Source organism: Tetrao urogallus, assembly GCF_951394365.1.
Source record: "Tetrao urogallus genome assembly, chromosome: 8".
NCBI classification, from domain to species: Eukaryota; Metazoa; Chordata; class Aves; order Galliformes; family Phasianidae; genus Tetrao; species Tetrao urogallus.
In genome coordinates this window covers 30,138,420-30,282,598 of record NC_136821.1, presented here as the reverse complement: position 1 = coordinate 30,282,598, position 144,179 = coordinate 30,138,420, and the positions used below count along the sequence as shown (strand labels likewise).

The 144,179-nt window shown below is 37.5% G+C and overlaps 1 protein-coding gene across 1 annotated transcript; it reads left to right on the top strand.

The window, feature by feature from the left end:
• Positions 1 to 59,037: 59,037 nt before the first annotated feature.
• Positions 59,038 to 141,277, top strand: GULP1 (GULP PTB domain containing engulfment adaptor 1; the record flags this gene model as incomplete). The annotated part of the gene is made up of 12 exons (XM_079538892.1): positions 59,038 to 59,257; positions 62,287 to 62,364; positions 79,951 to 80,012; positions 105,369 to 105,440; positions 112,234 to 112,332; positions 114,634 to 114,771; positions 116,328 to 116,444; positions 116,814 to 116,906; positions 124,250 to 124,477; positions 127,249 to 127,387; positions 133,786 to 133,880; positions 141,206 to 141,277. 12 exons carry the CDS (start codon positions 59,038 to 59,040, stop codon positions 141,275 to 141,277), a joined length of 1,413 nt encoding a protein of 470 aa, XP_079395018.1.
• Between the last annotated feature and the right edge of the window lie 2,902 nt (positions 141,278 to 144,179).

Below are 144,179 nucleotides of genomic sequence, written 5' to 3'. Positions count from 1 at the left end.
AGTACTGTTAGATGCTAAAATTGTAGCAGTGAATGCAAAATCCAGAGCAAAATGTTTCCCCTGCGATGTAAAGCGGCTGCTGCGTTGGGTGGGTGCAGCACTGCCTCTTCTGCCCTTCTTCCAGCAAAGCCTGGGGGAGCTGGCAGACCCCAGCCTGGGCTGGGTGCTGCCTCATGGCTTCCAGCACCTTCTGTGATCAATTCGTTTGCTGTTGCTGGCAATTTGTGATCTGCTGCCCTGTTGAACCAGGCCTTTTCCTATGCGTCACAATATTAGTGATCAGTTTTTTCTTATGTTTTAATGAGATTTTGAGTAGTTTTTTTCTGTGATTGTTTTGAAGGGGATGGTGTGAACTGACATTGTTTTCTTCATCTGTTGTGAAATCTTCTGGAAAGCAGAACAGAAGTGAGGTAATGAGCCTAGATAAGGAACTGCACTCCCTACTAAAAATCATTTTTCCTGTGATCGCATCTCAAAAGGCCCTTTAAACAGCAGTCATTCTTGCATGCCAATTATACTAAGGGTTATTTGAAAAAGTTTAGTGTGTCCTCAAACCATTTTCCTAATGTTTGTCCAGAGCATCTTTCCGAAGCCTCGCTGTGCAGATATGTGCTGTCTCTAATGCTTTCTTCCTACATGCTGTGTTGGCAGCTGTGTGCATTCAAAGATCATGAGTCAGGTCCCATAACAAAAATTCAAAAAACAGTCTTGAAAACATTACAGGCCCTTGTTTTGGCTTTTTTGAATGTTTGCTGTTTATTTTTTACTTTCTTTCAAGTTTTTTAGTTTCCTTTTGGAAACTGATTTTAAATTAAAGCAGGTTGTGTTTGTTTTTTAGAAGTTATTTTTATTTTTGTTTCTAATGCAAACTTGATTTCAAGCAAAGTCTTCAAGAAAAACATGCCTTGCAAGGCTTACACAAAAATCATGAATGATAGCATTGCTGCATCTGAGCTCTGTTGATATGATCTCCAGCATTAAACAAGGAAAGCACGTCAAAATATTTTATTGTCATTGCTGTTTATATTCAGGCGTAGCACAGTTCACTGCTGATGGTTTTATCTGCTTGTACACATGAGAAATAAAACAGTTTCAATGCTAGGGATGAAAATCCCAGCTGATAGTGTATAATTTTCTTCTGCTTGCCACCTTGTAAGGTGGCAGTGTCTACGCAGTCTTCATTTCCAAAGCAGTGGGAAATTAAGGTTACAACTAAATGATTGTTTATGTTGTGGGGTATGATATGGTACACACAAGTGTATGTATGATGTGATGACACAAGTCATTCCTATTTTAGAGTAGCTGTGTTTAAACTGCAGAATAAGGAAACATCAAATCAATAAGGAACAGTTAGAAGTGAAGTATGTATGATGCTGAATATGGTCAGAAAATAGTAGCAATGGACAGTGTAGGCAGCAGAAAGTATTTTGAGAGTCTAACCCCCACCTCTGTGCCCCTTAATCTGTTTCACATGTGTAAGCTTTCAAGTAGTGTGTACTGCAGATTTGTAAACACAAAGGTCTTTAACATCTGAGTTTAGGATGATCTGGTTTGTGATTCCGAAAGCCTAAAAATTGCAGTACTAATTTTGTAAGCTGTGTGTTGAATTAATGTTCCGTTTATCCTGTTGCACAAATAGGCTTAAGATCGAAGAAATACTTTTCCAGCACATTTTCTAGCTGGAGCTGATACTAATTCTCTTATCTTTCTGTACCATGCAGTAATTGTACTTAATTGTTTGCTTTTGCTCTGTTTTCAATGGTGGGAAATGCAATGTGTCAACACAGCTAAACTGCAACATTATAGTATGTGTGGTGCTGATGTTATTGAAAGAAAGAATTCACAGATCTCTCACCTAGTTGGGTGAAATAGCTCATATGCAGCTGCCAATGCAATGCCTTAAATGTCATCTTAAAATAAAAATTTCTATCTGTTTTTCCTTTATATAACATGGTTGTATCAAGTCTTCACACATATCTTTTGTGTATTCTGTTGTGCTGCTAAGATAAAAGGCAACAGGTGAGCTGGACATTTTCACAGCTGAGAAAGGAAAACAAAAAAAAAGTAATACTTTCTTACAAACGAAAATGTTGGAATTCTCATTATATTTACTTGATAGTCATATAATGCAGCGCAGCTCTCCTAAATTCAGTCTATCCCAGCTTTTCCAAGGCATTTTGGTGCTTTTGGAGTCAAGGAGAACTCACCTAAATTCCAGCTTACAAAACGGATTCTGCAGCCTCTGTTTGGCATGAAGTGATGGGAGCTCTATTTCTGGCGTGGTCCCCGCAGGTACAGCAGTACACTTGTGCAGAAAACAGCTAGGCTGAAGGGCTCTGGGGAACTTTGCTTTCCTAACTCTAATTCTGTCCAACTCTGTCACTTTCTATGCTGAAAGATAGCAGAAATTCCATTAAGATCAGAGGACTAAGGCAACTTGTTTTCTGTAAGCTACTTATGTTGTTCGAGAAGTGGGAGGAAAATAACCTGTTGGAAGACTGGAAATCGTGAGGGAAGATAGATGGTGTGCTTTTGAATTCAGGTTGAAAATGCACTTTGCCCATTGTTAGGTTGGTGCTGTAGGATGTGGTCAAAGGAGTATAAAAGGAGGCAGACCAGAGGAAAGACAGAAGAAAGCCAATGCAACTTGAACATTTGAAAAAGTCTGCTTATTTTACCTCTGCAAAAAGTGGGTCTTCGGGGGGGAGCAGATTCCCTTAAGTTTTACTTGTGTACACAAGGCTTCTGGAAACTCATGCAATGCTGGGCTTCCTGTGGAAAGTGCAGCTATATTCTCCAAACCACGCTTTGTTTTGTTTCAGTGGGACTCTGTGTACTTGCGTGTTAGTTTTGACCAGGGTGGCCTGAGGTGGTTCATGGCTACAGATGTGGCAGATTTGCAGGCATGGAAAATTCAGTTCTGACACAGTGTTTGTCAGTCAAGAGATTTGAGCACAGTTGACAGCTGTGTTTATAGTATCTCCTCAGAAAGTTCTAGCGCTTTCTTTGTTTTTGCACTGAGTGGCAACACAAAGTTGATGTGGCTGCACAGAGGATGTGGATGCCACGAGGAAGCGGGATATCTGTCTCAGAGCTGGCAAGGTAGTGTGCTGTAGTTCAGTAATGACCTTCATGCATTGTCTTTGAGTTCTGCATGCTTGCTTTGTGGTCCTGTCCAAATGCAGCAGGGAGTGTCAGCTCGTTACCTGCAGAAGGTGATGTGAAACTGCTGTGTCAGTGGGGTTTTCCATTCTGTTCTTCAGTCATCTGGGGGGGCAAAAAGAAAGAAGTGTGAGTGCTTATCATGTGAATCAGTGCTTTTAAAATAGACAATATACCCAACCTTGTTCTCTTAATTATTTAGACTTATTTTACATGAATGTTTTGTATTTGATGCCTTTCTCCCATATTACTGCTGTCCTTCGCTCTCTTCCTTCTTGAAAATATAAAATAATTATTGCCATAAATTGTAAAAATGCCCTAAGATTCCAAACATATTGTCGTGCTGGAGTGAACAACTTGCACAGACTTACTTTAAAGCCTTTTTCTTGTGTGTGTTATTCCCAAGCTGGAACTTAATTGATTAAAGGATGTCTTAAAAGTAAATGTTCTTCTGTTGAACAACAAGAATACACTTGCAAAGTATCTTCCTTTACACGATTTTTGCTCCTGTGTTATTCTGTTTGTGTTCCAATTCCCCAATTTCATAAATAAAGATGCAATGTGGTGTTAACTTACAGATCTCTAAGTAAAGAAATGTAGCTGCTGAGAACTGATGGAAATAGATGCAGCATCATCTGTTTACGTATTTTATTCGAAGCCAGATGAAAAAACTGACAGAGTGCTGACAGAGATGAGAGATGGTATTGTTCAGAGAAAGAAGTAATTTTGAAGTGCTAATAGACAAGACCTGATGAAATAGAAAATATGTAAATCCTTACAGTAGCTAAGGGCATCAGCGAACATGGATTGGAAATCATCTTCCTATGGAGGCATTCTGTCAACAGAAGTTTTTTTTGGAAGCTTTCAGTGGTTTGTGCACTCTGTGTGTCCAGATCTCTGTGCTGGTGAGTGATTCTTCAAGACATTCTTCAAAATCATTGATCTTGCATGAATATTCTTCACATGAACCTTAACCTCTTCCAGGAGCTTGCTCACGTTGAAGGAAACTGACGTGCCTCAGACAGAACTGTTGTCATCAGCAGGATGGTTGGCATCTGATCTCTGAGCATCCAGTGCGCTGAGGCGATGAGCCAGAGTATCAATCCTTTATAATAGATGTGGCATATATATATATGTGTGTGTGTGTGTGTGTGTGTGTATATATATATATATATAAGTGTATAACTTAATTATTTTGGTAATTCCCACATACCCAGAAAAACGTCTTAAGTACTGCAGAAGCTAACTCTCTCAACATCACACCAACTTGTATTATGGGAATGAGTCTATCCAGCTCTTTTTCTAAGCTCATGGAAATATGAGCTGGAAGAGGAAGGGCAGCTTTCATGGTGGAAGTCTGGGGTTTGAATGAGATATGCTTAAGTCCGTTTCTTTTTGCTGACTTAACTATGGATGTAGGAAAACAATTTGCTTTACCTGTATATTCGCTGCTAGTGCCTTTTCTGCTGCACTGTCACAGAGCTGTTGCAACAATGTATTACAAAATTGCTACTATTTTACTTAATGACTTTATTTGTTTTGTTTATTGAGGTGTCTGGAGAGTTTTCCTGCTTGTCTTGCTGGAATGTTTCAGTGTGGAAGTAGTAAGCCTAATCTTAACTTCTTTGCTGTGCTTTCTAACTCAAGTCTTATTGCCCAGATGAACACCAAATTCTTTTCCTCAAGCTTCACTCTTTCATCCACCGTCCTGTGCAGACATCCAGGAGAAGGGTGCTTTCATCCATTGCTGAGGCTGTTGGCCCTGCTCTGCTTATCAGAACTGAATTCTGCATGTTAGTGGTAGTTCTTCCTTTTGCTTTCAGTGCAGACTGGCAGACTGGCAAGAAGATCATTTGCTACTGGAAGATAATTTGCTATCTGCATCTTTCCAGGTTTGAAGAAAATGTGGAATCTGCTCACATTCTAATGATTTAAGGATATTGCCCTCTAGCATTTTGGAAGGTGTCCTGAGTATTTAAAATCTTGTGGCTTCTGAATATGCCTCCTTGAGATTTTTCTTCTCCTTCCCAGTGTGGAGTTGTTTCCTCTGTAGCATTGTTAGGATTGATTGTAATCTAGGAACTTTCTGAGCAGTGAGTCAGAATGAAAATAAACAAGAGCTGAGTGAGCAAAAGGAAAGGAATTGGAGAGATTTTAGTATTGCTTAAAAACTTTCTGCTCTGAAGTACAGGTATAATTTCCCTCCTTTCCATGTACACCTTCTGCTTCTTTTTCATTTGTTCCTTTGCTTATCTTACCTTGGCACTCGCCAAAAGCTGCTAGGGATGCTGCCATTGTGCCTTCCTCAGACAAATGTGTGGAAGTACCTAGATATGCTTTTCAAAAAAGCCTGAAGGAAGAGCTTTTAACCTTAATGAATTTGTTTTGTAAAATATTCAAAGCATTAAATATGCATATAATTGTAATCCTTAACGTTTCTACATTAGTCCCCTAAATACTTCCCAGTCAGTTACCTATATTGTGACTGTATCTGCTTTGCAGTTTGGGACTGTACTTTTTTTTTTTTTTTTTTTTTTAACAAGGTAACTAAGCAGTGGTTTAAAACAAATGAAGAAATGCACAATTAAATATTTAGCCAAAGATAAAGGAAGACTTTCTTAAGATTAGTGGAATAAGAGTGAGATGTACTGTGTTATGGTATCTTATGGTGTGCTCGTGTCTTCTCAAACCATGAAATAATCTCTTGCTGTTTACTCCAAATCCATTCCTTTTGGTGGCCATCTGGAAGTTTCTTCTGCTGAATGAAGTTCTTATATTGCTTAGCCAGTCAGCAGGGGAAAAAATGTCTAAGTACTGAAGAATATGCCTGTATATTAAAGAACATAATGGAATGCTCAAGGCAGTACTAGGGAAGGAAAAAACGGTGATTTGCTAGAGATGCTTTGTGTATTTTAAATTTATGGTGAATTTTGATAGATGTTCTTAAAAAACAATGTGTATGTTGTAGTTCTTGTGGTGTTTCTTGTGTTTCCTGGGAGGCATGTGTATTTCTGGGTCATTTGAATCTATTTATTTTATTTTTTTTACCTGAACAGCAGCATTTGATTGTATACTACATTCAGCCATTTTTTGGAAAATGTGCCACAAATATAAGTCCTACCCAGTGCTTGTGTAAGGTGGAATGAAGTGTATTTCTCTTCTGTTGACAAATTCCTTTTGAATCTTGCCGTGCCTTGCTTGATATGTAAAATTCACCTTTTGCTATCTATCTAGGGACACTTCACAGGGTCAGATCTTTATGGAGATGTTCAATCCCAAACGCATCTTTATAGCACATCTGGATAAGGCAGCTTATTTTAGCTTTTCTCTCAGCCTCATACAGCGTGGAAGGATGAGTGACAGAAGGAGAGATCTGTGCCAGATATCTTGTCACTCATCTGGAAATGTGTCAGTCCTTCCTTTTCTGTAGGAGGAAATATATTAGGAAATCCAGTATTTTATATGGCAAAGTATTAGTGTGGAAAAACTGTGTTGTGAGTGATGGTGATTATATTGTTAGTTTTGTTATAGATGTGTGAATTCTGTTTGTATCTGAGCTTAAATTTTTTTTTCAGACCATGTAATTCTGTAAGCAGATTGAGACAACAGCGATGCTGCTGATTTGGTAGTTGAAGACTTTCCCTATTTGTTTGCCAGCTTTTCTTGTCCTGGTGCCTTTCTTTGGGCTCTGGCTCTGCTGCGTATAACTTTGCATTGGGAACTGGGCCAAGCAGAACCAAGCACTTGGAAGAGCAGGGCAATTTGCATGCCTTCAATTGGGCTGTGATGTACTAAAATGCAACTAAGTTGCTTTTTATTTTCCAACCTGCGTAATGTGCTAAGCTGCATGCTCTCCTCTACTGCCTGTGGGATCTGTTCACTGCTTCTGTGGAGTTTAGCAGTGATCTCCAGTGTGATCAGAGCAGACTGAGGCAAGTTAACAGTCTGCCTGTTCCTCCCTGGCATGGTGTTTTATATTCCTCAAGGCGTGTCCACCTTAACAAGTGAGGATAAGGAGTGCTGTACTGTGGAAAACACAGCTGCTTCTTACTGCACCCAGTTTATTAAGCTTTGTCATCAATTCGAGTTACCAGGCGTTTGTATTAGGGAAGTCGTTTCCCTGCAGAACTCCATCAGAAAAGCATTTTCTTCTTGGCTCCTACTTTTTCAAAATGAGACTGCATGTTTTCTGAATACAACTTTATGCTGTAAAGAACAATAGAAAAGAAACAAAAATTGAGCATTCTTTGCAACTTGTATTCTTGGGACGTGATTTCTTGTTTTGTTTTTTTTTTTTTTAATGTAAAAGTTGATGGTTTTCTTTGCTTTATTTTACTATTTAAAAATTCATTGACATAACATATATAACTTATAGTGAGTAAGCATTGTAGATCCCCTCGTCTCCTCATGGTAAATAACCATGAATGTCTTGGTGTAATCTTTTGGGTTGCATCATGTCAGCCATCAAGCTGTTTGTGGTGTAAGTTGACTTTCATGGCAAAGAAATGTGCATTTCCCCAACACTTCAAGTCCATCAGTAGTCTTCAGTTCATGATCTGTGTGCTTATATGCCTGTGCTGCTTCATCAGAACTACTCACGAGTGCCTCAGGTTCATTTGGAAAATGTTGGTCCCAGATTTCATGTGTATATAAAAGATTACTAAAAACCTATATTTAAGATAGCTGTTTCTCACTGTGAAATTAGAATTAGTTGAATACTGATCTCCGTTGAGAACGGAAGCTAATCCTTTTCTTACTGCTGTTTCATAGATCATTCAAGACTGAATAGCATACTGTAGACTATGATCTCCTTGAAGAGATTCATGGGCTGATAGCTTTTCAGGCCAGAGCAAATGCTGGTATGGTTCTGGGTTGCAGAGGGATTTGTGTCTGTGCTGGCTTCCTCACTCAATAAAAAATGCTGTAGCTCAAGATTTGATTTTGCCTTTGAAGCTCCACTGTTCTAAGTTCTATTCTGATGTAGAACAGAGCATGCTAGTGCTTACCTGCTTCTCAGGGGACCTCTTACGCTGGGTGCTGTTGCTGATGCTTGGATAGAGAGGGACTCTGATGCTTAAGGATTTGATTACTCTTAAAAACAAAGGCAGGCCATTTAGGTTCAGTATTTTCAAACTGATTTCTAATGGAACCAGACTCCATCAGAGTAATCACTTTTTTCCTCTTTTGCCTCCCTCCCTGACAATAGTTTTGGGACTGTTAGTCTGTTCCAGTCAGTCTTTAATATGTTTTACATGGATCTGAGTGGGTAGAAGAGAGGCCGTCTGATTTTTAGTGACAGAGGTACCTGTAATAGAATTTCTGCTGAAAATACTGTTCCCTTGCTCTTAAAAAAATCATCCATTCAGCCCTGTCGTCACACTTAGCAGGTACTTCATTTTGGAGAGTTTTTACTGATTGACGACTTTGCAGAATTCCTTATTGTCCTTTATCTTGCTCATGCAGTTCCCTCAGTCTTTTCTATTATTCATTTTCTATTTGTACCACACTTCATCACATTCTCTTGTATTGGAATTTTACATTTTAGCCCTTTTCAGGCTGTTTCTTCACTAGATGGAATCCTTCACTTATAGTTCATTGTGCTTCAGCAGAATTGGCATCACACATCCAGTATATATAAAGGATATATAAGTCTCCTTTTTTAAAAACAACAACAACAACAACAAAATATGTTAAGTGTTCCAGATTTGAGATGTCTACATCTAAATCAAATCATTTGTCCACTGTTTCCTTTGGGAATTTTCTATATATTCCTTTGGCTTAAAGAAATTTTACTAACTTCACGTGCTCCTAGAATTTACAGTTAATTTTTTCATGCAGTTTCCTTCAGAAACCTGTATGGCTTTAAAACCATCAGCTATGTTTGGTTTTGTTCTGCTTTTGTTATCAAGGAAAAGCTTATGGTGTCATTGGAGCTTTTTCAGTTATCGCTTGTGTATGCTGCTTTGTTCAGCAGTCTCCTAATGACCCTTTTCTCAATGCGCCCAAGATCCAAACTCGTCAGATTTTCTTCTTTTTTAATTAGTTGTGTTTTGATAGCTTGCTTCCTAACAATTCAAAAAAAAAAACTAATGGAGTTGGAAATCTTTTGAGTTGTCCTGGCTGCCTGCCTTCCCCTCGAGAGCAGCTGCATAGCAGCACCTACCAGGAGACTTGGAAGGTTATTATTACATGAAAGAATTTTAGGATCTTTCTGTATCATCAGATGTTTTGTTGTTTTTTGTTGGGTAGCTCTTCTATATATTTCTTCTCTTTCTTCTTGTTCACTGCTTGTGGTTTTTATTATCTGTGCTTGGAAGGATTTTTTTTCTTTATTGTCATCCTTTTTAATCAGATGGCTCGTTAAATTTTAGTGTCAGGTGTTTTAGTGGTTTGTTTCATTCCTTTTATTCCTCTGTCCGCTGCATTCTTGTAAACCTTGGAAATGCAGGACTTGGTCACCGATTCTTACAATTACTTCTGCTAATTGCTGCAGCTCTGTATCACTTCAGTATTCTTTTTTCCTTGCATTGAAGCAATATGCTTATGTCTCTCTTTATCTCTCTATTCATTTACTGAATTTAGGGGTATTTAATTGGTGCAAAAAAGAATTCAGAATGTGGAAGAATATCAGCCACATTGTATTCTGATATCTAGCTAAGATACCTCAAGAGTAAATAAGGAAAGTGTGGCTCAAACACCACATCATATTCATGTCTGGCTTTTCTTTAGCTTTCCTTAATAGAAATGCTGCTATATTGCCACTGCAGGTCAGACTCTGCAATTTTAACCGGGAATACAGTTCTGACCTCTACAATCTTGCATAAATACTCTTTTCCCATCACCGCTCTGTTGCACTCTGCGTCCTTTAATTTCTAAGCTGGTTTTTAAGGTCTGATGCAGTTACAGATGTTGAAATAAAACGTACTAGAGCCTCTTGGGTTAAATATGTTCTAGTGCTATCATCTGGATCAAAAGAAAAGGCCAGTCTGTTCGAAATTGTTTTCCCATCATCTACCGCATTGAAATGATGTCATGTAACAGGACATTTTTAACCTCCTGTGGTTTTTAATACTTAACTTGTTTTACAAAGGAGGCCTTTCCTATTATTGTTCCTTCGTCCTCTATAATGAGAAATGCAAATGTCCTGCAAAAAATACCTTGTGTAATTTTTGCTGGAACGCGTTGCTTATTCTAGTAAATGAGTAGGGCTGTAAAGATACACGTGTGATAATATCAGAAATTGCGGCAAGATATTCTGGAGATATAAGGTAAGTATTAGGTAAAATATATTTCAAGTATGGAAATAAAATCACTTTTTAAGCTAAAAGAAGAAACAACTTCTGAAGTAAAAATAAATCTGGGTTATAAAATTCAGTATTGTAATAATTTTAGATTATTTTTTTTCTCATAGAGTGGATGCAAAGCAGTAATCGTTAACCAGCTGTACTTTAAAATACTAGTATCAAACAATGAGTGAGACAACTGGCAGTTCAGTATCTTGCAGCTTTTCCAATCCAAAAATACACATTCAGTGAGGTGATAGCTGTGAAAGGAGACTATGTATAATTGTACAGAGCTGTGGTCTGCACGTTTAAAGAGTATGATGAAAGACCTCCTTGTGATCTAAGAAGGATTTTCAAAGCATCCCTTGCCTAAGTGGCACTAATGAGCAGATTAGATGTTTAGATGTGGCAGACTCAGAAATTGGTGGCAGAAAAAACAATATTTTAAGTTTAATCTGCTTCCATTTGATTCATAGCTATTGATAAAACATGAGTTTGTACTTATTATTTGGAAATCGAAATTATTTTAAGTCTATCTGCTGACTACATAATTTAGATGCGGGCAGATGACACAATTTACTGATTTCTGTGGATGTATCCCCGAGGGTTTTTGCTTGTTTTCTTTTTTCCCCTGTTATGGGGTTGCTTTTGTTTTCAGAAGACATGCTTGCTCCTTTGCATGGGATCCAAGCCTATGTGGCTGTTCGTAAACACTTTCCACGAACAGTGTTTTACTGCATCTAGTGCAACATGGCAGGTCTCTGCCCCAGTATTTGTTGCTTTCTGTGTGCTTTGAGCCCAAGGAGACTAGCTCTTGAACTAGCTTAATGAAGAGCTGTATGTACCTGGTATGACTGTGGCTGAATTGCTGTCAAAAACATTTCAAATAAAATCTTGTTATTTTAGAGCTTATTCAGTGTCTATTCTTAATACGTTTCAATATTTCAACTTGATATTGACTTGACAATTGATCACCTTGATCCTGGCTACTTTTTAGAAATACTTGTTCTCTGTGACAAATCGTCTGTTTCAGTCACATCGCTTGGCTGATCTCAAAGGAGCAGAGAGCACTGAAAACCTTTTTGTGAACAGTCTACGTGCTACTTCTGGCGCTGACACAAAGTGGCTTGTCCTATTTGAAAGCCTCAATCGCCCAAAAGGAAAAGAGTTGTTTTTGTAAATTCAGAATTTACGGTTCTATTCTACGTCATCCAGAAATAAGTGTATTTTCAAGTAAACTAGCAAATACGTTATCTTCTATAGTCCGCGATAACAAACAGGCTAACAGAATTCTTAGGTGATTGTGCTTTGTTGAAGGAGCTGCTTTTCCTAAGATGAACTGAAGTAGTTAGCAGTTTCACAAAGGTAGGTAGCTGTACATGGTGTGCACCTTCTGAAGACTGTGATTTCCAAAGTAACAAAGCCAGCATCGTTTTGTCATCGTCTTTTTTTAATTCTTGTGTTCTTTTTTCATAGGCATAGACCTAAGACTTGAGCTGAAATCAATAGTTGTGAGTCTGTGCCAAAGTTTTTAATAGTTTATATGGTACTTTGTCTCGTGTCTATTTTTAGTAGTATTTGCTGAACCCTGATGCTCAGTGAGTGGTATAACATTGACAGCTCTGGCTTGCTAAGTTACCTTTCTTAGAGAGGAAGGAAAAAATAAAAAACACATATAATGGCAATTTCTGCAGTTCTGTTAAGAGTCTTATAAATTAAGACAAAGTATGCAAACCTGTGTTTGAGGATGTGAATGTACTTGTTGATCAAACATCTGCAAGAGTGCAGACAAATCTGAGCATGTCAGCTTCTGATTTGAGTGAACCATATGGCACACAGGTCAATGCCAGAAATAGGGGGTTTGTATTTTCAGAGTTATCTTACTGTGCTTTAGTTCACTCAGAAGAGAATTCAGGAGAGGCTAAGTTCTTGACATCAGTGTGAAGTTCCAGAGGTTGCGCAGGTCAGCAGGGTTTCGGTTTTGATATCCATCACAAGTGGGATGCTGGAAGGGAACTTGTGGAAATCTCTCTCATGTCAGTACTGCACCTGTTTATTACTGCTGCTCTGCTGCTGCTTTGTAATTTTCTTACTGTAATGTCTGGCTGTCTCTGCACCTCATTGTTAGCTCAAGAGAGTACTCAGAATCTCTCTGTAGAATCCTGACAGGTACATCTGTTAGATCGTTGTGTTAGATTTTCTAGCACGTGTGCCATAAGTTGTTTGGAGTAAAACATGTTGTGAAAGGGCCACTAGGTTCATTTTCTTATTTGCCAGGAGGTTGTAATTTTAACAAGGGAAGATTTTGTATGTTCGGCTAAGGAGAGCTGTGTCTTCATGAAGGAACTTCTCTCTGCTATACAGATGCTTGCTTTTGACTCCTGCATAAGCAGTACGTGCATAATGTGGAAATTTGATGTGGCTTCTCTATGGGGTATTATTCTTACTGGTTGATTAAGATGTACAGTCTGCATGCATATGGAAGTAAACATACTCCAAACTGCTGAAATCATTTAGTTAAAGTGAAGAGATGGAATTAGTTGTGTGTGTTCCAGATGGACAGGAACTGTTGGCAGTCATAGGAATTTTGGGGGGACAGGAGACCAGAGGTGTGAGGGTGCTTTAGAGTGAATATGGGCACATCTCAAATGGCTGGGTTGTGATTTGCAGGCCCACAGCAATACTATTTTTAAGATCAGGTCATGAGTTTAACAACTCATACAAAACACAGGCATATCCTTAATATACGTGCAAATGCTCAAGAGAAAGTATTTTCTTTTCTTATTGCTTAGTTTTTGTTATAAATGTGAATAATTGAGGAAAAATTAATTGGTACTAAAAATATGGGAAGTTGCGATGAAATATTGGAGAGCAGCACCTATCATTTCTTACCAACCTTTCATAAGGGATTCATTTTCTGCTACTTAGGAGTTGAGGGAATTTGCAGAGTTCATTTGTATAAGCTAAGATTTCCTTCAGCTTTGTATATGGAATTATTGAAGAATAATTTGGAAAGGACTGCTGGGGTTACTTGTTTGCTGCTCTCTTACGTACTGAAGTGAAGAAGGTGGGCTTGTGGTCAGAAAAGGGATAGAAGGTAACTTGGACGAAGATTTTAAGGCAGGGGACTGGAGGTGGATAGAAAGGAGAGCTTGGACTAGAAACCACTGGATCATACAGCAAATTTGAGAGGAACAGAACAGCAAGTTCTGTAGGAGAGGTGTAATATCTGATCAGAGGAGGTAGATGACACGTGAGGGGCTGGTATACAGGGTAACATTTTGACTTACTGCAGAAAAAGATAGAGACTGTGAGTGGAGATGACTTTGAAAAGAATCAATGAGCCATTTGATTTTATAAGGGAGGAGCAACTGGGAATCAGGATTATTGTGGGACAGGAGGAGGAAGAAATTTGTGCAAAAAGCCTGGAGAGCAAGCAGAAATTACTTTGGAAGGAATTTGGGCAGAAAGCATTGGTCTTGCATGTGATAGGAAGACAGAACTGTTGTCCTTGCCCTTGTTACCCTCTCAAGAGACTGAGGTGGAACTTCATCCATCAAATGCTCTGGAGAGTGATTTTTCTCCCTTTTTCAGCCGCTTGATACTGGTCAAGATACTGTAGTAAGCTCTTTGCTAATGTTAGGAATACTTGAGCTCTTTGCTCTGATTTGCAGAAGTGCTGGCACTCGTACCTGAAATCAAAGGCAGCTTCCTTTGAACATGAAGTACCTCACAATTTATAGCTCCTTCGTGAATAACGCCTTGGGGCTCAGACACACGTTTCCTTGGCAGAGAGTTTCACTATTTCCTGCCAGTTTACTGCACCTGCAGCAGCGTTCCAGTGTTCTCTGTGGGTACAGCACCAGTCAGGCAGTCCACTTTAATTCACTTCTCAATGGAGCAGGCAGCTCAAACTTGGGTAACAAGTGTCTTAATTTGGGACCTCCAACTCTTCCATCTGTTAAATGCTGAATTGCTGCAGTGTCTAAATGCAAAATGAAGATAACACTTCTTGGCGAAGCTGAGATTTGAAATACATTGCAGTTTGTGGAACACTGGAGTGTTTTAGTGAGGGATGCCCCAGAGCTTTCTTGTGGGAGCATTGTCTGTGTATCATTATCAAAAACGCTTCAATCCCTGTGTAGTTATCTGGTGTTTGCTTAACGTCATTGCTTCTCCCAGAATAGATATTGGGAAATACTGCGAGTGTGAGAACGGTGCAGAAGTACTTCTTGAAGAAATGCTGCATATAGTCTCATTTATTAGCTACTGCTGTTAATAGACCTGATGGATTTGATGATCATAGTATTCCTATTGTAATTCTAGGACTGTTTCCCTTTTTTATTTATTTGTTTATTTAAAGTAGCTTATGGAGATTTTAACTGTGGATGGGATTTGACAAAATATTTCTGTAGAATGATGGTTTCTGGATCATCTGTTTCTTGTCCAATTTTCATGGCAAAATAGCTTATTTAAAAAAAATTGAACTCATATCCTACAGGGAAACTTCTGAGGTTACAGTTGATCTTCTAATTGCTCTTATTATTTGCATTCACTAGAGCTCTTCTATTCACAAGTCAGGGCAATAGGGCTCTTATGTTTCATTTAAAATGGTGGGGAGAAGGGGGAAAGAAAAAGAAAAAAGATTGGCAGCTGATTCAAGTTTTCTGTCCAGTAAGCAGTTTTGCAAGACTGTGTGCTATGCTAGTATCTGATTGTCTAGGCTGTTAAAATGAAATATGGGGGGAGATGAGATTTCAGCATGTGGCTCAGTATTAGCAGCTCCATGGGTTAGTGGTTAAGCTGGCATATGGTATGTGCTTTGCAAATGTTTGCATTGATGACAACGCGTGTTAGAAAGAAATGAAGTGCAGTGTTTAGCAGCAATATTTAATTGTGGCCCTATAAATAAAATATATGTAGCTGGTTCTGACCCATACCAATATTAACATTTCTTTCAAAGAAAAAGGAAGTGACTGAATTGATTGGTACTCAATATTTTAACCCCTCTGTCTGTTGAAAATAACTTGCAGTGCTTACGTGCTACCTTGCTGGTAGAATATAGGTCTTGTAAGACGCTGCTTCTGATGGTCCGTGATTCTGGTAAATATCAAAAGCTGAGTAGTTGTAAACAAGTGACTGCTTCACTGTCATCTCTTTTTGGTGCTTTGAATAATGGAAGCTTCAAAACACAGATCAGCTGTTCTTTTTTCTCTTCACAATTTACATTCCAGCTGGCAACGATCTCATGTTAATTTTTTTACTTTCTGCATTCACTGTGTTCATGTTTTAGAATACTTTAAGCTTAAGCAAGCCTGGAAATAAAATGATACTGATGCTTAAGTAGTAGCTGCTTTTTTTGATTTTGAAATGTTTTGGCATGTGTTTTCGTTGACTGAATACATGACTAAAATGAAATGTACAGTCCCTTTGTCTGTTGTGAAAACACAGGCAGCTCTGTGCTGGACGGCAGCTTGAAACGTCACGCTGTTGTCCTGAAAATTCATTCCCTGATCTGTGCCCATAATAAGCATTGAAGAAATTCTACAATTATGTGTGATCTATGGATCTAACTTATCTGAACGTGTTAAGTTTAAATTAAGCTGTGATTAAACACCAAAATGTTTAACTTTTACCATGCGCTTTGCCTAAAGGCAGAACTAACCTGATTTGCAGGTCACCTCTGAACAGCATGGTAATTGCAGATTGATCTGTTTAAGCAACGGATACAAAATGGAGCTTGTTTTCAAGCCTCTACAAATTAGAGACAGTTTTCAGAAACTGTCTGCATTCACTTTTGGAAATTGTAACAATGCGTGCTTACTGTGAATGAAGACAAAAGAATTAATCAAGTATTTCTGGTTGTATTTATTCTGAAGCTGAGACATGATTAGCAAATAATTAGTTGCCTTTGTATGATTTATGATGGCTGGATCCCAGGAATTTTTTTTCTTTTTCCCAGTGTTGAAAAGGTGAAGCATTTCTCATTGATGTTCTGTTCAAGTGGCAGAGTGTACAAGCTCCTGTGACAAGCCTGACTTCAGGGTGTAAACCCATGGGGCAGGAAATGCTGAGCTCATGTGCATGAAGTTCGCAATGAAATACAGTACTATCTGAATTCCTAAGCTAAAAGGAGTAGTTAGCATGATTTTTCTTGCGTGTACTTTATTTCAGTTACGTGTGATCTTTATATTTTCTGCTGCTTTACTTTTTTTCTTCATTACCCAAAGATGACATTTCAGTGATTTGTAATCACAACTCATAAGAGCCTGTTAAATTCTTTGGAGAGCTGCAGTGGGCTGTGTCTCAGAGAGTGCATACCTCTAGTATTTTTACATGCATTCCGCCCTAGGAAATTAATTGGCTCTTGGCACCACTGCACTTTTCATTTGCAGGTTTAAGTGGAAGGATCAACTGTACTACAAATCACTTCTTTGTTGGTTTGGCCAAATATTAGGCAAGATAAATCTGCTATTCAAGCATTAGTAATATGATGAGATGAAGATTTTGAGGCCATTTCCTTGAGTCAAACTCTTCATGGTTCTGATTTCTAGATTTTTCTGACAGATACTTTTAGGTGAGATGGGAGACAAGTGGAAAGAGATGAAATTCAGTATAAACTCTTTCCTTGTCTAATATAGAGTTTACAGAATATCTACACCCAATGATATCAGTGTGCTTGTTAACTCTGAGAGGTAATCAGTTACATTGTTTACTATGCTTTGAGAGAGCGAATTTGTGTTACATCTCTGCTTTTCTGTTCCTGGGACAGAAATGAGGCCCAAGATTTTGTTGTTTGAGCTCAGAAGGAATTTTGCAAACACTCAGAAGTGCTTCCAGTTTTTTTTGTCCAGATTCTCCATTTCCTGTCCAGTGTACCTGTTGAGTTTGGGATGGTGGAAGCTGTTATTACACTGAAGTAGGAAAAATGCATATATTTAAGTTTTAATACTCAATAATAAAGTGTTTTCAGCCATCCTTGAAGTGTGTATGTTCATCTACAGAAATTTCTCTTGGATCATGTAGAGGCAAAAGAAGTTCTGTGTTGAACTGTGTGCTGTGCCCAAGAAGCATGATACAATAGGAGAATGCTGGTAAGTGGGAAAGTATTAATTTTTCTGAATCAGTTGTCTGCTCAGAGTCAGGTGTGTATGGCTGACTTGTTTGTAATCACTAGAGTGCGTATGGAGTTCATAGCATGTTGATTGCTTTGGTACCACTTGTAGCCTTTGAGTAGAAATGTGATTCCTTTTATATCACAATGTGATTGACAAGAGTAGCGACACTGCAGTGAAGACTGTTGTGATCTGTGATGCTTGTCTTTTGCCATCTGAGTGCTTTCCTTTGTCACTTTGGGACTGAAATGGCAATTATGGAATTAAAAAAGCTGATCCTTGTCCTAGGCCATTGTGTGTAAGATCTTAGGCTTGTGTCAACTGTTGTTACTCATTTGTAATTTTCTCTGTGTTTTCTTTTCTTCTTGGATTTTCTTTCTTTCTTTCACATACAGCATATTTTATCTGTTGCTTTACTTTTATTTCACTGGTTCTCCTTACCAGGTTAGATCACAGAATGTACAGATATAGTTGTCAGGATATTAGATGATGTTAAATCTATTTATTCAGAATGACATTGTCATTACTGCGTGGAGAGAACCGAAATCTGGCTGGTTTGTTATGACAGTTTCCTATGAAGGTGTAGTGCTTAAATGGAAAACTACACCTCTGCATTTCTGTTGTTTGTTCAGCTCGTGTCATTTCCATTGTGGTTTGCACACTTGCTAGAGGTGCCAGTATAGTGACCTAGTCAGATAGGTTTTGAAATTGCGAGGAGTCTGTTTGTGAGATATGCTTTAGGAGTTGTATTGCTAATTTAGATTTCAGGCTGTGATACGGGAGTGGATGGGGGAATCCCTTTAAGAGCTTGAGAAACACTTCACGTGCTAAAGATGTATAACCGGTAAGTGTGGACTTGTTCTTGGTGAGCCTGCAACAAGAGTTAACCATAACAAGAGTTAACCAAACAGCAAGATATACTTGTTTGATCATCTGACTTGCTCACAAACATGACTTGATCGTTCAAGACAAAATGAATTTTGATCTGTATATTTTATTTCATAAGAGTATGGCTGCATTTCAGATATGAAGCCTGTGATGAAGTCAAGAAGGTGTGGGGTGGGAGGACGTGTTCCTGCTCTATATGGTGACCAGAGTTACAGCGTAGGGAACAGGATGGGCTAGGTTGCCTTTGTTCAGCTAAAAAATGATGCCTCTGACTTGCATCAAGTATATGATGTTGATGTTTCTAGATTGAAGTATTTCAGAGAAAGAAAGCAAAATCATCAGCTCTGGCCTTTAAGCTTAGGGGGAATCTTATATAAACTTAAGTGGAGTTGCTGGGATTGTGCAAATTCTTGTTTGATATTTCATTTCATATATTTACTTGAAAGACATCTGAAACCACCAGAGGTGGTGTTTCAAGGCCGCATTCAGTGCATCTCCAGCCTGCAGTCTGGATTCGCGAGCATCAGACTTACTTGATCAGTAGCACAAACTTGAACAACACAAGCAAAGAAGTACCCAGAAATCTGAGCTCTGAAGAATGAGCAGTGTATTGAATGTCTTCTGGATGTCAGATCAGGCTCCTAAAGATACATTTCAGCTGTAATTGTTAGTGACAGAGAAATATAAATGGGCCTTTTTCTGCTTGCTCTTCTCTCATGAGACAGTCAGTCAGCCTGTGTATAAAAGAATCTGTATGAACTTCACTTATCTGCCAGTTTTTTTTTTTTTCTGCCCAAGAATAAACCCCTAAATTTCAGTACTGGCATTGTGGAAATTTTTGGGTTCATTCAGTTTCACTTTTCCAGTGACTATTTATTGGGAAAGAAGTGTGGGAATGAATAGAAAACCTGTGTTTATATCCATATTCCTTGATTATCACTCACTGGCTTGCCAAACATGTAATGAAAAACTGCCTTGTCACTTATTTATTGAATGAAACTTACTCGTGTCAGTGTGATTTTTATGGTTCCATGTAATAGAATACAAACAGCATTTGTTTGAAGCTTTCTCTTGGCCATTGTGAGCTCCACCTGTATGTTTAGTTCAAGAATTTATTTGCTTCCCTTCCTTCCTTTTGCCTTTAGTATTTATTTACACAGGGGTACTGGAGGCTCCCTGTGTTCAAATCAGACAGGTTGTTGTTTAAGAGTATAACAAACCTTGTTTTTACATGCATGTATATGTACATGTATTCTTAGAAATTGATAGTAGCAGCGATCCAGGTGAAAAGTAAAAACAGAGGAGTGTGTATGGAAAGGAAAAGGAAATAAAGCTCCTGACCTTGCTGCAGAGGCAGATGCTTGTAGCACAAGAGAAGTATTCACCACATCAGATGCAGTTTTACCTATATTACATTCATCCTTTGGGATTCCTTAGCTCATTGCAGCATGCTTATGGGCCAGGTGATAACTATCTGACCAACTTAACAGATCTGATCACCTGTTGGTTTCCTGTTATACAAAACTCTCAAGCAGGGAATATTCTTTGCTACAATGAAAGCATGAATGTTAGTACACCTGTGCTTGGACCTTAAATATTCCTTCACGTACTTGCTCTGTATGATGCCTGTAGAATTAGAAAATAGTTTAGTGCCTGCAAAGGAAAAACACAAGTATCTTTATTATCTGCTGTACTGAAGTCATTATCAAATTAACATGATTAGCATAATAACATCTTAGATAAAAGCAGAGAAAGCCAGGCTGGCTAAGCCGTGAATTTGCTGCTGCTATATTGCTGTGGTGGAGGGATTCGATCAGTAGATGTTAGACAACTGAGGCTCAAATGGTTAAATGATAAGTTCTCAGTTGTGGTATTTTTCAGTGGGGTGGGCGAAGAACCTTTGCAACCGACGTAGTCATTAGTTTGAAATGGCCCAGATTAGCTCTTCTTACAATGAAATTTAATTATTTGGGAGCAATTAAGTTAGCAGAGTCTGCTGAGTTTGTGGGAAGAAGGGTTGAGAATACAGTTTTGTGCCAAAATCCTGTAGTTAATACTCTCTCAGCTTTTGGATTTGAGTGAAAGAAGCGTATAGCTTTCATCTTGTCATTTGTCATCCATGCAAAGACAGCAAGCTCTCTGGCTGTCACTGCCACTGCTTGGCTGTGAGGTTGGTGTGGGGTGGGTATTCCCTGCCTGGGGAGCTGGGAAGTGGAATGCCTGTGGGCTGATGGGGCGAGTGCCAGCTGAGGGCTGGTTCTCTGCCTGGCTGCCCTATTAAAAATAAAATGCTTCACAAGACTTTGTCTTGAGGTTATAGAGGATTTGAAGGTAGTCATTCTGCCCTTCCTCCCCATAAAATCCTGGCCCGCGCCCCATAAAAACCAATCTTGCTGTTATTGCTTCGCATTTTGGCACGTGACGTGTACTGCATCAGATCTTTAGGGAGTGTGTTAGGTTTTAAACAATGTTGTTGCTATGTTGAGCTCCAAAGAATCCCTTGGATGTATAGGATTTAACTGTTTTCAGTTAGGACAATAGGTTTGCATTCGGCAGTTTTAGTTAAAACCAATAAAAAATTCAGTTATTCAAATATGTCTGTGAAATGATGTTTGCTTGTATGCTTTAAAAGGAGGAATACAAGTTCAGATTTTTGTGTTTCCAGTGTTAGGCCATTTTAGAAAATCCTTCATGTTACTGATAGTCTCTTCAAATTTCTCTTGCCATATTTCTAAGCAGATTACCGGTGTGTGTCAGTGAGCCAGCCAGATTGTGGCATACCAGTCAGCAAATGGCACCAAAGAGATGTAGTCATCCGTAACTTATTATGAAACCCTCTGCATTCTGGTGGCCACAAGAATGAAGCTGGAATGTAAAATGAATGTGAAAGAGCTGAGCCCAGCTGGCCCTGCTCCTCCTCACAAACTTACTGTGCTGTTTTCTACACAGAACGCAAGCACACAAGGCAGTGCTGTAAGTCATCTTTCTCCTTAGCCTCTTTCACGCCTGGCTGGAAAAGGGGAAAGAAAAAAAAAAAAAAAAAAAAAGGCTCTTCCATCTGCATTTCTTTTATCTTCTGGGCTGGATTTGAACGAGGAATTGATAAACCTGCAACCTCTCTATGTTATTCTCTTTTCCCTGGAGGGCAAGGGACTGAGATCCTTGGGATGCACCTAGTTTTTAATGCCTGTTGATTGTGTTGCAGAATCTGGCTGTGATGCTGCTTTATTTCATAGCACCTTTCACATAGCAGCATGTGCACTGCTTTTCCAGTACCATCCAGGGAAGATGTGACCGGACAGATTCACTTCTCATTGCAGCTGTGGGTAGGCAGCAGTCACATTTGTAGGTTTTTCTTTTCTGGCTGCAAATAAATCCACTATGCAATTGGTTCAGTTCACTGTGAATGAAAGAGCAGATGTTTTGCTTTGAAAAGGGAATCTTATTTACAAGCTTGTAGCACAAACATTCTGTGGGAGGGATGCCTTTTTGGGAAGCAGGGCAGCCCCCTGGCCTGCCGGGTAGGAGGCAGCTCTGGGGCAGCAAGGACCAGAGACAAGTGTGTGGGTATTTTTAGAAGTGCTTCCAAAGGGCAGCCTGCTGTGTGTCAGTTTGTTTATGGTCCCGTTATGCAGAACACAGTGTATTTCCAGCTGGCTTCGTGGTTTAAGTTCCCAGTCTGCCATTTTCTGCTCCTTCTGAGCCACTGACTGGTACAGCAAGAGGGAGGCTGGGAGATGATGGAGCTGTTTTTCCACTTCGGTTTCCTTTTGAATGGCATCAAATGGTGATTGTTTTCCATTCTGCACAACAGAAAGAGCAAGATACAGTTAGGGTTTGCTTTTCCCTGGGGTGGTGTGGGTGGGACTGCTGGAACAGAGCCAGAAGAACTTGGCATTGTAGCAGACTGTAAAGGGAATAATCTGTCTTTCCTGATGATGGATGGCACTTAGAAGGCAGCTGAGCCTGAAAGCCATTTTTCATGCTAAGACACTGAGATGTGTGGGTCAGCCATTGAGCCAATGCAAACCTTTAAGTGCAAGCTAATAACTTGACAGGTTGAGCCTGACAAGCAGCAAGAAATTCAAGTGTAGTTCCTGGGCATGTGTAAGTAGTATTTTTTTTTTTTTTTTTCCTTGGTGGATTGTAACTAATAGAAATGTAATTTTAATATTGTTCTAATTGCATGATGATTTGTTTCTAAGTTTAGAAGCACCTTAAAGAAGTCTCAGCTAGTAAGGAAATCTCTTTTTTGCTCCCAAATATAATAAACTGATGTAATGCAAAGAGGATAATTTTTTAAAAGCTTTTAAAAATATAGGATTAAAAAAAAATACATGTTAATGCAGCTGAGCAGCAGTTTTAAAATATTGACCCCCTTTTTTCTAGGGACAACTCCAACAAATTTGTCAGCTAGCTGCAACACAGGATCTTTCAGTTGCTTTTAAAGAGCTGGTCATGAAATACTGACAGTGAGATTTGGAAAGCCTGTAATGGTGGAAAGCTACATCCTACAGGGTAACAGCAGCTGTAGGAGATGCCTCCAGACTAATTGGACAGACACCACTGTTAGCTCCTGGAGAGGAGGTTTATAAGTTTACATTCTTTAACTAACAACAGCTTCACAATAAATATGTTTAGTATCTCTAAAACTCACTGTTATCCACTTACCATCTTTATTTATCTGCTATATTTTTACTTATTCATCACAAAGCTGGAGTTCGGCTTTGCGAAAAAGAACTGACACAGTAATTATGATGGCAAGTTGTTCTTTATTGATGTAGAAGTTTTAATAGCCAATATATAAAATCTCTAGAAATAGACGAACGTTCACATCCTGATGAAAGTGCACTGTATGGAGTTTTCATAAGGATGTTTCAGATTATCATTTGGCCTTAATAAAGCACTTAAGGGAAGTAGGGACATAAATTTTGATTTCCTTACCAGCTATGAAGATCATTGTATTATTGTAGAATGAATTTGTATTACAGCTTTAATTGAATAAAACAACAGCATATGGTAGCTACTGGTTAGCACATTAGTTGAGTACAGGCTAAGCGTCTGTTTCAAACTGATCAGTCTGTTTTTTGATATGAGATTGGGCAATTCTCAAAGTTCCAGTAGTAATTATGTATTTTGGTGATCCTGAGAAGCGTTTTTTTTTTCCTGGGTCTTAATTCTGAACTCACAAAATTTGTTCCAGTGTCTCTGTTTATTATTAACTGGATGTTATGAGGACAGCCAAGTAAATCTTGCAAAGCATTTGTATCCTGCTGTATCTGCGATGCTATGAAATTGTGTGCTAAGAACAGGATGCTTGCAGGCTGAAGCAGTTGTTTTTATCCTCAAATATTTGTTCAGCAGAAGTTGGAAAACACTTAGCCTGAAAGAGCCAGTTAAGATTAAATGCAGTGTAAGATGTGGACTGCACAGTCAGTAATTGAATATGCCGATGTCATTTAAATAAAGACTGTAAAAATAAGTTCCCCAAATCAGGGGGGCGTTCATGTGATTAGAAACCTATTGATGAGGTGGGCATGTTAGACTTCTAGAAATACCTCAGTAACTGATCCCTGTAAGAGGTATCAGGGGAAAAATGCCTATGTGAATATAGTTTATGTAGATCTAGTATACCTGTCAACTTTGTCAAAGCTATCAACTTTGGAAATTCTTTGCTGATTTATGGGAAAATAAGTGATGACTAATGTTTGATGGACAGACAGTATGTTAATTAGTGTGGATGTCAGCTTCTCCAGAATGTAGAAATAATGATTATATTCCTGTTTTATTCACAAAATTGCCTTACAGAAAAATACTTAAAAGAAACCACCACCACCGACAACAAAAGGATATTAGACTGTATGCACCAAGTTCAGGATGACTTGTGGCAAAATCATTCTTTTTCAACTGCACATGAAAAACATAGTGATACTACCAAGTTTTAACCAAGGGAGAAACAGATGGATGAGCCTGCATATAATCTCAATTTGGTTCAAGTTCACAGTAATCATTACAGTTTCCTCCTGATTTTGAGGGAGAACAAATGTGATGCAAGGAGTGGGGAGTATGACAAGTCTGTGTCTTGTTTCCATAATTGTTTTTCATGATTATACTTCTTGTTAAATTAATTCTCCAGACCTTGACTGACTTTTTGCTATTATTGTGATGTTTTTTCTTATCAGGCACTTATGCACAGCTTTATTATCCGATTAAGCAATCAAGTGGCATAAAGCATGTGGTTTCCTACCACAAGTGTACTTGGCATGGTTGTACCATTACTTAGTGTAATTGGGTTTACCATGCTGCTTTGATTTTATAAATGAAAAAGATGTTGGCTGCCAACTTCTGCCAAGTCCTAACCTAGCCAAATGTTAGCTGCAGATTATGAAAACTGCTCATTTGGAATTTGCATCTAATGCTTTCTGCAATGTTTAATGTTATTTCAGATGGTAGATGTGGCTCAGGTAAGAAGCTGTGTGAATGTCACTGTTATTTTGGAATGATCCCCATTTCTCTTCTGAGTGTCTCAGTATGGCTGGCAGCTTTCCTGGCTACAGCTATGTGTACTGGGATGTGGCTGTGTGTACCCACACTCAGAGCTGGATGGACCCAAGTTATTTTTCCTGTTAGTTCTTCAAGTTGTTTCATGCTAAAGCCTCAATTTTTCACCTGCCTTCATTGTGAATCTTCCTGGAAGGTTATAAGGAAGAAATAAAATAGCTCTTGAAAAGTTTGTCTTCTGAGACTTTCAAAAGTTGTCCCACTTACAGGCAGTGGCGCAGGCATTGGTCATCCTTTGTTTCTTGTGGAAGTGGGACACTCGTCCTCCTGCTGTGCAGTAACACATACTAGAAAAAACACGCAGACTAGTTGTGGGAGAGAGAACTGTTGTATATTTACTTGACAAGGAATGCCCATTTCTACATACTAGACGGGGGGAAAAAAAGACTCAACCCTAACAAAATTAGAGCAGCACAAAGCTGTGTGTCAGTGTAGTTATCAGAATTTACTTTGAGACTTAGGGAGGGACAAAAAAAAAAGCTAACCTAGGCTGTCACTATTACTTTGTGTTACACCACTGTAATCTGATAGCTGGCTTGGGTAGAGGAAAAAGAAAGTTTTCACTGAGCACAGTACTTTATGTCTAAGTAATAAAAAGACTGCATTTCTTTATAATAGTTGGCACTAGTACAAGTATTTTGTAGCACAAAAGCTTCCAGAAGAGTAAGAGATTTTGATTTCAAGGAAGTCTGTCTTACCCCCTACATTCAGATACTTTCTAGCAGCAAAACTCTGTGATCAGTCGACAGCATCTTCATGAGTATTTCTGGTTGTGCTGACAAAGTAACTTGCTATTCTTTAATTCTGGAAAAACTGTTGTTGAGTTCGTTTTAACGTGTTGAATGCTGAGAACGCGGTGCTTGTTAGCTTAAGTTTTTAAAAAAACGTTGTCAACTGCCCTACAGTGTCTACACTTACCTGATTATTTCGTAGTTTAGATATGTATAAAGCCACAAATGACTTCATCTGTTAGACTGCCTGCTAATTTTTTTTTTTTTTTTTGGATTTGCTGATATAGCAAAGTGCTCTGCAGTGGTTACTGTAGCTAAAATCTGTTAGATGGCTGAGGAGATGGTGTGGCTTTGTCAGAAGAACCTTTGGCAGAAGAAGCCACTGAGTATCTGACTAAGCTGCTAAGTGTGGCAAGATTTCATTTTTTCTGATGTCTTCAGCCATCTTGACTAGGAGATGCCATTTGTAGGTTGACTGGACTCCTTACCATGAGGATTGCATGCAGAGTTCAGCCTGGTGGAGAGCTCTGCAAGGAAGGTCGTGGTCAAGTCCAAGTCGGGGACTTGTCAGACAGACAAAGATATGGCTATATCATATGGCCAGCCCACAGCAGAGGAGTGGTGGATGGCTTTAGAATATTGCATGTAACAAATGTATCCCAAGAGGCAAAGGTACAGCTTTTTGCAAGACAAGATTATGGGAGATGACTGCTGTATTATGTAGGCAGTGCTCACCAGATCAAGATGATGGATGAAACCATTCTGGTAAAAGAGTAGAAGAAAAACAGGAAAACCTCTTTTTCTTTGTATATAAAGAGGATTGAGAAAAGGCTGCGAAATGATATCCATCTTCCAAATAACTATGTTAAGTTTTCATCTACGTTATTCTTTTATATGTACTGATATGTTGCCTGGTTTCTGGCAACAACTACAACAGACACCGTTTAGTACTGTATTTATCCTCTTGTAGTAGCAGGAGTATTAGCAAGAAAAATAATCTGCTCTCTTATCAGACTAATTACTGTTACCCTAACCTCATTAGATAACATGGCTTAAATTTAGCACTTTACTCTCAGATTTAATTTCTTACCTGTCAGAGCAAAATTGCTCTGTTTCAGTGCTAAAGGTTCTCTATCCTTCGTGAAGTAAAGGGTGGGATTGGCTTTTTATTTTTGTAAAGAGAAGATTAGGAATTGTAATTTCAAAAGTATGTGAACACGTGAGTTTTATAGCCATAAATTTTTCATGAGCTCAAGTGTCCTGAGGAACTCAAGGACTTGGTTAGAAAGTCTGTACTGCTATATCAGGAAATCCAGTTATTACATGCATTTAACAGGATGCACATAACATATTCCCTATCCACTTACCCCCACTTACCCCCAAAGAATTCTATGCACTATAAAACACGAAATCTCAGGCTTAGTAATGATGACAACAAAGTAATAGTCCACTATTCCAGTTTAACATCTCTTTTAGAATTTCTTTAAAGGTTTAGGTCATAAAGTATCTAAATATTTGTATCTAAAATTGCCTGGGGCTAAACTGAAAGTGAAAATGTAATCAAGTGTTAATTCAAAGTGTAATACCTCTATATATGCAAAGTTATTTGGATCAGCAGTTGCTTTGGTCCGTCAGTTATACTTCCCCTTGCTATGCACTAAGGCTTTAGTAACAACTATGGAACAACTCCATTGTCATTTTCACAGTTGAAGGAGGAAAGTGTCTTGTACCAATTTTCTCTCTTAAAAGCCTCTTCTGAAAATGATCAGGGAATAGAGGGAGAGATGATGAAGCAATGGAGCACTGCTATAGCTATGAAGGCTTCACAAACCCTTATCCTGCTCTACCATTAGCAATATCCTTCTGTTCTTATAAGTAAGAAGCAGCCTGAAATTTGCAGTTACAATATGTTTGTTTCCATTTATGTAAAAGGTGCATGCGTCTTCTGTGAATTGCTTGGAAGGGCTACATTAGAGTTTAGTATCATTGGGATGAAATTAATCTTGGCAGCTGCATCTGGGCAGGAAGCCTTATTTGAAGTCTCCTTGGTGATATGCTTCATGCTATTTAGTTGCAAGATCCATGTGTTCTGCCAACAAATGTAGAGTTCATATTCCAATGTCTTTGTCTTGATTTTTTTAGCAGAGATGTGGTAGTGATTGTATGTTATAATGGTAGATTTTAATGATGGTAAATTTTTGTATGCAGATGCTGTGGCCACTTTATTTCTGATGGGTATGTTATGGTATATTTGCTAATGCTGGAAACTAGTGAATTAGAAATAAGCTTAAAGTGCTGTTCTTTTTTTCTCTCAAGATCCAGTTTCAGTCTCTGTCAACTTTATAGAAGAGGCGCTAACTGAAACTGGTGAGCTACAGTAGATGGTACTGCTGACTGTGCTGACATTCAGAAGGTATATGCTCGTGTTTGAGAAGTCTCAGCTGGGCCAGCAGTTCCTTAAACTATGTTCACTTGAGTGCTTTTTCTTTCTTTAGTGTCTTCCAGAAGCTAACAGTAGCTTTTTCAGGCAACTGAGCTGTTCCTATGCTTCTGACTGTGTTAGAATTTATATGCACCAGTACAGGTTTGAGACCTTAAAAGTCACCTGCATCTGAAGTCTTTGCTATCCAAGGAGCTGCAACATCAGTGAGTCAGAATTTCATGTGCCTCGTCAGTCTTGTCTGCTTGCAAGAAGTGAGGAATGATGTAGCATTGATAGGAAGAGAAGAAACATAAGCATGGAGTATGTGATCCTCACTTTGTCTGTATCTTTATACAAAGTAATTCTAATGTACAACTTCAACCATGATGTCTGCATGCAGACGAAGCTTTTGGGAAACTGTGGGGCTGTGGAAGAGGCATGAAAATGAGGGAAAGATTGACCTAGTGCTTATCAGAAACAGAATTGGGTAATGCCTTTTCTGTACTGGAAATATTGGGTAGTAATGCATGCACTCATTTGCAGGAGGGCAGGTTCAGCAATCTACCACCAGCTGCAGTGTAAATCACTTCAAAGGCCCTGTGCATGTTTTCAGCTCTGAGGATGAGTAATCTGTTGAACAAAATACTATTTGGGAATATCCCTGTAGCGCTCTTTTGAAATATTGAAACTGAAACTAGAAGTTCTTGCTTTAGCTTTTAAGAGGTGGAAATTTTCACTTGGTGAAAGGTAGTGGTCTGTGATATGTACAACAGGCAATTTGGGTCCTTGAGTCTAGGGATGCTCTCACCTTCTGTCTTTGTTTTCTGGTATATTACTGACAGCTGCATGTGGAACAGTCTCCCAAAGCCACTTAAGCTGCTCACTTTTTGGCCGTTGAAGCTGCCATCTTAGTGAACACCTTTAATAGGTAACTTCTCTTCAACTTGTGCTTTTTGCTTTTGTCATTGTTCAAAATAAAATCTCCGGTGTTAGTATTTGAGAAAAGAGACACCTTTTAGGATCATGATATGTAGAGATTCTTTTTTCTTTCTCCTATCCTGATAAGCCACATTAGAAGGAAAGCTAGACCTTTAACTTACTGATGTAGCTTTTTATTATTTACGGATTCAGGCTTCACCCAGAAACATATTGGTGTCTTCAACAGTGCATTGGGATAAACTTCTGATAGGGAGCTCTCTTGTTCTTAGTACTGTGTGTACTTCTCACACTTGTGGAGTTGAAAACACACATATATTCTTTTGTACAGGACTTGGGAAATCCAGGAGATGGGATACCTTACATTTTGTTTCTTAGTAAGTCTCTTTGTCTGTTTTGTTCCCCACTGTATATTATAGTAAAAAGTTGATCTAAAAAGGTCAAGAGTGCTGTTGCTGGAGTATGGTTTGGCTTAAATGAGCAAGTTGTTTAATTTTTCTTTACATTTTATTTTGCTGTATGTTTGTGCACTGTATTTTTTTTTTTTGTTTTTTTTTGTTTGTTTGTTTTTTAAAGAGCTTGAAGCTCAGGGGCACCAAGTGACAGAAGGAGAGGCACCTTCCTTCACTGGGGCAAAATAATCTGCTGGTGGGAGAGGCATTTGCAGATTCACCTCAAAACCTGACTGGTGCTGCACAAAGTCAGCTTGCATGAAGCGTTGCAAAGAGCTGCAAGGAGCAAAGATAGCTAGCAAGGCCCCACAGGGAAGCTAGAAGAGATGGGAAGCACTCCATGTAGTTTATAGCTTCACAGACCTACTGCCTGAACTCTGCTAGCAGACGTCTTAGGAACAGTACTGTCTTTGTGCTGTCCTGTTCACATAGTGATTTCCTTCCTTGTTGGGGAAGAGCACGAGAATCAAGTAACACTCAGTACGCCTCTTACTGCTCTGCAATTCAAGGTCTTATTGGACCAAAGATGATTTCTTAGGATAAGTCAGTGGTTATTTTATGTCTGTAGGTTTGTCCAAACACTTTTTAAGTACTTGAAAGTTTTGAGCATGCAGAAGGCATAAGTTTTTATCAGTGTCCAAGTTAGAAACTTTGTATATGTACATATTGTATGCACAAGGGAAATTTTTATTAGAAGGCTATAGTTGCCTAACAGCTGTGCTGAGCTGTTTCTTTCAGCGTGTGGATTTAAATTGATTACTTAAATGTTTTTGGGGATATTTTGCATATTTCTCAGGAGTCAGCTACCTGATTAGTGGACATCTGTTCAATATTTTAGCATGGCAGTTAAAATAATTAGTTGTTATATGATGCTAAAATATGTTTCTATTAGAAATCACTGATGGAGGGGAGAGAAGAGGTACTGCGATTCCAGTAGTCATGTGCACTGTGTTAAGTGCTTTGTTGCCTCCAGAGCTATCACAGCTTTCTGCAGGATTACTTCTGAAAGCACTTCTCAAAAGGAAATTAGGCACAACAGTGTGAAATAATTGTAATTCCACTGAATATGAAATATAGAGAATAACTGAATCTTGAGAGCATGGAGGTATTGTAGGAATCATTCCATTTCATTAAAAATCAGAGCAGTGGTACATTCCCATTCTGTGCACTTTAAAATATGAACAGCTGTATTATTTTATAAAAGATGCACAATCTGTCTCTAATAGAATGCTGTGATAGGCATGTAATGTTATAGAATTGGCTCATTAACTTTGTTTTTTTTTAATTATTTTTTTTAAATAAAAAGTTGCAATAATCAATGTTTGTGTCTGTCAGTCTTACGTAAACATGAGTCTTAACTGGACCTCCCTGTCTTCAGAGGATTTGCTAGTATCTATTTGGGAATGTCATACCTCAGTTGGCTTTTGGAAGATTATGGCTCCGTGAAAGATTTACTATTTCATTTGCTCTTTGGATAAAATTCAGTTATCCCTCCAAAATGATAGCATTGTAAGAAGGTGTGGAGTGGTGGTGCTATAGGTAGTATTTCTCATTTGTACAGGGAGATATTTTGCAAGAAAGATGGAGGAATGAAATAAGTTTGTGATATTTATATATGAGCAAAGAAATACTAGAACTTTAGTTAGGAAATGGGTTACAAAAAACCCAACCAGTTGTAGCAAATGCCAAGATTAAACACCATGTTACTCTTCTTGATTCATCTTTCACAGCTGATGTACACATTAGTAGCAGCTGTGGAGAAGGGGGGACTGCATAGCTCAGGCAGTATGCAAAAGGAGCTAGCTAGAATCCTTTGTCTTATAGATTTTACTCAGAGAGGTTGTATTGAATGAGACAACTTGATCTATAACGCAGTCAGAATGTCTCAAAAGCTTACTTTTATACCCTGTTTTCTATACTCTTCCTTTCCCAGTTCAATTCAGTACATTGTCTGCTTGTTTGAGCTATTACCACTAGAGTTGAATTTTCACAGTAGCACTTCTGACGTGGCTGTCTTTTGTGTGATCACAAACTTGCTGTTTCATGCAATAAATCTCTCGTTCAGATATCCTCACAGTTTAGTTTATAGTTTCCACAAAGAATATCCTGCTTCAGTATGATGATTTATGATAACAGTATAAATCTGATACCAAGGGTGTCCTTGTGATTCTGGTTTGTTTGCAGATTTGCCTTCAGCAAACCCATTTTGACACATACTTGGTGATGTCTTTAAGCTGTGGTAAGTTCTTTCTTATACAGATATAGCAAATGAGAATTACTTTTCAAATGAAGATATAACTAGTAACATGCTTGTGTTAATCAACCGAAGTTTTGTTAATAATCATATGGTAATAATAATGACTGTTTGACTTAGGAGTTAGATTCAAATTATACTTTCTAGAGAAAGAGGCTCTCATTAGCTTTTCTCCAAGCCCTAGCTACCTGTCAGGGAAGTTTAGCTTTTAACCGGGTGCTTTAATAACTTCAGTTGATGTCCAAGACACTTCCTGCTCAAGGAAATTGCTAATCTGAGGAGCTTTTGAGTGCTCATTTCACCTTGCTGAGATAAATCCAAGTGTCTTTTTGTTCTCCCAGCAGTCATGCTCAGGGTGGATGCTCCACTTGGAGTACTGTAGAATGTGCAGAAATAGCTTTGCTGTTGCTCTGGTAATAAGAGATTGGGTATGAGCGCGTGTGGGAGTTTTAAGAGCGAAGGAAGTGTTTTATTGCACAATAGAAAATAAGCTGATGAAGTGAGGGTAGGCTATCCTACCTTCATTTTTGATTCCTTTATTGTTATCTTTTATGTCTTTTTATCAACTCTTGAGGAGTTTGCAATTAATTTCCTGCTGTGTTACCTTGTAATGAACTGGGGGATGTTTGACTTGGCTCAGAAGCCAATAACATGAGTAAAATAAGTGATAATTCTGCAGTGAGGCTTTGAAGTTAATTTGGCTGGAGACTTTGATATTGTAAAATACAGATTACGTGGTTTTGTAGAGAACTGAACACAGCCATGGAGAACAGAGCTTAGACAAATTCCTATAGAGTTGTTAGAAGGAGCTTGATCTATGTCAGGAGAAATTCATCTCCTTTGAGTTGGCTCCCCTGTTTTCTTCTTACAGCTAGGCTTGGATGGATGGCGCTTTGCTGTGTCCATGTCTAACAGCGAAGTTACGGTCTCATCTTCAGCCATCCCACCCTGTTCTGTGGAAACTCTCAGCAGAGATTTTTTACTTGAGATGGCTAGAGGAGCTGGATTTGAGGGATTAAAATTAGTGTCTGAACAGAGGAGCTCTGTCTACCTATTGCTTTGAAGTATTTTACTGTGTGTTTTATGTTTTGTTTCTACCAAAAAGAAAGCTTATTTCTCACTCAGAAATTGTGCTTAAGGTCATTACACATGTACATAAACATCATTCAGACATAAGTCACTATAATGGAACATAAGTTGCAGTGAAAGTGAATGCCATATTGCCTTAATAAAATTCACAAGTCAGTAGCAAGATTGTGTTCTGTAGTACAACCTGAATTTTACTGGCAAGAAGGTACCAATAGACTGAAGTTACATTATTATCAAAATTATTGTTTCAAACACCATGGAGAAGCAGTGTGTGTTTTGAAAATAAAAAGGCTATTTGTTCATTTGGCCAAGAGTAGATATGGACAGAGTTGTTCCAACAGAATTATGTTGCAAGATCGTCTAGAAGCGATATCTTCCCTTATTCAGTCAAGTGCTTGCCAAGCATGACATCACCAATGCTCCATCATGCGATATAATATGATAATGAACCTGTGTTTAACCGGAATAGATAGCTATTGCTGTCCAACTCTAACAAAAGCAGTTTGTGGCAGAGCACAAATTGCAACATATTTGTAGCTGTCATATTCAGAAACTGTAGATAACTGCAGGAATCAATGGCTTGTTGTCAGACTATGCAAGTTCTGGTTTGTGGCATCTCAACAGAGAGAGGTTTTAATCAAGAAAGCAATGGAGGCAATAATTCAGTATGCATAGGAGCTTTGCAGAACTGTATTTTAATCTTTGTTTCTCTGAATGTTGGTACACATTTGCCACAGAATATATAGAATATTAAAAGTTTGTTATAATGAGTGTTGTGCTTCATATATATGTGTGTATACATGTGTATATATATTTAAATTAAAAAACCATATGTCCACACCTTAATACCCTTTCCTGATGAGAAATACTCTTAATTCATTGAGAAATCCATCTTAAATACTTTAAAAAGATTGTTTTACTTGCTTCTGGCTAAAGGAGTTTTTCCATTGTGAACATACCTATGCAGTAGCTTTATTCTAGATTAGAGCATGCCAACAAATCACCGATTGTCTCAATATGCAGTCTAGTTTAGAAACTGAGAATTAAACGTACTGTTGTAGTTTGGCAATTTGATTTTTTTTTTATTATTACTGTCTGGATAAAGTATACTTAATTAGATTTAAAATACGTCTGAAGATTGAGATTTCATTTTCTATCAGGTAGGTAACCTGCTGCTTAAGAACATTTATCTAAATGTTTTATCATGCCAACTGGTTGTCAACACCCGTGTCAAAAAATAGTGGTATTTTATCTTAAAGGAAGGGGAATATCTGTGGCCAAGGCAATCTGGAATAATGCCAAGGAAGTTGTCAGGGATGCAAAAAAAAAAACCAGTTTCATTTGTAGTGCTTCCAGCACTGTGCTCTACACCTTCTTGCTTTCCCTTTTGTTGTTTTGCTGTGTTTGTTTTTCTTTTCTGGATCATTTTTGAGGTGGATAATGAAACATCCAGCATCAGGCTTGCTGGTGATTCTGACATGTTACCATGTCTTGCATCAACCAAACCAATTTTCTTTAACGTGGGGGCAGTCTTCTGTACGACGTGGTGCTGCAGTGTTTGTATAATCATAGCAGTTGCAGCAAATCTCGTGGTGTTTGTAGCTTGTATTGTTTCTGTTCACAAATACAGTCACAGCTCATGTCATGCCAGTAGATGGATGCTCCAAGCCTAGATTTAAGGATAAAATAGATTCAGTCAACAGCAGATTAATATTGTTTCCAACTTAAGTACTGTAGTCAAGGAGGATCTTTGAAAGGTGTCATCGTAGTAGAGAAGTACAACCCAGAAGAGACTTAAAATCATTGGAATCTAATTTGCAGGACAATCTGAAATTTTGACTTTGACAAATTATCACTATTTGTTTACACCTTGCTTACAAGTAATATGCTGCACAACATCTGGAGGGCTACATATGTTTTAAAGGTGTCATTGTAACTGCAAGATGTAATCATTTTTTTTTTTTTCTTTGAACAGGGCTATATGTATTTTAGTAGCTGTGACTCTAACTTCCATATTTACTTCTTGAGTAAACAACTGACAGGTATTTGTGTGCAGATGTCAGAGACTCATCTCTGAACCCTGCCAGTCCTTAGCAGTTGGCTGTCACCGTATGAAATCCTCCAGCTTCAACACTGAAGGCATTTTTCATAAACAGCCCAGAATGACATTGAATCAATAGATGTTGACATGACTTTTATTCATAGAAGCATCAATTAAAGTAACACTATCTGATGTAAGGTCAAATAGGAATTTTATCTTTTTGATTATTTTATCATGCGACGTTTTCTGTTATGGAAGCGATGTCAGTGTCAGCTGCTCCAGATTTGTTTGTGTATCACTATGTGGCCATTCTATACATGATATTGAAAGAGAGCAATGAATTGCTTGGGATCGTGTGTTGTGTGATTTGCAGCTCCTAACTTGATTTTGTTTCTTGTTTGAAAACACGCAGATCGTTTCTCTTTTCCTAAACCTAGAAGTGAAGTATTAAACTAACTTACGTTATGATGTTCAGTGCATCTATTTACTACATTTCTGTCTGGATACAGAGAAAATATATTTTATTATTGGAAAGTAACGTGGCTATTTGGAAAATCACTCGGGCTACAGTGCTCGTGTTGGCAGTTTTATTTTCCAACCGTAACACTTCTGTTTCCTTTTTATACCCGTTTGTGCAGAGATTAAATTATCACAAATCATGTTTTTTAGGGGCTGTGTTGCTCAAGTAATTTAGTTTTATGTACCCTTGGGCAGTGTGGATTTAGGCAAGCTCTCTTCTGTAACATAGCTTTATTTCAATAGTTTACCATAAGTCACAAATCTAATCAAACTCTATCACTGGGTAAAACAATTCTTCTTTTTTCTTTGAAACTGGCTCCAAATGAGTAACTTGGCTGAGTTTAAATCACAATTGATATCCAAACAGGAATGTAAAGCAATACCAAAAAAATAAAACCAAACAGAGAAGTACTTGCTTCCTTCCTTAAATCACTTTAAGGTGAGCAGATGACAGATTTTAAGAGAAGACTTAGAATGCTTAGTTTGCTTTTATGCTTAAGGGACTGATGAGTGGATGCAAAGAACTTGCAGTGAGGAGTCACTGCATTCACCCTGGCTCTGCGGGTGTCACAGCTTGAAGCGGTGATTGAGTACCTGGTGGGTAGGCAGGGCCAACCCAGGGGAGCTCAAGTGCATGCGGTCCATCTGAGTGATCAGAAGGGGTGGAGCCAGGATGCACCTCTTACCAGATGTCATTTAAGGGTTGGCAGTGGAAGCAAGCACACATCTGTGGATATCCCTGTGTACCTGAGGCTTTCCAAAGATAAGTGCATTCTTTCCTTTGTTTCTGCACCTATTGCTGTTGCATTTGAGCAAGTCCTTACTTGCTGCAGCCTAGGACCTTGCTACTTTGCTATCATTGTGTTACAGGGGATGAGACATACATCCCCACCTCCAGTTTCTTGGCTGCTTTGCATTTTCCCAGTTTAAATGATAAAGCTCTTACAATTCTGAGAGCAAAGTTTAATGCATCCTGAAAAGTATGGACTGAATCTGTGTGGTTTAGCTCTCAGCCTCAAACTTGAAAAAAATCAACAAAACAACCCTTGACAGCATACACTTCTGTCTAAGAAGAACTGTGGTGGTGAATATAGGGCTGCCTCTGGTGTGCAGATGTTCTGATAACATGCAAGTCTCATGTAAAAGTGAAGATAGGATAGGATGAAACTTTTGTGGTTATTTAATTTTTGTATTCTGATTTGGACTTCAGTCAAGCCTAAAACCCACAGCCTTTCCAGGAGCAAATAATTGGTGTGATTCACTGATAAGTGTGATTATCTGCTCCTGAATCTTATTCCAGCCTTATTTTTTTTGGTTTGTGTGTCAGCTTAGCAAATTGGGAAAGTCTTTTCTGATGTTCCTCACTCCGCTTTCAGCTTTGCTTACTTCACATACTAATCTTAAAATGGTCCTCTTCCAAAGATCAAGGATGTAATTCCCAAAGCAAATGGGGGTGGGGAAACCAACTTAGTACAGGTAGCTGCAATAGGACACTTGCCCTCGCTTTTTTGCAGTACGATTTAGCTTTGCATGTTCTCCATCTTCTCCATCTCTAGCTCTGGTCCCAGTAGTGTATCTATCTTTGGACTATACTTATTACTATAGTCTCTTATCCAGAGTACACTCTGAACTCTAGCATTGTACAACTAAGGTGTTTTCTTCTGTTTTGTTTTGGTTTTTTGTTTTTTTTTTTTGGATCTCTTTGTGTTAGTGAAGATGGTGAGGTTTCAGAGATACTTGGAAGCTGCCAGACCTGTAGCAGGCCTATGAGAGAGCCAGCAATAACAATGAGTAAATTCTTCACTACTCAGGGTTACTGTGTAAACCTTTCTTAAATGAAGGAATACAGCACAATACAGAACAGCTCCAGTGAGCAAAGCTGCTTTTGAATGCAGTGGGACTTCTGCTGTCTAGGAATGAACTTTGAATTGGAATCTTCACCCACATGAGCCCGCAGAAAACCTTATACAATGATCTTATGGTTTTTATGTTGTTTACAGCGATTTAGTGATTTGTTGCAGTGATACAGTGATTTAGTATGCTGGCTTAAGAGTTTTATTTACACATATTTTATATGTGATCTGATTAAAACTATTTAATCTCATAGGTGTTTTGGAGCTAACGTGGGTACAGATCAGAAAAGTCTTTGTACAGTATTCGTGTTAACTGAAATATTCTGGCAGCTGAGTGTTTTGATTTGGATTTTTTCATTGATGCATTAAATAACAAAGGATTTCTTCTTTTTTTTTTTTTTTTTTTTGTTTTGCATTTTCTGGCAGAATTTAAATATTAGCTGGTCAGTGAGGTTTTTCTTTTATTCCAGGGCACGTCTCAAGATTTAATGCATTTTTTAAGTGCACCATGACAGGCTTTTTCTACTTGTTTGTAGACTATGTTATATCTCAAAGTTTATGTGAGAATAAGGATTTTGTACATGTATGAAGACTGGCAGGGGGGTGAAGCTTGTGTGAACTCTTATGTAATATGCTCTGGGTTGGCATTTATAAGGCAAGGGGCTGGGTATTATTTTTCACAGTAGAACTGTCTGAAGTTCTTACCTGACTGCTCTGATGCAGTTTTTTATAACTGTTTTGAACATTAAAATTAATAGATGAGATGTAGCCATTAAAGATTTGCATTTACACATGGTTCTTTCCATTCACATAGCAAAACAAATGTTAATTTCTGCCAGCTTCCCATCCTTAACTTGTTCTCCCAAACAATTTTTGCTTACCAATACTTCCAAGCTTCTGCTCATCTTTAAGTTTTTTCCACCAATCTTCTTACTCATTTAGCTGTGTGCTCATGCTGTTTCCGTGCCACAGGTCAGCAGCTGGGGCTCAGTTAGGTGACATTTAATGGTCTGATAAGAAATGAGCACAGGACTGCATCTAAACTCTTGATTCACCGACCTGTCAGATGTTCACAATTCTGTTCTTTCATGGCAATGTGGAAGTTGCTGCATTTTCTACTTTTTTTTTTTTTTGTAAGGATGGTAACAACAATTTAAAAATAAAATTAAAAAAAAAAAGGATAAAAACAGTATTATAAAACAAAACATGTCATGTATTGTCTAAAAGTAAAATGGGTTCATGGACTGCTGCCATTGTGGCAGGTAGATTGCCCCAAGTCACAGCAGTGAAGGCTGCAGTGTGAGTGCCACCTGGCTTGTCTGTACTAAGCCCTGTAACTCTGGGTTACCAGATGGCTCATTTTAAATATTCTCACATTAATGTGTTGAAACAATTCATGCCTGCCCTTACCTGGACCTGCTGTCCATCAGGAAGCCATAGCATCACTAGGATTTCAGACACACAGCATTTCTTCAAATTCAAGCTTTTGGGAATTCTCTGCAGCCCTAAGGAGATTTTTCCTTGTCAGGTTCTAACTATTATTTGGGCATAAATTAAACAATAGGAATAAAATAGTTGTGATAGGGCTGTATATATTCCTCATTTCTCTAATCTTAGAGATCTTCAAAATATCCCTGCAATAAATTTCTCTCCTACAGAGGATTTAAGCTGTATTCTACTTTGATGTTTCTCTCTTGCCTTAGAAGGCCCGCATCTTCAGTTTCATCCTTGCAAATACATTCTTATTATATCTACATTGCCTAATTTAAAGTGTAGGACGTGAATAAGTATTATCGAGGAATTTACTTAATCCCTTATGATGGCTTTTTTCCTTATCTTTTCCTTATGTGATGTTTGGGCTGTGAGAAGTCTGAACTTCCCTTCAGAGAAGTATCCTAATGTTCTGCTCCCTGAATTAACCTTAAAAGAAGAATTTCTCTTAATGAAAATATATATATATATATTTACTAATTGGTTTGCTCATTTTTACTTTTGAGAACTCTAATCACCACATCAAAGTTATAAATGCTTCCTACTCCTCTTCCTGTGACTACATAGGTTGTTTAGACAGCCATCAGACTTGTGAAGATGTTTTTTATCTATTTGAAAGTGGTTGTTGTTATCACATGTGTTCTAGATGGTGCCTCCTGATCTAGTATGCTGTATGTCACTATTGGGTGGCACTGCTGTAACACTTGAACCACATGGTTGCTTCACTCTTTCCAGTACTTGAGCTTTGCTTTCTTTATGTTCTATGACAAACTGTAGACTTGATTTCGGGCCTTTGTGCCCACAGATAAAATGGGATTTTTTCCTTCAGTTTCTGAAGAATGAAGTTGAAATAACGGAACCCTTTATTCTGAGATGATATCAAGCATAATGTGTCTTGCACAGATTTGACCTTGACTAAAATGCTGCCTTGAAGAATTGATTTTGCTTCCATCAGGCTTTAATTACAAAGATCTTCTCTCATTGGGAAGTAGAGTTGAAAATGGAATACCCAAGAACAGCTTATACCATGTAGTGGGACTTGTATAATTTGGACTGTATTCTAGCAGTGGAGTTTGTGTGCTTCCTTTCAGTGCATTATATGACTGTGTGTGACTGTTGAGTTTTTTGACATATGCAAGTGAAAATCTTCCTTACCACTTCTGTATTTAGTGCGTGTGAAAATATATTTAATGATATCAAGATGGGGCGGGGTATTGCTGCTCAAGGTCACAGATGCTATTTGCCCAACTGTATCAAGCTGGAGAACTGCTGCCACGCTCCACAACTGATTTCTGGCCTCTATACAAGAACACAGTACAACAAAAAGCCTTCCTCTGATTATTCCAGTACATGAACTCCTCTGCATGATTTCTGTGTGATTAGTAGAACTTGTGCTGCTTCTCACAACCAAGTCCTTAAATTAAGAGGTGCCCTGTAAGCCTAATTCGTGCAATGTTGTTACCCTAACTGTGAATGGTGCAACAGGAATGAGTTGTCCTGAATAACAACTTTCTGGAATGTGGCTATGTGAGTGGCTTCAGGCATGGCAGGGTTCTGTAATTAAATACAAAACAAAAAAACCATTTCTACTGGTTCCTTCTCATCCAGTCTTGAGTGCTGCACAAGTGAGATTTGTTTTCCGGAGTCCCCCAGCCTTTTCTCTTGTCCTGCTTTTACTGCAGAAAGTCAAGTTTAAGCAGCGTTGCTGTTTAGTTACCCTCCTATTCCTATTTTCTTCTGTGTTTAAAGTGATTTTTTTTTTTAATAAGTAGGCTTTGACTCCTTAGAGTGAAATGTCAAAGTAAGTATGAATGACAAATATCTGTTTCAGACTCTGCTAGATGGGTTTATGAGACAGTAGAAGGAAAAACGTTAGAGTGGATGCTGTCTTTAAAACCTGATTTTGCAGATGGGAGCAGAGTGCTAAGATCTTCTCTTGTCTCCAAGGATATAGGAAGTGCTCAGCTGTAGGGGCTCATAGCCAACCAAGACATCATTTGTGGCGTGGATTAATGATTTTTCCCCTGTCTCAAATCTCAAACCCTCAAGTAGTTCATATTTGGAATAGAAACCAGATATGTTGGTGCAAAAGATGGGAATAGTAATTTCCTTGTTTAAATTCAAGAAATAGAGTATCAGTGTGAGGGGGTTAGCATTTGCTTACAGAGTTTGGTACTGTCATGACAATCAAACGGCACTAGGACTCAGTTTACATGAAGCCAAGGGAAAAGTCTTTGTGTGTTGAACCTCTATGACATACTCTGACACAAATAACCTTCAGTATTTATTTCTTTAGTTTTCCTACAAAGGCATTGTAGAAGCAAATAGGTGAGCATGATGTGTTGTGTAATTAACAATACTGACACGTATTTTGTTTGGCAAAATAACAAGGTAGTGAAATTGCAATGCTGTGGTGCAGTATACATTCTGTTAGAAAGTGTTTCTGATATGTTGACACTCAACTTTTGTTCTATTACTAGACTATATCATTAGTCTGTCACATTTGGGGTATGTTTTGGACTTAGCAGGTTACAGGAAAATCTGGAAAGACAGAATGCATTCTTGTTAATTATAGAAAGAAAAATAGCCTGTAGCAAATAAGAATCATTTTCAGACAGTTCATTTGAGTTTTTTTGCAAGCGTTACTTTTTAGTTGTTTTTTCAATAGAGGTTTATAGAGAAAAAAATGAGGAGATAAACTGATGTTTTTTAATTTTCTGCTGGGTTGGTGATTAAAAAACAGTAATGAATGTGTGTTATACTCAGTACAAATCAGCAGGTCTGAAGGACTTGCTGGAGTGTTTGAGGATGTGGTCAAGAACTTGCTGAACCATTTGTAATTATTTTAAAGTAGATAGGAAACTGAGGATACCAGCAACTTGTGAAAATAAATTACTTGGAATATTAATATGCAAAGATAATGTTTTGTCCAGTAGGTATGGCTTTTGTACCTACCAACACAAGTAGAATATGTTCTTTGTACAGGTCCGGAAGCCTTTTTGCCTATGTTGCTGTTCCTCTGCTTGACTGGGAATGTGAAATGAACAAAAAGAAGTCCTTAATTTAAAGTTGAGGTAAGATCTGGACTTGAACTATCGCCTGCCTTGCTTTCAGGAGGAACACTCTGGGGTTCAAGTGAAATACAAGATTAACTTTCTCACAGTAAACATTTCAAAATCTCAGTTTCATAAACATGAAGTGCATATCTGTTGGTACAAGCTTGTAGCCATAAATATATAGGTATTATTCAGACAGTCGTTCAGAATGAATGAAAGTATGAGGGGGAGAAGTAGGAAGAAAGCCATGTCACCCTTGTAACAGTGGAGTTACTGAACCTGAATAGGTCTTAAGACTCTTGGGTAGAGATAAGTTTATCATCGTCATCAAGTAGCTGAAATGCTGAGAAGACTGAAAATGTAGAAGTGAAAATTATTTAAGAACACTATTTACTATTTGCACAAATTATTTACTGTATGTTTTCCTTTCATCCAAAGACACTTCTGAGATGTCATCTGAGGTAATGGTGCTGAACATGAGGCATGGTGCTCCCTTGGGAAGCAGAGGATATGGCCTAGAACAGTTATCTGGTTTCACACTATATTTTTGTGTCTCTTGAGATTTGTTATCTCCAAAGTATGAGAAGTGGTAGTGGGATACTAAGCATTGTAAACTGACATAAATTGCTGTAGCTGATGGTACCAAGTGACAAAACACAGTAAGGTCTTTTCTGCCTTAGCAGTTGCTGACACTGCCCTTGAAGAAAGTGTTAGCTGAGAAAAAGTCATGAGTGAAAATGGATAATGCTATACTCTCATGTCATACTCTGAGAGACAATTTTATTGTTAATTTTAATTGCATTATTTATTCATTATTGCAGAGTATTGATCATGTGTAATATTTTGATTTGGCTTTGTGCCAGAGATGGAAGGCCTTGTTTTCTACAATGTGAGAGCTCTGTTCTTGAGAACAATGAAATGAAACACAATGATGGATCTCATCAGAGGATATTGTCAAATAGGAGGCATTGGCACCTGGTCTGGTTTTACTTGACATCTTTGCCTTAAGAAAAAGACAAAGGAGTTGATTGGATTGATTTCGTTGAAAAAGAGTTTAGAACTAATGGGAAAATGCTGGCAATGAAGTCAGTGAAGGAAGGCATTATATGATGAGGAGTGTTTACTTCTTAAATAAGAAATAAACTATATATAGTTTATACTATAAACAGGAAATAAGTATGGAAATGAAAATGACAGGAATCTATATTTCTACAAAAAGAGTTATATAAAGGCAGCAATAAACAGAGCAATGAAGGTAAATTCTGCATGGGGTATGCAGAGTCACTAAGTCATTTCATGGATCAGAGAAGTAGTAATTCCTTGCTGGTTAGGTACAAGTTCTATGTCTTGGTAACTCCGTACCTGAATGTTCTTAACAGATCCATGAGGATTGAGAGGAATAGTGTGACTCAATATTTCTGAGTGAATCATTCAAAATTTCAAGATTTAAATTTGTAGGTCTGCTTCAAAAATTTAGTAGGGCTTGTAAGAGTGTTTTAAAACCTTCTGTTTTACCTGTATCTTAAAACTAAGAACACTGTCGTGTGAAGGTCAGACTGCTTACTTAGGAGAGTATTACATTTACATTTCTGTAAATTAATATGCATGCATTTGAAATGATAGTTGAGAGGTTCTGATTTCTTTTAAAGCTCGTGGAATTCAAATTAGACTTCTCTTATACTTCTCTGTTTGAAGTACTTTGAACAAAGCCGAAAGGCTACGTTTACGGACTGTGTTGCTTACACAACATGTTCATGTCTATTTTCACTATTAAGCAATACCCCTGGCATGGTCAGCCTTAGAGTATGGCAGCTCCAAGCTGTTGACTCAGAGCTCTGGCAAAGTTACTATGTGTAAGTAACCATGTTGCTGAGAGGGTTACGCCTGTTGGCATGAATACTGAAAATCAATTTTTCTTATCCTGCTTTTTTTTTTTTTTTTCCTTTTTTTTTTTTTTTTTTCTTTTGATGTCCCTCATTTCTCCACACGTGAAAACTTGGTGCTTAGATTGGAAGTACTGCTGAAATCTCCCTGCTTCTTTTTAGCACAGAGAGGAAAGCTGCTCTGGATAAAGGAAAGGCAGCAGCTGTGAAGTTCTTATTGATTTATTGGAAAAAATGCAAAACCCAGGAACTTAACAATGATAAATGAGGGTTATTTATGGGCATGGCCGTGATATACTTGTCTAAAACATAAAATAATGAAGCTGAATGTTTTTTTTAAATGTGTGTAGGGAACAAGGAGTATTTGGACAAGTGAATTTTCTGTTTAGCTCAGTTAAATAAAGGCAAGGTAAAAGTTTGAAGCATGTTCTTTTGTCTGATGTGAGACTAAACATATCATTTGTATATAAATCCAGAAATCCATTGAAAGTAATTCTGAGAAAGTGTGGTACTAAAAGACAGCTTCAGCTGAGTCAGCCTGATGCTGCTGGCTTTCCAGAGTGTGTGTTTAGCCTGGCACCACCAGGGTGGTTTCTGCCCTGTTACTACAGCCTCTTAAAAATGATCCCTTCATTTCATGACTTCTCAGAACCTAATTGCTAGTTTGTGTTTTTCACTGACCTCCCTCATGCGTCTTGATGTCCGTGACATTAGGTGTATACTATCTGCTTTTCAGTGAGAAGCTCTTTGGATTCAGAATTATTTTCACGACATCTTCATTTGTTGCTGTTTTTCAAGAAGTCAGTGTGTGCTCATGACTTTATGCTGGTATTTCCCAGTTCAGCCTCAGACGTATCGTGTGATTCTAATTTCCTGGTTGGCTGAGAGGCTGTTGTTTTTGAATCTTCTTTCTAAAATAGAACAGGAGATGTGTTTGTCTTTAACTTTCTTCCTTAGACTGCGCTACTACTTCGTCAGGCTTTGCTGAAGAATTCTTACATGGGCTTCTGAGAGCTGAGACAAAAAATACCTAAGCTCACCTCAAAACCTATCCTGTGTGTGCACTGCATTCTGCTTTAATTTCTGCACTTGAAAATGATTTCCACAGCATGGGTCAAAGCCAGATCCATTGTAGAAAAATGTTGTTGACAGGACTGATATCCTGACCAAAACGTGGAACCATTCTGTAGATGTAGATTTACTTGAAATGTACTTAACATGCTTAGATACTGAAACCTGCACGTGAATTTGTGATTTGCAGCAGGCTTGTGCAGTATGTGGGCTCCTGGAAATTAAATACCAAGCAGCTTTTAAGCGTAAAATCTTTTATTTATTTTAAGAGCACTGAATACTTGAACTTATACGGGTGTATGCAGGTTTAGTATTCATCCTTTATTGTGAGTAAGGAAAGAACATAGCATTGTAAGGTTACAGCAGAAATTACATAGTATATTCATACACTCTCACACAGAAATCTTTATGGCTAGGATTAAACAGTGACGTTATTGAGATCTGATATCGACTGGTGATGGGACTTAAAAACTTCCAACTTGTGAATGAGTTGTAATTTCACTGAATTGAAGTTAAAAGAAGAGTTGCAAATTTCTTATATTATTTTGCAGAGACTTAAAATTTATTTTTATTATAGTAGTAATGTGTTGCAGTAGTAAATGGTGGGAAACTCTACTATGCATGACCTGTTTTAGCTAGATAACGCTATTGACTTTTTTTGTCTTTATTTCAGTGCTTCTGCTTTAGTTAATTGTAACTCCATTTCTGATTCTTGATTAGCTTAGTGGTAGGTTGTCATTAAAGCATTTGATTCCCTAAGGGCATGATCTATAAGGCAGATCTTTCCAGTGGAGAGTCATGATTGAGCCAATTTACACATAATTTAAACAGCAGTTGGCCTAATACCCTGAAGTGGAATTTGAGATACTTAATGTCCAAGAGCTTAATACCATAAATTGGTTGTTTAGGTTAAGTGTTCTTTAGAGACCTGCGTGAGGAGCCAGGGGGACAAATAAAGCCTTTTCTGTTCTCTTTCTAACAGGCAAGTCAAGATCTGAAGAAAGATGAAGGCAGCAGTTGCACTTAACGTAGAATTGCCATTTCACATTTTATTGGAAAGGTTTTGTTTCGTTCAAGTAGCCATAATATTTATTTGGCCAGGCTTTCTATTTGGATTTATATTTTAATGGCCTATTCAAATAAATTAACATAATAAAAATGTCTTCATGCAGTTGGAGCAAGCTAATGAACTCTGACTTCTGCATTCCCTGATGTTTTGCATTTCTTGGAGGTTTGGTGCAGAGATGCTTGTAGTTACACAGAGCAATTTTTATAAGATGTAGAGAATTTGTCTTCATATTAGCATCTAAATGGTTTTGTCAAGCTGAGCTGATAACTCACATTGCTGTGCAGAGGAGTCAGACTTGAGGGTGAATGAGTTGGATTCATAATTTCCTGACTGTTTTGGCCCAGCCCCTGGAGTGTAACTGTCATTTCTCCCAAGAAAAGATGGTTATACACTGAAACTTTTCCAATGTAGGTTAACGCTGTGGTTTGCAGTTCAGTAGTGCAGTACAAGACAATGTTGAAGCTGGTGGAGACAGTCCTGCTCTTTTTCCACTTGCAGTGTATTCTGTCATCCCCTACTTCTTGTTACCGCATGTCAGCGTGGAACTTCAGTGCAGTGTTTGGCCCTGACCAGTCCCCTGACAGTTTGCTGTGCAGGGCAGCATGACCTGCGGTGTTTTAGGAAACAATTGGAAGGCATCTACCTGCCTGGGATTTTTTCTTTTTGCTTGAGAGTGTTTGGGTGACACAGTGTGTTCCTGTGTACTAGTAACAAAATCTATGTGCTTGGTGGTGCTGACAAGGGTCTTTTTATTTAAAGCTCAGTTTCTCTCTGCTTTTTCTGCCAGGCTGTCACTGCACCTCCCTCTGTCTGTCACAGAATCTCTGCTCTTCCAAGTAGGTGGGCTGCTGCTGTCACTGGTTTTTCTTGCTTGGCAATATTGCTTGCAGTATCATCGTGTCTGACTGAAGATGCAAAATAGCTTCCAGATGTGCTTCATGGTATTACCTTGAGCTGCTTCGTGTACCTGTGTTACCAGCATCATCCTGCCATTTGGGAGCGAGTTGTTCCTTTTTAGAGGACCATTAAACTTTTGTGAAATTCAGCAGGTGGTAAAGATTCTGCTGCACTTCTAATTAATTTCTTTTTTTATAGGCAATTATCCTTTCGTTTAAGATGCTTCTAGGTTATATGATCTTTATTTTTAGTCCAACATTAGGCTTTAGTATCTCTGAAAGTCAAGCAGTGATATTAAATGCTTTAAAGTAATCTCAATTTTTTTTTGCAGTATTATTAAAGGAAATGGGTGCATTGCTGTGCCTGCTGGCATAATGTGTAAGGTCAGACTCTTAATTGCCCTTCAGTTTGAGGTACAGTTGAGATGTAATCCTAGATGCTTTATCCTCGTTAATTTAAATAACTGTAAGAACTGAGGATTTGCTTGTAGAAGACAGGAGGCCAGCAGAACAGAGATCTGCTCTGTCATTAAGAACTGCTAACACTGTGGGAACTATTGGATGCAGATGAAGAAGATTTTGGATGATCTAGTGCATTGGTGCTTGCCTAATTGAATGAACTGAATGGCTTAGTGCATGATACAAGGAGCAAAATGTTGCCCCATTGGATTACCAACACTTGTTATGCAGTGTGACAGCTTAGCATCTAATCCTTACTCATTCACAGAACTACAAGTGCAGGTGTGATATTCCAAATCTTTGGGAATTTCCTGAGCTGCAAGTTGAACTTCATTGCATTGTCATGATACATATTTGCCAGGACAGTTTAATTTTTCATGTCTCTTTCTCCTCTGCATTTTCTTCTCTGACGTGGTTATTAATTTACATCTTCCTGGTTAAACTTGTCTTCATTCTGTATGAAATGATGTATGCTACTTACTATGGTGTTGTCTGTGACTTATACACTTCCTCAGCATTTCTGGTTTCCTGTGATTCAAGAAGGCACTCTGGCATGGACCTCTTGCTTCTTTTTGCATATTAAGTTATCAGTGCAATAGAGAACCACTGTGGCCTTGAAAATGTTAAGATAATAATGACTAAAATGGTATTATAATGACTGAAGTGGTATTCTGCTTTGAGTATTGAGTTGTATTTTGTATTGTTTTTGTCTCTCTGCTGTTGGATAAAGCAGCAAGCAGAATTTGCGATAGTGAAAAAGTTTATTATTGGGATGCTTGGAAGTGGTCTAAGATCACATGTTCTGAGATATTATAGGTGGAAGGAGAAAAGACAAAGATCTCATATGTTGCGACCTCCAGATACTAGTGGAAGCATTGAGGAAAGAAGGTTGCTTTATCTGCTTCCCATCTTTCCTTTTTGCTTTTTCTGTCTGCCTTAAAAACAATAATATAGGACAAGGGGAAACAGTTTTAAACTGAAGGAGGAGAAATTTAGATGAGATATTAGGAAGACTTTTTTTTTTTTTTACTCAGAAGTTGTTGAGGCATTGACACAGATTGCCTAGAAAATGCTCCATCCCTGGGGTTGGTCAAAGCCGGGTAGGATGGGGCCCTGGGCAGCCTGATGTGATGGTGTCAGCTCTGCCCACGGCAGGAGGGCTGGAACTAGATGATCTGAAATCCTTTCCAACCCAAACCAGTTTATGAGTCCATGAAAATGAAAGACATACTTCTATAACTGTGAACAGTGTACGCTCATTTCTGCGCTAAATGTCACAGCAGAAACATCTCAGCTGTTTTAGCTGACATCAGCTGTTTGGGTGTGGGTTCAAACTTGGCTTGGTAGAAGATACCAACGACTCAGAACTCTATGAGATCTCTTGTTTTACTTTGTTTTATCTTTAACTGATAAGCTAAATTCAGCACAATTCTTATCTAAAATCATTATATAATCTCATATGAATTACTAGGAATGCTACATAGCTGACTGCAGACTTTCCTTGAGGACAGTTGATGAAGTTACTACTTTAGATATGCATCAGTGCAAAGAAACTCACCTTTTATTTGAAGTAAATGAAAAACAAGTCAAAAATGAAAAAGGATGTGATCAGTCCTCGCAGAAATGCAGCCATGTCAGCAGCCTAGCTTGTACTTATTAGCTAGATTGAACTCATGTAGTATTCACCTTTAGTCTGTTCCTGCAAGTTGAGCAAATTTATCTACTCCACTGTACATACACTGTGAAGAATCATTCGCAGTTGCAGAAGTATCTATAGCTTGTATCAGCCTTAGCCTTACTATTGCATATTTCTGCTCTGGGATTTTATAATTCTGAATATTTGCTGTAGTTAAGACTAGTGTGTGCCTGAGGAGGAGAGAGAGAAGGCTGAAATAAGACAATTCTGCTGACTCACAGTAAGCTCTCTTTAAGACAGCTTTGAATTTGGGCAGCTTTCTGTTTCCTGGCAGGTCTTGGCTTTTTTCCTTTCCAGGGTGCTCTGGGTGTAATATTTCTTAATAGGCCATCTTTTGAGGAACAACAGTAAGTCAAGTAGCACAATTCCAGTGGATTACTTATTTAGATGAATCTTTACAATAAGGAATGGGTATCCGCCTCAGAAAGGATTGGTGGTTTTGGGGGAAAAACAAGTGATTCAAATTGCTTCCTTTCAAATATGTCTTTAACGAGCAATGTAACCAAAATGCCAGACATCGAAACAACTCATTTTGGCTTTAGGATTACCCTAAAGAGGACCATGAAACCAGTTTAAGTTAGTGAGCTAACTTTTGTTTCTACTGCCAGGGGTGTAACTGCTGTAACCTAAAACTTTGTATCTTTCTTAGGTCCTTGCAAGCAATGAGTTGTGGTCTCACTGCCTGCTTTTTTTAGAGCGAGTGAAATGTCCAGATGGCCATTCCTTACTTAGTAGTGTAAGTACTCAGCTTTTAGGTGGATGAAAACATCAGACAGAACTCAGAATGTTAAGTCACAATTAACTTTCAGTTTCCAAACCAGCGTACGCTTAAAGATAAGTCTGTCAAATGAATCCATGATGATAATGACTATGATTTGCTTGGCTCACCAGTTCAAGTCTAGGTCTGCTAGTGCTGCATTTAAAACCATGAACTTATGGAACAGGAACTGAATGTTCAGGCTGTCTGCTGTACTATTAAACAGAGGTGTTGTAACTGCTTCAAAGTGGAGTCTGGTAAATATGGGAAAGATTGATATAGAAAATAGGAAGATTTCTTAATTTTAAACATTTTTTGCATGTCTGGGAATTTTCTTTCCTTTAAAAACTCTCTGGGCTATCTAGAAGAATAAGAAGTTGCAGATTCTGTTAATGACGTGGACTTCGATTTGTATTTGTTTTTTAATCTTGTAGCTTATCCTGAAGCAGTTGAGTAATTTTTCCTTATTTGAACTTATTTGAATTATTAGAATTGACCAACAGAACCAAGCAAAAGTGATGATGGTGTTTGCATGTTGAGAAACCATTCTAGGATTTTGTTGACTTACTTGTCTTATAAATGCTGTTGATTTTTAGATGCTTGCAGGCAATATACTAGAATGTAACTACGTTTTCAAACTTTTTAATGATGTTGGTAACCAAAAGGCTACCAGAGCTATGGATCAGCATCTGGTAACTTCTGCAATGCATGCGGTTGCAGTCCTTGCATATGCGGAAAATGTAAATAGTATTTCCACGTTGTGAATTGAGAAATAACTTGTTTTGTCATTCTAAATCTGTCTGTAGTAGTGATGGTGCTCAGCCTGTGTCTGAACTGCTTTGGTTGGACTCTCATCAGGAACATCTAGCTGTTGTTCTTCCATGTTTTGTTTAGTTTTTTTTCTATACTGAAACTTGAAAGAGAACTGTTACCAGGTCTTTATGCTTCTATTCATGGTTGTACATCGGTGTTTTTTTTTCCATTGTGATCTGTATGTCTTAGAAAAGGAAGATGAAATTGTAGAAAAATTGTGTATTGAGACAGTGCGTTAAATGTTGATTACTAACAGCATGCTGTTTTTGTTTGATGAAAAATGTTTTGTAAGAAGTCCTGTGTATTACGTCTATGTGAATAAAATGAGTAGTATTTTAAGTGATTTCCAAAAATGTTACCAGCAGCCTGAAAACATATAATCTGATTTTTAAAATATCCAAGCTAACAAAAATATGATGGGTTTTGTTACTGTGTTTGTAATTACAGAATCACAGAACTGTAGGGGTTGGAAGGGACCTCCTGAGATCATCGAGTCCAACCCCCCTGCCAAAGCAGGTTCCCTACAGCAGGTCGCACAGGTCGGCATCCAGGCAGGTCTTGAACATCTCCAGAGAAGGAGACTCCACCACCTCCCTGGGCAGCCTGTTCCAGTGCTCCGTCACCTCACTGTAAAGAAGTTCTTGCGCATGTTTGTGCGGAACTTCCTATGCTCCAGTTTCTGGCCATTTCCCCTTGTCCTGTCTCCACTCACCACTGAAAAGAGTCCGGCCTCGCCATTCTGCCCCCCACACCTTAGATATTTATAGACCAAGATCAGGTCCCCTCTCAGTCTCCTTTTCTCAAGGCTGAACAGACCCAGTTCAGTCAGCCTTTCCTCATAGGGGAGATGCTCCAGGCCCTTCACCATCTTTGTGGCCCTCCGCTGGACTCTTTCCAAGAGATCCCTGTCTTTTTTGTACTGAGGAGCCCAGAACTGGACGCAGTACTCCAGATGAGGTCTTACCAGGGCAGAGTAGAGGGGGAGGATCACCTCCTTTGACCTGCTGGCCACGCTCTTTTTAATGCACCCCAGTAAGCCATTGGCCTTTTTGGCCACAAGGGCACACTGCTGGCTCATGGCCAACCTGTCGTCCACCAGGACACCCAGGTCCCTTTCCGCAGAGCTCCCCTCCAGCAGCTCATCCCCCCAACCTGTACTGGTGCATGGAATTATTCCTCACCAGATGCAAGACTCTACACTTGCTTTTGTTAAACCTCATCTGGTTTTTTTCTGCCCAGCTCTCCAGCCTATCCAGGTCTTGCTGAATGGCAACACAGCCTTCAGGCGTGTCAGCCAATCCTCCCAACTTCGTATCATCAGCAAACTTGCTGAGGGTGGCCATTATCCCCTCATCAAGGTCATTGATGAAGATGTTGAACAAGACCGGACCGAGCACAGACCCCTGAGGAACACCACTGGTTACAGGCCTCCAACCGGACTCTGCACCACCAACAACGACCCTCTGTGCTCTGCCAGTCAGCCAGTTCTCAACCCACCTCACTGTCCACTCATCTATCCCACACTTCCTCAGCTTTGTTATAAGGACGTCATGGGGGACAGTATCAAATGCCTTGCTGAAATCAAGGTAGACTACATCCACTGCTCTCTCCCTATCCACCCAGCCAGAGACAACATCATAGAAGGCTACCAGGTTGGTCAAGCACGACCTCCCCCTTGTGAACCCGTGCTGACTACTCCTGATAACCTCCTCTTCTTCCAGTTGTCTGGAGATGACATCCAGTACAAGCTGTTCCATCACCTTTCCAGGGACAGAGGTGAGGCTGACTGGCCTATAATTGCCTGGGTCTTCCTTCCTGCCTTTTTTGAAGACTGGGGTGACGTTGGCTATCTTCCAGTCTTCAGGCACCTTCCCCGTCTTCCAAGATTTCTCAAAGATGACCGAAAGCGGTTCAGCAATCACCTCTGCCAGCTCCTTCAGCACCCGTGGATGAATCCCATCGGGTCCCATGGATTTCTGAACATTGATGTTGCCTAGGCGCTCCCTGACCACCTCTTCCCTGACAGAAGGGGGGTCTTCCATTCCCCAGATCCTCTCACTAATCTCCAGGGTCTCAGATTGCCGAGGGGGAGCTTTTTCACTGAAGACAGAAGCAAAGAAGGCATTCAGTATCTCCGCCTTCTCAGCATCCCCCGTTACCAGAACACCCCCGTCACTTAGCAGGGGAGCCACATTCTCCCTAGTCTTCCTTTTACTGTTAATGTACTTGAAAAAACCTTTTTTATTATCCTTTATCCCCTTTGCCAGATTTAATTCCAGGCGGGCTTTAGCCTTCCTTGTCGCATCCCTGCAGACCCTGACAACATTCCTGTATTCTTCCCAAGTAGTCAGACCCTTTTTCCACGTTTCATGGGCCTTCTTCTTTCCTTTGAGTTTGTGCACGAGCTCCTTGCTCATCCACACAGGTCTCCTGCCACCCTTTCCCGATTTCTTCCTCACAGGGACGCACTGACCCTGAGCTTGGAAGAAGAGCTGCTTAAATGCTGACCAGCTCTCACAGGCCCCCTTGCCTTCCAACACCCTAGCCCATGAGACAGCTCCAAGTAGGCCCCGAAAGAGATCGAAGTTGGCTCTCCTGAAGTCCAGGATAGCAATCCTACTTTTTGCTTTATTTCTTCCACTCAGGATCTTGAACTCCACCAATTCTTGTCCTTTCACCAAATGAACAAAGAATGTTGCTTGAACTGAGTTGGAAACAACTGTGTCTGCATCTTGCCCATTATCTCTCTGTAATCTGATAGTGTCTTGAGCTAATAATACTTTGCTGTTGAAGTTCCTCCTGAAGGCTGCTTGCTTCCCATATTTACTTACCTATAACAGATACAACGACTGGCTAGATTAGGGATTTACACTGGTTGTCACATTCTGTATTTACAGAGGTATACTTCTCAGTGTGACTAAACAAACAAACCCAAATTTCAGAGGCCAGCTGGGATAGTTCTCTGAGACAGCTCTGTAGCGTATTATATTGCTTGTAGGGGAGATGCAGCCCTCCCCATCTGTTCCTCATTTATTTATTTTAAAGAAAACAAAGCACCACAATCAAAACAAGTTTGTTCACTGAATTTCAATACTTTTGAGTTATTGTAGTCTTAAAAACCAGTCAGTCCATGTGTGGTGAACAGCTAAGTAGCTTTGCACAGCATATATTTGCTAGCTATTATCATCCTTTTTTTTTTTTTTTTTTTTTATCCAATTCCTGTTCCATGAGATGCGAAATGGAAAAAGGCTTCCTTCTGAATTTCCACGTGCCGCCTATTGCCACTTTCTATTTTATTTTATAATTCGCCTTAAGATCTCTCTCCCTAAATACATCCTTTTTTTAAAAAATTGGAAGGATTTTTTTATTGCTTTTATCCTGCTGGAGAGAAAAGAACGGGAACAATTCCTTCCCCATCTCAAGATTCAGTCCAAACACATTGCGTTTCACATCTCCATGATTGTGGATATAGCATGCAAGCATGTAGTGTTATTAAAAATAAAGGTAATGTATTTCATGCTTCATTTATTTTTCTTTATTTGTATACATTTCTAAGTTTGTAAATCATTGCCAGGAATTCAATTCCAGAATTAAAAAACTTAGACTATCTTGTAATCGTGGTTACTAGGCTGTTTGATTCTGACTTCTTGCAGACATAAACTGTTGAAATGCTCCTTTGACACCTATTTGGATTTGTTTAGTAAACTGTTGCTTTCTTTTCATCGTCATCTTTAAGCTTGTTGTGACACCAAAGTGTGAAGGCCGGAGCTGCCCAAAGTGTAGTTAAGGTCTTTTGTGCATCGTAATTTCTTCCTGTGGTTCTCTAACCTATTCTCCTGATTTTTATTGACTTCTGTTTGTCAAAAGGACATTTTCACTTCTGGAGTGGAAGTACAAACACCGATTATGCTTACAAATGTTTGACAAGTAATGTGAGCTAAGATGTGTTGCTTCATCTAGATGCTGTCTGGACTGCAAATGATAGCTTAGGTAACAATATTTTGAGAGGTTTTACATAAATCCTTTCTTTGATAGTTGAAAAATCTTGATGCATGATTAGCCATTAAAGAACAAAAATCTTGATTGGCTCACTAGACATATATGGTATCTAACAGCTCTGGTTTGAATTTTTGACTGGAATTCCAAAAGGAGAGGAAAAAATTTGAATGAAGGAGTTTTCTGAGCAAATGTTACTCATTCTTGCGAGCTTTTAAACAAAAATGCACTTTGACAGGAACATTTACATTATGGTCTATTTTATATATATATTTTTCATGTTTTATGAAAAAATATTTTTCATGTTTTATGAAAAAAATTGGGCTTGGGTAACCATATAGATCATCCTTCAGTGATGAAACACAGCAGAAAATCAAAGGTTACTGTTTTTAGCAAGGGCTGGTGTTTTTGGTTTTTTTCTTCCCCTCTATGAATTTTATAGCACCTAAAGCTAATTAAAAAAAAAAAGCGCTGAAAATATCAGAAACATAGAGATTAATGTACCACTTTGAAATTCAGTTTTGATCTTGCACTGATATCAGGTAGCAGCAAGCAGGGCTTTTCTCTTCTACACGCTGCCTTCACCTCCTTCCTTTTCAAGTATGTTTCATTTTCCTGAGTGAATTGAAGACTTGCAGACTTATTCAGAGATTCCATTTACTGTTCTAATGGTTACTCTGCCATACTGGGGCATAAATATTAAAGACTTCCGCGAGTATGTATGGTTGGCTGCCCATGTGCCTTTGGTGGGCTGAGCTGTGGCAGTCAGTATTATGATCAACTACGGAGAGTCCTCTGCTACCTGTGAATAAGTGACACAGCTTAGTCCTTTGCAGTTTCTTATTGGGAAGGTGGTATGTATTTGTTGAAGAGTTATTCACAAAGTATTTCAGCAGATCCCTGAAAAACAATGTTAATGTAAAACCGCCAGTCTTACAACTGTTAGTTTTGTTCCTCTCCAGCACTGAGTGGTTCAGAATTTACAACTAGAATTTATCTGAATGTGCTTCTGCCCTCTCATTGCGTTGCTTTAATGTGGGTGCCCTGCATATTGGTGTGCTCCATGTCTCTATTCATAGGATATCTTCTGGAAGCACGGAGTATGTTTCTAGCACTTAATTTCCTCCATCTCGCTCTTCACACTTCTTATATATCCACTGAAGTACTTTATCCGCAGTGTGTTCTATCCGTTACTGCTAAATGATGGGAGAAATGTGTTCTCTGGAGCATCGGTCTTCCTGTCCTTACTCTGCTTTGTAGAAAATGCAACTCTGACCTATAAAGTTGGAAGATGCTTACTATGTGATTAAATGATGTGTCAAATACAGTAACAGTGTGGGAGCTGTATGGATATTTAGGACAAGCAGGTAGCCAAGATGGATGAATTCCTGGTACTTGCAATAGCCATAGAGCTTAGACAAATGATTGAGGTGAGTTTCTGCAATTCAGTGCGTCTGTGTTCATCAGATAAGCACTGTTAATTGCGCACGTATTTGTTGTGGAAAAATACAATGTAAAATGCAGCATTCTGGTCTTGAGTAAAAAACAGTGCTTTGTTAGCATTTCAACTCAGTCACTTGAGGCAAATTTAAAAATGAATTCAGGTTGCTTTATTTCCTTGATTTGGGGAGTTATGACTCAAATTCTGTAATGATGATTCTGACTTCGTACTTGGAAATATCACTATTACATTGTTACACTTCTTGAACTGCAAAAATATCCAGCGATGAGTTTAGTGGTGAGTATGAAAGTACATTAGAAGTCCTAGCAACTGAAAGCAAACAAGCATTTTGTACTTAGTGTTTGGTGCTACTTAGTATGTATATTTTCAACACCAAAAATAAACACCAAAAATGCAGTTTAACTTCTTCTGAAGAGGAATTTGAATGGTACTGTTATAGCTAAAAGTCTACTGACTAAAGAAAACTTTTTAAAATGTAATTTCCTGCTCTTAATTGATTAATCAATTAAGAGCAGAAAAATGGTGGTGTCTGCTTGCAGCTTTCTATCTATCAGCAAATGAAGTTCTATACCACTTGGTTACTGACCTATGGGGATCTGCCAAGTGTACCCATTTGCAGCTGTTACAATACAGGTAAAGTCAAAAGAGACATCAAGGAGCAGTTGGTTCTTTTTGTAAGTAAAAAGAAAATATAGAATAGCATAAAAATTATAATAAAAAATCAAAATTTTAACTTCAGGAAGAAAAGTGCACATTTTCTAATGCACAGAGTTATCAATTGAAATAATTTCGATCACTGTGTTGTAAAGGAGAAGTCATGAAACAGGTGAATCAGCAGTTGTAAATGTCATGAGTGAGGTTGTTCATCATCCTGTGCAAAAGGTATGATTTCATGCATGTGAGCTTACTCTGCACTGAGGAATAGGGACACAGCACCAGATAGTTGTTGCTTTCACGTATCTTTAACATAAAACAAAAAACACCACCAAAACAAACAAACAACAACAACAAAAATATTAAAATATTAAGTATCACAATACCACGAACAATCCCATATTAAATATGAGGTTGATACGTGGCTTAGATTTCTGGGCAAAAGTTGTTTCTCATGCAAAGCTAACAGGGAAGAAGCACAGGTAACTTATTTTTGTGCATTTGTTCACTTTTGCTTTAACAAAAAAAAAAAAAAAAGGGAAACCCTGAGAAGGAACCACCATACTTTTGATAGGAAACTGCATAGCACTGCAGACCTGTATTGGTACCAGGAAGTTAGACCAATCCTGCGAGGTCCTAAGACTGTAAATGCTTAAGGTAATATGGTGGCAAAGTATTTTAAGACAAGATATCCTCTTAACATCATACAACAGCAGCAAAAAAGATGATTAACACAAAGTTTTGCTTTATTGAATGCAAATAGCAATAAACGGCTTAAGGAAATAATATGGTAAATGTAAATACTTCAGATAAATACAGGATTATTTCCTCATAAGAGAGATTTAATCAGGTAGCTGAGCAAAGTTCCAGATATGTGGTGAATTGATTCTGTTCTTCCAGGAATCTGAACAGGAGACTTCTTAAGTATTAATTTCTTAAGTGTCATTTAGCTAATAACTTGCTGAAGTGCACTATCCTATGTTCATCACAGAACAGGAGTGCCTCTGATAGCAGAACATTTCATAAAGATCAACTGGCAAGCTAGGACAATTTGAAAGACCAAGTAGCAATGACAGCTGGAAAAAGCAACCAAAAGCAGAGGGAGAGAAAGTGTACTGTAAAGCTTTGTTGGAATCCATGGTGAGTGTCACACATACTCAAAAATTGTGGTTCACAGTACCATGGGTAAAGTTCCATGAAGAAGAGGTAGCATCCATCCTCTTTGGTTGATCCTCACTGTGCTCTCTGTTGTAATATGAGGAATGAGGCCATAAAATTATTGGAGGCTGGCGTTCCATCCTGTCTTTAGAGCTGCCTTTATTCTCCTGCGTGCCATCAGTGATCCAGTTTGTTGTACACCTTTGCAGGTGTTTATGTTTATATATTCACACAGTTTCCAAAGGATGATATTTGCTTCAGTCCTGTTATGTAAGTTTTCCATTAAATCAGAATAGATTGTGGAAAAGTTTAGCTGAAGATGAGCTGTGTTTCTGAGCTGAATTTTTTAGCGCTGTCCTGTACTGACTATTCCCTACTCTAGAAATTCTTTTAAGTTGCTCCAATTTTCAGTCATCACTGTGCTCAGTTTTTTTGTTCGTGATGTCACAGCTGTTCTTTCAGAACTCCTTGTTGTTTCTATTGAAATGGACTTGTGTCAAATACATGAATATAGATATGCTCAATTCTTGTGAGGTTGATTCTTGAACAGTATAGTGAAATTAAATTGTTTCAGAAATGCAGGATACAAGTTTTCATGAAGTTATCAAGATATGCATCTGAAACATTAAATAATTTATTTTTCATTAGCAAATACTGGCATTTTATATGGTACTGTCCTGGGAGTGACTTTAAGTAGTCTGAACAGCTATGCATAATTCATTTTATTGGAAATGAGTATGTAGTTGCAGGGATGAGAGAATAGCATGTCTATTGAGGTAACAATTGGCTATAGAGTGCAGTTTTATGTTGGTGGTTCTGTTTTTATTATTTCCCCAGCTGATGCCTAGTTTTAGTTTGCTTTAGCAGTGCTTTTTGTAGTGCTTCAATGCTGTAGGGACTCACGTTGTCCTCAGGGGGTTATGCTGTAGTTTCTTGTCTCTTGTTTATAAATAAAGATGTGATGTCTATGGTATGATTTCATGTATATCACGTATACTGGTGTATTGTTCTTTATGTGGGCATTCTTCACCTTCACAAATGCATTTGAAAAGTAAGATTGAATCCATGTGCTGAATTCTAGAAAATATGGCTGTGAAGTTTAAGTAGTGCAAAAAAGATGGTGAAGGTCCTAGAGGGTGAAGTGTATGTGGAGCAGCTGAGGTGCTTTTGTTGGGTGTGGAGCAGAGGAGGCTGAGAGGGAGCTTCGTGGCATCCTACAGCTCCTCACACGGAGCACTGAGCTCTGCTTTCTGGTGATAGTGATAAGACCATGAGAGAATGGTTTGGAGCTTTGTCAGGAGAACTGAGGCGTTGTATTAGGAAAGGTCCTTCACCAAAGAGTGGTCAGGCACTGCAACAGGCTCTTCAGGGTAGTGCTCACAGCCCCATGCTGCCAGAGTTCAAGAAGCAGTTGGACAATGCTTGTAAGACAGAGGGTTTCAATTTTGGGGGGTCTTATGTGGAGCCAGGAGTTGGACTAGATGATTCTTGTGAGTCCCCTTCCAACTAGGGATAATCTGTGATTATATGATTCTGTAAATTTCTGAAAGAGATGGCATGCTGTGCAGCTCTTGTGGTTTTGTTTCAGCGTTTGCTAGTCCAGTCACTGTACACAAAGCCTGAGACGATTTGATATCTGAATCAGCTCATATCTGAATGGGAAGGAGGGCAAAACAAATACCTGGGGTGAACATTTGAGCCATTCAGTAGAAAATGTTCTGGTAAGGTTCTGTTTCTAGTTCTCATGATCTGCTCTGCTGAAGTATTCCTTAATTTTCAGGAAACCTAGAATTTTCTTTGTTTGAAAAAATGTCAGATATTGGTACTTGCTTCCTCCTCACTTCTCCCCAGCATGCTTTCTGCATCCCACGGTTGAGTTATGGGATCAGTCACTGTATCTGCTGTTAGTGGTTTCAGATTATCTCAGTGTACTTAAGAGAGTTACCTGTACATGTTTCTTCCCTGTGATTGTGAGGATTCAGTACAGAATGATGCCCTTCCTGTAGAAGGTATACATTTATGGCTATAGCAACCTTCATATCATTTATTACACAGAATGGTGTATAGGTTATGGCTAGAGTCTCATATGCTCTATGATGGACAGGAGAAAGCACTCATACCTACATACTGAAGATGTCTTATTGAGGTTTTTTAATGCAAATCTAAAGCTGTATCAGAACTGTGAATTAGATTTTTAGTATGTCTCAATAAGACGGGAGGTAATTGGAGCAGGAATGGACGTTGTGTCATCTTGGTCCCAAGAAGTCAGTGCCATTCTCTGCTTTAAATGCAGTGGGTGTTTGAGTATAAATTTGCAAATCTGTCAAGGTTCATAAAACATACACATTTTTCTTTGTCCCAAGCGTGTTAAAACATACAGAACATTTCTAGTCAAGAAAGCAAAAGAAATTTAAGCCTTGCTAGCTTATAGAGTCTATTATGTGGGCGTATATATTTCTGAGATTTTTATCACTTCTGTTAAATTTTTCTGGGATGGATCTCTTGAAAGAAGATCTCAAAATAAAACTCATAGTAACTGTAACAATGTGCAAAACCTGAATGTTTCTCCTTAATGCACGTTATACTAAACTACTTAAAAGCATACCATCTTTATAAGAGATAAGGAGATTAATTTACTAATAAATATGATTTTGGTTTCCATGCTTCTGTATGAATTTCATATCTGTGCATATCACATTTCATATCATATTCTTGTCCAAATGTTGAGACTTTTCAGACTGTACTCAGAAGGGGTAAAAAATAAATAACCAAAACAAATCTGATACGATTAAGCTTAAAAAACCAATATAATCTACTTTGTGAGGTACTCACTAAGAGGTTGATTTACTTGGAGTGATGGAATGGACATTGCCAAATATTTCTCACTTCTGAAAACTGTCACAATCACTTAAACCTCTGTTCATCTGTACGAACATAACTTAATGTTGTCTTTGATGCGAAAAAATTAAAGCAATGATTCTGAATGTATTAACATTAATAAGAAATATAGTGACTTGAGTAGCAGGGGGTCAGTATTCAATCTCACAGTCTGCATGTATGCAAAGGTAATGCTTTTTTAAAAAACAATTCTGCATTTTATAAGTTCAAAAGTATATGAATATATTAATAAATTAGTAATGAGAAAAGGAATCATTAGTAGCTTGCAAATCAATGGTTTTTATTTCTCCATATGACTTAGGGTACTTACTGGAAATGCACGCCTTAGGAACTGTAAAATATAAAAGTATTCTACAAAGCTATATGTATGCCTAAAATTCCTATATTTCTTCTTTTCCTTGGAGGGAGAGGTGAAATGTGTCCCCAGATGAATGAAGGTATAATAAGTTTGACTTGAGGCCCTATAGATATGTTTAGGTTTAAATAATGTAGTACCACCACCTCACCCCCCCCCTTTTTTTTTTTTTTTTTTTTTTTGACATAGTTAAAAATGCTTTCAGGATATACTTGTGATTTCCGTAAGAGAATTATCCATTATTATAATATTGACCTTGTGTGCTTTAAAAAAACGAAAAAAAAAAAAAAACAAAAAAACCCATATCTGTGAATTAAAGAGTTACAAAACTGTTTTGTAGCATCCTTGTTTAGAGTTACTGGGGAATGGAAAGTTATTTGTTCTTTCACTTAGCTAATGAATTGTGGTGAGCCTCTTGACTTTCTAGTGAAAGGATTGAAAAGAGAAAACATCTGGTGTACATTGTGAAGCCTGTATAACTGCAAGAATCACACAGGTGCTTGATGAGTTGCAGGCGTATTTATCCTCACCGTTCTTTTGCTGTCTGTTCCTTGATATTTGCCTAGAAATTTTCTGATTACCTCTGTTGAAACAGACATCTGTGTTTTTCACATCCTTTTCATCATCTGTTGAACTTCAATAATGTGCTTTTAAACTTTATTTGCACGTTTCAGGAAGTGTGTAGAGTGGTCCTGTGGGATTTGTAGAGCATGTGCTCACAATAGTATGTCTTGTGCTTTTCAAGCTGGGCAAGGTAGTAAAATGGGTTAAACTGCATTTACCTCTGGAAAGATCTGCTGAAGTTTTGAAGTTTTGCAAGCAAAACTAAATTGTGCTATTCAAAGTGCTGTGTTATTCATTTGGAGAATATATGTAGAAAGCTAAACAAAGAAAAACTATTATTTGGAAACTTGAAGATAGCGTTTTTTTTTTGGTTTTTTTTTTTTTCCTCCTGCAAAGGAAATACAGTGAAGTGATTGTGCTACATCTGTCAGCAGCAAAACAAATGTGTGCAGCAATCGGTTCTTGCAAGGATGATGCTAATGTAGGAGTAACCATTTTTACTGTCAGGACATATTTTTTTAAAACTGTATTTGTCCAGTCAATAAGGACTAGTTAAAGTTTTGGAGGCTTACTCATGCTCAAGTCAAAGCCAAGCAAACAAACAAAAAAATCACAGCAGAGAACAACAGTTGGACAGTCCGCTATCCCTTCCACCAGAACTATGTTAAGAGCTTTGGTTGCTTTGGTATGTTCTGTTCCTAGTGGAACCCATCAGTGAATCCACTCCACGGCTTCTAAAAACACTAGCAAAGCTCAAGTTTGAAGCTTTCATGCCTGAAAGTAATGGGAAAGGCAGCAAACTTGTTTGGATCAGTAGAGATGATCAAATGGCTAATGGGTAACACTGACCCCCCTGAGTGCAAGCAGGCAAGATGTTTGCCATCTGTCTGTCTTTCGGATGCAGATGGCAATGACTGAGTTCCTTCTGAGTGAACACGTGGAAAGCTGTTTTGTTGGCTCTAAACATCTGACATCTGTAAGTTCTCGTACAGTAGTGAAAAGACAAGGTTGACATGACTGAAATGCATTACCATGTTACTCTAGACACTGGGCCTCCTGGATTTAAGGGAAAAGGAAGCTCTCCTTGAAGTCTGCCATGATTGTATTATTATAGGGAACAAAATAAGAATATCAATTTTTTATGCCAAATTCAAGAAGTTTGAGAAGAAGGGAATGTTGTTGGCATGAAAACTATTTCCATTAATACAGTGTCAACTCTAGTTTGATCCATAAGTAATGCAATTCCTTGATAAAGCACAGTGAAGCCATTCATAATTTTTTTTTAACTGCTTTAAAACAGTACTTAGTTTTAATGCTGCCTGAGAAGGTGATTTAGTTACCAGATATCTCATTGTTATCCACTTGTCACCTGTTACTCACTTCCTTTTTGACAAAATTTTCCCATTTAAAGGAGTAGCATATTGTTAAGAAACAAGGAGGGATAAAAAGCCAAGATGGGAGGTCTGGATAGAAGACTATTATTGCTTATAAAATCAAAGGATGGAAATAATTTAACATTAAATGGAACTGCTTGCTGACCAAAGATGAAGAGTGGCTACAGGGACTATATGAGTTTTGTTCCCTGACACGTCAATATATTTTCCTTTAGACTCTTATAGAGGTGAAAAGGTTTTGTGGCAAGTTGCTCTTTCATTCACTGTATTAAAGAAAAGGGAGTATATAATGATATGATGGAGTTAACCTCATTTTGTGTAGTTCAAGTAATCTTATGTTCTTATTTTCTTCCATAATGTCTTCACATATTTGGAAGTTGTGATCTTACCAAAATAATTTTATAGCTGTTATGTTCCAAAGCTTCTCATCTTCAGCAGTAACTTTATAAGCCTATGTTTCATTGCAAGTCAATGAATCACACATTCCTGTGTGGTGCAGCCCTTTGGAAAACAGGATTTAAGGCACATTGTGCTTCATTTTCTGAGAAATGTTATCCACTGTGCTCAAAAGGCTGGGATCTGATAGGGAAAACAGTCTAAAACTTCAGTGTTCCCATCTTAATTTGGCTCACTGTGGGATGTTAGTATGTGAAAAGGAGGAGAGCATGTTTGACCTTTTTTTTTTTTTTTTTAATTATTTTTTTTAAAGCAGTTTGGTGGATGCAAGTTGAGGTGTCCTGGGGAGATTTTCAGGGAAGAGTTATTTGTCCAATGAGAAAGAGGCATAGAATACACTGGTTCAGGCCAGGTGATCATTATAGCCTGTGCCATTTGAGGGTGAAGGTTGCAGTGTGGGGAAACCCTAATAAATCCTGAGTCGTGTCCAGCGATGAAGAGGAATTAAGAAAAACAAGGCAAGTAACACTGGTGTCTTGTTTCATCCCTTTACTAAGTGCTCCCTCATGGCTTGCCTGAGATGGATCTAAATTTAGAAAACAGATTAAAACTGAACCTTTCAGAAGGAGACCTCAGGCACACACAGATGTCCGTGGGGTGGCCTCCGTGCCACTGCAGCAGCAGGACAGGTTGCAGTTGCTTCTATCTGGCTCTGGAAGGACGCTACAGCTTCCCTTTGTTCTGCCTCCTTTGTTGCATAAGCACAGACAGCAACCACCATTAGCGTTAATGATGAAAAGCAATTACTGAGGTGACAGCTTCAGCTTCAATCCTCATTAGCCTTGTGCCCATCAGACCAAATACCTGCAAACACCTCAGTCACCCACAACCCTGGCCGTTTTGCGGTTTGCTTCTCACTGTGAAAAGTTAAGGCCTTAATGCCAGTGAATGCAAAGGGAAAGGGAGGTGAAGGTACTTGCTTTCTGCCGTTACGGTTGCAGTTAGCTATGGCAGCTTACATTCTCAGCTTTCCATGCCACATGAAAGGCACTCAGCCTGACAAAACCACTACTCAGAATTTGGCTGTCGTATGCAATTTGTGTTATTGTTAGCTCAATGAAATTATTTTCTAAGCTGCCTTCTTTCTCTTTCTTCCTTCTCGCTTTCCTTTTGCCCCCAAGTAAATAACTGAAGCGACACGAAATATCCCAAGTCAATACCTTGTTGTATTTTGTCCGCTAATCACTTTGTGAAATTGCATGTAAGTTTGTTTTTCCAAGTAGCATTTGGTTTCTGGCTGAAGCTGAAGCAAGCTCCTAATAGAAAGGCGGAGGAACATTCTTTACATAGGTGTGTCTTCCTTCATGATGAGTAATTAAATATTTTTGTCCACATGCTTATTCCCCAGTGCTTCTGATTGCTACAGCTGCTTTACCCTATATTAAACAAATGAGCTCACAGGAAGGACTCCCCTGTCTATAGAGGGACCCCTGCATGGTCATGGGATTTTGACTTTTGTTTCATTGTAAGTTTTTAGCAGAGTGCTTGGCAAATCTGTTTCATCCAGCAGCTTTCTGTATTGAGCATTCTGAGAAAGAGCATTATATTTTATCAGAAAGTATCTTTAATATTCATGATCAAAGAACAGCTTGTGTTTACTCAACAATATTGTCTGTTGGTATCCTCTAGTCAAAACTTTCCAGTATTGCTTACAACAGCCTAGTGACACCTCCTTGCCCATTAGGCAACCGTGGACTTTTGTTTAGGTGCAGATTACCAACATTTTTTGGGGCATGTAACCATCTGTTTCTTCTGCTTCTGAGAGGTTGGAGGAGTTGCTCATGTTAGAGCTGGAGGGAATTTGAAAAACGGCTACTTGTAGCTAATCATGTTTTCTTCAGTGATTAGCAGCATTCCCGGGGGAATAGAACAATTCCCAGAGGAATAGGAGTTATGGACAAAGCAAACTTGTTCTCCTTATGTTTTGTCTTAATTGAAATGGGGAATGTTTTTAACAAAAACAAGATTGTCTATTGTCGCAGAATTGCAGGATTATGGCTTTTATTGATGTGGATTGTTCTAATACTGATATGTATCTTTATTCTTGTTATGCAAATCCATTACATCTCCCACATATTTTCATTATAAAGCAAGAAATAAGAACTTGATTGCATTTTAGCACATTTACTGGAATAGACATGCAGAATTTTAGTAGTTAAACTGATGTTTATATCAGATATAAAGACCAATAGTTTTCATGGTTACTCTATGTTTTAAACAAAATGCTTTAATGGTGTTCTCTTGAAACACAGCCAGCATCTCACTGCGTGCAGGTGTAGATGTCTCTGCTCAGAAGACAGAAATTGGGTGCGGGGGAGTGGGGGAAGTAAGGCTTGGTGGGAAAATTAAGATACGGTGATCCCCTAATCATGAAAGATAACTCAAGTGATTTCTCTATTGCCATTCAAGAAAACAGACAGGGCTACATGAGACAAATCATAAATCTGGCTGTAAACTCAAAACTCAAGTCTTATGAGGAGAAGCTGAGGGAGCTGGGATTGTTCAGTCTGGAGAAGAGGAGGCTCAGGGGAGACCTCATTGCATTTTACAACCTCCTGAAGGGAGGTTGTGGTGAAGAGGGATTTGGCCTCTTCTTCCAGGCAACGAGCAGGACACGGGGCAATGGCCGCAAGTTGTACCAGAGGAGGTTTAGATTAGACATAAGGAAGAACTTTTTCTCTCAGAGGGTGGTCAGGCACTGGAATGGCTGCCCAGGGAGGCAGTGGAGTCGCTGTCCCTGGCAGAGTTCAAGGGGCGTCTGGACGATGTGCTGTGTGATATGGTGTAGTGCTGGTGGTGGCAATGGTGATGAGGAGATGGTTGGACTGGATGATCTTATAGGTTGTTTCCAACCTTGTGATTCTGTGATTCTATAACTGTTCTTGTCCCTGAGCCTGGGGTGTCTCTTGAACAGGGCAAGTGCTGCAAAGTCTTTGGGCTGCGTTGAGTATCTTAACTTTCTAATCGTATTGATGGCCTTGGATATACTGACATTTTAGCTCATTTCAGAGATAATTGATGTCAAATACTTCATTTCATTTTTTCTTCTCTTTTGACTTGGTTGCTGTGAGAGAAGGGTAGAGGTATAGCTTTTGACTTGGTGATCTGAACAGAATAAATGAGAATATGCTTAAGCAAAGTTGAAAAAGAAATCAATGTTATAGATTTGGATGGTTTTGAGGAATGGTTTTTTTTTAGTTTTTTTTTTTTTAATGCGGAAAAAAATTCTGGTAATAGGTGGTGAATCTAAGATTAGGGTAAGAATCCAAGGGTTTATGTGAAGGAAATACAAAACTTACTTGAAATTCAGTTAAGTCATAAACACATGCAATTGTGTGACTGATGTTTGCACTTGACCAGATTTGATCTGTTCAACATCCATGTAGGGACACAATCTAAGGTAACAGAAGCAAGGAGATAGGTGCACTGCTAGAAGGCAATTTTTTTTTTTTTTTTGCATTGAATCCCTGGATGAGGAAGAGATTTTACTTTTTTTTCATTCTGATTTGTGTTTATTTGTGTTGGTTTTTTTTTGGTTTTTTTTTTTTTTTTTCCAATGTCACGAATTCCACAAAAAGATGAAAGCATAGCTTGAAATAATCTGAAAGCTGAAATGACACAAAACAGGGCAGTGCAAGTGTGGACTGAAGGCTTTTATGGAATCTGGTATTTGATATGCATTTTAAAGCTTTCTTGCCAAGTTATTTATATGTAGTGTTTGTCTTTGGTTGTATATAAGACCCCCTGCTCTGTCTCTTAGATTTTAGTGTGAGCTTTAAAATGTCTTTCTGTATGGAATGTGACAGGGCATTCAAAAATAAATCTCAATACAGCAACTTCTTTTTTAGCAAAGCATGCCTCCCTTTTTTATTTTCTGGACCATTTCAGTGCAAATAAAATCATTTGTATTGTATTTCATATGAAGATGATGCACTGACTTCAAGTATAATAATGGACTCTTTTGTTTTCTTATGCATATTTTTCAGCAGGTTAAAGTGTGTCAGGAGGAAAACCTACCAAACCCTGAAACACTGTTGAGTAGATACACTTACAACATGAACCGTGCATTTAGTAGGAAGAAAGGTAAGCCATTTCATTTTTTTTGTTGGAAACATAAATATCCTGTATACATTCTTGAAGATGTTAAGAATTATACAAGAAAGTACTTAGGAATAATTACATCTGATCAATTAAGTAGAGATGAGCTACCTTTTGTGATGTATAGAGTAAAGTGTTCTTTACAGTTAGAAAAAAACTTTTTGGATTCTAAGGCTTAAGTTTAATTTAATACTATTTTCTTTACTGAGATGTGTGTGCTTATATAAAAATATATACATATACAAATATACACGTATATGTTTGTGGCTTTTTTCTTGTGCTCACCAAAGGATGTGCTAGAGAGTTTTAGAACTTCTGAAGACTTAACAGTGACTTCTGCATTTACATTATGTTCCCTGGGTTCTTGGATAAGCTATTTGAGAAAGCCATCCTTTAATATACTCAGAGTATCTCATGCTGCAGAACAGCTCTTAGCTTTAAGAAGCTATTTTGAGTTTGCAGCAATCTGAAACGCACCCTTTCCAAAAGGATAACAGACCACTGAATATTCAGAGTTGTGCTTCTGGTTTGTTGCTTCTCTTTTCGTGGTCTATTTAGGATTAAGCATACTTTTTAAATGAAGTAAAACAAGTGCGGTTGTTACCTTTTTTTCTGTCAACATTTTTGTATTTTCTTTTATTTGTTTAGAATGTAGGAAATCAGTCATGCTACTTTCTTTTTGTTCTCATGTTTTTTTCTAAAGATTCTTAAGTGTGACACACTAAGCCTGAGCCTCTGCTTCAGTAATCAAGTGAACTCTACTGAATTGAGGCAAAAAATTTGGTTTATGTAGCAAGAATTCCTGCTTTTGTATCATTATCAAAGCTGGGAAGAAAAGGAATCTGTCATGCATTAAAGCATCATGAAGAGATAACATCTCTGCATCCTTTCCTGTCTAGTATATTGATTTGCTACAATGAGACAAACTGAGATAAGCAAATCAGAACACCAGAAGATGTCGTTTGATCACAGAGGAGATAAACATTATCCATAAAGGCTACAAAAACCAATTAAAGATCATTTGATACCTCAGAAGAAGGACAAATGCTTAGGAAATAAACTGAAATCCATAACTGATGCTCCTAAGCACTGATGTAACAAACCTATCAAGAGATCTGTACCAGTTACTTGGTAATGCTGCCTAGATTATGCCAAAGAATTTGAGAGACTGTTCCAATATCTACGAACTGTGGATTTATTTATCGTGGGTGGGAAAGAAGCTTAGGGTTTTAATATTTTTTGTTGTTGCAAATGCTTTTTTCTTTTTTTTCTAATGATTTATGATAATTAAAACTTAGCATACCACATTTCAGAAACAGACTAATTCTGTTTTATGGGCTTCTTATGGGCTATCTGACTTGTAAGCAGAGCTCTGAAATCTTTCACTAATTCAACTTGCTCTTGTTGGCAAGGGCACATTTAATCAATTCTGAGGTTGTACCCTCTGGTATCTGAGATCGTTAGTTGGGACTGGATTCATTCCTTTCTGTGCTCACCTGCTTGTGGTAAGAAAATTCTTACGAACTTCACCTGAACTATTGGAATTTAGAGAGCATTTCCTTTGTTGGTTAATCAGGTGGGTTTTTTCGTAGGTTATTCTCTTTACCCCCAACAAGAACAACACATTTATCATGAAAGGCAGGCACAGTGAACTGAAATTATTGTGGCTGCTTAGTGATGACTCAGAATTTGAGGGAACAGAAGATTTTGACAGTGGCATCCCCTGAGTTTGCTGATAGTAATGCAACACACTTACATTCTCATATTCTAAGAAAAAGACAAAGTCCAGATGAACAATTGTCAAGATATATGTATACTTATATATTGCCATTTGACATTCAGAAAAGCTTGGCTATATCAGCGTTTAATAAGATGTAATCTGAAAAACAAATCTGTTCAAGAATGGGCTCAAAGAGGTTTGGCTGTTGAACTATAATGTATTTCCTAATTTCACTCCCAGGTCTCAGAGTTACAGTGATTTCCGTATCTGAGTTTGATGAGGTTGATGTGGGTTTCTTTTGTTCACAAAAACATGGATATTTTGAAGAGCTATATATGAATGCAGTGACTTTCCCTGGCAGTTCTCTTTAAAACTAAATTAGCCTCCAGCTGTCTGTGCTGGTAGGATTTGTGCAAATTAGAAGTTTGCAGCAGTTTATTATTGTGGAGCAGTTTGAAACAGCTGTTTCAAACATATAGAATTCCTAGCAGAATTTGAATAGGTGTGATACATTCACAATAGCTAACAATTATCTGAAATGTGTGGAGTTGATATTGCCCTTAAATCATCTTCATCACAGTCAGTGTATACTGGTCTTTCAGTACGATGCATGTTCAGAACATAGTAGCTCCTTAAATCCTTGAATCGATTGTGCTGCTGATTGTGCTGGCTCAGACCTCCCTGTACTTGCTCAAAAGTTTGGTTCTTGCTTCACTACCATTCAAATGGCACAGGTTTCCTTGTCAAGAAGTGCTTTCCTTATTAACAGCAGAGGTCAATAGGTAAAGCAAAAAGAAAAGCACTAAAAACAACCATATTGAAGGCTGGATAGCAGAGTGTGCATTCACAAAAGAGCTGCAAGGAACAAGTTACTAGTAGGAAAAAGCTCTTAGTTAATTAACTGATACCATTCTAAGAAAAAAAAAAAAAAAAAAAAAAGAAGCTTCCCTAAGACACAGAGTGTGACATGACTGTATTGAGCGTAACAGAACAATGGATTTGTCCTCAACCATAGAAGTGTTCTTCAGAGATCAAGGCAAGGCTGGATGTGGCTCTGGGCAGCCTGGTCAAGTGGTTGGCAACCCTGACTACAGCAAGGGGATTGATACTAAATGGTCTTGAGGTCCTTTTCAGCCCAGGCCATTCTATGCTTTTATGACCAGACTCTTATCTTTGATATTCCACAACTGAAGTGGAATTTTGCTTTATGTAGGATGTCTGGAGCAAGTACTTAGTGTAAGTTTATTTCTGAAGGCTATTATACGGGTGTAAAATAGCCATTTCCAATGACTATAGTGTGCTGAGGGCTCTGTTTCTAAAAATGGGCATTACTGTCATTGACCACATGACACAATACAACTTCTAGCTTGAATATTTGATGTTTATATTTCAGTTGAAAATTTTTTGTAGTTGACTGATGGCTGTTTTAGTTAAAATCCTAACTGATGTAATAAAATTTAAAATTGAATATAAATCAAGCTTTCATCTTTCACCCTAATGATAACAATGAGAAATACAAGAAAATGAGAAGCATGAACAAATTCTGCTTGTTTCAGGGAGTTCTTACCCAGGCAACTATAAATAAATTGAAGTTACAATATCTGTTCTGATCAGTTTGCTCATACAACATGTAACATTTCATAATTTATGAAATAACATTGAGAAAGAAGTTGATTTCTGGTATAAAGCTGATACACCACCTGCTGAACTCATGCTTCAATATGGGAAAAATAGCCCTTGCCTCCATACCTGTTCCAAGTAAAAGAGCTGACCTTCATGCTGACCTCATGGGAAGTTGGTTGGACTACTAATTGCATATATCAGGGAGAAAACTTTCTATTTTAGAAATATGGTAAGACTTAGTAACTGTACAAAAATATAAATTATACATTCCATTCCTTGGACTAAGCTCAAAAGAGGTTTTATAGATTATTAACTATCTCTTTCCTTTTCTTAGTTAAAGAAAAAAAAAGCAGACAAAAACATCAAATCAAGAACAGCGTATTGTATGTTCATGTTGCATTGTTAATATAACCATGCTTGTGAAAATGTATATCAATCTGTCGACAGCATCAGGAGCTTTCTTTTGGATTTGATCTGGTTTTGGGTCATTATCTCTGTCAATCTTTTATTTTGTCATCTAGTGTAGTAGTAGCACAGTTGCTTTGAAATAATGCAACATGGAAAGTGACAGACTGAAGTCAGTTGTATCTTTAAGTATGCATCTTCATGATTTCAGTCTTCTACATAGGCAGTTAAGGAGTAATTCTTTGTAACCTCATGTAATTATTTGTAAGTGACCTTTGTAACAGCTGTTTTGTTCAACTTTGGGATTTTTCTTCCATTATTAGTGTATTGTTATCTGAACTGAATTATCATACTGGTCTTAATTTATATGGTAGAGTGTACATGAAATCTGTGTACACAACCAAAAACATGAGTTATGTTGTGGGGTTTGTTGTTGCTGTTGGAAGGGGTTTGTGCATGTGTGTGTGTATGTGTGTGTGTGTTGTTCACATTTCTCTCCTTTTTGGTGAGTGGAGGGGACATCTCCCAAATAAGCCCAGAACACTTGTCTGGTTCTGTGGATTTTTGTTCAGTCATTAGTTCAAGAAATGGTGTAACTATGAAACAAAAATGAGCTAGTGTTGTTTGTGTTCTGCCACGTTGGATATGAGAAAGAGGCACAATTGAGTATGGGATAGCTGTAATTCAGACTTCCTGGGATAAAAATATTGCAAGTCTGAGTGTCTCAAAATGTTGCTAAGTATGTAGCTCCATGTATCCACATCTGCTAAATTTAGCCTAGAATTACGGTGTGTGAAATCCAAACAAGTTTACCTCGTTTGTGGAGGACAACAAATCACTGCTGAGTGTAGTTCATTTTTTCTTATACCACAGTGATCCTACTTCATCTTAGAGTAAATGTCAGTCTTAGTTTACAAGAAATTCAGTTCCAACGCTGCTGTTGGGTGCAGGAATCTGAATTTGCTAATGGTGGGTTTCTTTGGCCTATGAAGGTTGGTGATTGCTGCCAGGTTATCAGCTCATGAGATGTAGATGGCGTTCATAATATTAAAGGGAATGTATTGAAGCAATTGCTTATCAGGAATTGTAAGTTTCAGCAATATCCTTTCAATGTAGTGTCTTTTTATGAGTCTCATCTATGAAAATGCAGACAGTTGCATTTAATTGTCAGGGTTTATATAGGATGCTCTTTTACAAGAGTGGACTGTCTCTAATGTGACCTTTATCTGTACTGTAGACTTATGCTACATTCCAGAGGGATGTGTATTTTGGCTTGTCTTTCTTTGTTGAATGAGTAGACAACAAGTGCTAAAAAGTGTTAAGTATAGCTCTAAAGCAAATATATTCTTTAAAAGAATTGAAGTATTTCATATCAATGGTTTGAATAAATTAAGTATTGCATGCTGCAATTTAACATTAACAGTAGAGATTAAAATATACTTACATCAGTGAATACTCACATACTCCAAAGATGTTCATGTAGTGGCTATCTTCTTCACTGTGGTCTACAGATATTCTGAATACAAAGCAAACAAAAAAAAGAACACAGCATCACCAGAAAACAGCTGCTGCTTGATAAAAAATTTTTAATAACAATTTCTACTAGAGCAAAGCTTAGAAGTAAAGGATGCATTTTTGTTTATCGAATGTGTTGTTTCACTCTCATTTATTATCTTAACACCAAACATTGCTCATCTTAATAGCTTTGAAATACCTACACAAATATATTTTGTGCTTTTGAGATAATGCTTTGTGGGTTTTGAAATATAGTATTGTGCAAAAACAATATTCAATAATGTTTTTTAGCTCATTAAGTGCATATGGTCATGTTTGTTTATTTTTCATTTTATTTTATGTTACTGTTCTTGTTAAGCTACTGAGGTTCCCTTTAAAGTATGCTAACAATGAAAGTTGCTGATTTGCTATGCCAATTTTGGAAGGACCAAGTCTTCCATTCATGTGACAAGGAAGTGTGTTTTTATTCTGGAGCATCTGTGTGCATGCATGCTTTTGTATGCAAAGATATGTTTGTTACTTGCCCTGGGGAGCTGAGAAAAATGTTCCTCATCACAAAAATAAAGCAAATAACATCACCTCTGAATTTTAAAGGTGGAGTGAATGGATTTAACTGACCTGAATTGTTCTGGAATGAATTGGCTGTAGTGTGTAGTATTTTCAGAGGATATACAACTGCAAATGAAAAGTGCATATTGGAAACTCTATAAGGGTTCATGTTGAGTCTGCACAGATAAGCTTATTTTCTTTTCAGACTTCATGCAGCATGCTTTCTCTCTTTGGCTTTACATAATAGTTTGCTCTCTCGGATGAAAATAGTGTGGCAGCTCTTCCATCATGTCTAAATCTTAAGATTTCGTTAGCTGTGAGTGAATTTATTTTCCTCAGCTCATTCTTAACATGAGAATAGGAGGTCAGGATTGTAATTTCCCATTGTCTCTTCTACCTGCATTATTTTCAGGAGGTCATAGCAGAAATCTGTTGCCTGCTTACAGAATATTCAAGGCATCTCAAAGAACAGGTCTATGAATGTTTACAAGGATACTTTCCAAAATAAGTTATTTTTCCTCTTGCAAATCCTGAAGAGCTCCTTTCAGTACATAAACACATTCCTTAACTGTACAGCACAAATTCTGTCTCTAAAACAGAACAGCATTGGAAGAGACCTAAGCCTTCTGGTTTCCACCCTATTAAAATTTATGCAGCCTCATTTAGCAGTGTTCAATGTTTTATACAGCAGTTAGTCAAGGGTATGCTTTGAGATCTACAAGCAAATAAATCCTTGATGCAGAATTGTTTTTAGTGAGTAATTTAGAGTTGTTGGTGAAGTGTACTGTTTAGGTTGTAAGCTTGGGGAAGTTACTCTAAATACAGTTCATGAGTTGCACACATACCCTGTTATTTAGCAGGATGAATGTCTAATTAAAGACAAGAGGCATTATTTTTTGTGTGCACATAAAGCTCAAGATGCAATTTTGCAGCTTCAACATGACAAGTTTTGAAAATGAGTCATTGAGAGGTCAGCCAATGCTTTTTGTAAATAACTTAAACTTCTCAAGTTAGAGCATCTACTGCATTGTTTCCTTTCAGTAATTTTTTTTTAAAATGAAGATTGATGCATTCCTGCATTTATCTGCAGTCACACAGGGGAATTTTACAGCACTCTAAAAAGCAGAAGCTGGAGGCTTGATTTGAATGTACTCCATAGTGAAAGCTTTTGAAAAATGTGGTCACTTGTAATGGATTATACTATACTAGTCTCTTTCACCTTCAACTCAAATCTTTCAGCAAAGACAGAGTTCTATTGCAAATCTTTCACTGGCAACACGAAGGTATAGGTTAAAGTTCTGTTTTGTTTGCTGCTGTGATTTAAGAACTTGTCACAAGTCCTTAATATGAGTGAATAAGGAGTGCAAAAGCAATGGCTTGCCAATAGCTTGCTAATCAATGATTAGTTGTACCTATATCTTCTTTTAATCTGTCTTTGCTCTTGTCAAAACTGTCCTAGATGCTAACATCTATGTCTTAAAATATGTAGCGTATAATGAGTCGGTCATGCAGCGAGTGTTACTGTTTGAGGAAGTGCAAATAGTAGATTTTTTTCACTTTGGAACCATGCTAGCATGCATTGCTATGATATCATTTCACTATTTTAGTAATCAGCTATTTAAAATGATTTATAAGGTTCTAAAAATTAAAACAGGAGGACATTGAGAGGCTAAACATTCTGCAAAGCTCCTTCTGTTTTGAGCAGATATGGCTTCAGTGTCTTGTCAAAGAATAGAGAAGTCTCCAAAGAATGTTTTTTTGAAAAGCAAAGAAAAAAAAAAAACAAAGCCAAGAAAAACAAGCTAATTATTTTGTGATTATGTATATTGAGTGTCATTTGCCTTTACATATTTGGGACAGAATTTGACTAATTTCTGTTTAATCATATTAACCTGATCATAATTTTAATAAATTCTACTTGAATATATAGATTGTTTCCCGTCACTTCTCTGCAAGTTGAGGTGAATGCCCTAGCTGAATTACTGGTTGCAATGTTTAAATACTGCATTCATATCAAAACTCTGGTAACAGGTATCTTACAGTTCAGTGTTTCTGTTAGCTGTCTGTGTGGATTTCAGAAGTGGTTTGGCAAGCTGACAATTGTATATTGCTGTTCATAGTACTGTATATTATACTGTGAAGATTTTCTTCATTGATACAAAGATAGATACCCCAGATTATATGAAAAATACAGATACATATATATGCATGTAAGTAAGCTGCTTGTTCCTTGAATCAGTGCTGCAAAGATGTAGCAATGATCTTGTGGGATTTCCTTTTCCTTGGGAGACTGCAGGAGACAAATTTTGTTAAAGATCTTTTTCTTCATAGCAAGGTTTATACAGCAGAAAGAAAAAACAGTTTCAATACTTCTTCTCTTCTGTTACTCAATATCCACTGATGTTAAAAAGATTTTGACTCCGTCAAGAATGAAGGCTTTAGTTTCTACTTTCTAGATGGGATTGTGTTTTCATTGGGGTACTAAAAATATGTTCAAACCAGAATCTTTCTGTTTGTTGCGCTAACTTGAATGGCCACTTGAGCTTATGTTTGATAAATATATGGAAGCTGAGTTAAGCGGAGCCATGTGTAGAATCCATGATGAGTATGGGATTTAGAGAAGCTTAACTAAACTAGCACTACTAAGCATTGTTTTGCAGTTTAATATAATAGGAGAGTTCACTTATCTTCCTACAAAATCCATTCCACAGTACTTCAGCATTTAGTAATGCATGCAGAAATCTATATCTCTGAGAGCAGTTTCTTGGCACTGTTGCTTCTTACCTTTTTGCTAGATAAATGGTGAGTTGTGTTGTTATTTAACCTAATGTTCTTCTCTAAGTGCAGCACAGTTCACCCAGATACTTTATGAAGTCTTTGGGTCTATTGACTTCAGTGTGGGATTTGTCTGCATGTTTCCCTTCTGTTCTCTTAATGCCACCAAGGTCACAAAGTGCCTCTTTCCTCTAGACAAGCTTGTTCTCCACATGGATTCAGATTGTGAAGTCTTCTCCCCTTTATGGTAGAAAGGGACTGGTGTGATTCAGCAGGGCTAGAAAGGAATGAATTGCCGATGCAATTACATCTATCAAATGATTCATTTTCCAAATGTTAGTTTTAGGCAGCTTTCCCACTGGCAGAGGGCAAAGCCCAAGAAACTCTTACAGCAATCAAATGCTCTTAAAGTCTAGATTGGGTGCTGTCCTGCTGCTACAGGACATCCATCTCCCCAAGTCTGCTGCACAGCAAGCATGTAATATAATTAAGAAGTACTCGTGTATGGGCATGCAGGGTTACTGGCTCTCTTTAAGCAGCGCTGTGGCTTACTCTGAGTTGCATTGTGAACAGCGTATGTTCTTCCCATCTTCCCAGTGGTACTGTGTTAGTCACAACCACCACATACTCAGCATTTTGCCTCCTAGCATCTCTCATGATTCATTCGAGTTAAATTCTGCTTATGCTTTAATGCTTTTTGGATGGCCCTAAGTCATAATTCTCAAAAAGAAAATGCACAAATTAGGCGATTATGTCAACTTCAATATAATTGTTGTGCAATGTAGGTTGATAGCTTCAGACAAAGTCTGGAACAGATGTGGTTTTCACCAGGTGAAATAATTGTAGTTTTCACTTTCTGCCTCAGTTGCGTACAATGCGTGCCTGTGTCAGTTTTTGTTTTGTCTAGGTTTTGATCCTTTTTTTAGAACTTGTTGTTTTATTTATCTGTTAAATGTCTAGAAAGCTTGCTTCTATGTAATTAATAAAATCATAACGTGAGCAGTACTTTTCAATTCATTGCAGGGCCTCCTATTATGTTTATTGCTTCAAAATGAGTAAGTACTAAAACATGGTAAACCATTTTAAATTAATTTTAATAGTGAGGAATCACATCAACAGCAACCACACCGAAATCAGCTGTTTAAAAGAATACTGGTTTTCTTTTTTTGTAGTTTTCTGGTCAATTGGTTGCAAAATGCCTGAAATTTGTTATTTGGAAGGGCTATGAGAAATAAAACTTAGTAGTATTTCAAACAAATGCTGAAAAATAGAGGCATAAGTCCAAAATCAGTGCTTACAGCTCAAAGAGAAATGCTGTTAACAAACCTCTGTAACATCTGCTCTCTTATATTTTTTTTCTATCACTGTGAATTTTGCCTCACATTGATTCTGTTTGATGTCAAGAGATCTTTCAGAAACGCCACTAGCCTGTGACTGTTGCCTGCCCTTAGGAAATGGGCTTCCAGCATCCATAGAAAACATACTGCCTGGGTCACGCTGTCTGTGTATCCGCATGTGGATGTTGGAAACAATACTTGCTGGCTTGTTTTAATTAATGCCATGAATCTCATAAAATGCAGGTAGCTTTTTGGTACCCAGCAAAGTTAACGATTTCCTTTTGAGCAAGGAGAACCTTCCTGTATTGCTTTGCTTAAATAAGTGTGCCCATAGTACTGAAAATTTCCCAACAGCATTATCCCTTGCTGCAGACCTTACAGTACACAGGTGGACAACTTGACAGAAATGCTTCAGGAAAAGTTTTGTGCCTAGTGATAATAATGCAAAGATTACCAGCAGCTTAATTGAGACTAGCATTTCCAGCTTGGCTCCTAAACTAAATCATGCCATTTTTTGGGTTTGAACTTGTCTTTCATGGGATGGAAACAAGGGAGGAGAAAACATTTTTTTTTTTTTTTTTTTTTAAGAGCTGTTAGTTTTCCCGGTACACGTTTGGTCAGTTTAGTCTTTTGAAGCCACAGCATTATTGCTTGTTTGTTCTTGTAGACTGTAGTGACTGTGTGGTTGGCTTTTGTTCTTTGAGAGATTCAATATCTTATTTTGGAGCATATTTTGCTAGATTTTTCTTGACAAATTCATATGTATGCCATTATGCTGATGAAGGTAGTGAACAGCTGATGTAGAAGTAAGGGGTAAGTAAATAAAACATTGGCATTAGCTGTGTGAATGTGTATTTGAGAGCTTAACTTTTCACTGGGCAGGTCTCCACTCTGCTCTGGTAAGCTGTATGGGGCAGAGAGCGCCTGGGGCTTCTGGTGAAGGCTTATCTGTAGCCTGCTTCCCGGCTCTCAGCCCTGCGCAGCCCTGGCTCACGGAGCTCGTGGTTAGCTTTTGGCTGTGGATGATGTCAGCTTTTGATGCTGTAGTCGAAATGGAGATCAGGCTTCAGTTTTTAGAACATTCTGGTAATCTGCAGGTACTTGGTCTGCACAACAGTTGCAAGGCACGCTTGAAAGGAATTAGAGTTGCTGCAGCGTGTAGCCATACTTCTACATGCCTCTGAGCATAGAAATCCTGCTTCCTTAATTAAGAAGTGATAATATCACTCTTCAGTAACACATCTGAACCCACTCATCTACAAGGAGATTGGCTTAAAGATAAAAAATGTCCTTCAGCTTTGCAGTTTTGATCCCATGACTGTGGTGAATATCTTGCTTAACAGTCTTTTTGCTTCCTTATATCCAAATGATTGTTCAGTTGTTTTAGTGTCAATCAGTGTCACAACTTTTGCTCTGAATCAGTTTGAAGTGGACTGGTTTCACTGTTCTTATGCATAGCTAATAAAGAAGTATTTGCCTTAACTCCGGCTCCTGTTAAGGCACTGAGAATTGTTTGTGAACGTTCAAGGGGAAAGTTTTGATTTAAGCTGTTATCCTGTTACTTAATAAAGTTCCAGATTGGTGACTTGAATTCATTCTAATTAAAACAAAAGTTGTGTCATATTAGAAATACTACCCAATATCAAATGTATGGGAAATAAAATACTACTCAGTGATACAGATTCTCTCTTGTAGTTGGTGATACAGTTCATTATTTTAGAATTTGCACATTTTTCCTTAGTTTGGGGGAAAAAAATTTCTACATTTTTGATAAAAAAACATTGTATTTCTAATGTTAATATTCTATCCTAAATTATTAGAATTTTCTAAACTGGATGCAAAATGTATTTAGCTAACAATAAAGTCATGATGTCACCATATTATATGTGCAGTGGGAAAAACAAGACAGCAGCACAGTTCTGTGATGCAAAAATCATCAAAAGAAAAATAAACTATTATTTAGGGCATATAATGAAAAATTCTAACCTTTTGAATCAGTTACTACAAGCTGACTTATTCTGTTTTCTTATAGGAAGATTAAGGTTTCATTTCTATTTTCACTGTGATACATTTTTCAGAAATAATTTCCTTAGTCCCTTTAACGTGTTGGTAATCTGTCAAACCCCAACAAAATGTCATTAGAAGTGCAAGATGTGGTTAGTGCTTTAAATAATAGGATGCAGGGTATATTGATGTTGAGAAGCAGGAGCAGCCAACTTCCTTAGAGCAACAAATTGAGGGGGAGGAGTTGGAATGCTGATGGTGAATAAAGTCAGTTAAATGAGGAATGTACCCAAGAGAAGTAATGAGGTATCTTTCATGTAAATGGGAAGCTGAAAAAAATAGTGTTTGCATCTAGCCCCAGTAACAACTTCAGACAGATGCATATATGAGCATAATTGGTATTGTTGATGCTTTTCACATAGGTATTATTATGGGTTAATTAACAATTGAATAACCTATTCAGTGCTTCTTTTATTTTGCTTTTCTGTAGACAAAACATGGATGCACACTCCTGAAGCCTTATCAAAGCATTATATTCCCTATAATGCAAAGGTAAGAATATATGAAGTTATTTTCTCTTCTTACCTTTAAAACACAGTGCATTCTATCTTGCTTTTCATTTAAAAACTGCAGAGACATGGAGTAGCCAAATAGCAAGGACAAACTTAGTAAGTAGAAGTCTATTTTGCAGATGATATTGCTCTTTTTCTTAAATAATAGTCAGATGATTCTGCTTCTGTCTTAATGTTTGAGTTTGTAGAAAGCAAACTAGTGTTTCTCTTCTGCTTGAACCTCTGTTTCCTTTTAGTGGATGCCAAATGGATGGAAATTCTGACTGCAAAGGAATTTAATATCAAACTGCTTTCTTTACACTGTGTAAAAATTAAAATTAATAGCACAAGATTTTTTTGAACAAAATCGAAGACACTGAGTAACAATCCTATCTGCTGGATACATTGAAGTGTCAAATGCTTTCAGAATATGGTAGAATAATAATGTGATTTTTGTGCAGTAAAATCACAAGTCTTATTCTAATGTTCTTTTATATCAGCTACACTGAAGTTCTGTAATGGTATTTTAATTAGCCTAATGACATTTGTTCACAGGAAATGCATTTTTCCAAAATAATTTGAAAATGTGGTTTGCCAAAAGGAGATGGGAATATATGCTATCCTTTATAACAAGGGCAAAGTGAGTTATTACTTGTCATTTTACTGGGAATATATTGCAATAGGATTGCACCATGATCTGTTCTGGATAAAGTTCTCTATTATCAATTATCCTGTAATTGTTTGGTGTTTTAAAATAATTTTTTTTAACATAAAATGGAGAACCACTTCACAGAGCAGAACCTAGTTTCCTATACTGGTATTCCCCACTGTTGTTTATGCAATTTTTTTTTTTTTGGCTTACCATTATCACCCAGTGAGCAAACATCCATAGTGGGAAGCTGAATCTCATTCTGGTAGTTGCCAGGTGAACATGTTTTTTTTATTCTGTGTGCTCTCGACCTGAGTTTTTGACCAAAGAGTGTATTACCAGATGTATCACCATTTAGCAGGATTGCCTTGCCAGATAGCTTGGCTTTTATGTTACACTTTTTGAGAGCAAGGAATACATGCCGGGGTAGTGGACCATCTGTTTTAAGAGCAAGTTGAAACTACGAATTCTGCTAATGCACTGGAGAAGTTGCTTCATTTGTGGTCTTCTTTTATTATGAAGAGTTCTCTCTCCCCTTCCTTGTCTTGTTCCCATTCTTAATAGAATATGTTATAAATAGGAGTCATTACAAGTATGCAGAAGAAAAAATTAGAATAAAGATGATAGTGATGGAGTGACGCTAACTGTAGAAAGCAGTGTCAATAACTGTCCTGGCAGTGGAAAAGGAATGGGAAATTGCCTTTGAAATGAAGTCCACTGTATCTAGGTTAATAAGGGCCCTGATGTCTTCTGGGATGTTTGGAACTCATGGGGAGTCCGGTGCTGTTGCCTCTGAGTTCTGTTAGAGCTCTCCACAAGCATCCTAATGTACTACATGGTATTTTTTTTTTTTTAAAGGTGACTTGATCAGTTTGTTTTAAATGAGGTTTACACCTCAATCCTCAAGCACTGGTGTGTTTTTTTGTCAAATTTTGCAATATCTTTTTTGCTTAAGAGAAGTCAATGGTTATATTAATATATCATTTGAGTTCTGTAACGATTTTTTTTTTAACTAGTATGTTCACCTGATTGCATACCATGAAACTAGATCATGAAATAATGATTAAAAACTCAGGCAGCATCTATAAAGCAAAATGGAGGACACATGATAGGTTTTTCTTTGTTTTGTTTTTTACGAATGTTGGTTGCTGTGTTTTCCTGTCCAATTCTATAACACTATATCCAGACAGCTTTTTTATTTATTGGGTAGAAATGGCAGTGCTTTTCCATCTGATTTCTTTCAAAAGGTAATTATGTGAGTGAAGAATAATAATGATGACAAGTTCAGAAAATCAAATTTAGTTGATGAAAAGCAATACCGGAGGTGTTCTTTTTTCCGTGGGCAAGAGAGCTTTGTTCTGCTGCATAGGTTCTTGAATACAAATTACATAGGAGGAAAAATCGTGTTTTCTGTTCTTTATTAGATACAAAAAGCTTACACAAATCTTCTGAGATTATCAGAAAACAATACTAAGAAAGAAAAATCTAGAAAAGGTCCGGTTTTGTTTCTTAACTTGATTCCTTAGACATTCTCCTAAGAATTAGTGAAATCTTGTTGATAAAAATGCGGCCCATGTGTTAACTGCTGATTTAAGAAAAACAATTCTAATCAAGGCAATTGAATGTGAAAAACCACTTGCAATACTACAGAATTGTTCTCTTCTGTACAAACTGGAGAAGTTTCCAGGGTTGTTTCTTCTGCAAATAAAATCCAGGATGCATAGGTTTCATAAGAAATGCCCTTAAACAGGAAATGAGTCCTGAATCTTGCTGTTTTTCTGAGCATACCCACTTCTCGTGGCATTTGTTACACAGAAATGTCCTGCTTTCCACGGTGGTTTGTATACAGTAGGAATTAATGAGGGATTTGGAGTGTTAATTTCAGTAAGGGTGTGTGAATGGCTTACATATTAGTATGGAGGTGTAACGTGGGCCTACTGAAGTGACAACTGTGCAATCCATTGCTTTGTGAGCTCCTATTGTTTATAAATATAACACTTTGAAAACATACTGGTTACACAGCTTTTTTTATCTTGCTAAAAATTCATTTATGATCTTTGTAGTAACAGCCACATTGTAAAATATGGAAGCATAGGTCTCGCTTAGGTGCAACAACACAGGAGTTTTCACCTAATAAAAGCTATTTGTTACCAGGGCATGCAATTATATAACTCAAACTGAAATCTCAATTTTTTTTCTGTAATGCTCCTAAATAAGAACAGATGTTTGCATTATTTTCGGTACTGTGGAGGAAAAAAAAAAAGCTCTTTTGCCCTGTTAATTCTCTTGCCTGTTGGCCAGTTTTTTTTTTTTCTATAACAAAGTGTGATCGAAGTGAACCTGATGCAACCTTAAAAAAAAATATATGGACTGACAGTTCACATAACTGATACTGCCCTGAAGGATGTGCTTCTGCTAAGCCACTGCTCTAAACAGCAAGAGTTTTACTGTATCTCGCTGCAGTAAATTACGTATATTCTTCTAAGATTCCCCTTACGGTCACTTGGCTGTTTTTTGGTTTGTATCAAATTTCTACATGCACATCTATCCATTTTGTTGATTAGACGTTCTGCTTTGCAAGTCTAGTATTTATGCTGGCTTCTAGCAGCCTACAGAGCCAGTAGCTTTGACATTACAAGACCTGGAAAGCTGCTATTTTGTGTAGCAATATGGCATGTTAAACCCTTTGGAGTTTATTTTAACAAGAGATAAGATGGCTTCCTAGTATCTAGGCTTCTGTTCTCTTAGTGCTTACTTCAGGGCTTATTTTACAACATCACATGTTGTTATGAATGTGACATTGGTATGGCTAATCTTCCCTTGTAGGAGCATCTGGAAAATTAGTATATCTGTCCAGCCTGCTGAAAAAGTAAGCCCTGTTGCTAATAAACCAAACCTAAGTGGATTTGAGATCTCATGACCACTGCAGACCTCTCTCCAGATGTGTAGACATCCCTTTATGTAAGGAATGTACCTTTGCTCTGGTGTGTGCCCCTTAGGTGGAGCCCCTCTGTGCATCGGTGCTGTAATAAAGAGAGCCTGCTTCTTTCTGTTATATCAGCTTTAAGGAGTGTTATTTGAGCTGGGGTTTGTCTGATGCCAGATATACAAATGATTCCAGCTGAAGTTGAAGTCTGAGTCTTAAAAGATTTGAAGAGATTTTAAGAGCAAAATTTTATTCCAAAAAAGACAGGTAACCTCGCTTTGTTTTCTTGTCGGCTTTTATGGCAGTTAATTGTGAACTGATGTGCAGTTTCATAAATGATCTTTCAATTGCTGAATATGTATTTTGGATCAATACTGCAACTGTACCATAGCGCATTGGTTGCAAACACCGTATCTGGCAGTACCTACTACTATTGTTCCTTATTGCAGTACAGCAAACAGAACGTGATACCTTGTTAGTAATTTCTCAAACTTTTTCATTAATCATTCAGAAATAGCAGATAATATTTTTCCGGAGAAAGAATTCTATGTGCAAAGTACATTTTTCTTAAAGTGTGCTGCTGTGCAGTGAAGTACCAGGCAGGGCTCTTGGTGTTCTGCCTTTAATATCTGTATCATTTTGTACTCTGTTATCAAAAGCATATTGTCATGACATATACTGCTCTCCTACTACCAAGTGATGGAGCTGTACAAGCAAATTCTCCTTTTTCCCTCAGCAAGCACATTGCAGAATGATGCTGTGTCAGTAAAAATAATTACGAAAGAATATTGAAGAAGTCTACTTAAATTTATATGGTGAAATTAGATCTAGTAAAATACTCCATACAGAACAGAAAAGTGTTGTAAATTAGAAACTAATGAAATATAAGAGGGCATTATAGGAAGTCATTTATTTTTCCTGCATTAAATTTGTTATAATTAATAAGTGAATTTAAATTAACTTTCACTAGTCTCAAAATGCCTTGGATATAATCATAATAAATGTGTTTAACCACAAGAATAATGAGTATTATGAAAATATTCAAATGAAATATGAAAACAGCAAACGATTATTTTATAAATAAATGTGAATTTGAATTACTTAGTTATTTCTGATACGTTGCAGTCATTGAACTTAGGGCTTATTATTCCATGGCTGGAATAAACATGTAAATAAAGCATCTGAAGACTGAAGGGGATACTCTCAGAAGACTTCTCTTGGGAAAAGGAATCTGTTCCATTTTACTTACAAGTTTACACTCTTGAGAGAATGGTAGGAGATAAACATGCTATATCCACAAGTACTCTACAGAAGAGATGACTGTGAGGCAGGAGGGTTGTATGTAATTCTGTTGTTGTATGTGAGGGTTGTATGTGATTCTGTGAAACTTCCAGCAGCAAAAAGCATCATCTCTTCTAGGTATCTTCACAAGGGGAGTTGCCTGTAAGTATCGAGCACTGAATGATAGAGGGCTTTTGGAATTCTGTGGTATACCTTGCCTGAGATTACTCTGCCAGTTTGTAAAGGGACAAGTATTACATCTCCATCTGCTGAACCTCAGTCTAGTCTTCGGAGTGCAGAACCAGACCTTACCTCCTGTCAGTACAGTATTGCTGTACTGTAATGGAAGTTGAATGATATTTGTAGACAGTTGTAGACCTCTGTCTGCATATGAATGCACAAAGGTTCAAAGCTGGATGAAGAATGCATGCTGTGAACACTTGAGTAGCTCTCAGTGCCCAGCACGTGTAAGCATCTTGAGGCCATCTGTAGGAATTAGTGGCCATATGCCTTATGGTGTCTATGTTTATCTGCACCTAGGTGTTTGTGTTTTGCATCCACTTCTACTTGTCAGGGGGCTTTGAAAAATGTGACCTTTATAATTAGGATACCAATATCTTGTATAACTAAGTACAGGTTGAGGGATTTATAAAAAAAAAAAAAAAAAAAAAAAAATTAGAAGAGCAGCTCTGCGATTTTGATGTGTCTATGGCCTCTTTCCAGGTGTCTGTCCCCTTTAGTTACATGTGAAATACCCAGCTACACAGCCTCAGACTCTGCAGATCAGTCTTCTCTAGAAGGTGTCTTGCTTCTAGGGAGGACTGAAGTTTGTAAGCTTATGAGCAATTTCATTTTTTCTTTTTTAAGGTCAGTTTCTGCATGTAGCTTTCAGAAAGAGCTTTAGGTTTTATTGAAGCTCCCAGTGCCATGCTTAAATGAAGTATCTCTCTTAAAGCATATAAATGAGAGAGATTAAAAGAGATTTTGATCCAAGAAGTTGAAATTTGCCAAGCTGGTAAACACTTGTTGGAGCTGAGAGGATGAGAAGTGTTTTTAATGTTCCAGTAAAATTATAGTGCTAATGCTGTGGTGTAACAAATGAATAGGAAGATGAATATATATTTGTACAGAAAGCAGGGGCAGGATTCATAAAAGCGCTTTACATAACTTGTGATTTACAAATACTTCAGCTGATTTTATGCCAAAGTGAACTAAAGTCAGTACAGGAGCCTTATACACTTTTTGGTTGTGACCTTTCAGGTCTGTTATGTTAACGGCTAGACTGTACAGTAACAGGGCTGCTACCCTAGAAAGCAGCCTATGTGCAGCACCCACCCTACAGCCAGACCTGGTGGGGCATTCCATCTGACTTGTCAGGAACAAGGAAAAACTGAAATTCGTACAGCTGCTTAAAGTAACGTGTAATTTATTTTCTCAGATAAAATATTCAGTAGATTTTAATTGCAGGAGTGAGGTCTATTCTTCAGAGCTCTCATCTCTTATCAGGTTCAGCTTATAATCTCTCAGTCACTTAAATTGTCTAAGCATTGTATGACTTCAGTTTTAAGTAGGGAACAGATTTCCAATGCAAATAAGACATGGAAGCTATAGTTTCACGGCAAGAAAGTAAAAAGCAGATCATAGCAATTAATAATAGTATATCCAACATAGGAACTGAGAGGTGTTTTAGGACCCTTTCTCACTAATGTATTGTACTCGTGGTTTTCTATAGTGAAGCAATCCAAAATCAAGTAACGTACCACAGTTTTGGAGCTGTCTTCTGGAGAGTTGGGAGCTGATTTACTTTATATGCTGTATATTGCCTAATGCTTATGCTGTTTTAGCACTTCAGCTGCTTAGTTACAGTCTTGTCCTTTCCCTCTGACTTTGCAAGCAGTCTAAGCTTCAATCGTCTTCTCAAAAAAACAGTATTTTTGGGGAAAAAAAAAAAAGTCACAGCTTTAGATACATTCTCGTAGGAGGTCCAAAGGTCACTTATTTGGTACTGTAGATATGTTAAAAACTATAATCTGGATCAAAAATATGAAGCTGCAAGAGATTTAGTGCATTTTGGATGCTGGAGCACAATTTTATAAAGATTGAATGCCTTTATCTTTAAATATTACAGAGTTGCCTTTAGCTACAGTTACTTCTGTATTCGGATTTGCTTTGGCATTGAAATGTATGAATTGGGTTGGAAGGGACCTCTGGAGATGATTCACATGATTCCTGCCTGGAGAAAATCAGTGGGGCACTACAGAGCTTTACACAGCTGAGCTTTAAATTCCTGCAGGGTTGGAGATGTGCAACCTCTGGGCAACCCGTACTACTTAATCGTAGTCACTGTCAAATTTGTTTCATTTGTTTCTAGTTGTAATTTCTTTTGCTGCAGCTTGTGGCTCTTGGTCTTACACAAGAGTGCATGCATACCAGCCCTGCCAAGTTCAGGTTGAACAAGCGCTGCCTTCTTAGCTTCTTACTGTATTCTTACTCATTTTTATAACTGTCTTGTTACGCCTAGATGCAATGCATGTTTTGTTTTCTTAAATAATGGCTTATTATTGCTTGATTTCATCTTGAGGTGCAGAGCTGCTGAAGCATGGAACACCCAGGGTTTGTATGATTACAAAGGGCAGTTAATATATGGGAAGCTTTTATCTGGCTCGAGGCTTTTTATATCCTTTTACTGGTTTAATCTCCTAGATATGTTGTTTATTTTGAGTAAGTTGGAAAATTTGAAGCAGGAGGTGACATAGAATTGATTTATTTAGTGCAGTCTGCAGTTACAAAGACTTGTGCTGATGGTATGATTAACAGTACAGTGGTTGTCAATGCTGTAGTATTTGAGAACTGCTTTTCTAGGTATGTTAGATCATACAATCCTAGAATGGTTTAGGCTGGAGGGGACCTTAAAGATACTGTAGATCCAACCCTGCTGCCATGGTTAGGATTGCCAGCCACTAGATCAGGCTTCCCAGGACCCCATCTCCAGAGATGTGGCAAGGAAACGTGTTCCATCTCCTCACCACCCTGTGAGTAAAAAAAATTCTTCCTGAGATATAACTTAAATCTTCACTCTTTTTATTTAGAGCCATTCCCCCTTATCATATCACTATCAGACTACATAAAAAGTGTGCTTCCCTTCTGCTTGTAAACTCCTTGCAAGTATTGAAAGGCCATGAGATCGCCTCAGAGTCTTTTCTTCTCCAAGCTGAACAAGCCCGATTGCCTCAATCTTTCTACACAGAATAGATGCTCCAGACTCCTGATCATCTTTGTGGCCTGCTCTGGACCCTCTCCAACAACTCTGCATCCTTCCTGTACTGGAGGACTCAGTACAGGACACAGTACTCTGGATGGGCCCTCACAAGAGCAGAGTCAAGGAGGGACAATCACCTCCCTCTCCTTGCTGACCACACCTCTTTTGATGCAGCCCAGAATACTGTTGGCTTTCTGGTTTTTAAGAGCATACTGCTGGCTCATGCTTTTCATCCAGCAGAACCTCCAAGTTCTTCTCTACAGATTGTACTCAAACCTGGGATTGCCTTGATCCAAATGCGAAACCAACATTCTTGAGATTTTGTTGCGTAAATAATAATAATAATAATTGCAATAATTATTCTATCACTTTTGGTGTAGAAGAGTTTGGAATGTAGGACAGCTCTTCATTGAGATGTTTATCTAACAAGTTCTGGTAGTACAAGACTATATTTCTACGCATAATACACACAGAAGGCACGTGTAAGTTCTTTTACGGTAGTAATAGCAACCCTCTTTCAACAGCAGTTCCTCAAAATATGGCATCTATTATTGAATACAGCATCTAATGCCTGTTTCGAAAGAGAACTTTAAGCAGAAGTTAGAAAATATGCTTTAAACATGAGTGTATCACTACCCTCCCCATCAGCTGTCTCAAAGCTGAGCAATTAGACTGAGACAAAGGCTCAAAATCGATAAAACTTTGTAGCAGCTCCTCTTCAAAATGTTCTCTTACTCTTTAGAAAAAAAATAAGTGTTAATTATAGATCTTGACTACAGAAATATACTTAGAATGCTCAGTTCCTTCAGTTTGTCAGCACAGAAAAGAGCAGACGTCACAGGGATAACAGGCACAGAAGTGACTTGAATGTCTGCCCAAGGCAGCTGAACAACACTCAGGTTTGCCCAAATATAATTAACAAATTAAAATTAACAAAAGATAGAGCAGTGTACAAGGAAAAAGGAAAGAACTTTCAAAGGCCTTACAGTCAGCAAAGTATGTATAAGTCTCTCTGTATCCTTTTTTTTTTTTTCTTCTTTCTCTATTGCTATATTCCTTTGTCTCTCCTTAAGTCTGCTTGGAACTACCAATTAGCCTTCTTAGCATGACCTCCAGGGATTCTTTCTGCACAGTTATATCCCCATGTGAGCTATCAGCTCTGATAATGTGAGGTTTGCTTAAGCAGACTTTCTAGCCTCTGGACCATCTAGTGAATTGCAGTCTGACACTTGAACTAATAGGCTGTAGAGTTCAGACATCTGTATTATTGTACCTTTGGGCTAGGTGGCCTTTAACTGCTTATGGATTGTTTTTGCTTTAAATTAAAATCAGGCCTGCGAGTGAATTAACTCCTCCTCTTTTCATCTCTTATTTTTACTTTAAACGTAGCTGTGTTTTTCTGTTTTCTCACCCTTTTTACGTATTTGTGGAGATGTTTTTTCTTACATCTACTCTTCACTAGAAAAGCATCAGGAAGTTCTCCCAAAATAAACTGGAAAATATAAATCATAGAAATAGAAGTGGATCATGGAAAACATGAAATTGGCACAGCTTTCTGTACAGGAATGTCTGTAAAAGCATAGTCAGTAAAAACCATATATTTAAATCTAAAATAAGACTATAGAAATGTGTCCAAAAGCCAGGCAAAGCAGCATGCAAAATTTATTCACCACTCTGAAAACAAAAGACCTTATGACACGCCGATCTTCTCTATGAGGGTTCATCATCAAGAAAACACTGAACAAGTTGCTAGCTTCAGTCTGTGACTTTATGAACTCTACCAGATTAATAATGTAAGCGGTCAATAGTGGATTCTGAACTGTGTATGGAGTGTTTGCCTCAGAAATGTCTCCATGTGTTCGGGAAGAGTAAAGCCATCTTGCCTTGTATTAAAAAGCACGCTGAACTTGGAACCTGAGAAAGTTAGCTGCATCGTGCCAGAGGAGCAGGTCATTGCCAAGAATCACATTTGCATGAACTAGTTTCTAAAGATTTTACATTTTTACTAGAAATTATTGGCCTCTAAGAGGGAGTGGGTGTTGGGCTACAGTGGTGTAAGCCTTCGTTTTTTTTCTATTGCATACTTTTTAATAGGCAACACTTAGTTGTTGTTTTTTTTTTTCCCTGGATCTTTAAGGGAAACAAAATCTAGACAGTTCCTGTAGCTTTACAAGTTGTTTTTATTTTTTCCGGTAATCTCTCTTAGAAGAGGAAAAATGGGGAAATGAAGACAAGCATCAAATCTTGATATGTGTAAAGCCAAGAATTTTATTGGAATAAACTATAATTTCTGTCATGAGCTAAAAATGTCCCTAAGGCTTACTTCTTATTGTTGCAGTAATGCTTGTACGTTTTTGAAATGGGATATCCTATAGAGAGAGAGAGAAGGTACTTAGCAAATCACATTAATTGGAGCATTCAGCTGAAATTAGGTAGGATGGAAGTCTTGTCTCTTGCAGAATACAGGATTATTGCTGAAAATCTGCTGAAGTAAAAAATGTATGGGCTAAGTCAAAATTTAGAGATGCTATCGGATGTGTGGTATATGAGGCTTTGAGAAACTGCAAACCGTACTCAGAATGGAAAAGCATATGCCAAAACTGCATGTGCATACTTAATGTTCCAAGCAGTTCTAAGAAATTGGAGACCAGGTAGAGTTATCGGAATTTTGACTTTGTCTGTTTGGTTTTGTTTTTATTAACTGATGTCTGACTGACGTAGTATGAGCAGTGTTGCTTTGATTAGTGGTCAAGTAAATCCTCCTTGCTCCTTCCCCATGTGTTTCAGGGGCTTGCAATCCACTTGGGTAACTAAGACAGGGAGGTGGAAAAGCTTGAAACTCAATCATATGCTTTCTGCTCTCAAAATTTGAGAGTATTCTGTTCATTCTGTAGTAGTTAAAGCTTTTTACTTGTATTTGTTACTAGAATGGTGTGTTCGAGGAAGAATGTGGTTCAATGTTTTATACTGATTTTTCTCAGTAGCGCTCAGAGGTACTAACAGAAATTGTACTGTGCATTTCCAAGAAGTTATTGTCATTTATTACTGGATCACAAATTCTTTGAAGCTAAGAGGAGCTATCTTTGCATTGTTTGTGCAGCCTCTAGAATAGTGAGGTGGAGCCTCTAGGTGCTACCCTGATCAGTCAGATCAAAGTTCAGAGTAAGAAAGCATCAGAACACCTTGGAGCTGATGAGCTTAGTTCTCAGAATAATTAGGTAATAATGCAGACATGAGATTGGGGGGGGGGGGGGGGAGAAAGGAAGGACTGAGTTAATACTAGACGTGCTCTGTAAATTTGTCTCAAATCACTGTTCTTAAATCAGATCTCAAATTCTGAATTGTGCATCAGTTCCTTGATCTCAAGATTCGAAGCGTTCTCAGTGTACTCTTATCAAAAATGTTTGTGGCTATTTTAAAGACTCTAAACCCTTGAACAAAGTATTTTAAGATGCATCGTTTTCTTCTGTTAGACTCAGCTATAATGATTCAGAATAGATTAATTTTATAACTTTGTCACCAGAAGACAGGTCTTTTATTGAAAAGCATAATATTTTTTATGAAAAAAAAATGACAGCCAAGATTATAGTGTCGGATTGATTGCCATTGTAAAATAATTTATAAGGTACTTTCTGGCTCAGTTATGTTTTCTTTGAGTAGTTCATTTGAGATGTTCGGCTCATCTACTGATTCATCTTCAAGTTAGCAGACATCAAGGTCAAGAAGACAGTGGATTAATTTCATACTTCATGCTGGCAGGTTGAATCAGTCATTATTAAACATTTTTGTGGTTACTAAAATAATTTTCTAATTAAAAATCCTTTCCCTGTAATCTATATTGTAGAGAAGAAAAATATTTTCTGTGTTTAGACAATGGCTTGCAAATCTGTTTCAAATGGCTGTGGGAATGGGGGATTTAAAAGGGAATGCTGTATTTTGAAATAAATAGCCCCAATTCCAGCTACTCTTTTTTTTTTTATTTGAAAAACTATTAGTTACTGATACTCTTGAAGCTACTAAAGGCCAAGTGTCGAGTGATAGTGATCAACTGTAGATAGGTTTCTTAGCTAGCTTTAATATAAGATCATGCAAAGAAAAGATTCTTTTCTAAGAAACAGGTGTATAGAAAAAGAACAACAATCGACTCCGAGAAGAAAGCATTTTGGGTACAACCAGGAAAAAACGAAAAATGCAGTGCAGTAAAAGGAATCAAAGAAAATCAGTGCTATCTTCACTGTTGCTTTTCTTTTTCAACAAGATACCCGCTTCATTTAAGGATTTGTTTTCCTCAAGCTTCAAATTTAATGCAGTTTGGGGGGTCAAATTTATTACTCTGCTTCGTCACCTTTGCTTTCCTCTGCTCGAGGGGTTTCTCCCTCTTTAACTGCCGCATATGTGCAGCTCACCTGATTTCAACATGGCTACCCCAGTGAATTATCCTCTGAAACTGGAGGGTGTTCTGTGACTGTAGTAACTCAGGAAGATGCTACAGATGTCATTTGAGTAAGATTAACTTTTATCATAGTAGATGTATCTCAGGAAGTGTATGTTAGGAAAAGAGGAGAGAAGGACATTTTTTAGTGGAAAATGTGTTTTGCTTTTTTTTTTTTTTTTTCCCTGGCCTCTCTTTTGTCCAAGTACTGCATGTGAATTTAATTTGTATGCATTTATTTAGGCACATCTGTATAGATTATTCACGTGTGTATGAATTACACCTTACTACTGACTTAGCTTTGCTCCCCATCAAAGTTGTTCTCAGAAAGTGTTTGGCGCATTCTTTTTTCAAATATGGTGGTTTTCAGAATCTGCTGTCAGAACTACTGTGTAGAAAATAAAAACAATGCAACAATGACAAAACCTAGCCAAAGCTAATTCTCGCTTTATGTTACTGTCCTTCAGTATACCTTGTTACGTGCACCTCTGTCGTGTCCGTTACCTCCTGCATGGACTACTTGTTACGCAAATTAGATTTATAATACTAGAACATAAAGAGCAAATCATCTGTGGTAACAAAAGTTAAACAGATGTTCAGATTATGTTCAAAATTTTTGTCGCGTGAAATAATTCTTTTAAGCTTCCAGTATGCTAAAATGAAAGCACAGCTCCACATGTTCATTATCCTTTTTCCTGAGTAGTTACTTTCTGGTGTAGTGCTTGTTCTCCATTTGACAGCCAAGTGTTAATGTGAAACAATAATTGAAATAAGAGTAATTCACTGTAATCAGTGATACTGTAAGGCTCACAGCATCACAACTTCTAAATTAGAGAAGCTGCAATGTCCTTAAAATTGGTATCTTCATGTTTCAGAGAAAGCTGGAAAACAACTTCAATAAACTGAGAGTACTGGACAATAGTTCCTTGTTCCTATTACTGAGACCGTGTTTGAATGAGAGTAATGTTCCTGACTGTAACTTTTTTGTTTTATCCCACAAGGAATTCCTGTTTCTGTGTTTATATTGTCGCTGCATGTTGCCATGGCGAGAGTGTGATACTGCAACTTCAGCATTAGTATTCTAGTGAAGGACAAAAGAGGCAGAAATGAGTTTAGAGAAAAGTAAACTTGGTTTGCAACATGGAAAATGTGTATGGAGTTCTGCTTTTTGTAAGATGCGAATATTTTTCAATACTGCAGAGTAACTTCAATACTTGTATTTCTCTTATTAATGTTTTAGACGTTTGTACATAAAAATCAATTACAATTTCTTCCACATCTTTTATAGTTGATTTATGTTGAGCAACAGCTCTAATGATTTTGTCTCTTGGTTCCAGACCGAAGAAATCATTGCCAGCTGAGCACTCAGAATTGCACAATCTCACCTTGGAAAGGCACATGAAAACTCCTATTTTTTTCTCATACAAGTTGTTTTGAAGGGAAAGAATGTGAAGCCTGTTTTTCTCCAAATGCATTTCTAACACTGAAATCATCTGAGAAATATCTCTGAAGGAACAACTGCTCTGTGAATGACATTGTGACCTCTTTATTCATGTAGCTCAGAGGTGCTCCCCTAGTTCAGCAACCTTACTTCAACAAAGTAGTGAATTAGTCTAAGTATTCAAAATTTTAGCTTCATCTTATTTATAAAGCAGATAGTTGCTGCCAGTCTAAAAACTAGGATTTGTTTAGTTATCAAATACTTCAAAACATGTCTCGTTTCTTTATCAGTGATTTTTGTCAGCTCAGGTCAACTTTCATTATTTCTAGGGAGGTTTTATTAGCCTGAACATTTGCAACAGTAACAGAATCAGCAGGGCAGATGGAGCATGAGTATTGGAGGTTCAAGCTTTAACTTGCTATATTTTGTGGGGGGAAAAAGAAGTTAGATTGCTTCTGGAATGCGAAAACAGCAGACCAGAACATGGTACAGTTTGAGGAACAGTGATGTTATGAAAACAGTCAGATTGATACTTAAGACAAAGCAGAGACAAAAACTAGGGCAGCAATTTTGCATGTTGAACTGGGGTGTTAAGTTGATAACTCATGGGGAAGTGGCTGTGAGAGCACCAGTGTTTGGTATCTTCGTGGTGCTGTTGCTTTAATGGCAGCTCTGTGCTAGATTGTGAGCTTCTGTGCATTTTGGTTTAGTAGGGGTATTTTTTGGGGTTGGGATGTGTTGCAGGGTGTACCTCCTCTATTAACTTTATGACAGTGAGGAAATGAACTGTAATCAGAATTTGGGTAGGGTAGCAGTGTTATGTGAGTAGTAACAAAGAAAACATATCTTCATGCTGCAGTGTAGTTCCCTCTAGAGTAGCCTGTGTTGCTGCCCAGCATTTGCAGGGAGTAAGTCGGGATTAAAGGAAAAGTAGTCTTAGGGTTGTAGCAGTTCATGTGACATCTTTGCAAAGGAATCTGTAAATGTAGACCTGTTTGTACTGCTTCAGTACACCTGAGTGGAATATAGAAACTGCTGAAGTAGTGTTTTACTGTTGATTCGATTAAATCACTTTACTGTTATCTCCTTTATGAAAAAATGAAAAAGGAGGAGTCAGCTTCATTACATTAAGGCATATTTGCCCAATCCAAGAGCTGTGTGGGGTCACAGACAGCTAGTAATGTTGGCCACACAAGAACATAAAAGTTTAAATTTATTTTGTGATTATTTTTTTTCAGCAAAACTTTTTGTGAGTCAGTTGCACATGGATTGAATATGGACTGAGTAGGTGATGATGGAATGCTGCAGAGGGCAGAGCACAGAGCAGTGTAAATCCAGTTTCCATGTCCACCACATACAGTCAAATCAAAACTCACCCGTCTTACATTTTGCATGTGCCTGTACCCCTAGGCATGTAAAACAAAATGGTTGCTGACAGTAGTAATATAAGAATACCTACAAATGTATGTGCCTATGAAGACAAGTTTGTTTTTTTTGTTAGGCAGATGTGTAAGTTTTCATATTTAACTATTAACCTTGGGCTTGTGTTATTTCATAAAATATTTTAAGGTAAGTTAACATGCTCATGTTAAAAAGCATGTTCAAAAAAACAAGGTCAAACTAATTTTAGAGATTTTTGCCTTTATTTTCTGCTTTAGTAAAAAATGTATATGAAAATAGAAATTATGTTACTTACATACATGAACTATATTATGTGTTTTGTATGTGAACCAAGACAATTCCCTTTCACTCAGTGCAGCCCTGGGAAGCCAAAAGGTTGGATATGCATATATTAAGTTACTTGAAAATATCTAGGATGTGGTGAAACAACAACAGTAAATATTGAGTGCTGAGTCTGACTTTATTACTTCCATTAAAAAAAAAAAAAAAAGGACAGTTGAGTCAAATCCAATTCTTGTGGTGCAGAACTAACTTTACTGTCTAATTATGGGCTTGTAAAGCTGAAAATCTGTCTGCTTTTTTTATTGCATTCTTCTGAAGCTGAACATTTGAAGCTTGAAATAGTGAATATGAATTATTGTAGGTGGATTCCTTTAGTCAAGGTAGATTTTTCTAGAAACAAAAAGAGATGATGGTAATACTTCTGCCCTGGCAACAATCCACTCAAGAATACAAATCTTCTAAATTGAGGTATTCTCTAGCACTATTTTGTTTTTTTTGACTGAGTATCAGAGGCTTCAGGTTCTGAAAGAAAATGCTAAGTTTTGTAATTAGTCCTGTTTTCTCTGCTTGAATACGTGGTTAACTCATGTAATAATTCCTGTGAGTGTATAAATGCCCTTCCCTGTGCATTCACATGAACAGTTGTAATCTGCTTGAATAATCACCTTCAGACTGAATGTCTGTTCACTAGTGATAACTCTTACAGGAATCAAAAGATACTGTGATACAAGGCAACCAACATGGATTCACTAAGGGAAAGTCATGTCTCACCAACCTCCCAGCCTTATATTATGGCCTAGCTGCACGAGTAGACAAGGGAGGAGCCACCGATGTCATCTGTCTGGACTTCAGTAACTACTTAGACATGGTTCCCTATAACATGCTTCTTTCCAGATTAGAAAGATATGCATTTGATAGGCAGACCATTGGATGGATGAGGATCTGGTTGCAAGATTGTACCCAGAGGGTAAGAGGTCAATGACTCAGTGTGTGGATGAAGATCAGTGACGAGTGGTGTCCCTCACAGGTCAGTACTGACACTGATGCTCTTCAGTATCTTCATCAGTGATATTAACAGGGGGATTGAGTGCATTCTCAGCACATTTGTGGATGACACTAAGCTGTGTGGTGCAGACAGTGTCCTCAAGGGATGAGATGCCATTCAAAGAAACATAAGCAGGCTGAGCACTGGGCCCAGGAGAACCTCATGAGGTTCAATAAATCCAAGTGCAAGGTCTTGCACCTGGGTTGTGGCCAACTGTGCTATCAGTACAAGCTGGGGGATGTAAGGATGGAGCATGGCCCTTCAAAAAACAATATAAACAAACAAACAAAAAAAAAAAAAAAAAGAAACTTGGGTAGTACTGGTGGATGGGAAGCTGGACGTGAGCCAGCACTGTGCCCTCGCAGTCCAGAAAGCCAACTGTATGCTGGGCTGCATCGAAATAAGTGTGGCTGGCAGGTCAAGGTGGGGGTTCCTGCCCCTTTGCTCTGTGCTGGTGAGATTTCATTTGGAAAATTGTGTCCACATGTAGAGTTCTCAGTACAGGAGAGACATCAGTTTGATGGAGCATGTCCAGAGGAAGGTCCCAAAAAAGATTCAGGCAATGAAATACCTTTTCTCTGAAGAAAGTCTAAGAGAGCCTGGGGGGGGGAGGGGGAGGGAAAGGCTCCAGGGAGACCAGAGAGAAGCCTTTCAATATCTAAAGGGGGCCTGTAAAAAAAAGAAGTGGACAGGCTCTTTACACAGCTTGCTGTTGCAGAGAAAGGGGAAATGTTTTTAAAAGAGGGAAGAAATAGACTGAATAGAAGGAAAAATGTATTCACAATAAGAGTAGTAGAGCACATGATCAGGTTGCCCAGAGATGTAGTAGATGCCTTATCCCTGGAGACATTCTAAGTCAGGCTGGACAGGGCTGTGAGCACCTGTTCTACCTGCAGGTGTCCCGGTTCATTGCAGGGAAGTTGGGCTAGATGGCCTTTATCAGTCTTTTCCAACTCGAAGGATTCTGTGATGCAGAGTTGACGGTTTTTTTAGTTCTCAGGGCTCAGGACCTAATAGGAGTGTAATGTTAGAGGATTGTAGCAGGTGGTGAGGATGTTAAGTATCTATAGCCAGAGCTGTCTTGATCATTTGTAGTCAAGTCACAATTAAGTGTTGGAACTTTTTATTTTTATTATATTATTATAATATGTAAAATTTTTCATTTTTAACTTCTGCATTTTATCTACTCTCTAAGCAAAGGATTCTTACATGTAGTGGATGTAGAATGTACAAAGAAGGAATGCTGTCAAGAAAATGTGTTCTAGTCACAGCCGGGGAATATGTGACGGATTATTTTTGTCTAGAGTTAAATTTGGTCGTACTCCTTTCTTCCCCTTCATTTTCTTCCCTGAACTTTTTCCTTTCATGCCAAATATTCTCTCTGATTTGTATATTTCATTTTGTTTATGTATCAGCAGCTGTGGGAAGTACACATATGATGAAAAGTAAAACAGGCCTTCAAGGAAATAATTTCTGCATGCTTAAAATCTTCCTCTTTCAGCACTTTTCTCATACATCAACAGCTTCATGAACATTTTCTAAAAATTACTTGAGCTTACACTTTTGTTTTTTTTCTCAAACCTGGAGTACCAATCAGGCATGATCCTATGACCATGCCTGTACTTTACCCGCTGGGTACTAAATGCTCTCATAGGGCAGCATTGAGTTTTTCCAGCTTATAGGTATGCAAGGAAGTGCCACAGAGCTGCTTTTTCCTTTTCCAGTTGTTTGAGGAGGCAGCAAGACTGCCTGTAGCTGTGTTTATTCTCAGTTTGCCTGTAGCTAAGAGCCAGGTAGCTGCTGGGTGGCTGATAACGGTGTGTGCTGTGGGATTGCAGTGTACAGCCCCCCCCCCCCCGCTCTGTGATAATCTTCAGATTCAGCCTGACAGCTCTGCAGGGCATGGTACATTTTGAGATGCCCTTCTGAAATGCTATGTAGAGATTGATGGACTGAAAAATACCAAATGTTTTTCTTGCTTGTTTGTTATTTTCTGTAGTAACAGTCCTGACAAGATAAGCTTTTTACCTTCTCTGCTTTCTTTCTCTACTCCATCCTGCTTTTATCTTCCATGTGGGGGTGCTTGCTGTGCTTCTTTATATTGTTTTACCTTTGAGATTAGATGTTTTTATGCAGAGAATATCTCTGGTACTGTGTTGCAATCTGATTTTGTTTCAATCTGTCCTCGTTGGTAGCTTTACCAGCACGTTATCAATGATTCTGTGGAGAAGGTCTGTTTTGATCTCTTAGAATTTTTTTCCTGTATATTCTTCTGAATTTCTGCTTACAAGCAAGCTGGTTCATATAAATTTATGCTCCTACTGCATTCCGTGTGCTTGTTAGTTTTTCCCATCTGGCTATGGATTAAAATGCAGTGGCACTTGAGGAGTGTGACCTTGTGTAATTATTCATATTATTTTGCCTTTAAAATTATACCAAGCTAGATTTACCTAGCTTGGACCAAGTTAAAAGATTCTTCTTAGTGAATGGCTATGTGATGTCTCATCACATCCAACTGTAGGTTATAGTTGGGTGAAGTTAAGATTAGGACTGCTGTATGTCCTCAGTTCCTCTGCCACCTTTACTGGCATATCTCTACGTGTTTCTATCTCCAGCCACTCTGGTTCCTGCTGAGAGCCACATCTGTGCTTGCTGAGGCATTCTGTAGGATCATACACAAGTGTCTGTGTTCTGTAGGTCCCTCAGCTGAGCTGTTCAAGGACCTGGGAAACTGTACTGATGAAGTTCAGTTATTTGTTTGTTAGTCATTCCAATGGATTTGTAGACTTGATTATCAGTAACGTTATTTAGTAGAAGATTCATAGTTATTGCACTTCCAGCAAACAAAAGAAAATTAAACAAATGTAACTTGTTGGTTTAAGCAACCAGAAAGATGGCTTTAAATGAAGCACAGCATGTTTTACGTCGCTGCATCTGGAAGATTCTTTAGTTAAGGTTTGTCTGATCCTTTTATGGCCATTTCTTTAATGCTGTCTTCATGAAAGGTTCAGTAGCTTATCAAATATTTTTAGATTTCTTTATATTTTACTTGCCATAAGTATTTTCACCTGTATTTTTTCACTTGTTTTTGGCTTAACTCTTGTGATGGATGCAATACCCGGTCATATTTGATTTCCATTAAAAAGCATTTATTTAACATGCACTAGTTTCTTTTTTGCAAATGATACTAGAGCACTCCCTTACTCCCTCAGACAAATGACAAAATTATTTTTCCTCTGTTGGAGTCACCAACATTTGTGCCTAACGTTATGCGTCAAGTTGGGGCTATTCAGTGAATGTACTGATGTCTAGGGTGCATTCCTCCGTGCTCTCATGCAGTCAGTTTGATTTCTGCTCTCATCTGAGCATTAGTCGAGCCTGAGACAGATGTTTGTTGTTAAGGTGTTGAGCTAAGGTGATATATGGCTGCTCAATAGCTTACTTTATAAATAGCAAACATGAATGATGGAAGAACGAGCCTCAGTATGTTTTAGAGAAGCGCAGCTCCCCTGAAGGCTGAAATCCAAACATTTCTGTACTCTAGAAAAAACTCTGTACTTTGTAGAGAACCAAAGAAGTTGTTACAAGTGGTGGGTTTGACTGTAGGGAATGGGAAAAGAAGGAAGTCAGAATAGAGTTGTGCCTATGCTGTGTGCTTCTGTTTGATAGTAAAGGCATGCGTATTCAAGGCCAAACAAACAATCCTCCTGTCTTCAGACATGATTAACAGCTTAGACATATGATTGTACGTTTTCTGGGTAGATTCAGAACTGGTCCCCCTGCTTCGTCATCCTGTTTTTTATTGTATACTGTCATTCTGCTGCTATCAGAATGTGTGTGCATTTGCCTTCTTTTTGTCGGTAAATCAACATCCCTATGACTTGTGCTGTAAGGAAGGCAATTTGTCAAACCTTGGCAGCAGGTATCCCATACTTTGCCTTGCTTTTTTTCATTTTCTTTGGCAAGTTCTTTTTTTCATATAACTGCATCTAAATCTATATAAGAGTTTTTTCATGTTCAAGGTTCTTTATGGTCATAAAGAAATGTGTCACTCTGAAAGACTGATTTTTTTGTTTTAAAGGTTGAAATAGGATGACAGAAGAAAACAGTTGTGTTCTTCTTTTATTGTTAAAATGTCCTACACTGCTCCCTACTGGAAGAGTGGAATTCTATGTGTAATATTCAAAACTGCACCTGAAACGTAGTCTTTTTTTTTTTTAATTTATTTAATGATATTTTTGACTTGGAAGAGATGACTTTTCCTGAGAGTGAATTTTTTACCCTTAAAATTCTGAAGCAAAATACCAGGATAGGATTTCTATGAACTAACGTTGAAATGAGTTGCCAAAACCTAATCTGATTTTGAATTACTGGAGTGCATTGTATGAATGGCAAACCAACAAACAAACAAAAAAAACCACCTGAGATGGCCTTATTAATAGCTATTCTTTTTCATAGTGTCTTCAACCAACTTGCAATTTCTAAAGCATTTATAATGCTTTCACCATGAAATTGGACCAAAGCGTTCTATGATTCTAAGTCTTGCTTGAGTTAAATACACAATAAAATTCTCTTTTCAGCTCTGTGCAGAAAGAGTTATTACTTGCAAGGGGTCTGTTTCTGAAATTTGCTGTGTAAGAAAGTCCATCTGGCAGTCACAGGGTGGAATTATTCTCTCAGTTGCTGTCAATTATAAAAGTTCTGTTGATTCTAATATGATGAAAGAGACCCTGGTAATTCTCCACAGCTGCACTGTCTAGCAAATCTTAGCACGTGGAACAAGCGCATCTGGTCCTCTGCTGATATTAAATTAGAATTTGATCTGAGGTATTTGTCTTGTATATCGCTGTTCAACAGCTCACTTTCTTAATAGCAAACATAAATGAGGGAAGGACAACCTTTAATATTCTTCAAGTGAAAAAAATGCGTTAAATTGTGTGATAAGATCTGTTGACATCATTGAAGTTATTTCTGACTATAGATTGCTGCAAGTGAGATCAGAATAAGCATCGCTTTTGAAACAGCCTTTCATCAGTGTTGTGGGGAATGTGTTTGGAAGAATGGCAGACTGCAATGAAAAGAATAATTTGGGAATAAAATTGCACTGATTTGCTGTATGTTTATACAGAGCATTAGATGCCATCAACTTTAAACTTCTTTGAGTATCCGAAAGAAACTTAGTGTGGTTCTGGTGAAACTTCTTGTTAGCACTGACCTCAGTAATTCAGAAGTACTGACCAAGTTGAGTCTGGTGGCACACTCAACTTAAGCAGTTCTCTTTGAATTAGCTTATTATCCATAGAGAACACCGAATTCAAGAAACAGCTCTTACTAGTTGTAGGGAGGATAAGTTTCTAACGTAACCAAATGTAAATATTTTTAATCTGCATTATGTATTTGATGTTAATGAATGTTTAAGAAAGTAACGCGCTTATTAAATTGCACATGGTGTTAACACTGAAAGATCTAAAGGAGAACTGCTCCCTGATCTTCTCTTTAACCTTTCGCTGTGCTAAGTGGAAGAGCAGCTTGGCTTCTAGGACAGTTACAGCTTGTGGTGTTAGTTCCTTGTCAGCTGGCTGTGCAGTAGGAGGGAACATGAAGTGATCAAAGCAATAGCTGACTTCACAAGTTTCCCCTCTTTCTTTTTTTCTGCCTCAGTACCACTTTCTGAAGGACCCTTATCTTGAAAATGGAAGTCTTGAATTTATCTATTTTGTTTTCAGGTTTCTGCTGCAGTACTTCTTTTACATTGAATGCTCATATTCTGAGTATCACACTGTGCTGGATTCCTGCTATAACGTATTAATAGTTTTCTCTTCGTGTTTGTGTGAAATGTGGGGAGAAAAGTCTGCTGAAAAGATGATAAAGAAATGGATGTCTCCCACTTTTATGAGGATGGTGAATTAGTTCTTCATTATTTACAAGTCCCAGAGGAGAAAGGGCATCTGGTATGTTAGGGATTGCACAAATACATAGGGCTTCATTCCATTAAGCTCTTCTTTTAAACTCTCTATTTTGCAAACGTATTTGCATTTGCTGAACTTAATTATTACAAATAATACCATAAAAATTGGGGCTTAATAGTAATCAAAATGCAGGGATTTGCCCCATGTAGAAAATGTGCAAAGCAGATAAAAGTTGTAAAATTGTGTTAATATTTTGCCCTAAAATAAACAAGTCTAATATAAATATTCGAATTTTTGCTCTAAATTTGTTTTTCTCTTGATTAGTATGTCTTAATAAATAGAGAGAGAGAGAAAGCTTATGGAGGCTAAATGTATGAACTGTTATAATATACAGATATATAAACAGTCTAAAATTTGAACTTAATATGAAATGGAGCTGCAGTTAACAGACATACAAACATATATATCAGATACAATACAACCCGCAGCGTGCATGTCTCATTATCTCTGAGTGATATTGACACCTATGCTACAACTGTCCTTTTTATTTATAGATAAAACGCATCTTGCTACTTTTTCCTAAATTGAGTAGTCTGTTCCATGTAAACTGTAATTCCATCCCATCCAAATGAAATTGCTGAGAGGGGAAAAAAAATTCAGTAGTGATGCTTAAATATCAAAACAAATGCCCACCTGGAAGATGGTCCATGTTCCATAAATATTGATATAAATACTTCTATGTTTCTATATACATCAAGTCTTGGGTTATTGGTTTTGTAATATTTTTATCAAATTTAATTCATATATATGTTGGAGGTGTTATCAATCATATCAACGTGTGCTTTCAGCAATTTCTCTCCACACTTGGCTGCATACATTACCTCCCCCACTTCCCCCACCCCCCTCCAATCAGGAAAGAGAGAGATGCAAGGCAGCTGCCTGGCTTCTGGAAGCACACTCAGCACAATCCCAGCAAGGCCTGTCTTGAATGTCTGCTGGGGGGAGCACCAGTCTGCTTCCTTTGGTGGCTCTCCTGGAACTGCAAGTTTTCAAACCCTCCAAAGAGGAGCAAGCTGAAACATGCCCAGCCATTTTCAACTCCCTGCAGTTAGCTGCGATTCAGCTGAGCCTTTTCTGTATTTGCATCTGTTGTCTCCTATTTTTATGCAGGAGTTTTGCAATGTATATAGCATACCATTTCCTTGCTCTCAATTAGTCACAAATCATACTGTAATTATGATGATGTGTAAGATGATATATCAGTGTTGTGCTAAGCATGTGTGTAGATGTCTGGTATTGCCAGAATTGCTCTTAGATTCTCAAGTGTCCTTATCTATTTTCTTGTCTTTTTTTTTTTTTTTTTTTTGCTTTACATTAGTGCTATTATTATTAAAACATACAAATGTTCACTCATCTTTCCCTTTCTGTCTGTTACATGTAGTAGTATCTATATTGTCCAGGAATCATTATTGCATTTTCTGCAGCTGTCACCAGGGAAGAACACATCCTTTATTAAAGTGTGGGGAGTTGCTATACAAAAGACATCAAATCAATAACAAAGGTTTCTGCTTTGTTATCAGGAAGCCACGGACTCCTAGGTAGGGAATTGCAATAGCAGAGATCATTGAAAGTGTTTGTGCCTGGATTACAGTGTTTTGATTTGTGTTCAAGGTGACACAACACATTTCAGAATCAATAGCAGGTTTGTAATGAGATCTGAACATTCATGAGCTGCAAAGTTTCTTTGCTGGTATACAGCTTGAGCATGTCGAAATGTTAAAAACTTTCAAGATGATGTTGAAAACATCTGTAGTTTCACAAACTTAAGTTGCTCTCTAAACTGTAAAGACTTAATAATTTTAGATACCTTCATGCATCACGTTCTGCATAGAGGCTTGTGTACTTCAGAGATAAGTGTAAATTCATACTTTTTTTGCTAGTGTTATATTGGCATGTTACAGTATATGGTGTGACTAAACCAACTGGACCTCAGTGTGGAAATCAACCATGTGATTCATAATTAACTTATCACACAAACAAGACTGGTTTGGGTGGGATTTTCAAACCTTTCATGAAGTTTAGTAGAAATGAGCAAAACTGTACTGAATTATTTAAAGGAATTTCACTATACGAATGAAGAAGTGGTGATGTCCCTTAGAAATATCATGATTTATGGGTCAACAGGTGTATACTTGGTTTGTGATAAAATCTACTAATCTAATTTAGGAAAAAAAAATTATGAGTCTGAGCCTTGCTTTTCCTCAGTTAAATTCTGCTTCCTTTAAACCTATGAAGTTCCTGTACCAAGAAGCTGTAACAGCAGACTCGGGTCTTTTTACTTTCTTGTACTGCAGTGTATCAGTTTTAGTAACCTGGTTCAAACCATTGGCCTATTTTGATCAGTGAGAACTATCTTGCATCCTTGGTTTCTGTAGGATTACACTGTTTACCAAAACAACAGTTTCACTGTTGAAGTTGCTTAACCTGTAGTTCAGGACTTCTATAATGTCAAGTTAAAATGGTTTTAAAAGCTGTTTGAAACTCTTATGCTCATCTAATCAGAATTTGATTCCTGTTTTACTCTTGATTATAAATAGCTATATATAAATATGTTATAAGCTATTGAAGTGGTTGTCCTTCCAAAATATTACTTGGAAATCATTGGAAAATATGATTACTTAAGTTAGGCCTTTCAATGCCTAACTTATTTCTCACAGTTATACTCTCTTCAGTTTCTTGGCAGTACAGAAGTGGAGCAGCCCAAAGGCACAGAAGTTGTAAGAGATGCTGTTAGAAAGTTAAAGGTAAGGAACCGTGAAATACAACTAGAATATATTCTTAACTTATTTGCGTAGACAAGGCACTTTTGGCACTGGTAGATAAATTAATATGTTCTGAAAGCAGCTGCTTTTACTGGTATGAATGCAGTTCCCTATTGTGTCCATGTTACCAGAGGTACTGATATTTAATTCTTATGTATTACAAGATTATAGTATAAACTGTGTGTATCTTAACATGTGATGCTTGTTCTTTGGAAATTCTAGAGCTTCCTAAATCCTAGTCTAGGTAGCAATAGTTTGTTTTAGCTGCCGTTCTTCCACAATGGCTATTGAAAACTTCTAATTAAGCTCATCAGATAAGAACTTCCTTGACCAGATAAGTAGTGGCTTCAGTAATGTCTGTCCTGCATTTTTCTGAGCCAAGCAATGCTTCCTGTGAGCTGCGGTGAGGTGACATTTGTGTTACAGCACATGGAGTACACATGTAAGTTAAGCCTTTGGTGCCAGAAACCAGCAGTGGTGGGTCTATGGACACTGGTTATTCCTCACTGCTCTTCATCTGAAACTCGTTTGTTTCTGTGCAGAGTGACTGTTAGTCTGGTGGTGAAGGTTTGGGACACTGATGTGAGTGCTGGTCACCCTCCAGCTGTGCTAACTGGTGATATGATTGGAAATAGACTTGCTGTGAAAAGAAAAGTGGGTACAAACTAAGCTACACGTGTTCATGACAAGGGACATTACTGCCTTGTTCTCTAGGTCTTTGTTTTGTTGGAAAGGTTTGTGCCCACTGACTCCATCCATGTGCTGGTTATACTGTTATGAGGCTGAGAAAATCAGATAGGTACAATTCCTTTTTGATTATATTCTGGGGCACTGAGGGACTTGACAGACAAGCAGAATTTATCATGAAGAAATGACCAAAGAGAGAAATAGGAAAATTGTGTTCATGATGTGCTAATATTCTTTGGTTTAATCCATAATGTAGTAACACTTGCTGTTACAGGCTTGCTGAGGGTTAAAAACTGATAATGCAACCTTCATTTCACTGGTAGAGACAGCTAATGTGCTTTAAAGCACTTTACATACTATGAGTTGTGGTGGGAAATGCTGATGTGATTTATCTGTCAGTTGACCTCACAGCAGAATTGAACTGTTTTGTGCTTAGCTTCCTAATGGTACTGGAACATTGTTTTTCTTAGCTGTAAAAAGTGTTTCTGTAATGTAAAAAGTTATTTCCATAACTTTCTGAAGAATTTTCAGTGTTTCTTTAAACAGAAGTCCTCTGAAGTGAAAGGAAAATTTTGAGAATCAATATTGAAAAACTTGGGTTTTGTGTGTAATTACTATGATAATAAAAGTAACAGAGCAAAGAGGGCATGAAACAGACTTCGGGTAGTTGAACTCTTAAGGATGAGGGTTCCCTTGAACAAGTTTTGTGTTTTTCTACAGGACTGATTAGTAACTATGTTTTGCTCTACCAAAAAACTACAGCTGCCTTTAAATACTCGGTCGGTCAGTGCCTAGTGTTTAATGTCAAAAAACGTGGCTGCAGTTTGTCAGAGATGATAAGCTAGTTGTTCTCCTGTGCAAGTGTGTGTAGGTATGATCCTTTTTTAACACCCGCAGCATGATTATATGGATTGTTTTCAATCACAGGGTTGTTAATCGTTCATCACAGTTAGTATTTAATGAAAATTATGGCTTATTAAAATTATTCTTCTTTAACATATGGGGCCATTTTTACAACTGGAATGCATTGGGCTACTGATAATTTAGGTATTATTATTGCAAGCTATTTTTCAACACATTATCCAACTATGGGGGAACACAGATCTGACATGCAGCTTTACTTCAAATCAGAAAGCCTCAGTTCATACGGAACAAAGAATTTTTCACTTCATAACAGAATTTTGTGCAAGACTAGCACGCAACTCTGCGAACTTGCTTTTACCAGCAGGTGGAGCTAACGTCCCACAGTAAAAGATAAAATCGAAGGAAATCGCTTGATGTTTCATTCGACTTGTTATATCCCGAGTACTACTATTCACACTTCCTAAACGCTTTCTGATTTTGGTTGGTCAGTTACAGTTTTGTATAACAGTTTTTTGAAGCATCTATATTTAATTTTCCTAGGTTATCCAATGTGTTTTTCGTTTTCTAGTCAGATTTTTCCCTTGTTTTCAAATTTCTTGTGACTGTGCTGCAGGATGAATAAGAAATTTGGACTTCAATACTTCCATTTCTAAGATAAAGCAAATTGTTCTCATAATTTATAACAAACATTTTTTTTCTTTCCGGTTTTCTAATTACAATAATTTCTAGAATGAATTAAACTTAGAGAAATGTTACCAAGTTGTTGGATCAACATGCTTGTATTCAAATGTGTGAATGTTGTCAAGTCACGCTTCATAAAATGAAAGGTAGATTCTTTTAATTAATGAAGGCTATAATGTTTAATTGAGACTGTAGAAATGAATTTCAGCCTTCTCAAAATGTTGAAGTGTTGCCAGAGATGAGAAGATTGCAAGTTCAGCACAACAAATGGAAAGGATGGTATAACCAGACCTGTGTAAGAAAGTAATTTGGAATAGCCTTTGGGAGCAACCAGGACTAAATGCTTGTTTACACTGTTTCTCCATGACTTCCTTAAAAGGTCCAACCTTGATGCTGTTCTCTTTTACTCACTTTCTAGCTCAGTCTCCCCTTTCTCCTCCTTTTTTTTTTTTTCTTTTCTCTTTCTCTCCTGTAAATGAAGATGAGAGATAATGTCAGTGGCACTTAAAAGTCACTTGAAATACTTGTCATTGCTCCCTAACCATTAAGATTAGCAAAATGAAGGAAGGATACTCTCACAAAGGATTGCATGATGTGTTAGGCTGCTGTCCTTAGCATGCTGTCAGTGCTAATGTTCTGAGCTTCCTTTCATGGTTAAACTGGGTTACACTGCTTCTTGAAGGAACAGAGAACAGCTGAAAACAGAAACCTTTCACTGCTGGAAGAGATTTCCAGACAGGCCTTACAGCCGTGGCACTTTGCTTTGAAGTACTTGAGAAAGCAGTATTTGGGTCTGGGGACGAAAGCAGGTCAGATGAAATGCATTAAAGAAGAGAATACCTGATTTCTTTCAACAAACAAACAAAAATCTTCAAGGAATGAGAGATGGAAAACGGATTTTACTACATTGTCTTCTATGATTACGAGTCTATGTAGTTATTAATAGATCAGAGCCTTCTCAGTCCAGTGTGTCTTTGGAGAATAAAATACTTAGCCCTTGACTTGGTGGATTTCTGAGGAAACTTGTTCCCTACCCAACTGACTATTGAGATATATCTGTGGTCTTTTCATTCTTGTCTTCTTCTTGACAGGTTTTCTGAGATCATAGTTTCATTAGATACACAAAACATGTGAATGAGAGCTTGGACCATAATGTGGTCTAGTGGCTATTTTCTTCAGGCATCTCCTTCTAATGGATGGCATGCATGAAGTGCTGTGGGAGGTGTCTGATACTGGGAGTGTGTGCAGGAGGAAGGAATTGAACATCTGTTCCCCAGGCTGCAGATCAGCGCCCAAATAATAGAAATTTCTTCCTTTTGACATTTCAAGTTGATCTCTAGTAAATGATTGAGTCATGCAGAGAGGTGTAAATACTAAGTAAAATCTCATTGATTTTATTTCTACAGTGTAATTTGGCTGAAAATTTTCTAACCATTTTTTTATTAGCTTACACTTGTGACAGATAGTGATGTATGTCTTTTTCCTCGTGTTGTTTTTGTTGATTAACCTTCTGATTGCAGTTTGCTGATGCTGTACTGGGGGCATAAGGATTTCAAATATAACTATTATTAATATGAGAGCACGTTATTTTACCTGCTGCTGTAATGAAAGATATATGGAAGTGTTTTTCTTGTTTAAAAAAATAACAACAAAAAACAACCAAGTAAAACCATTGGAAATAGTTTGTTTTATGTTTCCCTTCCTCCCCCCCCCCCCAAAAAAAAAGGAAAAAAAGGAAATGCGGTGTTAATTCCAAAGCAGTTAAATAAAAGCTAGCTCATCCCCCTGAGCTGCTCAAACTACTATTGGACCAAATTAGAGTGCCTTGCCCAAGAACAGTAAATGTATAAAGTAACGGCTTAAGAATTTGGCCCATCCTATCCCTTCCCAGGCCATGCTCTGATTCATTATAGTTCTGTATCATTGTCCATTTTGATGCCAATGGGAGGCTTCAGATTTTTACCCTCTTATATAACGTTGTTACTGTGTGCAATACAGATACTTGTTTCAAATCTGTGCTGAGTGGACAAAATTAAATTTGTAAGTCTCCTGTGCCCAGAGGCACCTGAATGTCCATTTTACAATAAAGGAACAAGCAAATATAAGGAGAGAGAGCAAAAAAGCCAAATGGCAGATAGCTGGGTAAGATTTGGTGTTTTAAGGTTGAGTTTGCAAAGTGGCTGAACCAGGCTTTCTGAGGAGATGAGCTGTGGCATTAACCAGTGTCTGTGTGGTATCTGGTCTTAGAGCAGGGAGCGGGCAGGAGAAGCATCAAGAAAGAAAACAGCTGTACATACAGATGTTCTGGATTTATCAACATGCACGTTTCAGTCATTGGACCTCAGCAGACATTTGGTTGAAAATCTTGTTCCTCTCTCCAGATGTCTCTGATGAAGTCCTTACATCTTTCATCATTAACTTGTTTTTGATTTGCCTCCTCTGTATATCTGACAGACCTTATAAAGTGGTTTTGCTATCTCTTGCAAATTTTCTCAGTTTTATCAACATCCTTCTGGATTTGGAGACCTCAGAACACAGAATTTGGGTTGCTGATTCAGTGCACTCTTTCTTAAGGGTACATTTAAAATTTCCAAGGTTTGGATTCTTCACTTCATGAGGAGAGTCTCTAGTTTGTAGAAAGCCAACCATGACATCAGGCCATGTTAATTCTGTAGTGTTCTGCTTGGTTGTGTTGCTTTATTTGCAGCTCCATCAGCATTGGTATTCTGCAGGTTTTCCTTGCAATAATTGTAAATTTCACTACTGATCATGAGTGACTTTTCTCCCCCCCCCCCTTTTTTTTTTTTTTTTTTTAAATCTTTTTTCAGCCTGCAGATTTTATCAGTTTTCTTCCTGGTCGTTTTTCAATACTGTCTTGCTTAAGAAATAAACACTGCTGGAATACATTAGAAACATACCTTCCCAATGACCATTTCCTGTTTATAACTGCATCTGGAGACTCATGTAACTAACTTCACTAATACATTGTTGGTATTGCTTCATTTCCTAAATACAGTGACATGCAAAGCTCACTGAAGTGCCTCGTCTATTTTGACAAGCTGCATTTTAAGTGTTGGTCTAAAATCCATATTGATCAGCATTAATTTCATCTTGATAAAGTTCCTCAGTTCACGTGCCTGATATATACCTTTTGGAAGCAGCGCGATGGAAGGGTCATTCTATTTTTCCTTACTTAGTATTGGCACAGAATTACCTTCTGGAACTTCCTTGGGGTGTTATAAGACTTCTGGACTACTTGGAGCAAGCTTTGGCCATCTGCTCTTGTGCAAGTTACTCATATCATTTTTTTCAATGTACGCTATGCCTTTAACTCAGTAAAATTAAATATTCTTTATGCCTGTTGTTCTTACTGCACAGAAATACTTGCGTGCATCTAGGTTGTAAAAGGACATTTCCAAAAAACCAGAGTTCACTCAGGTTTGAGGCTGTTCCAAATCAGTGTGTGCTCCAGGATTATCTGCTGCGAGTGAACTTCATTTGAGAAATGAAAGCTCAAAGGAAAAGATGTCAGCGTGTCACAGCATGCAGGAATGGCATCACATCACAGGAATGGCATCAGACTGGCAATCCTGCTGTGAACAGGAACAAATCCTTTCCTACACCTAGTCTTGTGCTCACTGCGTTCAATTATACAAGAGCACAGGTTTCAGGACAGCACACTCGTAAGGGTGACGAGCTGACATGCCAGCCCCTGGGCTTCAGTGAGTCATCTTGTTTATCTGATATTTGAAAATGTGATTCCTGATTGTCAGAGGTGAGAGAGTACAGGGGCAGGTAATGGAGCGAAAAAAAGTAATTCCGAATCTTTGCTAATAATGGTACCTAAATTCACGACACTTCTTTTGACTGTAGCAAATTTGGGGCACTGCTTATTTTATCAGCGGTGTTCACAAGGGAAAGGTAAAAAATCAGATCCAGCTGTTGAAGAAAAAGTAATAAAAGGATAAAAATTGCATTAAATAGGATGTATGACCCAGTCATACAAAATGTCATCTAGTGATTTGATAGCGAACAGATCCTGAGAATACGATAGTAAAGATCAAACACTTCTTTGGTGTGGACAGTTGTAGTGCTTTCACACTGAACCAATTTAAAATAAATGATTTTCTTAAGACGTATGATACACACCCTCCATGAGTGTACAGAGTTACTGTGGTGCGGGGGGAAAAAATTCAATGCTAAGCAACCAAGCAGATAACAAACTGTCTGCAGGAGTTTTCCTAAGCAGCTGAAGCAAAAGTGTGAGTTAGGTGCGTAAACTGCAGATAACAGTCTCAAGAGAATAAGTTAAATAATTTAAAATCTTTTGTCCTAAGTATAGGAATATTCTATAGCATGCAGTCAGAAATGCTGTTTCATGCTCAAATTTGACTTTGGCAATGTCTGGTGTTGTTTGTAAGTTTTTTGAAGGAGGAAGGAAACATCTTTGGTTTGCAGAGTTAAGAGGAAACGAGAAATAATTTAAACAAAATCAGCACAGAAAACTTAATAGTAATGTGGTGTTATGCTTTTCTTTTTACAGTTTGCAAGACATATCAAGAAATCTGAAGGCCAGAAGACACCTAAAGTTGAGTTACAAATCTCAATCTATGGTGTAAAAATTCTAGATCCAAAAACAAAGGTAGGATACGTATTTATCTGTGATGTTAAAAGAATAACTGTGAATGGTTTCAGAGGTTTTTTTTGTTTTATATCTTAAAAATGCATGACAGTGAAAGCAATTTCATTGATATAAACATTATCCAAATTGCCATTTCTTCTTAGTACAAATGGGTAACATCTTCCCCAGAAGGAATCTGATGCTCACAAATATGGACCATAGCTAACGTGCTATTTGATTTTTTTTGTAACCCTTCAACACTACAAATTCTGAGAAAGATTAAAACGCAGTGACAATTACATGTTCATTCTGAATGCTGTACGTACCCATGTTTGTTTGCACTGACTCATGTCTCATGCTGCTGCTTTGCAATTGCACCTTTTTCTTCCTCTTCCTGTGTTTTTGATTTTAATTATGTCCTCGCTTTGCTAAAACGCTGATGTTTTTCAGGTGTTATTCATTTGTCTGTAAACTTTGGGCTCTACATCTGGCACAGCATGACAATTCCTGTCTTTTCAGCATTTGTGGTCCTTCGTGTCATCCCACTGATGGGCTTTTGGTTTGTTTGTTTGCTCTGTTATTTTGGAAGAGGTTACATACTAAAGGAAACATCTTTCTCAAAGACTTCAAAGAGGCAGCTAAATGAGTAATTATTTAGCAATCAGCAATTCATAACATATGAATGCTCTTAAGCTTTTTGTGCAAATGTTAAGTTTTGAATGTGAATGACCTTTGTTGCTCCTCTTTAGTTCTAAAGTCATTGTGACCATTCAGAGAGTGGCACTGCCTTTTGGGAAAAGGTGGCTGTAGTTCAAGATTATAGCTGCTTGCAACCTTTTTTTGCTTCGATCTCTAGACAAGACAACAGTTCATAAGCCCAAGAAGAAATAAATAGCCATATCAACTATTGCAGTTTGTGCATTTTCTTTATGTCCTGGGGCAGAAAGGGGACCAAACCCCATACGCTGGCAAAAGCTGTTTTAGCATGGGAGAATTTAATGCCAAAATATGTTAGAGATTAAAATAAATCTGTGGGACAGAAAGTACTGGGGAAATAGGAACATCTTAATCTTGTAACGATGTTATTGCCAACTGCGATGGTAATCAGCTCTGAGAAGCCTTTTCATCTCCCTCACTTTTTTTCCTAAAGCTAGACGTAAAAGCAAATGTGAATCAAGGTTTCTTGTTTTTGCAAATTTTATTTATGGATTTCATACTTAGCATTCAAAGAAGGGGAACTACAGTGCAATACTGTCCTTCAATCATACGAAGTAATTACACTGATTTATGAACCTGTAAGAGCCCATACAAGCATGTGCTCTTACATGTAACTGTTAAAGAGCTCTAGTGGAAGGACAAAATGTGAGAGATGTGGGGACATGGGAGAAGTAGGAGCACAGAAGAATAACTGTAAAGAATGAGAACGAGGAAGCCTTCTCAACCTAATTGGGGTAGGGGAAAGAAAAGGGGAAAACATTGCCTATGGGGTACGTTTGTGGATAAACTGCTGAGAGAAAGCATGCCCTTGTTTATGAGCTTATAGCAATCTGTGAACTCCTGTGCTGCAAAGAAACACTTTGTTCTGTAGATGATAGTTCATATCTAAACTGCATATTTTCCTTTAAAGCAAATACTGCTTTCCCATGTAAGAAGCCAAATAAAATAAAAATACCAAGAAGAGACTTGCAGAAAAGAAGCAAAAGGAAAAAAAAAAAAGTTTTTATTATTATCGTTCTATTGCAGTCTTATTGACATATTTCAGCTGAAGAGCATTGCCACTGCAAGTTTTAAGTATCCAGGGCATGGTTTTTAATAGAAATTGAATCAGTATTTTAAATATGCAAACAATAATGTTTAAAAATGATTACTGTTACAAAGGATTTCTACTTTGTCTCTATATCAAGATAACAAAGTCAGTTCTCCGTGTTTAAGGTAGAAAGATAAGGACTTATTTCAGCACAACTGTTTTAGCAAAGCCTAGGAGATGATGAGATCCAAAGATGGTGCACATGTGGACAAAGAGCAAATTCTTTTACATAATCAGTTTCCAAATAAAATGCACTGTGGCACAAAGCAGCAGTAAAAACTAATTTTCTAGTACAGAAATTACTGCCCAAATAAATGCTTCCAAATAAATACTGTCCGAATCAAAACTTCCTGTTTACATTCAGTAATAATGGGAATGTTTCTTAGAGAAGATGAGTTTAACTTCTGTTATATTTTTAAGTTTGTTTCTTCACCTCTCTCATGTAGGGAGATTTTCTGTATCCCACACAACTATAGCATTTCCTCGAAAATAATCTTTTTTTTTTTTTTTCCTAGGAAGTTCAACACAATTGCCAACTCCATAGGATATCATTTTGTGCTGATGATAAAACTGACAAGAGGATATTTACTTTCATATGCAAAGACTCAGAATCAAATAAGCATCTGTGCTATGTATTTGACAGTGAAAAGTGTGTAAGTATGCAAGATTCTTTTTATAAGACTGAGGGTCTATTATGGAATTTGTTTTAAAATAAAGCAAGAATGGTTAGCAAAAGGAAACAGCCTGACTGCTGATTGAGGTCAGTGTGGTATAGCCTTTAATGCTAACATAGTGCCTTGTAAATTAGACGCATTAATTTGTCGAGAGTCTATTTTCCTTTAAGGTGGTTTTCAGGGAGAATTCTTCTTACTACCCAGCTCAACATCCTAGTCCAACCATCTGAAATACTCAGAGAACAGTGCATCCCACTAAGCTTGAAATGTTTGCACAGCTGTTTTGCAGAGATTACTGTAACCCTGTAGCTCAGATATCCTCGCAGGCAGTTCTGCCGATGTGTCAACCTCAGCCTCTACTCAAATGTTTTAAATATTTTTTTCATTACAGCAGAGTTCCCCCTACCCTCCCCCCTGCCACATCTCACGCTTGTAATGCTGTGATGCACTAACAGAGAATTAATTTCACCAACTACTGACATTCTCTCGTGCCTGAGATAGAACAGGGCAACTGTTCCAAACTGCAATAGCAGGAAAAAGTTATAATTCAGGACAGGAAATGAAGAGAATGGTGCCTCATTCAAGCAGGGTCATGCATTTTCCTAGGCAGAAAGTAATTAACAAATTAAAACATCAGAATCAACGCAAACAAAATGGATGCTTGTTTTCTGTTGTTTTTAAATCTAGATCATCTCTGATTTATTCTGAAGTAGGTGAGAAAAAAGGAAGGAAACATTGTTTATTTGTTTTTTTTTTTTTTAGAAAAAAATTACATCTTTGTCACAGAACTTGCTTGTAATTATGTATCAGTGTGCCATGTAGACATACAGAATTGTTGTACGCATCTGTGCAATTCTCTTTACATTTCTATCCTGTTGCTTTTATGCACATTTGACCTTTCAGTTGGCCCTGCACTTTCTGCACACCAGTGCCATTTGTTCTCCAAGCCCAAGTACTATTTTTCCCCTGTCCTAATACTCCACTTACTGTAATTTTCTGCTTTCACTCTTCTGTTCATTAGCAAAGGATCCCATTTTGGCTGATAGCTTTCCTTTCAACTGACCTATCTCCTTCCAAGGAAAATAGTTAGGAAAATCCTCCTGTCCATTACTGTTTTCTTTTATTAACAGTAACAGTTACTCTCTAAAGCAGTTCCAGTTCAGCTTTTTGTCTCTTGAGTCTAATTTCGTAACAGTATTTTTGGTAGTGATTTTATTATTATTACCCACTGAAGATATAGGTTGAAACATTAATTCTCCATGACTGTAGTATGAAGGTCTTCTGACACCTCCAGTGAGTGACTTTGCTGTTGTGCTGATGGATAAGGGGCTGGGAGATATTCAAGTTGCACCCACAGTTATCTGTATTTTGCCAAGAGTTTTTTTCCATGCTTCTTTGCAGTGTTGAGTTCAGGGGAGATGAAGCAAACCATTTGAACGTGATGTGTGTGTGAGGTATTTTGTGATCATCTGAAATGAGAGTAATTATATAAAATATTTTTAATACACCACTTTCAATTTATGTTTTGTGCAAAGGCCGAAGAGATAACTTTAACAATTGGCCAAGCATTTGACTTAGCTTACAGGAAATTTCTGGAATCTGGAGGAAAAGATGTTGAGACAAGGAAACAGATCGCAGGTTTACAGAAAAGAGTAAGTTCTGATCTATAATTTTTAAAGAGATGATAAGAAAATCCCATTGTAATTGTTAGATTTTTGTATGACGCATTATTTTCAGCATTCTCAGATTGCTAAGAATATCAGCAGATACTTTTTTTTTTTTTAAAAAAAAGCTGAATAAAGACTTGATAACTATGAAATAACATTCTGATTTTCTGTCTTTTAAGGTGACTAACAGAAATGAAGTCTTGAAATATGTTTAAATTACTTTTTGTAGTAAGATAATTATTGCTACAAAATTACCAGAACTCCAGCATTTTTAATTGTAAGCAGACAAGTAATAGATATCATTGAAATGAATTAATATTCCAATAGCTGTTGCAATAACCACTTGCTTTATAGATTCAAGAATTAGAAACTGAAAACACAGAACTGAAGAATAAAGTTCAAGATTTGGAAAACCAGTTAAGGATAACGCAAGTGCATGCACCTCCAGTAAGTAGATGAAATCCACTCTTTTGCCAATGTTACTTTGAATTTATAATCATCTGTGTTATAATAATTATCATCTATGCTGTTTCTAGTGATTGATTAACATCAGGTGATTATGTAACAAATCTGATGAAATGCAGTAATGAAGTAACTGTGGGATTGTGACAAGTGCAAATGCCCGTCTCAGTAATCTGTGGTTCTTCATGTGGCCTGTTATACCTATTTGTTGCCATGTAAAACTAATGTATACTCCTATGTAGACTCCTAAGCGTGCTAGCTAGGGAACAGAAACTGTTCTGCACTGCTTTGACAATGCTGCTTTGGATTTTTCTGTTACAAGCATATCATTACTTATACCTGTTGTTTTCTAGATAACCTTCTAAAAATTTTGTCTGTCTTTCAAAGGAGTCATTAGGGTCTCGGGGAACAGCACGGATGGGCAGGTAGAAAGAATCATATGAGGGCTCCTCATCACTCATTTTTTAGTGCTTTCTTCTATTGTTATTAAAGATAGTACTGTTTGTAACGACTGACTGACATTGCTCATGTCTAGACTACTCCTATTCTTACAGGCCTATTCAGTCTAGTCATCATTAGATAATTGTAGAAATAAGTAAATAGAACTACTTAATGGAATTATACTCAAGTCTTAGGAAAAAAAGTGGAGCTGCTTTTAAGCTGTGCCCTTTGGGCCATCTTGTTCCTGCCCCACATGCACACCATTTCACTTCCATAAGTCTGGGCAGTATAAAAACATATTGATAGCTGTGACAGCATTTCTTCTGTTGAGTCTATATGCTCTTTTGATATTGATGAGATGTTTGTTTTCCTGAGGAAACAATGTTATTTCGTTTTACAAAAGTATGCTTAGTGGGGAGAGCATCATAAGTTATTAATATTGTGTAACTCTCATAATGAAAATTGTTAATAATGGATGTCTTTTCACTTATGAAGCATTCAGTAAACATTTCCCAAATGCTAGATTTAAAAACGAATGTGGTAAATTATAATTTTAATTTGAATGACAGCTAGTTTCCTTTATTTGTGAATATAAATAATCAATTCAAGAATCTTTCATAAATTATATTAAATATACACTTAAGTCTTTTATGACAGACATAGCTCTCTTTCATTTAAATGAAGGAACTTGGTAATTGCATTTAGCAAATAAAAAAAATAATAATGATGATCAAATAGTATCCTGGAGTGCACACTTGTTTGCCTTTTAAGACAGTGGCACTGCATTCCTCATTAAAGATCTAAAGTGGAACAGTCATTTGTAAACTCTAGATAGTGTTTTTTGTTAACTACTCTTGGTTCAGTGATATGCATGTTGCTGAATTATCACGATTTAACAAATCGATATTTTAATTATTCATAATTACTACTAATAATAATCAATTTACAAATATGTTTATCATGATTAGAATTACACAAAGAGCAATCTAGCAACCTGTTTATGTTAAATAGGCATTGATTTTTGCCACAGAGTAGTCTGAGGTGAATGGTTTGGATAAATATTGGAAGAGGTTGCCCAGAAGGGCTGAGGTATCTCTGCTCCTGGAATTTTCAGCACTTTGCTGAACGTGGCCCTCCACAAATTCAGTTCAAGTCCTGCTTGAGCGGGAGTTCACATTAGGTGATGTTCCAACCTAAGTGATTTTTCAATGAGTTGTGTGGATGGCAATTAAAAAAAAAAAGGCAATTGTAGGGGAATGTCTTTCTTAAATCACATGTAGGAGCATAGTCCTAACCATTAAACACTGTTAACTTCTGTTCCTGATCAAGAGATGTGGTTCAAGTTGGTTTCCTCCGAACTATTTTGTATCCAGTATGTATCAAAGCTGTTAATTGTGCTAGCAGAAAAGTAAGTATGTATAAACGCAAAAGGTTGAAAATAAATAAAGGAACAGAATAATGAGGTTGTGAAGAGACTATTCAGTGCTGAGAAGAGGAATCATGCATATTTTCAAGACCGTTTGTGATAAAGGTGCCTGGAAGAGCAGTGGGTGTAGTTTGGTGATAATTATTTCATCTCTTACTATTTGAGCAGCAAGTTTGTTTGCAAGTAGACAACAAACATTTCGTAAGATTATTCACTGTCTGTTATTTTTAGAAATGAATTTTATATACTTTCAATTCATATCAACCATCGTTTAAAGAGAAACTCTGTAAAACTCCAGTCCTGTTGGAGGAAAGCAGCAGCTTTCTTTTCTCTATTTAATTTCAAAGAAGAAAAAGATCAATTCCTTTTATAAAATGCAATTAGTGGAGAATAGGTGGGATATTTTCTGAACTTAAATTTAAACATTTAAGTATCATGTTTTTTAAAATGCCTGTAGTAATGCCGCAAAATTTCTCCAAAGTTAAAAAAGAAACATAACAGCTCTGTCTTGTGATCACTTGGTCAAAGTTAAATTTTAACATCTCCTGACAGTACAGTATTTTGTTAAATATGGAAATATTTTTATGCATAAACGAAGCAGGATATTCATCACAGGGGATCATGCTTTATGTGAGTCGATTTATAAACATTTGCAGTTGAACAGGTGGGAAAATTTGCTTGTCTGCAGATAATATCCATGCTGTATGTTATGAACGTGACATGCTCATTCTTGTGATGTATTGTATTTATTAAACAGTGAAGCCTGTTTTCTCATGGACACCAAGTGATGACACTGCCGTGGTTTGTTAAGCAGTGTCTTTTCCTCTTGGCAGTCACTTGAAGAGCATGGGAGTGTTTGTGTGCAACCCAATCTAGCATTTCTTCAATCCTGCTTCTTCCTCCTGAAGTTGATCAGTTTTGATTTCTGTAATGATTTTACACATATTAGTCCTCCTGTTAATTTTTAATTAATCATAGGATCTCCGAGGTTGGAAAAGACCTCCAAGATCACCCATTCTTATTGCCCACCTGTCACCAGTATGTCCCACTAAATCTTGTCCCTTCATACAAGAAAATGAAGTCGATGGTGGAAAATACCATTAGAAACTTCAAGTCCTCTTCTTAATGTTTTATTTCATCGACTTCCCTGATATTAGAACATCCAAAAAGAAAACGCCAGAGAGGAAAAATGCAAACAGTGACTTACAAGCTACAGCTTCACATGAGGTACAGAGTTAGAAGTATTTTGGAAGGTAGTATTTTACTAGCTGAAGCATTCATGATTACATATTGTGAATGCATTCTTTTTTTGCATGATGATAGTGAATGGCTGTTAGGGTGTTTGTGTGAGCCCTTGATCTCTACCTTGAAAAATACACTCATAAAAATTGTAAAGAATAACCAAAATAACCTTTAAAAAGAAGACTTTATTTCTATTGGTCAAACTATAGGCTTGTGTTTTGTGAAGTACAAAGGGAAACAGTCTAAAGCTGCTTTCCTGATTCTTCCTCCTACCACTGATCTTTTGAAGGATGTGTAAGGGTTTATTTGAGGACTTAATTTAACTAATGGCAGGCTGAAATGGGTACAAATTATGTACATGAAAAATGCAATTATGTACCCTTTTGTATTTTTGTAATGTTTACAAAGATGCAATGTACTGACAGCAGTATGTTTCTGCTTCTGAGGGATACATCTATCAAAAGTCTTTTCTTGATAGACAGTGTCGCTACTAAAATGTTTCTTTGGTTGCTGTAAATCTAGATAAATTGTCAAAGTAACATCAGCCTAATTTAGTTGTCTTTTTTATCTGCTCATAAACAGTATGGGAAAAAATTTTCTGAACCATTAAAGAAGCCATTAAAAGCAGTGACAACATAGTTGGAAATGAAAAAAGGGGAAAACGAGATTGTGTAGCAAAAATTAAGAGTAGCATTTATTGTTAAAATTGAACATGAAACTGTCAGTCTTCTTCATGCTTTCTTTTTGTCTGTTTTAACTACTTAGATTTAAGTTTGTCAGTAAATAATAAATTGCTTAGCTTTTTTTTCTGGTTTTCTTTGGGGTTGTTGTTTTTAAGTATGTTGGTCTTGCTAGAACTTGAGAAAGTCGGTCACTAAAATATAAACATATTTGTGCTATTCAATAGGTAGGGTCACTTTTTGTAATTTCCTGAATGAATGAGTGAAGGGCATAATGTCTTATAAAGTATGGTTTCCTTAGGATGGTTTCCTTTATAGCTGCACTTACATAGGTCATGAGAAATGTTGGTATGGGATGGATGTGGTTTTTTTCTTTCTCTCTCCCTTGCATGTACAGCTGAAGTTTCCATTACTCATGTATCTGTGCTGTTTACTTTTCATCTCTTTTAGTGGTTTGGCAATACATTAATCACAGGTCTTTCTTGCATTTGGATTTGATTATATGAGGATGATCTGATTTTCATTTTATTATTTGCCTTTGATGAGGCTGCTTGAGTTTATGTCGTTAGTATTTGGATACTGCTCCTATGTATAAATCCAACTTCCAAAGATCAGTGCTTCCCTGGAAGCGCTATTTCATGATGTCTTTTTCTTTTGCTCATTATACTGTTGGTGGTATTAGGAGGGCAGCATGGGTTAGCTGCTAGCTTACGCACAGCCTTCATATGGCTTAGCAGCTGCATGCAGTGAGCACCTCCAGCTTTTATAACAGAATGAATAGCAAACCCCACTAGGCCACTAAGAAACCTCTGAAGAGACCATAGAATTATAGAAGGGTTTCAGTTGAAAGGGATTTTTGGGATCATCTAATTCCAACCCCCTTGCTATAGGCAGGGACACCTCCCTCTAGACCAGGTTGCTCACAGCCCCATCCAGCCTGACCTTGAACACTTCTAGGAAGGGGGAAAGCTATTCCAGTGTCTCACTGCCCTCACAGTCAAGAATTTCTTCTTAATATCTAGCTGAAATCTACCCTCTTCCAGTGTAAAACCATTTCCCCTTTTCTCGTCTCTACGTGCGCTTATAAAAAGTCCCTCTCCAGCTTTTCGGTAGGCCCCTTCAGGCACTGGAAGGCCACTGTAAGGTTTCCTCAAAGTCTTCTCTCCTCCCTGCTGAAAAGTCCCAGCTCTTTCATCGTGTCCCTGTAGGAGGTGCTCTAGACCTCTGATTATCTTCATGGCCCTCCTCTGCTCCCACAGCTCCATGTCCTTGTGTTGGGGGCCCCAAAACCAGATGCACTACTCCCGGTTGGGGTCCCACGAAAGCAGAATAGAGGGGCAGAATCACCTCACTCAAGCTTCTGGTCACACTTATCTTGATGCAATCCAGGATAGTTAACCTTCAGGACTGCAAGTGCACATTGTCGGCTCATGTTGAATCTTCCATCAACCAACACCCCCAAATCCTTCTCCCTAGGGCTTCTCCCAACCTATTTGCTGCCCAACCTGTACCTGTGCTTGAGATTGCCCCAGCCCGGATGCAATATCTTACACTTGGCTTTGTTGAACTTCATAAGATTGGAATGGTGTGACTTCTCAAGCCTGTGCAGGTTCCTCTGGGTAGCATCCCTCTAGTATGTCAACTGCACCCTCAGATTGGTGTTGTCTGCAAACTTGCTGAAGGTGCACTTGATTCACTGCCCATGTCACCTACAAAGATGTTAAATAACAACAGTCCTAGCAGCGATCTGTGGGGAGCATCACTCAACACTGGTCTGATACGAAATTATTCATGTATTTTCATCATGTCTGAAGCTTGGCTTGGGTACCTTGAAGGTTTTCTTTAGCAACATGGCTAAGCAAAGAAGGAAGTTATGACAACTGCATGACTCTGACTTCAGATAGGAAAAAAAGGAATATTCAGGAAAATAGGCCTGTAATATCTACATGACTACTCTTACTCTAAGAGTAAGTGCTTCTTACTCTGGCATTGTTGCCAAAGCTTCACCTTTTTTTCCTCTTTGTTAGATATTTATGGACTTGACCATTTTAATGTTGAGTAGTAACCTAGAAGCATAGCGTGCTTCTTAGCCTCTTCAAAAGCTTTAACGTATGTATGAAGTACGAAAAGGAAGCAAAACCAAAATAGAAGTTGGAACTGCAGAATTCAGAAAACAGTTCTGGAATGTGTTTAGGCATATCACTTGATTCATCTTTTCCATTAAGAGTGCCAAGGGGGAAGGTGCTTGTGTTCTTTCTTTCTTTGTTTTCTGATCTTTCAATTTTACAATATCTGTATTCAGTTCATCCTTATAGTTTTGCATCCTATCTGCATTTTATTGCTATTTCATTTGGTATACTTGCAGAAGTTGCTGTTTGGTCCCCTAAAAGGGTTGGTTGGGCATGTTTCTTAAACCAAGTATTTGAAGACATTACTCTTCGCCTTTTATTTCCAAACCCAGTCATAAAGGCTCTGTGTTTCACCTGGACAAGATCCAAATTTTTGGTAACCTTTTATGATTTGCAGACATCTTTAGGCAAAAAAATTACTTATTGAATCAAGGTGGACAAAACCCTCAGCTTCCCTTTCAAAATGCAAAGAATCTTGCTGGAATGTAGAAGTAAATAGACTCTGATTGTGTGAGGCAGACTGATTCAAGCTCGTCTGTCTAATTCAGACCAGAACCATGCAATTAGCATTTTGTCAGCTTAGGTGGATGCTCTTACCAGCTGTTGCAGTGCTTATGACTGTTATTTGAGCTGTTCTGTGAGATTTCAGAGATTCAAAGAATGCTACACACCTCAACATTTCTACTTCCCCAGCAGTGAAGTTTTGTTTTGTTCTGGGTCTGTGCTGCTGTTGTACAGTAATAAGAATTCATTTGCTGCTTTTGAGATACCTACTGAAAATACTGTTTTCTACATTGAATTATTCATGTGCACACAAAAGAGCAGAAGGAGATTACTGTCTGTAAATGTTTGCTCTCAAGTTCTACAGTTAAGGAAATGAAAGAAAGTCTGATGTTAATGTAAGCCTTAGAATGTATGTGCTGTTAGTTTCTACTGTAGGAAAATGTAAATATTTCTTTTTCTGTAAATATCTGTGAGATATGAATAGGTGTTTCCTGGTGTGGAGCAAAAAAACTCTGGCCTGTGCCATAATCACTACAGTAACTTTACTCTCCATGATATATGCTTAACTGCCTGTACAAATGTGCAGATGTGAGATAAAGTTTGTGTATTTGGACTTTTGGCAGCGCACCTGAAATGTCCACTTCTGAAAGATCCCTGTCATCGTTTTATTTTGATGTGATTATTGAGGTGCAATTCTTCTTTACTGCAATTAATGCTGGGCTACCTCTTGTTGCAGCACTGTGTAGATTTGCTTCTGAAGTATTATTTGGTTTTGTATCCTGTCACTAGAGTACTGGCAAGTTGCAGACAATCTTTTTTGAAGTATGAAATGCCTTTTTATTCTTCTTTCCCTGACACCTCATTCAGTTCCTCAGAATGTTTTCTCTTTCTGTGATTCCTTTTCAGCTGCTGCACATAAAGTGTGATAATGATGAACATATGTTTCAAAGACCCTCTACTTTTTTCTGGTGTAACAATGAGGATTCACCACCTCCTTGTTTAGATATCTCTTCCATTACGCTTACTCCTAGGAGTTCTCCTGACTCTAGACTACCAGCTGGATTGTTAATACCACCACCTTCAAAAAGTGGTCTTCCAAAGCCATCCAGTGAATACAGTTGTCCGAGACCTCGTGTAATGCTGCTGTGCAAAAGCTTTCTCTTTTTTGACTTTCCTGTTCTTTCTCAGCTGTGTATTAACATGTTAAAATTTCACATTTTGTACAGTGATGCAAGGACAGATCAAATTTATCTTTGATTCTCTTGGAATTCTCTTAAAATACGGAATTTGGAAAGACTTGCTCTATTTTTTATGTAGCTTTTTTTTCTTAGACTCCTAAAATATAAGTTCTTATTTTAGCAACATTTTAAATTTAGTCTATTAATGAATCTCTCATCTATCAGTCCTTTGTTAAAATCATTACATGAAGGATAACTATTCAAAACAAGCAATTCTAAAGATCCAGTCTGAACGTTTTTCCTTCATAAATTATTGGAAAAGAAATCAGCTGTTCAATACATTTTAGTATACTTTATAAAAACTGTGCAAAATGAAAGCTTGAAATTATTTTAAAATTTGAACAAAGCATATTGTCTGCTTTCTCATGGCAATGTGCTAAATACTCAACATTTCTTCCATTTGCTAATAACATCTGGCTGTATTTGGCAAACCATGGCTTTCTGCATGTGTTCACAAAATACAAGTGCTTCTTGTGTTCGTAAGCATTTAAAATATGCATTTATTTAAATAATGGAATTTTAGTTTTGAAGAAATTGAGTAGTGTCAAAATGTCTAGCAACTTCAACTAAGTAACATAAGCGGAAAATGTCATTGTAAAGTCTGATTTTTGCTTTCATGCTGAAAAGACTTATGACTAAACATAAATGCTGCTTATTTATTGTAGCATTCACGTATCCATAAACACTTGAGGAGAATCTACACCAGCATTTACAATCTCTGAGTCATTCTGGGATGATTCACCAACATTAATGGGCAGTGTAGATTAACATACATGCCATGTACTTACTTACTGAAGCTGATCCTGCCTCACTGATGCAGGCAAAACCTATCTACAGTCAGGCATAGTTTTGTTTCTGTGAAGAATGGGATGTCTTAGTGTGTTTATGATGAGTCAAGTACATGCATTGCCCTGCTCTTAGTGGCGGCAGATGGCACTGGACAATCTCCTCCAACATTTTACTGAATCTCTGACAGTGCATGAAAGCACCAGAAGGTTAATGCAAGGTCTGTAAAAGCAGCAGTAAGAGCCACTTGTGTCTAATGAATATTCACTGATACCTTTTCCACAACAATCATTGAAACTGCTGAGCAGGCTCATACTGAGGTCAGGAGGAGTTCTGCATATATAAAAATCTTGCAAGTTAGTTATTTTATGACGTTCAGCTCTGATCCTGCGAGGGAATGCCAAGATGGAATGAATTCTAGCATTTGTTGTTGTTTTTGTTTTTTTAATAGGAAAAAAGCAGCATGTGACACGTGGCTTGCTTTTATGCTTGTCATTTCAGTACATCTAGGTAGAAATATCCTTGTTTTTTATGAAGTATTGAAGTGTTTCAGATCTTTCCAAATCCAAATTTAAAAGTATGAACTCAAAACACCTAATAGGTAATGTTGGACTTACAAGTAGACTTTCATTTTTAAGCAGTGTACACAGTGAAAGATCCGTAGGTCAAAGTGCTTTCCCTATCTGCAGCCACTGCAGCCTCTGGAGAGGAAGAGAGGCAGTTTGAGGCTTCCCAAGGGTTTGCCTTAGAGATTTGTTGTGTGTTATGAGTGACAGCTTCAATTACTGCAGCAGAGACACTAAAAAAAGCATAGCAAATTGAGTTTTAGGGCCCTGAAACTCTCAGCATTGTGAAAGATAAATTTATTTGCCACATTGTGATATTCATGTTTATTTCAATAAAGGAGTCTGTCTAATTAAAACTGTAATTATAAATTTTTATGTGAATATTCTAGTCAAACTGAATCTTATTTTAAGATTCTGCCCGTCAGCACAGCCTTTCTCATATGTAGAAGGCTTTTATTTTGTGTTGTCTAATTAATGAAATTATCATTATCATTTTGCATATGTATTTTACCTTCAGCTTGTCAATCAGAATTCTAAGCTATTTCATCACCTGTTTTAGTGTCAATTAATGTCAATTGGAAAGCCCTCAATTAATGGACTGATGGCAGGAGGAATGGGTGATTGGAAGTTAAATAAGGCTGTAGAGTGATCGCGGTTGTTGTATTTAGGGTTTATTTGCTTATCTAGTATTTTTTTTAGAAGCCTATCAAAGTTTTGTGTTTTATGAATGACTTCACTTCTGTTTCTCAATGAAAGATAAGAGTTTAATTTCTGATACCAGTATTCAATGTATTGTATGTCCAGGTTGTTACTTACCAAAAAATACATGTGACATTTCCATCCCTGTGGGATTTTTGATGGCACAAGAAAGAATTAGTGAAGAAGAAATGATTGGGATCGTGTCTTTTAATTTTAGCTTCTTGTTCTGTGCATTCAGGAGCATAGTACATCATTGTTGCCATATTTTCTTAACCGGGTCTTGTTGAACACATCTGTATTCAGTTTGAGAGTATAGAACTGTTAATTACCAGCTTTTTCAGGTTTTACTGTGATACATGTCTGGTTGTGCTAGATTTATTGAAAATAATGACAATGCTGCTTATGTATTTGGAGAGTTTTAGCATGTCTGAGACTCTGAACTGCAAATGCCAATTGCTTGGTGTCAGGAGCTGTTTTGTGCATGCTGATGTTTTGGTTTTTTTTCATCTTTTTAAAAACTGTAATTCTTATCTGCATGCTGAAAAAAATCAGTGTTGTGATTTTTTTTTTTTTTTTCATGTGAAACGTTGCCCTAATATTTATTGTCCTGTTGTAGGCAGGCTGTGTGACACCTAAATCGCCCTCCACTGACATCTTTGATATGGTTCCCTTTTCTCCCATATCCCCTCAGTCATCAACACCTACTCGCAATGGTACACAGCCTCCTCCAGTACCCAGTAGATCTGCAGAGATCAGTAAGTTCTTTGACAACTGACCTAATTTTTGCTTAATCTTACATTGTTTAGGAAAACATAAAAAACAAAAAAAACAAAAAAACATGTTTTGCATGAAAAGTCAGATACAGGTTCTCTAAGTTACGTTTGATAATACCATTCAATTTTAATACCATCTTCCTGAAGTTGATGTTGCTGCCAAGTTGCATTATAAATATATTTACTTGCTGAAAATATTATTTAAACAGTTTGAAGGAGTCTGTCTGGGGATGATAATGTGGCCTTTCTTTTGCTATGTGTTTCTTGTAGTTAATTGAGGAAATATTTTCAGTTCCTTGTTCTTTCCTTGCTATAGCTATGGCATCTAAACCCTATGTTTCTTGGGAATACAGTATGTGAATGTGGTGATGATGATAAAGAAGGAAGAGCTGAAGAAATCCATCAAAATATAGTCTAATGAAATAATATTTTTAACATCACTTGTCATATCATGTACTGCTTTGCTTTTCAGTTATAGTTGATGAAATTCTGCAGATTTGTGGACTGCTCCTGAAAATCTCTTAAAGATGTTTAATAATAGCAATTTTAGTTTTCAGATGCTTAAAGGCAATTAGGATAATATTTTCAGCTTAGCTGGAAAACTTGTAGGAATCCAGAGATAGTTTTTGAAAGCTTTGGAAACGGCTCGGGGAGGAGGAGGAAGCATACACACAAGTGGTGCTGGAGGTTGTAGGAATACATGTGTGCATGTAGCATTTTCTCTCATTCATACTTATTTTAGTATGGATAAAGAACATTAATGTCACTGGTTGCTGCAGTTTAAGATCATATTTGAAGAGTTTCTGTCCATTTTGGGTAACATTCCTAATATAGAGAATTTTCAGGTATGAATGCAAGCACGGTTGTAATGATAAATTGTAAAACTGGAGTTGATGAGCATCTTCCCTTGTGCCTCATGTAGAAGCTTCAACGCCCTCCCCCCCCCCCAAAAAAAAAAAATTTGAGCTTTTCTCATGAAACTGTAGATACTGCCATAAAATTGATTTCAACGTGCATATGCAGCTTCAAAAGTAGTAACTTGGATTACAAGGTGAGATGTTTGGTTTTAGCTGTTGTCCTGCCTCAGTGCCATTGAAATCACTGCTAGAAATTTTGTGGGCTTACATGGAAGTCAGAGTAATTTTGAGTACTCTACTTTTCTGGTCTCTGTATTTGTTTAAACACTGGGCTTTACAATACAGAAAAAAATGGGGATAACTTAACAATATGCACTATTTAAAAGCATTGTGTTTATTCTGCATTTGTTTTATTTGATTTTCAATTATGATTACAGATTTCAGAGACGTAGCTGGTCAGTGCCGCATCTCACCAGCTGCCTGCTAATTCTGTGCACTCCTCTGTGTGCCTTGCTTCGGAGAGAGGATTACAGAATGATGTAGCAGTCTGTATACTATTGAGCCATGCATTTTCAGGCTATGTCACAGAATCAGGGTCATTAAGGTTGAAAAAGACCTCTAAAATCATCTAGTCCAACAGTCCACCTACCATCAGTATTGCTTGCTAGACCATGTCCCTAAGTATTACATCTTCCTTATCCTTAAATGCCTCCAGGGATGGTGACTCAACCACCTCCCTGGGCAACCTTTTCCAGTACTTCACCACTCTTGCAGAGAAGAGGTTTTTCCTACTATTCTAATTTCCTAATATTCCACATAGCTTGTTACATTGTACATTGCAAATGATTGCATTCATAAGCTATTAACATCTTTTGATGTATTTAAAAAAGGCAGTTAGGAAGTAGAACACTTTCTAATCAAACAAGTACTTACTGTGTTAGATGAGAAAGTTCAGATCCCTTAAGAACTTCATTCAATCTGAGTAATTTTGCAGTACTAATAGTGTACAATAATACATTGTTTTATATGTTATTGGTGCCAGTAGAGACAGTCTGGCATTTCTTTCTCCAATACAAGTCAGATGGGTGGCAACCAAAGGAGCCAAAGTGCAGTCTCACTTATTCTGAGGTCATGTCTTCATGTTCTTCTCACTCCCTTTGCCACAGCCCTTGAGAATTATAAGATAATGTTAGTTTTTTTATATTTTTATAACCATATAACTGTATAATTGAGTTATAAATACCTTTTGCTTTGAACAGCTCTCAGCAAATAGTTCGTAAAGCCTAGCACTCTAAGAAGAGTGCAGCAGTGGCCTTCCTTTGAAAGATAATTATCTCCAAATCATTCGAGATTTTTAAAAAGTGAAAAGATTCTTGAAGTTTTCAATTCTTATTTAGCAGTATAGCCACACTACTCGGTAAATGTCTATGCACTACTAGATATGTCAGTAATAGTAGGATGGTTGGTTTTTTTTTTTTTTTTCTATTTTAAAGGAGAAAATGTAATGTTCTTTGGGCAGGAATTTGTAGATTGAGCAAATACACCATGTCCCCTTAGGTAACAATTACAAAAGGGGTGATTCTTTTACAAACAAAAGCCCTTTCCAGAGTTTGATTTTAACCTGAAATGTTGCAGAGGATTACTACTTCTAGAGCTGATTTTACAGTCCATGGCTTACAGGCTAAACATAAGCATTGCAGCCCAGTATAATAATAATTGCTTAACTGAAAAACTGATGTACACATAAAGCAACCAAAAATGGTGTGTTGACACTATGCTGCTGCTTCTTGTGAGCATTGAGTAAGGGACTGCAAGAGTCCTTGAAAGTTATTGTGAAGAGAAATGTGTATATTTCTTGTTGGCACAGCATTGCTGTATCTCAGAAAAGAACTGGAAACATGCTGTCGAATTACTTAAACTTAAACTCTTTCACTTAAAGGACCTACAAAAACCAAGGTCACAACTGGCAGGTGTAGAAATCTGCTCCAAGATTTATCTTTTCAGAATCTGTTGTTAGAATAATGATGGAACCACTTGTTATGCTGTAATAATTACAAAAGAAAAAAGTATGGAGTAGCCTGCAGCTAAGGGAAAGGCTTTCTGGCCCTCATTCCCTTAGCTTACTCCAAATATTTTCTTGGGTACTTATCTTCAGTGGATTAATTTGTATTTGTCGTTCCAGCTGCTCCAGGACATTTGGGGAAAGCATATATCAGCATAACTCTGTGTCTGGATGATAACTAATGTAAAGAAGTTTGGGATGCAAAACAAAGCAGAAATGCCAAATATTTGCAGAGTTTTGTTGGTTTAATTCTTGCTAGTTCTGAGCTTGTTACAGAATGTAGACTGCTGTTCTCCAGTGTTGGTTATTTCTTGTCCTGAATGTCAGGTCAGCCCCAGAAATAACAATTTACTACTTGTTCATGTCTTTCAGCACTTTGAGTTACAGATGTGAAGCATCACTGTTTTATGTTCTTGAATTTGTTCACTGATTTTCCAAGCAGTGACTTTATTTTCCTCCAGTAAGGAAAGGGATTTTCCAGAAGGAGGGAAAGGAAATTATATGTGTATAAATATATGGGATTGCTTTCAGAGATTTAACCATTTGTACTGAAGAAAGAAATGCCTATCTATATTACAGGTATTTTGGACAGTGTGCCAGGCAAGCTACTGTCATTATATTTAACATGTTTTCTTGCCAGTACTTCAGCATAAAATAAAATATTACTGATTTGTGTTGTTTCTGCTAAAATGGAGCTAAAAATGGACAGTAAACACCATCAGCAAAGGTTATGGAAATGCCATGCAACAGTGGAGCTTTGCAGTGAATAAATTTCATCCTGTTTCCACATATTCATCTTCTGTTTCAAAGAAAAATACTGACTGAAAGTATTTCATGGTGCTTTGACTCAGCAGTGCAATCCCTCTGACAACACACGAACTTAAAATGCAGAAAAGCAATGAGCCTGTTGTCCTACAGACTTTTACAGCCATTTCATTGAAATAATATCAAATTGTAATAGAGAGAGATGGTTTCCCAAAACATTTAAGGGAAATTCAGCTAGGAGATAACTATCTTTAAAATTTGATTCTATGCAAGGCTTAGTAGCTCCATCATTGATAATGAGTTCTTCTCTGTTCAATTTTAAAGTCTGCCTTGAATAACAATTTGAATGAAATTACCTTTGACACGAAAGCATGTTCCACTGAAGGAGTTAAAGCTTCTACCATTCTCCTTTTAATTAGCTCAGTACTGTCATAAACAAAGGCATAATACTTTGAGCATGAATAAGATGTCCAGAGAAATGTTCATAATACTTGCTTTCAAAAATAGTGATGTAATTACAGTACTTGGAAATTAAAGAACTGTTTTCTTTACTGTTCTTTCATAAATACATTCCTTGAATGTTTGCAAAGGCTTGGTATTGAAACTGGCTGCTTTAAGCTATCTGACCACATAGAAAACTGTCAGCTCTTTGTGATTCTGTGATTCCCTTTTTAGGGTAAAAAGAACTTAAGAAAAAGAGGAACAAAGAGAAGAAAAAAAGAAATAAATGGACCTAGATAATGAGCAAATAAACTTAGGTGGGACATAAAACATAATCATTTTTTCCCCAGTAAAGGTCAGATTGAAAGTTAAAGCTGCTGCACATCTGAATATCTCTTGAGTAGGAGTATAAGAACATGTAAGGATGCTGATAGTACTTACACTCGAGCAGACCCATTTTGTCTGTGAGAGAGGCAAGGGATGAGGTAGATCCTAATTTTTCTATTAGGTTATTCTCCTTGATATCTGTTTTGCATGAGGGTAGTCTGCCTCTGCCAGGAAAGGCTAGATTTTTTATTTTTACTCAAGTGGGCTTTCAGAATGAGGTTGTCAGATCTGGGTCATCCCTTGTTCCTATGTGGTAGTCTACAGCTGCTAAGCCATGGCATAAATATGTAATTACTCCAGTTCCTACTTGTTCTTGTACAGTATTATGGGAACATAATATTCTAATTATTTAAGAAATATGCTGTGCAATGCAGGTGTGGTAACACCAAATATTAGGTCAAAACCCATAGAAACTTATTTGCAGAATAGAATGTTGAGAAGCCTAGACAAGTACAGGCCTGGAATGTGGACTCTATAAATGATGAAATAAAGACTTTTATTTAGCTATATTAACACTCTTCAGCCCTTTTAATGTGACGTAACAGCCTGGATTTAATGTCAGGTTGTCAATTATCAGCTTGAATATCTTGTATGTTAAGAGTAAAATCTGGAGCTAAAACAGAAAAATATTAATTTCTTAGATAGTAAGGGTCCTTTTCCCTACTCACAAATCCAATGTGATTTTGAGTTAGGCAGTCTGATTACCAGGTTTCTTCCTGGACAACTGTGAAGGTTAGGAAGTTTAATATTCTCTTCAGCAATTACGAAGCTGTGTTAACTTTGTTTTATGAGTGTTATCATCAGTGTGTTTCATGCTAGTTCATCAAAATGTGTTTAATGCTAGTTTTCATTTCATCAAAATGTGTTTAATGCTAATTTCAGTCAGTACAGTATGGGAGAGAACATGTCTGTATAGATGGCACTCCGTCATGTAGAGAAAAATATTCCCATTACTGAGAAGTAAAAATATCTGGGCTGTCAGATGTGAGGACGAACTAGCCTTGCACAGTTCCAGTAAGGAAAAAAATATATATATATGATTGGAGGTGTTTCAAAAAATAAACACACAAATGCAAAAAAAAAAACACCTCAGTAGTGAAAAGGATCCTGCTTTTTGAAGTGAGAAACCGTATGACATGACAGAGGAAAGAAGTGCAGTCATTGCATTTATGGATCCAGTTTTAGTGGAATTTTAGGGCAAGCTGCATATCATGGTCTTCTGTGTTTTCTTTTATTCTTCCTTGTTCTTCCTTGTTTCTTTTATTCAACCTGTTCTTTGGTTGAGAATTACAACTCTAGTAATTAGTTCTATTTACTACTAACAGCGCACTGAGAAACTCTATCAAATGCAGAACTGAAATTCCATGAGTAAAGGTAATTTACAAAAGTCCTTAACCTGATGGTCAGAAGTGGCAGATATGAAGAGGTATGAAGGCTAATTTGTTAGTGAGTATTTGCTTCTGACATAATGAAATTTGGCAGTTGACATCCAGCTGTTCCCTCTTCAATTATGAAATATTCAAACTCTCTGATTCCCGAAGGCACTTCAGTGGAAGCTCCCTTATTCAGACTGGAATTTCTTCTCCTCAGGTCCCTAAAATTCCTCTATAAAGCACAACCATTTAATGAAAGGTCCATAAAGGCTTAAATAGAAGTTGCTGCATTATTGGAAAAAAATTGTTGAGTATCTAGTCTTGGAAAACTAATCAAGACCTGACTTCTGAATTTGGATGTTTAAAAACTGCAGTTAATCGTTTTCATATCTGAAGGTGCTGTTATTCAGCTTGTAAGATGTAAGCTGAGTTTTTCAGAGAGCAGGTCATAGCTCATTCTGTTTCCCTCAGTGACTCATTTTTCTCTTTTTCCAGAGAGAGACCTTTTTGGGGCAGAACCTTTTGACCCTTTTAGCTGCGGAGCAGGAGATTTCCCTCCAGACATTCAGTCCAAGCTAGACGAGATGCAGGTAACCATTGAGTTATCAATTATGCAGTTTTCTCTGGATGTGTGAATATTATTGCAATACATTTTTATGGTGATTTTAAAACAAATTCCAGACTGTACACTCATAGATACATAGAGGAGAGGGAAAAAATATGTAAAAGGAAGACAACCAATATTTTTGTACTCACTGGAATTAGAATTTATCAGCCTGAAGATCTTCACAGATGTTATTGCATGGTAATAACACAGACAGACACCTGAAATTATTTATGGCCTACCAGCACAGTAAGCAAAATAGACACTGCTTTTCTTTGCTGGGAAGGGGCTGAGCAAGTTTAAAAAAGAGCTGTTGTTAGAGGCCTACATACGTGTTGACCTTGTTATTCCTCAGAAATTTTCTGCTGCCTTTATAAATAGTCATACCTGACTATTGCATTTTGGGCCACAGACTACTGAGAACTGATTCAAGAACTCAGGTCTTTTTTCATCAGGAAATGTTTGTTGATTCTGAAATAGTCTATGCTATCTGTTTAGATGTTGGTTTCAATTTGAAGCAGTTCTAGGAGAAAGCCTTCAAACTGTGGGCTAAGTCTCAAACTGCAAACTGCCATTTCCTTGCCAGGTTGCTTATCTGTTTTTTTTCACAGCAGCCTGCCAGCAAACGGAAGGCTGAAAACACTGGGAACTTGAATTTCCAGGATGCTGGCTCCTCAGCAGAAAGTGTTCCCAGGGCTTCCAGACCTCTTGTGTCTTGAGAGCCCACAAAGTACAAGAGCAAGTTCTCAGGCTCACTGATTTCCTCCCTTCTGCCTAGAGAACAGCAGAAACATTTTTAAATGGCTTCAATACAATTAACTGCTGTTTAATTTTTTTAAGTAAAATTTTCAAATTCCTGTTCATTGAGACATCTAAATTTATATGTGGAGGAGTTTTCCATGTGGATGGCACCACTGGAGAAAATTCCTCTCGCTTTGAAATAAGAAATGTTTATTCTTGATCGTCTGCACTCTGGCCCGTGTAATTTTAGATAGCAGCTAAAAGCCAAAGCTGCTTTCTTTCCGCTTACATTGGAATTACTTGTGTTTTGTGAATTCACAGTCAAGGCCTTTGGTAGAAAACAAAAACAAAACAACCAAGACAATCATAGGAACTTCCCATTGACAGAGATCTGTGTTTCTATTAAGTATAGGCAGTTCTAGGTGAACTACAGTATCTATGAATACTGTGCTGTGTAAAGGTAAATATCAAACACTAGCAATTCTTACTATGAATAGTGTCGAGTCAAAATTTTATATTCTTAGGCTATGACTTCTATGTGCTGTCATGTTATGAAGCATCAAGAAATGGATCGGTAGAAATCTTTATCAAAGGTTTTTGATAAGTCATGAAATGGAGAACTCAACATCAATTTCTACTCTGTTGACACAAGACAAAACAAACTAATCTTTATGTATTGCTATGTTATGTTGCAAATAATATTGCATTAGTTAAGTAGTCTGCTGTGTTGTGTGCATACATGTCTTATTCTTTTTTGTTTGATCTGTGAATGTGTATCACAGAGAACCTAGCTTACCTTGACACCTTGACTGAAAATGTATTAGTAGACTTTTGTGTTGATGAAAAAGTTGTTCACGTTTAATTCAGTTAAGTCAAGTGCATAACTGAGAGGATGTGGAAAAAAATTCACTTTTGACTTGGACAAAGCAAAAGCTATGGGAAGTTACTTTTCTATGACATTCTTCTATCATTTTAGATCAGTGTTAAGTATATTTGCCATATATAAGTTGTTTGTGTAGGTTGTATGAATCAGTAGTGTAAAATACAAATTGAAATATGTTTTTTCCTTATCTCTTTTATCTTCTTATGCTTTCCTGGGTGCCTAGCGTCAGCGATGGTTGGTATATCATATTTTAATAATGGTGTTTACAGCATTTATAACTGAAATGTATATATGCTCGTGTCTGGTGTTCTTATGCTTTAATTTCATTTATAACTGTTTTGTATTTTCATGCGAATGTGGATGTATAAAAAAAGATTTTAAGATTTGTATTTTATATATGCAATTCTGTATGTCAGTGCCATTAGCATTTTTAGAAGCCTACAATTTTTAAGGTGAGGATAGCTGATTTTAAACTTCTTTCATTTGTTTGATCAGCTGATATTACAACTCTTTGTTTTCCTGGTGTGATACTGGAATGTCCAGTGCTGTTCTTTAGATGGCCATTAATGAAATGGTCTATGTAAAACCTTTGGTTACATAGATTTTTATACCAGTACAGCCATCTTATATAAATGCTCTTTCAATTGGAGATAATTACTTCCAAACTTAAAATGAGTCAAAGATGCTAGAGGTCATTTGTTGCTAGAAACAGCCTACAAGAGGAAAGGTAAATGCTTGCCACAAAAGGTCAAACCGCAAAGCATGTGATGTCCTCTAAGAAATCTAAAATTCAGGAGAAGTTAAGAATAATGTCAGCTGCTTTCACAGAATGGCCAGGGTTGGAAGGGACCTCAAGGACCACGAATCTCCAATCCCCCTGCCACATTCAGGGCCACCAACCTCCACATTTAATACTAGACCAGGCTGCCCAAGGCCCCATGCAATGTGGCCTCAAACACCTCTAGAGACGGGGCATCCACAACATCTCTGGGCAGCCTGTTCCAGCACCTCACCATTCTCAGTGAAGAACTTGCCCCTGACATCCAACCTATATCTTCCCTCCCTCAACTTCAAACCATTTCTCCTTGTCTTGCTGTTGTCTACCCTTTCAAAGAGTTCCCCTCCTGTTTATAGACCCCCTTTGAGTACTGAAAGGCTGCAATGAGGTTGTGCTGCAGCCGCCTTTTCTCCACGCTTTTCTCCACGTATTATATATGGTATATATTGTTAAATTCAGCTTAACCCACACTCTGAGAGGCCAACAAGCGACCTCAGAGCCAACCAGTGGCTGGAAAAGCTCCGGCCAATCCTTTAACTCAGTCTCAGCAAGCATGCCCTAGTCTGCAGAAAAGCTGTCTTAGAGAACATGTGTGTTGGAAAAGGACGTGTAAGCAAAGTGGGTGAAGAAATTACAGCAGAACTGAAGAGGCACTGGGGATAAACTCTTTAGGAACAGGTGCTTTTCCTTTGCATATGATATTCTGAACTTAATGCAGTCAGATCAAGTTCCTCAACCTCTGGGGGAATAGTTTTATGTTTAAACTTCAGGGAGGATCCAAAATTCTATCTATTCTATTTCTTATTCCAAGCTCGGCTGATCTTTTTGGAGAGCTCAAAACTCCAGCATGTGTTGAGATCCTAGTTTTTCAGCACAGACATCTCTCTGAAGACTCTCCAACCTCCCGTTTCCTCCACCCTTATGCTGAAACATATTTTCATCCTTTCTATTTTGACTTCATCCAAACATTATTAAAATGAATCTATTTTCCCAGAAATCTTGGAGTGTGGTGAAGTTTCCCTAGATCTTGAATCATACTAGCAACAGCTGCTATGATTTATTAAAATCTCAAGGTAGTTAATATTATAAAGTCTGCAGGATCTGCAGACCATTCTCCGTGCACAGCCCAAAGTAGTCAGGAGGCTTGTCTAATTTCCATCCGAAATAAGTTATGCTCAGCCCTCTAAATTGTCTTCTCAATACTTGTTGATTTATCATTGGTCCACTGAGTTTGTGCTGACTTAAGGTCATTGAGTGAAGTCAGGTGGTGAAGGGATAAACAATCTAACCTCAGAAAGAGCCATATGGGTTGACTTTGGCAGATTTACCTTGTGATAAAATTGAATTAGTTTGTGTTTTACTGCTTGTTGCTTTTAAATGGAATAGTAAAAAAGAAAGAAAAAAACTAACTGAGAATTTTGGAAGATGGTTTGTTTTCTGATTACTTTTCATATTGGAAATAAGCTTTGCATCTCTAGGAGACCCATCACATGTTAGTATAATATTGTTGTTTTTCTGTGTAACTAAGATGTTCAGTGCGTGTGTTAAGTCATCTTGGAAGTAAAAAAGGGCTGTCATGTAGATATGATCACATAAGTAAAGCATAGTGTAGGTGTACATTTTATAGCCATTCATGTTCCCTTTCCTGTCCAGTATCAGGGATGGTCTTTGTCTGCATTCCTTCAAAATCAGCCAATTTGAGATATTTTCTGACCAAATATTACTGTTTCCTGAGCCCTGACTGTACAAAAAGCTGTGGTGCATATGGTGTATAATGAAAGGGCAATCTGTTATGCTAAGAATCTGAAATGCTTGAATTTAATATTTAAAATACTCAGTATTAAAATTGATGATACATAGCTTGTAATGTGTACCAAGTACTGACCATATGTCATGTTTAAGAAAAAGAATTCTGCTTGATACATTAATCCAGTTCAATAGAAAAAGGATAAAAATAAAGTGTAATTTATAATTACTCAGCCATTCCAACTGACATCATTATTATTACAGCTGTGAATGCTGGGTTTTGGAGTGGAGAGTAGAAGGCAGGCATATGCTGGATATTATAATAAACATACAGCAGCTTCAAGCAGAACCATCAGAAATGAGAGGAGCGTATAAAGGAAGTATAACTGTGAAAACTGACATAAGGCTGCAGACATTCTGTTTTATGTCCTCTTACCTGCCCTAATCACATTTCAGCTGTGCCTGGACGTAAATGAAAATCTTTCCATAAAAACTGTTTGTCTTGCATCTTGGCTGACAACAGCTGATTGGGTAATTTTATTATTGTTACAATCATCGTGTATTTTCTGAAGTATAGGTGTGCAGATTGCAGAAGTATTGGAGAATTTGAAGCTAGCTGGCAAAAACTGTGGGGCTCGAATGGAGATGGCTGTGGGAGATCTGAAGTTTGTGCTTTATTAATCTTAAGGAATTTGATTGCAATTCCTTTGCCTTTCTCTGCTGGAATAGTATGTTTTCAAGTTTTCCCTTTTTGAGTGCTGCATTTAATGGGAATATTGAGTCAATACAGCTTTCTTTGAGTATCCTGGTTTATAATCCTATGATTTCTTTTCCTCTAACTTTAATAATAATAATAATAATCTGAATTCTTTTAAATTCTGACAAATGCTCTGATGGTTCTCCAGATTGCCCTGATGTCCTGTTTGTGGGTTTTTTTTTGACCCTGTGGTTGCCATGAGAAGATGGACCTGCTAGTTACTGTTGAATCTGACCCTGTGAGTTTTGTGTGATATATAGTAGGTGGATATCATACCCATCCACTCTGGTCAGTATAACAGTGAGATGAGCGCACATACAAATAGTGCAGATCTGATTTGCTCTTGGCTGGCCAGAAAAACCTCACTGGACATGCAGCTATGTTAGACATTACCAAGCAGTTCTGAAATGTATAAAGGAAAGATAGGAGCATGCAGAACACGAACAGGATGTGTGCTGGGTTATAGGACTGGCAGAGATTTGAAAGGGCTCCCAGCAGAGATAGAAATCAAGTTGTCCTTGATAGACCAGTTGCCATAGATTTTCTACTATTATAGCTGCATCAAGAATCTTCAGGTTGAAGCATAAACTATCCCTTTTACAGCCTCAAAACTGGCAGCTGCTTCTAAATGCTTAAAAATATTAGAGTTTCAGACACACTGGAACTGAGAGGTTTATGATTCAGCACATTGAACTGTCTCGCTAATCCTAGGGCTGGTGCTCCTGTGTAAGCAGTCGCCTTCTGACTGCAGTTGCATCAAGAAGCTGCATCCTTTGGGTAAATAACCAATGTCTCATTTATGACAGAATGCTGGCTTGGAACTTCATACTCTGTTTGCTTGAAATATCTTTTGCACTGAATGCTCCTCCTGTTAGCTTGTTGAAAAGTACAGAAGGGAAGGGGAAAAAAGTCAGATATGCCAGCGAGCATTGTCAACATCATGTCACCCAGGTAGGGCAAACCTGGCAGCACAACTGGAGAATTCTTACAGCCTGGTAACACTGCTGGCTCACTGTATGAATGTTAGGAAAATGCAGACTTTGCCTGAAAAATCTCAGACCATTTAGTAATCATCTCCAGGAAGTGTATTGAATTTTTCAGCATTGCAGATGGCATTTTCTGGTAGGTTTATTAAACATTCAGACTCTTAAAACCTAGCCTGGGGGTTACATTTGTTTGAAATGAAGCTGTTTTGACTTGTGAATGATCTTTTAAAGCCAAAAGGTATACTCCTGAGGTACTCCTGTGCATTATGACAAGTCTTGAGTTTCTGCCAAGTCCCAGTGCAGGCTACCTTACATCAAGATTTAGTTTGATTACAAGGCGCTTGCCTTATTAAAGCACATAGTATTGATTTCATAGCACGTAACCAACGTTCTTCAAGTGAATTGGAGGCTCAGAGAGTACTGAGCTGAGCAGTGTGACAAGTGCCGCTGGAGCTGATGTTCTTATGGCATTTCTATTCAGTCCTTGTTTCCAGCTGCTTACAGCTTGACAATACCTTTGCTAAACAGACTGAACATTTCTGGATTCAAAGGTGACTTTTCTTCTGACAGTCAGTCCATAAATGTTTACTTGTGGAAATGATTCTTTTCAATGCAGAGAGCAGGACTGTATAGCTTATAGTAGTTTTTCTACCAGTAAAATATGAGAAATTTTGAGTTTAACTCCTTAAGAATCTATTTGCTCCTTTCAAAGCACTGCATTTTGATAGTGCTGAGTCTTTCATGCATTTGAAATTCATCCTTCAATCATTTTCAGTAAAACAGGTATTATTCTATTTGCCTTGTGGTGAAGCACAGATAACCATAGAGTGTAAAGCATAACACCTCTCAGTGTTATGCTCACCACCAGCACAGTGAATGACTCAGAACAAACCTGAGATTTTGTTGGGTACCACTACGTTTATTATTAGACTACTTCTAATAAAAGGGATTGCTGAATGTACGAGACATCTGGTATTAACAGCAACATCCACAACTTGCATCTCTTTGAAGTGTGAATATAATAAACTTCTTTTTCTCATACAGCAATCTGATCTTTCCTACTTAAAAATTGTGTTGAATTTTGCTCACATTCAATATGATTCAAGTGAAACCTGTTTTTCTATCAATTTATGTATGCAAATAGTCAATATTTTTATTCTAATACTACTTAATCTACACACAGTATTTCTTAGAGTGAAGTCCTTTTATAAATTCATGGCTGAGAGAAAGTTAAGAAAACTGACTGACTAAATAGTGTAAATGTGAATTATCCTGTGAACCATCTGGAACATTCTGGAACAGTCTTAGCTATGTACCTCGAAGTTGAGCTAGAAATAAGCTGGAATTTAGATATTTATAGAGAAAATGATCCTCGAGAAATTACTTTCTCTTTTATTAACAGTGTTTTGTTTCATTGCAGGAGGGGTTCAAAATGGGATTAACTCTTGAAGGCACAGTATTTTGTCTTGACCCACTAGACAGCAGATGCTGATGCCAAGCAACTAAATGTGAAATTCTTACACAGTATTTTTTAATTCTGAACATGTATTCACAAATATTATCCATGTGCCAAAATATGCTTTTTTTTCAACATGTGAACTCGTTTGAGGTTTGCTTCTGTAAAAACAAAAAGACTTAGTTCCAGTCTTTCCCTGTACAAATGTATAAAGTTGTACTTGTTTATGAAATATGAATTAAATTACACTGTTGTTTCTTTCCCTCGCACTTTGGCCCAAGTTTACTACTCTTTACTACTATTTGCCTGGAAGCGTTCTTCAGAAAGCTCACACGTACCTCTCTGCAGAGATGCAAGCATGATTTTCACGTAATGCTTTACTTGCCAGTATTTTGAAAATAAGCTTTTAAGCCATTATTTAAAGTTCCATCTGTGAAATGATTAATCGCAGTTGCGATGAAAAAGCAGAAAATATTAACCATTAATATATGCTTAAAAAGTTGGTATGCCTTGTAATTAATTTCTATTACTGTGTACAGTTATTACACTGTATATCTGTTATTTGCTTATAAAATCCGGAAGATTTTTAGGTCATTAAATCATGTTTTAGAAGCTTACAAATAGTGTGTTAGTTAACATTTAATAGCATAGGAGAGCTGCTAAATTGCAGAAATGAAGAAGTACCTACTCTCTGTTTTATTTTATAGCTGAACAGTAAAGTGTACCATTTGGAATTCATTACAAAACAAAATTCATAATGAAAATTTGAACGTAAGACTAGAATTTTGCTTCTACTGACAGATTTATGTGATGTTGTGCACAAGCAGGCACTCTTTGCAGAGGTTAATTCTGTGAGCTACTTTCAGCACCAGAGTGTTCAGTTGGGCTGTTGAGCATTGTTTTCATAGCCTCCTTTGATGTTCTGTGTCTTAATATAAGTTTGAAGCTTGCTGCAAGATTTCGGTCCTTGATACTCACTCGTTTTTCATGTTACACAAGCAACTGCACACCAAAACTTTGAGCTGCTAATGAGTTTAACGCTGACCTTTCTATGCATACTCTTCACTAACCTTCAGCACAAGCAATAAAATAATATCTGGAGCTTATCTCAGAAAAGGATTATCATTACTCTTTCAAGGCCCAAACCCCACGTTTGTTCAATTCAATCCTCTGAAAAATTCTGTTATTCTCCCCTTAAAACATAAAGATGTCGATAAAAATAAAAAATAAACTAAGAGCATTTTGGATATTTTTTCTTGTTTTCCAGAGAGGCCTTTTTGTGACACTTATGGTTTACAGTTTACACAAAAATGTATTTTTGCATTTTCATTAAAGTATGTATATTTTTACACCCCCTTCAACAAAGTCCTTCAAAAGTCTGCTGAGATGATGTTATTCCTTTGCTGAGTTTGACTCATGCTCATATACCCTGCTGAATTGGGATGCCAATGTTCTGCATTGCATTAGTCTTCCTCTCTATAATTCTTCATTGAATATTCATATAGAGTATCATATATATTAAAAAATATATATCTATAAAATCACTAACAAATAGAATAGTATGTTTCATAAAGAAAAGTCTTTATAATTTTGTTTGTCATATAGTATTTTGGAATTTGTATAATGAGGATGTTTAGTAGCCATAGTAATGGCCTTTTTTTAACAAATAGAATTTGTATTTTTATTGTACTTTAAAAAGCTTTACATAATAAGCGTATATTTAGTGGTCATTTATTATCGATCATAACACCAAAATAAATAATATTTGCACATTTTAAGAACTGTTTTTCGTTACTGATTTTTATGATAGTTGACTGCAAATGGCATGATTACATATTGCATAACTGGTCAATCCATACAAAAATACTGAACACAGCACGACATTTTTAATGAAAAGGTTGCGTGATCCAATCGGAAACTGTATTTCTATGTAAATTCAAATGTCTGTTTAATTTTGCCTAAAATAAATGTTTTTAAATAAATTGCATCCTGGAACACAATGTTCATTCAGTTGCATGCTAACTGGATGGGAGGGAGTGGAGGTGCATAAATGTCAGACGAGCTGCTGTGAAGAATGCTTTGGAGTCGCTTCTTACGGTGGTGTCAGCAAATACCAGACATCAGCTACTGTAAAAGCACACCCCATTTTTTGTTCTTTGTTATTGAGTTTGGCCTGAGCTGTAATCAGGAGAGAAATATTTGTTCTATACGCAGCTATCTAGCATTAGTAATATTGAAACTTTGATTCCTCTTGCTTCTCTTGTCTTTCCACAGTACTTCATGGATTTACTGGACTTTTTATATTGCTTTTTTTTCCTGTTATACTTAGCTCATAAACATACCTGGTTAGTAAATGACCTTAATGGTTATTTAAGGAATACAGAAGGCAAGCTCTGTAGGATCCACCTGTATTAATGGGATGGGCTGCAGAGCATGGTGTTGATGCTTCTGAGAAAACTAATCTTAAATCTTCTGTTAATTGCTTCTTTTTCAAAAACTCTCATCAAACTAATACTTCAAATCTATTTAATTTCTTGCAGAAATGGGGCTTGGACAGTTTATGGGACTGGACACTGTCAGGGATAGCAAGAAAGGGGTATGTGTAATCTGCTGTGAGTTATAATAAACACAAGTTACTCTTCTTTCTTAGAATTTGTATCAATGTCCCAACTAGTATTGGTGTTCTTTTACAGATAATGCAGTAGTAATGTGAGCTAAATTTTCAGGCTATTAGTGTAAATACATATCTTCGAGACCAGTACAAGGAGTGTGGGTAATTGCTCTTATTTTCTCTTAGATTAAATAGGAGTTCTCGCATTGCTTAGAAGAGCTTTGTGTTCAGAAGCTCTCTTCAGTTATCTTTTAAAAGCACAGCCTGATGGCCTGCTGATGAGAACATGAGGTGCTTCCACTAACTGTGAACTTGGGTGCATCACTT